The sequence below is a fragment of the Cololabis saira genome, chromosome 4, assembly GCF_033807715.1.
Source record: "Cololabis saira isolate AMF1-May2022 chromosome 4, fColSai1.1, whole genome shotgun sequence".
Lineage (NCBI taxonomy): Eukaryota > Metazoa > Chordata > Actinopteri > Beloniformes > Belonidae > Cololabis > Cololabis saira.
In genome coordinates, this window is record NC_084590.1 from 25,049,674 (window position 1) to 25,193,852 (window position 144,179).

Below are 144,179 nucleotides of genomic sequence, written 5' to 3' on the forward strand. Positions count from 1 at the left end.
TCGGCTGTTAACTGAAAGGTTGGTGGTTCAAGCCCACCCAGGGACGTGCATTGGTTTGGACCTTTGTCAAGCTCAAGAACAGCACTAGGCTATCAGATATTGCCCTTTTTTTTGCCAAATGTACACAGGAATTTCACCTGGTAAAAAGAGCACCACTGTGCATTCACACCTCCACAAACAAACAGGACTTTCCAGGCAAATGAACTCTTGTCCCTTTAAAGCCAATCATACAAGTCTGGTATGACTGCCCCTTGGGGGTTGAAACAGATTCTGTTGTTCCTGCAATAATGTCTCCTTTCTGTGGCCGATAGCACGGAAGTGCCACTGTGACGCTACTCTGAGTAACAAGGAGTTTGGGGAACATCCCTGAAGTAGCGCACACTTTAAGTGAAAGGGAGAGGCTGGTGAATGGAGAGCACCCTGCATCCTCACTGGAAGACAGAGGGAGGACTGTCAGGCTGCTCTCTTCTTCTTCTTGGCTGGCTGATCGACAGCTTGGGTGGGCAGTCTCGCCATAGCCGATTTAAGCGTCTGTGCTACGTGGTCCTCGCCTCCTACCTGGGTGGAATAGCAGGCATTGGTTGGGGCTTAAGCTCCGTTGGGTTCTTAAAATTCAGAAGGATTCCAATCAACAGCACAAAGTCAATAATTCAGAGAATTACAATATTGTTAAAGTGCTACAACACTTTGTATGGAAATGCTTACTGACACCTGAAGTTGGTGTCATTTGTAAACGGTCACCAAACGAATGTGAAGGAGAGTAAGGGCGGAGTTACCTGTGTGGTCACGCCCACCCAAAAGTGTGGCAGCCCTCAGTCTCTGTGGCGCAATTGGTTAGCGCGTTCGGCTGTTAACTGAAAGGTTGGTGGTTCAAGCCCACCCAGGGACGTGCATTGGTTTGGACCTTTGTCAAGCTCAAGAACAGCACTAGGCTATCAGATATTGCCCTTTTTTTTGCCAAATGTACACAGGAATTTCACGTGGTAAAAAGAGCACCACTGTGCATTCACACCTCCACAAACAAACAGGACTTTCCATGCAAATGAACTCTTGTCCCTTTAAAGCCAATCATACAAGTCTGGTATGACTTCCCCTTGGGGGTTGAAACAGATTCTGTTGTTCCAGCAATAATGTCTCCTTTCTGTGGCAGATAGCACGGGAGTGCCACTGTGACACTACTCTGAGTAACAAGGAGTTTGGGGAACATCCCTGAAGTAGCGCACACTTTAAGTGAAAGGGAGAGGCTGGTGAATGGAGAGCACCCTGCTTCCTCACTGGAAGACAGAGGGAGGACTGTCAGGCCGCTCTCTTCTTCTTCTTGGCTGGCTGATCGACAGCTTGGGTGGGCAGTCTCGCCATAGCCGATGTAAGCGTCTGTGCTACGTGGTCCTCGCCTCCTACCTGGGTGGAATAGCAGGCATTGGTTGGGGCTTAAGCTCCGTTGGGTTCTTAAAATTCAGAAGAATTCAAATCAACAGCACAAAGTCAATAATTCAGAGAATTACAATATTGTTAAAGTGCTACAACACTTTGTATGGAAATGCTTACTGACACCTGAAGTTGGGGTCATTTGTAAATGGTCACCAAACGATAGCACGGGAGTGCCACTGTGACACTACTCTGAGTAACAAGGAGTTTGGGGAACATCCCTGAAGTAGCGCACACTTTAAGTGAAAGGGAGAGGCTGGTGAATGGAGAGCACCCTGCATCCTCACTGGAAGACAGAGGGAGGACTGTCAGGCCGCTCTCTTCTTCTTCTTGGCTGGCTGATCGACAGCTTGGGTGGGCAGTCTCGCCATAGCCGATGTAAGCGTCTGTGCTACGTGGTCCTCCCCTCCTACCTGGGTGGAATAGCAGGCATTGGTTGGGGCTTAAGCTCCGTTGGGTTCTTAAAATTCAGAAGAATTCAAATCAACAACACAAAGTCAATAATTCAGAGAATTACAATATTGTTAAAGTGCTACAACTCTTTGTATGGAAATGCTTACTGACACCTGAAGTTGGTGTCATTTGTAAATGGTCACTAAACGAATGTGAAGGAGAGTAAGGGCGGAGTTACCTGTGTGGCCACGCCCACCCAAAAGTGTGGCAGCCCTCAGTCTCTGTGGCGCAATTGGTTAGCGCGTTCGGCTGTTAACTGAAAGGTTGGTGGTTCAAGCCCACCCAGGGACGTGCATTGGTTCGGACCTTTGTCAAGCTCAAGAACAGCACTCGGCTATCAGATATTGCCCTTTTTTTTGCCAAATGTACACAGGAATTTCACGTGGTAAAAAGAGCACCACTGTGCATTCACACCTCCACAAACAAACAGGACTTTCCAGGCAAATGAACTCTTGTCCCTTTAAAGCCAATCATACAAGTCTGGTATGACTGCCCCTTTGGGGTTGAAACAGATTCTGTTGTTCCAGCAATAATGTCTCCTTTCTGTGGCCGATAGCACGGGAGTGCCACTGTGACGCTACTCTGAGTAACAAGGAGTTTGGGGAACATCCCTGAAGTAGCGCACACTTTAAGTGAAAGGGAGAGGCTGGTGAATGGAGAGCACCCTGCATCCTCACTGGAAGACAGAGGGAGGACTGTCAGGCCGCTCTCTTCTTCTTCTTGGCTGGCTGATCGACAGCTTGGTTGGGCAGTCTCGCCATAGCCGATGTAAGCGTCTGTGCTACGTGGTCCTCGCCTCCTACCTGGGTGGAATAGCAGGCATTGGTTGGGGCTTAAGCTCCGTTGGGTTCTTAAAATTCAGAAGAATTCAAATCAACAGCACAAAGTCAATAATTCAGAGAATTACAATATTGTTAAAGTGCTAAAACACTTTGTATGGAAATGCTTACTGACACCTGAAGTTGGTGTCATTTGTAAACGGTCACCAAACGAATGTGAAGGAGAGTAAGGGCGGAGTTACCTGTGTGGCCACGCCCACCCAAAAGTGTGGCAGCCCTCAGTCTCTGTGGCGCAATTGGTTAGCGCGTTCGGCTGTTAACTGAAAGGTTGGTGGTTCAAGCCCACCCAGGGACGTGCATTGGTTTGGACCTTTGTCAAGCTCAAGAACAGCACTAGGCTATCAGATATTGCCCTTTTTTTTGCCAAATGTACACAGGAATTTCACCTGGTAAAAAGAGCACCACTGTGCATTCACACCTCCACAAACAAACAGGACTTTCCAGGCAAATGAACTCTTGTCCCTTTAAAGCCAATCATACAAGTCTGGTATGACTGCCCCTTGGGGGTTGAAACAGATTCTGTTGTTCCTGCAATAATGTCTCCTTTCTGTGGCCGATAGCACGGAAGTGCCACTGTGACGCTACTCTGGGTAACAAGGAGTTTGGGGAACATCCCTGAAGTAGCGCACACTTTAAGTGAAAGGGAGAGGCTGGTGAATGGAGAGCACCCTGCATCCTCACTGGAAGACAGAGGGAGGACTGTCAGGCTGCTCTCTTCTTCTTCTTGGCTGGCTGATCGACAGCTTGGGTGGGCAGTCTCGCCATAGCCGATTTAAGCGTCTGTGCTACGTGGTCCTCGCCTCCTACCTGGGTGGAATAGCAGGCATTGGTTGGGGCTTAAGCTCCGTTGGGTTCTTAAAATTCAGAAGGATTCCAATCAACAGCACAAAGTCAATAATTCAGAGAATTACAATATTGTTAAAGTGCTACAACACTTTGTATGGAAATGCTTACTGACACCTGAAGTTGGTGTCATTTGTAAACAGTCACCAAACGAATGTGAAGGAGAGTAAGGGCGGAGTTACCTGTGTGGTCACGCCCACCCAAAAGTGTGGCAGCCCTCAGTCTCTGTGGCGCAATTGGTTAGCGCGTTCGGCTGTTAACTGAAAGGTTGGTGGTTCAAGCCCACCCAGGGACGTGCATTGGTTTGGACCTTTGTCAAGTTCAAGAACAGCACTAGGCTATCAGATATTGCCCTTTTTTTTGCCAAATGTACACAGGAATTTCACGTGGTAAAAAGAGCACCACTGTGCATTCACACCTCCACAAACAAACAGGACTTTCCATGCAAATGAACTCTTGTCCCTTTAAAGCCAATCATACAAGTCTGGTATGACTGCCCCTTGGGGGTTGAAACAGATTCTGTTGTTCCAGCAATAATGTCTCCTTTCTGTGGCCGATAGCACGGGAGTGCCACTGTGACGCTACTCTGAGTAACAAGGAGTTTGGGGAACATCCCTGAAATAGCGCACACTTTAAGTGAAAGGGAGTGGCTGGTGAATGGAGAGCACCCTGCATCCTCACTGGAAGACAGAGGGAGGACTGTCAGGCTGCTCTCTTCTTCTTCTTGGCTGGCTGATCGACAGCTTGGGTGGGCAGTCTCGCCATAGCCGATGTAAGCGTCTGTGCTAGGTGGTCCTCGCCTCCTACCTGGGTGGAATAGCAGGCATTGGTTGGGGCTTAAGCTCCGTTGGGTTCTTAAAATTCAGATGAATCCAAATCAACAGCACAAAGTCAATAATTCAGAGAATTACAATATTGTTAAAGTGCTACAACACTTTGTATGGAAATGCTTACTGACACCTGAAGTTGGTGTCATTTGTAAATGGTCACCAAACGAATGTGAAGGAGATTAAGGGCGGAGTTACCTGTGTGGCCACGCCCACCCAAAAGTGTGGCAACCCTCAGTCTCTGTGGCGCAATTGGTTAGCGCGTTCGGCTGTTAACTGAAAGGTTGGTGGTTCAAGCCCACCCAGGGACGTGCATTGGTTTGGACCTTTGTCAAGCTCAAGAACAGCACTAGGCTATCAGATATTGCCCTATTTTTGCCAAATGTACACAGGAATTTCACGTGGTAAAAAGAGCACCACTGTGCATTCACACCTCCACAAACAAACAGGACTTTCCAGGCAAATGAACTCTTGTCCCTTTAAAGCCAATCATACAAGTCTGGTATGACTGCCCCTTGGGGGTTGAAACAGATTCTGTTATTCCAGCAATAATGTCTCCTTTCTGTGGCCGATAGCACGGGAGTGCCACTGTGACACTACTCTGAGTAACAAGGAGTTTGGGGAACATCCCTGAAGTAGCGCACACTTTAAGTGAAAGGGAGAGGCTGGTGAATGGAGAGCACCCTGCTTCCTCACTGGAAGACAGAGGGAGGACTGTCAGGCCGCTCTCTTCTTCTTCTTGGCTGGCTGATCGACAGCTTGGGTGGGCAGTCTCGCCATCGCCGATTTAAGCGTCTTTGCTAGGTGGTCCTCGCCTCCTACCTGGGTGGAATAGCAGGCATTGGTTGGGGCTTAAGCTCCGTTGGGTTCTTAAAATTCAGATGAATTCAAATCAACAGCACAAAGTCAATAATTCAGAGAATTACAATATTGTTAAAGTGCTACAACTCTTTGTATGGAAATGCTTACTGACACCTGAAGTTGGTGTCATTTGTAAATGGTCACCAAACGAATGTGAAGGAGAGTAAGGGCGGAGTTACCTGTGTGGCCACGCCCACCCAAAAGTGTGGCAGCCCTCAGTCTCTGTGGCGCAATTGGTTAGCGCGTTCGGCTGTTAACTGAAAGGTTGGTGGTTCAAGCCCACCCAGGGACGTGCATTGGTTTGGACCTTTGTCAAGCTTAAGAACAGCACTAGGCTATCAGATGTTGCCCTTTTTTTGCCAAATGTACACAGGAATTTCACCTGGTAAAAAACAGCACCACTGTGCATTCACACATCCACAAACAAACAGGACTTTCCGGGCAAATGAACTCTTGTCCCTTTAAAGCCAATCATACAAGTCTGGTATGACTGCCCCCTTGAGGGTTGAAATAGATTCTGTTGTTCCAGCAATAATGTGTCCTTTCTGTGGCCGATAGCACGGGAGTGCCACTGTGACGCTACTCTGAGTAACAAGGAGTTTGGGGAACATCCCTGAAGTAGCGCAAACTTTAAGTGAAAGGGAGAGGCTGGTGAATGGAGAGCACCCTGCATCCTCACTGGAAGACAGAGGGAGGACTGTCAGGCCGCTCTCTTCTTCTTCTTGGCTGACTGATCGACAGCTTGGGTGGGCAGTCTCGCCATAGCCGATGTAAGTGTCTGTGGTAGGTGGTCCTCGCCTACTAACTGGGTGGAATAGCAGGCATTGGTTGGGGCTTAAGCTCCGTTGGGTTCTTAAAATTCAGAAGAATTCAAAATTACAGCACAAAGTCAATAATTCAGAGAATTACAATATTGTTAAAGTGCTACAACTCTTTGTATGGAAATGCTTACTGACACCTGAAGTTGGTGTAATTTGTAAATGGTCACCAAACGAATGTGAAGGAGAGTAAGGGCGGAGTTACCTGTATGGTCACGCCCACCCAAAAGTGTGGCAGCCCTCAGTCTCTGTGGCGCAATTGGTTAGCGCGTTCGGCTGTTAACTGAAAGGTTGGTGGTTCAAGCCCACCCAGGGATGTGCATTGGTTTGGACCTTTTGTCAAGCTTAAGAACAGCACTAGGCTATAAGATATTGCCCTTTTTTTTGCCAAATGTACACAGGAATTTCACGTGGTAAAAAGAGCACCACTGTGCATTCACACCTCCACAAACAAACAGGACTTTCCAGGGAAATGAACTCTTGTCCCTTTAAAGCCAATCATACAAGTCTGGTATGACTGCCCCTTGGGGGTTGAAACAGATTCTGTTGTTCCAGCAATAATGTCTCCTTTCTGTGGCCGATAGCACGGGAGTGCCACTGTGACGCTACTCTGAGTAACAAGGAGTTTGGGGAACATCCCTGAAATAGCGCACACTTTAAGTGAAAGGGAGTGGCTGATGAATGGAGAGCACCCTGCATCCTCACTGAAAGACAGAGGGAGGACTGTCAGGCTGCTCTCTTCTTCTTCTTGGCTGGCTGATCGACAGCTTGGGTGGGCAGTCTCGCCATAGCCGATGTAAGCGTCTGTGCTAGGTGGTCCTCGCCTCCTACCTGGGTGGAATAGCAGGCATTGGTTGGGGCTTAAGCTCTGTTGGGTTCTTAAAATTCAGATGAATCCAAATCAACAGCACAAAGTCAATAATTCAGAGAATTACAATATTGTTAAAGTGCTACAACACTTTGTATGGAAATGCTTACTGACACCTGAAGTTGGTGTCATTTGTAAATGGTCACCAAACGAATGTGAAGGAGAGTAAGGGCGGAGTTACCTGTGTGGCCACGCCCACCCAAAAGTGTGGCAACCCTCAGTCTCTGTGGCGCAATTGGTTAGCGCGTTCGGCTGTTAACTGAAAGGTTGGTGGTTCAAGCCCACCCAGGGACGTGCATTGGTTTGGACCTTTGTCAAGCTCAAGAACAGCACTAGGCTATCAGATATTGCCCTATTTTTGCCAAATGTACACAGGAATTTCACGTGGTAAAAAGAGCACCACTGTGCATTCACACCTCCACAAACAAACAGGACTTTCCAGGCAAATGAACTCTTGTCCCTTTAAAGCCAATCATACAAGTCTGGTATGACTGCCCCTTGGGGGTTGAAACAGATTCTGTTATTCCAGCAATAATGTCTCCTTTCTGTGGCCGATAGCACGGGAGTGCCACTGTGACACTACTCTGAGTAACAAGGAGTTTGGGGAACATCCCTGAAGTAGCGCACACTTTAAGTGAAAGGGAGAGGCTGGTGAATGGAGAGCACCCTGCTTCCTCACTGGAAGACAGAGGGAGGACTGTCAGGCCGCTCTCTTCTTCTTCTTGGCTGGCTGATCGACAGCTTGGGTGGGCAGTCTCGCCATCGCCGATGTAAGCGTCTTTGCTAGGTGGTCCTCGCCTCCTACCTGGGTGGAATAGCAGGCATTGGTTGGGGCTTAAGCTCCGTTGGGTTCGTAAAATTCAGATGAATTCAAATCAACAGCACAAAGTCAATAATTCAGAGAATTACAATATTGTTAAAGTGCTACAACTCTTTGTATGGAAATGCTTACTGACACCTGAAGTTGGTGTCATTTGTAAATGGTCACCAAACGAATGTGAAGGAGAGTAAGGGCGGAGTTACCTGTGTGGCCACGCCCACCCAAAAGTGTGGCAGCCCTCAGTCTCTGTGGCGCAATTGGTTAGCGCGTTCGGCTGTTAACTGAAAGGTTGGTGGTTCAAGCCCACCCAGGGACGTGCATTGGTTTGGACCTTTGTCAAGCTTAAGAACAGCACTAGGCTATCAGATATTGCCCTTTTTTTGCCAAATGTACACAGGAATTTCACCTGGTAAAAAACAGCACCACTGTGCATTCACACATCCACAAACAAACAGGACTTTCCAGGCAAATTAACTCTTGTCCCTTTAAAGCCAATCATACAAGTCTGGTATGACTGCCCCCTTGAGGGTTGAAATAGATTCTGTTGTTCCAGCAATAATGTGTCCTTTCTGTGGCCGATAGCACGGGAGTGCCACTGTGACGCTACTCTGAGTAACAAGGAGTTTGGGGAACATCCCTGAAGTAGCGCAAACTTTAAGTGAAAGGGAGAGGCTGGTGAATGGAGAGCACCCTGCATCCTCACTGGAAGACAGAGGGAGGACTTTCAGGCCGCTCTCTTCTTCTTCTTGGCTGACTGATCGACAGCTTGGGTGGGCAGTCTCGCCATAGCCGATGTAAGTGTCTGTGGTAGGTGGTCCTCGCCTACTAACTGGGTGGAATAGCAGGCATTGGTTGGGGCTTAAGCTCCGTTGGGTTCTTAAAATTCAGAAGAATTCAAAATTACAGCACAAAGTCAATAATTCAGAGAATTACAATATTGTTAAAGTGCTACAACTCTTTGTATGGAAATGCTTACTGACACCTGAAGTTGGTGTAATTTGTAAATGGTCACCAAACGAATGTGAGGGGGGGTAAGGGCGGAGTTACCTGTATGGTCACACCCACCCAAAAGTGTGGCAGCCCTCAGTCTCTGTGGTGCAATTGGTTAGCGCGTTCGGCTGTTAACTGAAAGGTTGGTGGTTCAAGCCCACCCAGGGACGTGCATTGGTTTGGACCTTTGTCAAGCTTAAGAACAGCACTAGGCTATAAGATATTGCCCTTTTTTTTGCCAAATGTACACAGGAATTTCACGTGGTAAAAAGAGCACCACTGTGCATTCACACCTCCACAAACAAACAGGACTTTCCAGGCAAATGAACTCTTGTCCCTTTAAAGCCAATCATACAAGTCTGGTATGATTGCCCCTTGGGGGTTGAAACAGATTCTGTTGTTCCAGCAATAATGTCTCCTTTCTGTGGCCGATAGCACGGGAGTGCCACTGTGACGCTACTCTGAGTAACAAGGAGTTTGGGGAACATCCCTGAAATAGCGCACACTTTAAGTGAAAGGGAGTGGCTGATGAATGGAGAGCACCCTGCATCCTCACTGGAAGACAGAGGGAGGACTGTCAGGCTGCTCTCTTCTTCTTCTTGGCTGGCTGATCGACAGCTTGGGTGGGCAGTCTCGCCATAGCCGATGTAAGCGTCTGTGCTAGGTGGTCCTCGCCTCCTACCTGGGTGGAATAGCAGGCATTGGTTGGGGCTTAAGCTCTGTTGGGTTCTTAAAATTGAGATAAATCCAAATCAACAGCACAAAGTCAATAATTCAGAGAATTACAATATTGTTAAAGTGCTACAACACTTTGTATGGAAATGCTTACTGACACCTGAAGTTGGTGTCATTTGTAAATGGTCACCAAACGAATGTGAAGGAGAGTAAGGGCGGAGTTACCTGTATGGTCACGCCCACCCAAAAGTGTGGCAGCCCTCAGTCTCTGTGGCGCAATTGGTTAGCGCGTTCGGCTGTTAACTGAAAGGTTGGTGGTTCAAGCCCACCCAGGGACGTGCATTGGTTTGGACCTTTGTCAAGCTTAAGAACAGCACTAGGCTATCAGATATTGCCCTTTTTTTGCCAAATGTACACAGGAATTTCACCTGGTAAAAAAGAGCACCACTGTGCATTCACACATCCACAAACAAACAGGACTTTCCAGGCAAATGAACTCTTGTCCCTTTAAAGCCAATCATACAAGTCTGGTATGACTGCCCCCTTGAGGGTTGAAATAGATTCTGTTGTTCCAGTAATAATGTGTCCTTTCTGTGGCCGATAGCACGGGAGTGCCACTGTGACGCTACTCTGAGTAACAAGGAGTTTGGGGAACATCCCTGAAGTAGCGCAAACTTTAAGTGAAAGGGAGAGGCTGGTGAATGGAGAGCACCCTGCATCCTCACTGGAAGACAGAGGGAGGACTGTCAGGCCGCTCTCTTCTTCTTCTTGGCTGACTGATCGACAGCTTGGGTGGGCAGTCTCGCCATAGCCGATGTAAGTGTCTGTGGTAGGTGGTCCTCGCCTACTAACTGGGTGGAATAGCAGGCATTGGTTGGGGCTTAAGCTCCGTTGGGTTCTTAAAATTCAGAAGAATTCAAAATTACAGCACAAAGTCAATAATTCAGAGAATTACAATATTGTTAAAGTGCTACAACTCTTTGTATGGAAATGCTTACTGACACCTGAAGTTGGTGTAATTTGTAAATGGTCACCAAACGAATGTGAAGGAGAGTAAGGGCGGAGTTACGTGTATGGTCACTTCCACCCAAAAGTGTGGCAGCCCTCAGTCTCTGTGGTGCAATTGGTTAGCGCGTTCGGCTGTTAACTGAAAGGTTGGTGGTTCAAGCCCACCCAGGGACGTGCATTGGTTTGGACCTTTGTCAAGCTTAAGAACAGCACTAGGCTATAAGATATTGCCCTTTTTTTTGCCAAATGTACACAGGAATTTCACGTGGTAAAAAGAGCACCACTGTGCATTCACACCTCCACAAACAAACAGGACTTTCCAGGCAAATGAACTCTTGTCCCTTTAAAGCCAATCATACAAGTCTGGTATGACTGCCCCTTGGGGGTTGAAACAGATTCTGTTGTTCCAGCAATAATGTCTCCTTTCTGTGGCCGATAGCACGGGAGTGCCACTGTGACGCTACTCTGAGTAACAAGGAGTTTGGGGAACATCCCTGAAATAGCGCACACTTTAAGTGAAAGGGAGTGGCTGATGAATGGAGAGCACCCTGCATCCTCACTGGAAGACAGAGGGAGGACTGTCAGGCTGCTCTCTTCTTCTTCTTGGCTGGCTGATCGACAGCTTGGGTGGGCAGTCTCGCCATAGCCGATGTAAGCGTCTGTGCTAGGTGGTCCTCGCCTCCTACCTGGGTGGAATAGCAGGCATTGGTTGGGGCTTAAGCTCTGTTGGGTTCTTAAAATTCAGATGAATCCAAATCAACAGCACAAAGTCAATAATTCAGAGAATTACAATATTGTTAAAGTGCTACAACACTTTGTATGGAAATGCTTACTGACACCTGAAGTTGGTGTCATTTGTAAATGGTCACCAAACGAATGTGAAGGAGAGTAAGGGCGGAGTTACCTGTGTGGCCACGCCCACCCAAAAGTGTGGCAACCCTCAGTCTCTGTGGCGCAATTGGTTAGCGCGTTCGGCTGTTAACTGAAAGGTTGGTGGTTCAAGCCCACCCAGGGACGTGCATTGGTTTGGACCTTTGTCAAGCTTAAGAACAGCACTAGGCTATCAGATATTGCCCTTTTTTTGCCAAATGTACACAGGAATTTCACGTGGTAAAAAGAGCACCACTGTGCATTCACACCTCCACAAACAAACAGGACTTTCCAGGCAAATTAACTCTTGTCCCTTTAAAGCCAATCATACAAGTCTGGTATGACTGCCCCTTGGGGGTTGAAACAGATTCTGTTGTTCCAGCAATAATGTCTCCTTTCTGTGGCCGATAGCACGGGAGTGCCACTGTGACGCTACTCTGAGTAACAAGGAGTTTGGGGAACATCCCTGAAGTAGCGCACACTTTAAGTGAAAGGGAGAGGCTGGTGAATGGAGAGCACCCTGCTTCCTCACTGGAAGACAGAGGGAGGACTGTCAGGCCGCTCTCTTCTTCTTCTTGGCTGGCTGATCGACAGCTTGGGTGGGCAGTCTCGCCATAGCCGATGTAAGCGTCTGTGCTAGGTGGTCCTCGCCTCCTACCTGGGTGGAATAGCAGGCATTGGTTGGGGCTTAAGCTCCGTTGGGTTCTTAAAATTCAGATGAATTCAAATCAACAGCACAAAGTCAATAATTCAGAGAATTACAATATTGTTAAAGTGCTACAACTCTTTGTATGGAAATGCTTACTGACACCTGAAGTTGGTGTCATTTGTAAATGGTCACCAAACGAATGTGAAGGAGAGTAAGGGCGGAGTTACCTGTGTGGCCACGCCCACCCAAAAGTGTGGCAGCCCTCAGTCTCTGTGGCGCAATTGGTTAGCGCGTTCGGCTGTTAACTGAAAGGTTGGTGGTTCAAGCCCACCCAGGGGCGTGCATTGGTTTGGACCTTTGTCAAGCTTAAGAACAGCACTAGGCTATCAGATATTGCACTTTTTTTTGCCAAATGTACACAGGAATTTCACGTGGTAAAAAGAGCACCACTGTGCATTCACACCTCCACAACCAAACAGGACTTTCCAGGCAAATGAACTTTTGTCCCTTTAAAGCCAATCATACAAGTCTGGTATGACTGCCCCTTGGGGGTTGAAACAGATTCTGTTGTTCCAGCAATAATGTCTCCTTTCTGTGGCCGATAGCACGGGAGTGCCACTGTGACGCTACTCTGAGTAACAAGGAGTTTGGGGAACATCCCTGAAGTAGCGCACACTTTAAGTGAAAGGGAGAGGCTGGTGAATGGAGAGCACCCTGCTTCCTCACTGGAAGACAGAGGGAGGACTGTCAGGCCGCTCTCTTCTTCTTCTTGGCTGGCTGATCGACAGCTTGGGTGGGCAGTCTCGCCATAGCCGATGTAAGCGTCTGTGCTAGGTGGTCCTCGCCTCCTACCTGGGTGGAATAGCAGGCATTGGTTGGGGCTTAAGCTCCGTTGGGTTCTTAAAATTCAGATGAATTCAAATCAACAGCACAAAGTCAATAATTCAGAGAATTACAATATTGTTAAAGTGCTACAACTCTTTGTATGGAAATGCTTACTGACACCTGAAGTTGGTGTAATTTGTAAATGGTCACCAAACCAATGTGAAGGAGAATAAGGGCGGAGTTACCTGTGTGGCCACGCCCACCCAAAAGTGTGGCAGCCCTCAGTCTCAGTCACACGCATAACACACAAATCCTGTTTAACATGTCTGAAAAGGGGTGGGAAGAAGTGAAACTTATTTAATCCTACCCCTTCTCCAATATTCCATAATTACACTTTTTATCCATCTAGTTTGCCAAGTATTATGAATTTATAAAAAAAAAAACCTTAAAACATATCTACATATAAAGTAAGGCAGAAATAAATCCAATATCATTTAAATGCTAAATTTTAACATTGTAAATTTACATTCAGATAGACATTCACATCCAACTACACACTGATATTCCTATCCACATTCACACTCACATACGATGCACCCTGAGAGCACCCACAACACGGGTCATGAAATCACTACACTGGCTTCCAGTGAGTCAAAGGATAGAGTTTATGATGATGGCTGATGGTAAAAGCAACAAATTTGTAGATACAGTAAAATATAGCCAGAAAAATGAAATATATAGGCAAAGTATACACTCCCAGATAAAAAGAATACAATATAAACACCATATAAGCATATAAAATAAATCTACTTTGTTGGAATTATATTAAAATAATAACAAAGGGTAGTAAAAGAAACCTTGGTGTTTATAGTGTGTAGTTTTATCTTGTGAGTGTATAAATATATACATTTCTCTAATTTTTCTATAGCTATACATTACTTGCTTTTACTGTCTGCGTAATTACAGTGACTTCAACAACGAAAAAAATTCAAACTTGTGATCAACAAAGTATGTCGATTAATTTATAGGTCAGTAATTATCAGAAAGAAATAATGTTTTTGTATCTTTATTCTCACACTCTGCAGGGCTACATCGGATCTGGAAAACTTCCAGAATCACATTCTCATGTATGCAGGGAAGCGGTTCTCCTACACTGCAGCAGTGAATCGCACGCGGACTCTGCTCGCTGCAATAGACAATGGCCGCCTCCCAGCACAAAACAAGGATGGACACAAGATGCTACTGCTACTATAGTCATTGTATTTATTTACAGTAACTTCTTACACTGTTTCATAGTTCAGTTTTTATTATCAGTTCATTATTTTTAGTTTATTTTTCTATTACTTTATTTACACTTATACATACATCACACTCCCTTCTTTACTTTATTCACAGTGACTTATCCAACTGTCATACAGTTATTATTCATTACTGCTACTGTGATACAGATTACTTATTGTTTATAATAATGTATGGGATAACTGCTGTCACTATGCAAATGACAAAGTTCAAGAACTTTTCTATTTATAAATAAATAAATGTATAAATAAAAGTCTGTCTTGTTTTGCACAAATGTCTTTATTTTAAACACACAAAAACAACTGTACATGAAAAAATGGAGAAAAAAAACAGAATATTTGCAGTAATCCTCATAAAGGTTCCATTCTACAGAAGACGGCGAACCCTGAAACCAGTGTACTGTATCATTGGGTCTGGAAAGGTGTCTCTTATTTTCCAAACACAGCAGGTTGGTATTACCAATGTAGAGTTCTATGTTCAATAAGAATCAAAATTAGAATCTTTTCACATACAGGGGATTCGTCTTGGGTTTTGGTCATTCTAAAATTACTGACAATATCAACAACAGACACATAGAATAATAATAGTGATCATAAAGTTGTGTAATTCGCAATGAGGAAACTTTATAAAATAATAAGACATCCATCCATCCATCTTCTTCCGCTTATCCGTTCCCGGGTCGCGGGGGCAGCAGCCTCAGCAGAGATGCCCAGACTTCCTTCACCCCAGACACTTCCTCCATCTCCTCCGGGGGGAGTCCGAGGCGTTCCCAGGCCAGCCGAGAGACAAAGTCTCTCCAGCGTGTCCTGGGTCTTCTCCGGGGTCTCCTCCCGGAGGGACATGCCTGAAACACCTCCCTGGGGAGGCGTCCAGGACGATCCGGTACAGATGCCCAAGCCACCTCAGCTGACTCCTCTCAATGTGAAGGAGCAGCGGCTCGACTCTGAGCTCCTCCCGGGTGACCGAACTCCTCACCCTATCTCTAAGGGAGCGTCCAGCCACCCTGCGGAGGAAACTCATCTCGGCCGCTTGTATCTGCGATCTTGTCCTTTCGGTCACTACCCAAAGTTCATGACTATAGGTGAGGGTAGGTGCGTAGATTGACCGGTAAATCGAGAGCTTTGCCTTTCGACTCAGCTCCTTCTTCACCACAACGGTCCGGTACATCGACCGCATAACTGCGGACGCTGCACTGATCCGTCTGTCAATCTCAGGCTCCATCGTCCCCTCACTCGTGAACAAGACCCCGAGATACTGTAATTCCTCCACCTGAGGCAGGACTTCTCCACCCACCCGGAGAAGGCACGCCACCCTTTCCCGATGGAGAACCATGGCCTCGGTCTTGGAGGTGCTGATTCTCATCCCTGCCGCGTCGCACTCGGCCTCAAACCGCCCAAGCACATGCTGAAGGTCCCGGTCCGATAATAATACAATTGAATACAATTACAGCACTAGAGGAAAGAATGCAATGCAAAGAAAATGTATAGAACATTCTAGTATTTTTTCTGAGAACTGTAAAATTGTGCAGGGCTGATCTGCAAAATATAAGGAATGGGCATTCAGTTATTCACAGGTTATAAAGTTTTTTTTTTATTTTGTCAGTAAGTATGTTGGAATACTAATTTATGACGAAGTCCCTCTAAAAAATGTGACAGGAAAAAGGTGCAGTAGAAACGCTGAAACAGGACAGGGGGACGGGGGTGACTTCACTAATAAAACCAAGTTGAACTTAGTGATTTTCAACATCGTCATATTATATTCTTTAGCCAAAAATAGATACATTACCTCTTTGCTACCCATCCTGCAAACGACCGCTGAAAACAGAAAAGTAGTTTTGAAAGTCTGTCCCGTCTTCTCTAATTCAATATCAAAACAAATGCACGCGACGGGGACAGGAGTTTTCCGGCAGTACGCACTGGTGCTCATGGGAAATGTAGTGTTCTTTCTGGTAAAGCACTACCGCTTTTGTCCAAAGGAGCCGCCAAACTCAACAAAAGCTGAAAGTTACATTGTGCTGCTTTAAATTAAATACTTACCTGCTGTACTGCCCTTACTTTTGAACAACTTTAGCTTTTTATTATTTTACCTCTTTTCTTATCATTTTATTTCATTTTATTTGTTATTTACCCTATTTTATTTAATTGTATTGTATTATTATTTCTTATTTCTATTTCCCTTTTTAATTGACTTGTTACTGTTTAATTGTGTCTTGCTGCTTTTAATGTTGATATAAATCACTTTGAATTACCTTGTGTTGAATTGTGCTATACAAATAACCCCCCCTTGCCTTGCTCTAAACAAAGGAGTCATGCGGGACTGAAACTCACAGTTTAGTGTTTATATTAAAGGTATAGTCTGTAATGTTGGAGAGCTAGCAAGATTTGAAAGTGGCACCTCCTCTAAGCCCCGCCCCCTCCTCGCCCTCCCGTCAGCGCTCCGTCCAAAGCCACAAACTTTGGGGAATGCGCATTTGCAGGAGTCGAGTTTTCCAGGACATTTTGGACAGCACATTTTCAACAAAACTACCCCATGTCTCATTCACCTGTAAGCGAGGCTGCATCCTGCCCACCCAATCAAAGTTATGGGGATCTTTTATTTTTTTATAATTTTATTTTTTTATAAATCTAAAAAAATATCACAGAATATCTGTACGGTTTCTGATTGGGTGGGCACTGTGCATCATTTTTAGACACAACAATGAACGCATACCGCAAAAGTTGTGTCTCGGCGGAGGGACCCGACGTCCCAGCAAAATGAGCACAACAGAGAAGTGTTCAGAACAGCACACAGAGCACACACTGAAGGCTGATTTATGGTTCCGCGTTACACCAACGCAGAATGGTGCGCGTCGCCGCGTACCCTACGCCGTAGGCTACGCCGTACCAGAGACGTTCTATAAACGAGACCCCCCACTACGGTTCGGTTTCCTGTATCCGTGTCACGTGGGTTTCCCCACTGCCCCGCCCCTTTAGGAGACAACAGCAGCTCCTGAGTCTATTGAGTGACTGAAAGTGAAAGTGAACGTGAGCACCATTATCATTATTATTATTATTATTATTACCAATTCCTTCGCCCCATAGTAACCTAAGTAAATATGGGACCCATTTTTCAAAAGCCACATACCTTCTGAACATTATGACACCAAAATGGCAATTTTCAGACCGACAGATTAGGAGAAAATGAACTTTGTTTGAGACCTGCCTCTGTCTGAGCAACGCACTCTCGCGAGATTTGGCTCTCATAGCTCTCCTCAGAGTCGTCGGTCACTGCAGAACTGCCAAAGTCGTTTTCCCATTGGATAAAATGAAATTTAAAACTAAAATAAAACTTGCTTCTTTGCTTAATAATACTGTTATTGTTATTATTGAAGTCTTTTTGGAAGGCAAAAAAAAATATTACACTGATCCGATGATCTTGTACTGGATGGGCGACCACACCCACTTAGGAGACAGGAAGTGTATACCATTTCATACCATTGACAGTAACGGTAATGCGCTATCTTCTGTATAGAGTATCCTTGGCCGTACCCTACGGCGTAGCCGTGGCTCCAGAGCCTGCAAAGCACCACAGCGCACCGCCACCCGCACCGCCACCCGCACCGCCACCCGCACCGGCGCTCTCCGCCCTCGCCAGGATGGAGACGCCTCCATCCCCACGGACCCCCATACTGGGGAGGTGGCATTTTTGGCTGCGTTTTCTCGTTTTCTGCGCCATTCTTCAGCAAACGTGACTCGAGTGTGTGAAGTTTTCCGGCAAGATTTTCGACGTGACGAGTGCACGCATGGGACACAGAGGGGCGTGGGCGGGACTTAAAATGAAGGCATCTGATTGGTTCTTTCCTCCCTGCCAATCCTCTGGTCCTCTGACCAATCCGTGCCATTCGGTGTGCAAAAAGCAGATTGGTCAGAGTTTTTACAGGATTAAAGCTGCAGATTTTTTTCTTTCCTTTTTCTGAACACATTATTCACTGGCTACTCTCAGGATGGAAGGACCATTTCATCCAGTATAACAATAAATGTTTTTGAATACGATTACCAGGGGTGGAAAGTAACAAATTACATTTACTCACGTTACTGTAATTGAGTACTTTTTATGAGTAATTTGTAATTTTCTAAGTAGTTTTTGAAATATGTCATTTTTACTTTTACTCGAGTACATTTTGACCCAAGTATTTTACTTTGCTACATTTGAACCCCCTCCCGTTACTGAGTACAAAATTTATGGTGAAAATCTTGTGGGCATTTTATTTCGGTTTATTGTGAATAGCAGGATCCTGCGGGCATTGGGCACTTTATTTTGTGTTTGAATACTTTGATTCTGGTTTTAGTGTTGTCGGTTGGACAATATGACTGAAAATAGTTTGCACTTTACAGGTTGTGACTGTCCTTTTTGTCCTGTTCTGCAGAAGTAAAAGTTCTGTTCTGTTTTAGGACTAGGTGAAACAATCCCCTTAAATGAACGGGATTGTTTCACCTAGTCCTAAAACAGATTATGTTACTGAGCTCAGCTGAGCTTTTACAAGTGTGGATGTGTACTTTAATACGCCTCAAAGTTGATTAAATCAAATTGTGCTGGATTTGATTCGTGAATCATCCTTTTTTGCATTAAATAACTGAAAGTAACTTTTACTCAAATCAAGTACTTTTGTACTTTTACTCGAGTAAATTTTTAGATGAGTACTTTTACTTTTACTTTGAGTAGGATTTAAGGAAAATAAAGATACTTTTACTCAATTACAATTTTTCAGGACTTTTTCCACCTCTGACGATTACAGACTATACCTTTAAGCATCGTTGGTGAGTCGTAATTTCAGCTACTCCTATTGGTCAGTCAGCGCCACGCCCACTGTGACGACATGCCAGCCGTTTCCGGGTTGGTGCACGCTGTCACATGCAGAATGTAAACAGAAAATCAGCATCGTTGGTTTCCACGCCGCAATAGCTGAAAAACGACAACCTTTAAGATTTAACGCCCCCAAACTTGTGGGACAATTTCCCCTGCTAACACGCGATGCTAACTAAACAAACACGTGTCTGAAGTCGTGCAGAGGTCCAGGTGACACGGTGGGGAGATGGGCTCTATCCGCTGGGCATTCCGCTGCAGTGCGTGGACACCGAGTAGATCTGAATGGTTGCTGGCTGCTCGATGCATTCAGAAGGAGGAGAAAGACAGGATCGGACAGTTCATGTTCGCCAAGGACGCTAAGTCCGCTATGGTGAGCTTTGACTTTCAGTGTCAGCCAACTTTCTGCGATGTTTGGTGTGTTAAACCTGATTTATGGTTCCGCGTTACACCAACGCAGACCCTACGCCAGGGGTATTCAACTAGATTCGGCCGGGGGCCACATCTGCAAAAGGACTGTATGGAGAGGGCCGCACAATTTGAAAATTTGGGGGGTTTCAAAAGGTATTTTGCACTCAAAGACGAAGACTTATGTATATATAATACATTTGTATTATACATTTGAATATATCTAGTTTACATATAAATTATGTATTAATTGTCTCCAGATATAGTCATTGTGAATGTTAAATATAATATTCAAATAAAGAAATATTATTTTAAATGCAAGTTCATTTTGAAACCATGCATTGTGCAAACTTAATGGAGTTGATATTGACCTACTTTTAATAAAACATGGCATAATGACAAAGCACCACTTTCCACCAAGATTTCCTTATTTGAATATTATATTAAGCATTGGGCACAAGCATTTCAGTCCATAGTAGCCAGTTTGATGTTATAAATAAGCAACTAAAATATTAACCATAAGCTCCTTTATTAATGACACATCTGTGCATTATATCAGCAAAACAAAACAATCACATGAAATTATAGGAGGCTTAGAAGTTCCATCTGAAATGCAAAGTCCTCACTTATTCAAATGAAAAAAATGTCAGGCCAATCCTAGAAGCCTAATGATGTCAACTAGTCCTCTGTACAACGGAGGTTAAGAATAATGTGACAAACATTAACACTGTGCAACACTGGCAAAAAATCTGAAATCATTTTTTTTTTTTTTTTCAACAAACAACCCCTTTTTTGAAATATGACCAGGGGCCACATAAAAGCTCCTGGCGGGCCGCATGTGGCCCGCGGGCCGCCAATTGAATATCCCTGGTCTACGGTGTTGACTACGCCACAGGCTCTGCGTCGATTTAACGCGGAACCATAAATCAGGCTTAAGAGGGTGTGTCTGCTGCTGTTACACCAACAGGCTGGCCGCTTGCTGCTCCGGAGGTTCGTGTGCGAGAGGATGGGGATCCCCTGGGCAGAGATCAGACTGGAGCGATCCCCCCGAGGGAAGCCGGTCCTGGCGGCCCCGCTGAAGGTCGACCTGTTTCCTGCTCTGTCATTACCTTTCATGCTGTTTTCTCCTCCATGTCCACTGTCCATATACAGCCACGCTTCAGCACTGACGTGTAGGCAACCTCAGCACCAGTTCCTCCCAGTTCTGCACTGTGATTCTGCTGTACACTTCAGAGGTTGTCAGTTGTTGTTTTTTTGTGTGTGTGTTTTTTGGATTTAGATAATCCATTAATATAAGCAAGTCACAAGCTATTTCCCTATTTATTCATTGGTCTGCACCCCACACATGCTTTAAAATCCGCATGTCCATTTATAGACTCATGTCTCAGTCTAAACCTGAAACTATAGGCAAGGCAAGTTTATTTATATAGCACAATTCCACACAAGGTAATTCAAAGTGCTTTACATCAACATTAAAAGCGGCAAGACACAATTAAACAGTAAATAGCAAATAAAATGAAATAAAATTATGAGAAAAGAAGGTAAAATAATAAAAAGCACAAGTTGCTGAAAACTAAGGGCAGTAGAGTATACTGCAGGTACACATCTCATTTGCGGTTTTCAGAAAGTATCTAATTTAAGAGTACGCTTAAATAACAAATAAATTAAATAAAATGATAAGAAAAGAGGTAAAATAATAAAAAGCACAAGTTTTTAAAAATAAGGGCAGTAGATTACCGCAGGTAAGTTTTTAATTTAGGAGTACGCTTCAGTAAACAGTAATGTTTTTAGGCCTGATTTAAAGGAGCTGACAGTTGGATCAGACCTCAGGTCTACAGGAAGTTTGTTCCACAGGAAACATGTCAGGAAACATCAAACCAGTTTCTGTAAACACTTTTTGATATATCTTTATATATACATATGTATATATATATATATACACACGTATATAACTAATATATATTATAATACAGGTCCGTTCAGACTCAGATGAGTCCTGGAGTTTCAACCTCTCCCACCAAGGGGACTACACGGTGCTTGCAGCGGAGCAGGGTGTGGAGGTTGGGGTGGATGTGATGAAGACCACCATGCCAGGTAAGTGCTGCTTCATTGTTCAGGGTAGACATCAACAGATTTTTTTCACTTCACTTATTGCCAAGTTTTTCAAGCAACATATCTGTCTATGATTTTGTTGAGTTCCTGCCCATTTCAACATTAGAGTGAAAATGAATCCATCCAACAGCATAACCATTTGTTTGAATTATACATTTTTTAATGCTGTGTAGTTTCTTAGGTCAGCCACAAGGGGTCACTGTTGCCTCAAACTTGTATTGTTGTTTTGACAGCTTTTTGCATGTGTAGGTTTGGGTCTGCTTATGTTTGTCTCATCACCATATTACATTTATTAGTGATATAGGATAATTATGTACATTCTCATTAGAATCATCTTTAGCATTAAATTATTTTATTCTCTTATCATTATTTCTTTATCCCAACCCATCCTCTGCCCCCTGTCCTCACATGTCTCTCTCTCTCTGCCGCCCTCCTTCCCTCCAGGTAGCAGCTCTGTGCCTGAGTTTTTCCGCATCATGACTCGTCAGTTTACAGCTTACGAGTGGAGCGTCATCCAATCAGCTGGCTCGGAGCAAAAGCAGCTCGCCACTTTCTACCGCCACTGGGTAACCATGGCATCCATACTACCCTGTCATCAAATTGCATTGCTGCTGGGCCTCATGGGTGGTGATTTGCGTGCGTGTGTGAAAGAGAGAGACTTAAGAAAACACTGAGAGAAGACTACATTCCAATTGTACTTTGAGAAAAACACACATTTGTACATTCTGCACAAATGTTTGTGTGAACTTTTCTCAAGTCTTATTTCCTAGTTTGCTTTTCTTCAGCTGCACACACCCCTGTTTCAGTATGTCTTTGTCATCGACAAAGAACAGCCATATATCCTCCTTTTTATCTTTTTCCCTTTCTTTTTATACTTATTCTTTGCAGGCACAAACACATGCACACACACAGATGGTCAAGCAAAAGCAACTATGGAGCTAAGTAAAGATGTTGAGATTGAGAGGGTGGCACAGGGACGTCAAGCTCTGATATCACCACCACGCTGTTGACTAATGGCAGAGCTCAACGGTTGCCATAGCGATTAGCCCTGTAATGGTGTTATTGTGGCTTATTGGCTGTTGAGCAGAGCTGATTTTGGCTTGGGAAACACACACACACATGCAAACATAAAGTCACTCTTTTGTGCATAGACACTGGCAACATGTGCACATTGATTATTATTTTTGTTGTTTCCGGAGGACATATTGGGGAAATGAATACATTTTTTCTGAGCTTGTGAACAATTATTTGAAGTGTTTACTAATTGAAAATCTCCAACATAACACAACCCTATCACGTTTCTTGGGGTCACGTATGTCTGGTCAGTGCTATTGGGTATTGTTACGTCACAGATCCACATCATCAATTATCCAACCTCCTTCTATATCTACAACATTCACATCTTGCTGTATTTGCTCTACCTTGGAAGCGGATAGCACAAAGCTGTAACAATGATTCACACCATGCAGAAGAGAGGACAGTCCCTAAAACCAGATTCTACGAAGACATTTGAAAATATGTGATTGAAATAGGTGCTTTTCTGTATCTCTGTGTTAGTTTGGACCAGATCACTTACACTTTATTAATACTATTTGTGTCAACCTTTGGGAAAAAAAAAAAAAAAAAAAAAAAAAAGGATAATATATCTTCTGAAATTTGACACACACAATACAAACAGTCTTCCTTTTCTTTGTCTTTGTCTCACCCAGACCCTGAAAGAGAGCTTCATCAAGGCCATCGGCACAGGCCTGGGCTTCAACCTGCAGAGGATAGAGTTCCACCTGCCGGGTGAACCTCTCACCCAGAACCAGGTGCTGCGGCAGACCAGGATGCATCTGGATGAGGAAGAAGAGGAGAACTGGATATTTGAGGTGAGCACTGGCTAGATCAACCAATACTGACACGCTGATCTGTAACTACCAATATTAAAAGGAGACAAGAAAATCCAAAAGAAAGAAATAAAACAGGATTAATATGGCCTTTATATTTGAAGTGTGATGAAATTTCTCCCCAAGAATTGCAAAATGCAGCACGATCATTCCTACGGCTTCCAAGCCTCACGCTCAACTTGATCTCAAACTTCTAAAAAGTTAAAATGGTAACCTCACATTTATTATGTACTTGGAAATGTATATACATGCAATAACTTGCAATACTTTTTTTTTTTTTTTTTTTTTTTTAACAGATCACGCCAGAATTTCCCAGTGTTTTGCCTTGTGGTTTACAAAATAGTTAGCGAGTGAATCGGCACTGTTCAGGTCAGCTGTAAATGTACTTTGTCTATTTGGTTTAGTTACTAAAAGACTGAAATAATAATCATGAGTTATTTGTTGGGTTAACTTGACAACACAACAGCTGACACTTGCTGCTACTAACTGCCCACATTGAAGTATTATCAGGTTTTTAAGCATCCACTGTTAATGGGATGTTTTCTGGTTTCTGAATGACATTTAGAGATGTCACCTCAGGCGCTGCAAGTGATGGGGATTTTTTCGGACACTTTACAGGCAGGAGCACCCATCCATTTGTCTCTGGATGGTCAGGGAAGAGGGGAAGCCCCATGCAATCAACCACGGAGCTCACGCAGACAGCCGGACTACCGCCCGCATTCAAACTTACAGGCAATTTAAAATCTTCACATGTGTGCTTAATTTCACAGGAGAGCCTGCTGGATGCCAGCCATCATGTCGCCGTAGCACTTGGACTACAGGACACACCAGGCTCTGCAGTAAGGATGCATATTATTGTTCTCTTTATGTACATGTTTTAGTCAATGATGATGATAATAATTTTCATTCATAACTTACAAGTAAACCTGATTTCCTAAAGTATCTGTATCTATATTTCGTCTGCGTGTTCCCAGTGGCTGTGACTTGTTTATATCAACTGTATTCAAACTTCACAAAAGAGTGAAATCAGTGCGTTAAATAAATCTGGCAGTCACAGAATGTGATCAAGGTTTTGCAGACAACCATGTGACCGATTTTGTTCTGTTCGTCACTGCCAGCGTGAACCAGTCGCAAAGCTGTCAGGCAGGAAGTGAAACTCTGAAATACGTAAATCTGAGTTTTGCCAAGTAGAAATTTCTAGGTTTAAAGATGTTGAAAGTTAGTCCAACAACAGTCATCAGACAGATTTTAGTATTTCAAAAACCTTAAAGTCACGCAAGGAAGTGAGCTCTAATCCTGAGAATTATTTCATATTCTGTCACCAGAATTTTTGTGATCAACTGAATCATGATTTAAAATGAGTGCAACCCCTTATTATTTAATCATTTGCTGTTTTTTACTGCTTCAAAGAGCTCGCTGTGAGATCTGTAATGACATGTTACTGCTCTCTTCCTCTTAGGCGCTTCCTTCATCGCTTCCGTCTCCCACCCCGTTTACGCTGCTCTCGTTCAGTGAGCTCATCTCCTCGGCCTCGCCGCTAACAGAAGAAGACCCTGCCTATTGGGAGAGTTTCAGAATGAAGGCCGAAGCCCCGCAGAGACAGAGGGATACGAGCACATCCACATAACAGACTGTGTCACACTGAAACTTGTCACACACACACACACACACACACATATTATCTTTCAGCTCTTAGGTTTAACATAGTTGGACATGGAGGTGGGGTGCGACAGGTGGAATTGTTCTTGGAATGTGTTAAAAAAAATAAGTTCATATTTATTTTCCTCCTCCTTTTTTGAGAAAATTAAGCATAAATCTTGTAAATTTTCACTTATTTTGGGGTTGGAGACTAGACATTCTCCTGGCAACCCTTTTAAACATGCCATACTTGTATAGTAGTTTTCTAATTGTACTGTCATGAACTTTAGAATACTATGTAGCACTGTGTGTATTTAAGCTTTGAACAGTTTGTTCAAACGTAATCTTTTTTACTGTAATGTAGGACTTGGATTCTGTCACGAAACAGCCTCATAACTTTCCAGACTGATGACCAGCAACAGTTGTTTTTTCTAAGGATACTGCTGATATCATTTCTCCTTGGCAATGTATTACCACATACAGTGGGACAAAAAGTATTTAGTCAGCTACCAATTGTGCAAGTTCTCCCACTTAAAAAGATGAGAAAGGCCTGTAATTTTCATCATAGGTTCACTTCAACTATGAGAGACAGAATGGGGGGAAAGAATCCAGGAAATCATATTGTAGGATATTTACTAAATGAATTGGTAAATTCCTCAGTAAAATAAGTATTTGGTCACCTACAAACAAGCAAGATTTCTGGCTTTCACAGACCTGTAACTTCTTCTTTAAGAGGCTCCTCTGTCCTCCACTCGTTACCTGTATTAATGGCACCTGTTTTAACTCGTTATCAGTATAAAAGACACCTGTCCACAACCTCAAACAGTCACACTCCAAACTCCACTATGGCCAAGACCAAAGAGCTGTCAAAGGACGTGAGAAGATTGTGGACGAATCTGCAATAGGTAAGCTTGGTGTGAAGAAATCAACTGTGGGAGCAATTATTAGAAAATGGAAGACATACAGTACAAGACCACTGATAATCTCCCTCCATCTGGGGCTCCACGCAAGATCTCACCCCTTGGGGTAAAAATGATCACAAGAACGGTGAGTAAAAATCCCAGAACCACACGGGGGACCTAGTGAATGACCTGCAGAGAGCTGGGACCAAAGTAACAAAGGAACCATCAGTAACACACTACGATCAGGGACTCAGATCCTGCAGCGCCAGACCCCCTGCTTAGTGTCTCCCTGCTTAAGCCAGTACATGTCCAGGCCCGTCTGAAGTTTGCTAGAGAACATTTGGATGATGCAGAAGAGGATTGGGAGAATGTTGGTGGTCAGATGAAACCAAAACAGAACTTTTTGGTAGAAACACAACTTGTCGCGTTTGGAGGGGAAAGAAAGCTGAGTTGCATCCAAAGAACACCAAACCTACTGTGAAGCATGGGGGTGGAAACATCATGCTTTGGGGATGTTTTTCTGCAAAGGGACCAGGACGACTGATCCGTGTAAGGGAAAGAATGAATTGGGCCATGTATCGTGAGATTTTGAGTGAAAACCTCCTTCCATCAGCAAGGACATTGAAGATGAAACGTAGCTGGGTCTTTCAGCATGACAATGATCCCAAACACATCGCCCGGGCAACGAAGGAGGGGCTTCGTAAGAAACATTTCCTGGAGTGGCCTAGCCAGTCTCCAGATCTCAGCCCCATAGAAAATCTTTGGAGGGAGTTGAAAGTCCGTGTTGCCCAGCGACAGCCCCAAAACATCACTGCTCTAGAGGAGATCTGCACGGAGGAATGGACCAAAATACCAGAGACGGTGTGTGAAAACCTTGTGAAGACTTACAGAAAACATTTGAGCTCTGTCATTGCCAACAAAGGGTATATAACAAAGTATTGAGCTGAACTTTTGTTATTATAAATACTTATTTTCCACTGTAATATGCAAATAAATTCTTATAGTTGAGATATAGCTGTGATGAAAATTACAGGCCTCTCTTATCTTTTTAGGTGGGAGAACGTGCACAACTGGTGTCTGAATAAATTATAAATGAATTCTCCAGACCAGCAAGCAGGACCTGGCTGCTGCGTCTCCTCTTGATTCCTGAAGAAGCAGTGCTGTTTTTCAAACTCTGCTGCTGCGCCTTGAGTTAGTTTTACTTAAATAAATGATGACGTGTCAGTATGTCAAGATTGGGATTTTTATTTGATGGTCTGGCACCTGAATTTACTGTCTTACAACCAGAAATTGTATTTTAGTTTATCCTCCCTCTGAGTTTCATCTCTGTCCTCATCTTGTCTCCCTTCTCTGTACCTGCATGCTTCCTTCAGCCTTGCTTCTCTATTTTAGTTTTTTTATGAGTGAAGTTTTTCTGTTTATTTATCTGTCACCTCTTTTCCTTTTCTCTCTCTCTTCTCATCTCTCTCCAGTAACACACCTATTTTAGTCTGCAACGTTTGGTGGCAGTTATTTTCTCTTTCTCTCTCTTTTCGCAGCTCACTTGACTCCATCCGGTTCATATTTTTATCTTGGCTCTTTAATAGCCTTTGTCAGTCTCTACAATTACCCACTTATTCATTATCATAGTGCTTGAATCACAATAATTTAAATAAATAAAAGGCTTCTCCCCTACAAACTCACAAGAAATGACTTGCTGTCAGTGGGAGCTACATGACAGGTGTATCAAGCCCGGTCAGAAAGTGTTTTGACCCTGCAGTATGCAGTTTTGAACAAAAAAATTGGTGTAAAAAAAAAAATGTCCCAATAGCTTTCCTTCCACATGAGCTTGTTTCTTGGATTCCTTCCAGAGAATCAAAGAAACACAGGAACATCCTGTTTTTCGTCACCATGGCCTGGACACCTGCTGGCCTGGTTTCATGCCTTATCAGTTAGTGTGTTACTCGTAGTTCTCGCTTCTTTTTCTGCTAAACGTCTTCTTCTCACATAGGCTACTGGTGTAAACTCAACCTTCCAGGGGACTAAAGAGGAGTGTCAGAGGAGAAAGTGGACTGATTTAGGTGTAGATGTGTGTATCATATTTGAAAGGATACAGAGCCTAGAAAAAAAAACACAAATCTGCATTTGTTGCCTGCAGCTGGAGTGAATTAGTTTTCCTCCTCGCTGTCTTAAATCCTGCTTTCTTTGCAGCAGTGAAGGAGGAGAGAGGAGGCAGCAGGGTCAGACTGGAGTCATGCAAGTTTTCCTCAAAGAGAATCCATTTTTAGTTGCTTCAGGTTTATTGTCGACTTTCTCTCTCTCTCTGTCTGTCTCTCTGGTATGTAGGCTGCATCAGACTTGGAGTGTAGACCCAGTCAGACCCAGTCTGCTGCTGAACATGAGTGATGATTTTTTTTTTTTTTTAAAGCACTTTGTAAAGCACTCTTGCTGGCACTTTTTTCAAGTATGAATCCGTTTCAGAGCTGCATTATTGTTTTAAGCTCAGCTCAGGAACATGTGAAAGGAATATGTTTGTTCAGTTAAGAGAGGACAACAGTGGAGGACTTCCAGCATATTCCTTTATTTCTTATTGGCAAGAAGAGGCTGCTCTTCTGTTTGAGAAAAGACTTTGAAGTAGTGCGATTGGGTGCTCTGTTTCTAGCTCTGACATTTCCGACATTATGATCGTTCAGGGGCATGAGGTCACTAAAACATTTTCTTTGGATTTTATTCTTCCAAAAAATATTTTGTTAAGTTTTCCCGTTTCAGTTAAAGCTTTGAGATTCATTGTGACTTACTGTACATATGAAACACCACAAGGGATGATAACTTCAGAGTCCATGCACAACTTCATTTGGTTATAATTCTCAGTAAGTCAGGCTGTGTACACTTCAACAACCCTATGAAAACATTCAGCAAGCAGTGCCAAATCATCCCTGTCTAACTAACACTAAAACAGAAATATGATATAAGTTAAATTTCACAGATTAGCACCAAATTAAAAAAAAAAAAGTAACCATGAGTTGTTAAAAAAAACAACAACTTCACAAAGCTGTGATTGGCTCTCTAATTATTTTATTTTCTTGAACATTTAAAAAAGAATCTGAATCAATTTGCTTAACATCGGCTGTGTGTGTGTGTGTGTGTGTGTGTGTGTGTGTGTGTGTGTGTGTGTGTGTGTGTGTGTGTGTGTGTGTGTGTGTGTGTGTGTGTGTGTGTGTGTGTGTGTGTGTGTGTGTGTGTGTGTGTGTGTGTCTCCATACTCTTTAACATGCTTTGTGCAGCCCAACGTGTGATTAGAAAGTCATGCAACATTTGACACAATCAAAATGCACATTCATGCATACAGTACACACAATGTGCAATACCAACACAATCCAATCAGAGACGGTAGGACATGTTTACACTTATTGGCTTGTTCTGATAGAGTTATCCGATGTGACTGTCTGCTGCGTGCTGAATTAATTAGGGCCCGAGCACTTACAGTGCGAAGGCCCTATTGTATCTGTAGGAATTCTTTACTCTTTCTTTCTTTCTTATTTTCCTTATGATGAAAGGAGGGCCTTTTTGCCCCCCTAAACGTGCCCCAAAAGTCACCAAATTTTGAAGTCGGCCATTTTGAATTAATCAAAATTTATGCCATTCCTTCGGCAGTTAATACGGCCCGAACCGTAACGTGCACCCAGGTGTGTTATACATCCAAATGTGCGTCCCCATCCTGCGACGATGTGCATTACTTTTCTCAGTCAAAAGTGTTACCGTGGCGACGATAGATGCCAAAAATGCCGCCCCCACTTCATCTGGTTGGTCCATATTTGATAGTTCCTATTTTCTGCCCTAACTTTTGAATGGTGTGATATAAAGACTCGTGGGTGGTATTATCGGACTCGGTATTGAGTACTTGACCTTCATTGGCATGAATTATCCTGCCCCTTCTTCTGATTGGTCGATATTTTATAGTCCCTATTCTCTGCCATAACTTTTGAATGGTTTGACATAAAGACTCGTGGGTGGTATTATCGGACTCGGTTTTGACTCCTTCACCTCAATTGGCGCAAATTTGCCCCGCCCCTTCTTCTGATTGGTCGATATGTGATAGTTCCGATTTTCTGCAATAACCTTTGAATGGTTTGACATAAAGACTCGTGGGTGGTGTCATCGGACTCAGTTTTGAGTCCTTGAACATAATTGCTGCAAATTAGCCCCGCCCCTTCATCTGATTGGTCGATATAGGGATGGGAATCGAGAACCGGTTCTTGTTGAGAACCGGTTCCCAGTGTTTCAATTCCTTGGAATCGTTTGCCTTTTTCGCAAACGATTCCCTTATCGATTCCAGTCGGCGCAAATGACGTCACCAAGCACGTTGCGCAACGTACGCATTCGCGCCCAGCAGGAAGACACGGGGACAAAGCGGCATAAACGCTCAAAAGTTTGGTTACATTTTACCAAAAAGGATGACAACAGGGCGACAATACTTGCAATATGGACATTTCTACAAAGGGGGGAAACTGTTAGGACTCGGCCGGCTGATGCGCTGGGAGCGCGGAGTCAGCCGGCGTGTGGTAAGGCTGATTTATGGTTCCACATTACACCAACGCAGAGCCTACGGCGTAGGTTACGCTGCGACACGCACCGTACAGCGCTTCACCGCGTACCCTACGCCGTAGGCTCTGCGCCGATTTAACGCGGAACCATGATTCATGCTTAAAGCTTGAGTTATGGTTCTGCGTCAAATCGACGCTGTGCACACGCCGTCGCCGTGACGCCGTCATGAACCCTTCGGACTTCTCCGTCACTCCATTTCGCCGCGGTGCAGTACCCCCCGTGACCGCTAATTTGCGATCTTTTCCTGAATGGTTTATCCGACTTTTTCCGGTCACAGGGAATCAATGAGATAAGGAAAACTATTGTGCAAAAAACCAAAACAAAAAAAATCACACATACACGAAGAAAAGAGCGCTGAAACCGGAAATGCGTTGCTTCCAAGCGAACCAATCACAGCCCTCCCGGTCTGCGTGTGGTCCGCGTCGCCTCGACGCGTAGTTACAATTTTCGGGAGGTGCACGTCAGTGACGGCGTCAGTGACGGCGTCAGTGACGGCGTCAGTGACGGCGTCAGTGACGGCGTCAGTGACGGCGTCAGTGAAGGCACGGCATCGTTTTGGCGCAGAACCATTACTCAAGCTTTAGAAGAGCTGCATCCACGTGGCCGAGCGCGCTCCGTCAGACAGCAGAGCGCGCTCCTGACACAGCTGCAGCTCGTCAGCGCATCTATGGAGAAGTTAAAGAGCATCTACTGCTAGATTCTCCTTTCATCAAGGCAGGGAAGAGTATCAGGCCAGAATAGATGAATGTCACCAGCAGTGACTAAGTTTGTTGTGTTGAACATGTTACTGGACATTCTTGTGTAATTGCCACAAAATAATTTGTTGTATTTAGTTAAATTCTACAGAAGAATATTTATTTTATTATTATTATTTTAGGGCAGCACGGTGGCTTAGTGGTTAGCACTGTTGCCTCACAGCAAGAAGGTCCCCGGTTCGACTCCCAGGCCCGGCAGGGGCCTTTCTGTGTGGAGTTTGTATGTTCTCCCCGTGCTTGCGTGGGTTTTCTCCGGGTACTCCGGCTTCCTCCCACAGTCCAAAAACATGCAGGTTAGGTTAATTGGTGATTCTAAATTGTCCGTAGGTGTGAGTTTGAGTGTGATTGTGAGCATGGTTTGTGTGTCTATATGTGGCCCTGCGGTGGACTGGTGACCTGTCCAGGGTGTAACCCCTGCCTCTCACCTAAAATAAGCTGGGATAGGCTCCAGCAGACCCCCGTGACCCCGCAAGGGATAAAGCGGGTAAGATAATGAATGAATGAATGAATGAATTATTATTTTATATTAAATACATTTTTTATATTACAAATAATTTTGTGGGGACCCCCTGGCACACCATCGAGGAGCCCGAGGCTGGGGGCGTCTTAAGATCTCCCTTATTTTTGTGTTAATACTAAAATTTTTGTTCTCCTTTTTTCCCAAATGAGAATCTAATAAAGAATCGAATCGTTAAGCAGAATCGAAAATGGAATCGGAATCGAAAAAATCTTCAATCAATCAATCAATCAATCAATCAATCAATCAATCAATCAATCATTTCCCATCCCTAGTCGTGGCTGGTATCATCCGCTAAATGTCCAGGACTGAAGACATCTACATGCAAGTCATACAAGCACTTCCACTGTTAGAAACAAGGGTGCGAGGGTATGGGGGTATTATTGTTCCAATATTATTTGTGTGTGCGTATCTCAATCTGTGTGTGCGTAAAAAGATTTGTGTGTCTGTATTCAGATTTGTGTGTGCGTAAAAAGATTCGTGTGTCTGTATTCAGATTTGTGTGTGCGTAAAAAGATTTGTGTGTCTGTATTCAGATTTGTGTGTGCGTAAAAAGATTCGTGTGTCTGTATTCAGATTTGTGTGTGCGTAAAAAAGATTTGTGTGTCCGTATTCACATTTGTGTGTGTGTAAAAAGATTTGTGTGTCTGTATTCATATTTATGTGTGCGCAAAAATCAGCCGGGAGCTCTCGATTGGCTGTCTTTGTACACGTGGATTTTGACACACTTCTGCCGCGGCAAATCTGTAAAAAGATCTGTGTGTAAAACGATTTGTGTGTCCGTAACGTTTCCTTTGCCCTGAGCTCGGACTCACAGGCTCTCGCCAGGCTACAGTAGCAATGCAGCCTTCACACACCACTAGTCGGCGCGTAGCTCTCAGTCAGTACGTTTACCTGCAGTTCCATCGGGTTTCTGATCATATTAGACATTGTTTGGACTTTTAAACTGCATGCAAACACCTGAACCCCATCTACTTCGGACCTATGTCGGACATTTAGTAATCGGGTTGCATATGGAGTAAGATAACTTCCAAAAAGATGTGTCCATGTTATACCAAATATAATATTTTTATTTATTTTTTATTTTTTATTTATTTTATTTATTTATTTTCTCAGATGGCAAAAATAAGAACTTTATTGATCCCACATAGGAGTAATTCATGTTATATCAGCTATAGAGAACAAGGTAGTGCTGAAAAAAACAATAGTCTATCCCCCCCTCACAAAAATAAGAATAGAGAAACATATTTTCTCATCAACAAAACAAATTTTTCAAATAACAAAATAACACATTTGAACCATTTTTCAGACAATAAAAGAACTGAAAAAATCTGAAGAATTGTTCAAATATGTTATTTTGTTACTTGAAATTTTTTAAATATGTTTATGTAAAATATGCTTTGTTGATGAGAAAATATATTTTTCTTATTTTTGTGAGGGGGGATAGGCTATATATTGTTTTTCGGCACTACCTTGTTCTCTAATATAACATGAATTACTCCTATGTGGGATCAATAAAGTTCTTATTTTTGCCATCTGAGAAAATAAATATATTATATTTGGTGCCTAACTGTTTCCCAAGTATATTAGTGCGTGTGTGAATTAATAAATGAGACGTAAAAGGTCAATTTCTTACCTAATTTCTTACTCATATAAAAACAATCCTAACTCTAATAATTTATCAGACTCATGTGCGTGACAGCAGAATTTTGGGTACAACTTTTTTATTTACATACAAATGTTTATCATTACGAATACGAATAGTTATAACATGGACACATCTTTTTGGAAGTTATCTTACTCCATATGCAACCCGATTACTAAATGTCCGACATAGGTCCGAAGTAGATGGGGTTCAGGTGTTTGCATGCAGTTTAAAAGTCCAAACAATGTCTAATATGATCAGAAACCCGATGGAACTGCAGGTAAACGTACTGACTGAGAGCTACGCGCCGACTAGTGGTGTGTGAAGGCTGCATTGCTACTGTAGCCTGGCGAGAGCCTGTGAGTCCGAGCTCAGGGCAAAGGAAAAGTTACGGACACACAAATCGTTTTACACACAGATCTTTTTACAGATTTGCCGCGGCAGAAGTGTGTCAAAATCCACGTGTACAAAGACAGCCAATCGAGAGCTCCCGGCTGATTTTTGCGCACACATAAATATGAATACAGACACACAAATCTTTTTACACACACACAAATGTGAATACGGACACACAAATCTTTTTTACGCACACACAAATCTGAATACAGACACACGAATCTTTTTACGCACACACAAATCTGAATACAGACACACGAATCTTTTTACGCACACACAAATCTGAATACAGACACACAAATCTTTTTACGCACACACAGATTGAGATACGCACACACAAATAATATTGGAACAATAATACCCCCATACGAGGGCCCGTTCATCGCTGCTTGCAGCTTTAATTTTTCTTTGTTTCCCCTTGTGTATATATATATATATATTCATGTTTAATACCAAGTTTCGTAAAACCCAAAGGCCACATATACTGTATATACATTTTCATTTTCCAACAACATTTTTGCGTATGTGTGTGTGTGTGTGTGTGTGTGTGTGTGTGTGTGTGTGTGTGTGTGTGTGTGTGTGTGTGTGTGTGTGTGTGTGTGTGTGTGTGTGTGTGTGAGCGTGTTTCCTTTGAGAACAAAATGATACACAAGACAACCAGGTATGTATAAACAGAAGAGGACAGAGAAAAGGGGGAGGAGCATTTGATTAACTATTGATTAAATTTTAAATTTAGTCTGCCCCATGTGTGCTGTGTGTGCTTAGTGTGTAGTGTCTTTAATATTTGGAATATGAAGCAATAGAGTCTACACATTTTCCATAGTCACACAAATAAAGCAATCCCCAAGACCACACAGAGACAAGCAGCCATACGAACCCACACTCACTTTTTTTTTCTACCACGAATTCATAATATTTGCTGAGGTCCTGATCATGATTACCTCTTATCTGGTTTCCATGTAAACTAATAGGCACAATTAGCCGGTGAAACAGGATTTCTGGATAATAAGTCTTTTTTTTTTATCAGGGTTTTAAAGCAGCCTTGTTTTCTTGAACTTTTTAAATTATTATTTAGAATTTTGACTATCATGCTTTTCCACAAAGCAATAGTCTTTTTTCTTCTTCCTGCAGTTGGTTTTCACGTAAACAGTCAACAGAATTGTGTCCTCCAAGACTCCAACACTGCGTAAAGTTGGAGTGGGAGACCTGGTTGTACTGCTGTATGTTCCACTAGCAGCCACCATACAAGCGAGGTCTTACTTCTACACTCAAGTAGTAAAAATCATGCACATTCACATTCTTTTTTTTTTTTTTTTCCCTTGTCTGCACACATATTACAGTTTTTTCTGAATCCTTAAGTACATTTTTTGCAACATTGGCTATTTTTGCTAAACTCTACACACAAATGAGAAAACCTTTCACCAAATTATCAAAACTTTATAGTTCTCTTGCAAAAGCAAACACAGTTTGGTTAACTCTACACACCTTAGTAAAAATGGTGTTTTCATATCAGACAGTAAACACATGCCATCATTTACTAAGCACATAATGTGCCAACTACACACTAATGGTATGAATACAAAACACATCTGGATTTTTCTTTTTCTGTGCACAAGGTAGGCTAGGTCAGTTTGAGGTCATACTTTTGTCATAGTTCTGTAAACACACAGGGATCCAAACTTCAAGTATTGGTGTTTATTCACACTCGTCAAAACAAAGACACAGCACAGAACACAAAATAATACATTCACAAAAAAAAGACAATCAGCCTACATCATGCCGTCTCTCTGGGTCCGGCCACAAAATCTCATCCACATGGCATGCGATGTCCTCCAGTCCAAGGCACCGGGGAAAATACCTCCTTGCATGCCGTATCCAGGCCTGACATGATGCCTGATGCCAATCGGATTTACTGTAAGAATGGAGAGTATGGGGGGAGGTTGAGTGCCATGAAGAGTGGGTGATCAGTAAACCAGTTGTGGACCAAAGCAGCCCTATGGAAACTAACATTGTCCCATATGATGACATATCGGGTCTGCTCTGGCCCTTCTTCTTCCCCCTCCTCGTCCTCCTCTTGCTCCTCCTTGTCCTCTTCCTCTAACTTCCTCTAAACCTCTCGCTTCTTCACCTCCACGTCCTCTTCCTCCAACTCCTTCACCTCCTATCTCCTCCACCTCCTCCAATCTAATAAAGAATCGAATCGTTAAGCAGAATCGAAAATGGAATCGGAATCGAAAAAATCTTCAATCAATCAATCAATCAATCAATCAATCAATCAATCAATCATTTCCCATCCCTAGTCGTGGCTGGTATCATCCGCTAAATGTCCAGGACTGAAGACATCTACATGCAAGTCATACAAGCACTTCCACTGTTAGAAACAAGGGTGCGAGGGCCCGTTCATCGCTGCTTGCAGCTTTAATTTTTCTTTGTTTCCCCTTGTGTATATATATATATATATTCATGTTTAATACCAAGTTTCGTAAAACCCAAAGGCCACATATACTGTATATACATTTTCATTTTCCAACAACATTTTTGCGTATGTGTGTGTGTGTGTGTGTGTGTGTGTGTGTGTGTGTGTGTGTGTGTGTGTGTGTGTGTGTGTGTGTGTGTGTGTGTGTGTGTGTGTGTGTGTGTGTGTGTGTGTGTGTGTGTGTGTGTGTGTGTGTGTGTGAGCGTGTTTCCTTTGAGAACAAAATGATACACAAGACAACCAGGTATGTATAAACAGAAGAGGACAGAGAAAAGGGGGAGGAGCATTTGATTAACTATTGATTAAATTTTAAATTTAGTCTGCCCCATGTGTGCTGTGTGTGCTTAGTGTGTAGTGTCTTTAATATTTGGAATATGAAGCAATAGAGTCTACACATTTTCCATAGTCACACAAATAAAGCAATCCCCAAGACCACACAGAGACAAGCAGCCATACGAACCCACACTCACTTTTTTTTTCTACCACGAATTCATAATATTTGCTGAGGTCCTGATCATGATTACCTCTTATCTGGTTTCCATGTAAACTAATAGGCACAATTAGCCGGTGAAACAGGATTTCTGGATAATAAGTCTTTTTTTTTTATCAGGGTTTTAAAGCAGCCTTGTTTTCTTGAACTTTTTAAATTATTATTTAGAATTTTGACTATCATGCTTTTCCACAAAGCAATAGTCTTTTTTCTTCTTCCTGCAGTTGGTTTTCACGTAAACAGTCAACAGAATTGTGTCCTCCAAGACTCCAACACTGCGTAAAGTTGGAGTGGGAGACCTGGTTGTACTGCTGTATGTTCCACTAGCAGCCACCATACAAGCGAGGTCTTACTTCTACACTCAAGTAGTAAAAATCATGCACATTCACATTCTTTTTTTTTTTTTTTTCCCTTGTCTGCACACATATTACAGTTTTTTCTGAATCCTTAAGTACATTTTTTGCAACATTGGCTATTTTTGCTAAACTCTACACACAAATGAGAAAACCTTTCACCAAATTATCAAAACTTTATAGTTCTCTTGCAAAAGCAAACACAGTTTGGTTAACTCTACACACCTTAGTAAAAATGGTGTTTTCATATCAGACAGTAAACACATGCCATCATTTACTAAGCACATAATGTGCCAACTACACACTAATGGTATGAATACAAAACACATCTGGATTTTTCTTTTTCTGTGCACAAGGTAGGCTAGGTCAGTTTGAGGTCATACTTTTGTCATAGTTCTGTAAACACACAGGGATCCAAACTTCAAGTATTGGTGTTTATTCACACTCGTCAAAACAAAGACACAGCACAGAACACAAAATAATACATTCACAAAAAAAAGACAATCAGCCTACATCATGCCGTCTCTCTGGGTCCGGCCACAAAATCTCATCCACATGGCATGCGATGTCCTCCAGTCCAAGGCACCGGGGAAAATACCTCCTTGCATGCCGTATCCAGGCCTGACATGATGCCTGATGCCAATCGGATTTACTGTAAGAATGGAGAGTATGGGGGGAGGTTGAGTGCCATGAAGAGTGGGTGATCAGTAAACCAGTTGTGGACCAAAGCAGCCCTATGGAAACTAACATTGTCCCATATGATGACATATCGGGTCTGCTCTGGCCCTTCTTCTTCCCCCTCCTCGTCCTCCTCTTGCTCCTCCTTGTCCTCTTCCTCTAACTTCCTCTAAACCTCTCGCTTCTTCACCTCCACGTCCTCTTCCTCCAACTCCTTCACCTCCTATCTCCTCCACCTCCTCCAATCTAATAAAGAATCGAATCGTTAAGCAGAATCGAAAATGGAATCGGAATCGAAAAAATCTTCAATCAATCAATCAATCAATCAATCAATCAATCAATCAATCATTTCCCATCCCTAGTCGTGGCTGGTATCATCCGCTAAATGTCCAGGACTGAAGACATCTACATGCAAGTCATACAAGCACTTCCACTGTTAGAAACAAGGGTGCGAGGGCCCGTTCATCGCTGCTTGCAGCTTTAATTTTTCTTTGTTTCCCCTTGTGTATATATATATATATATTCATGTTTAATACCAAGTTTCGTAAAACCCAAAGGCCACATATACTGTATATACATTTTCATTTTCCAACAACATTTTTGCGTATGTGTGTGTGTGTGTGTGTGTGTGTGTGTGTGTGTGTGTGTGTGTGTGTGTGTGTGTGTGTGTGTGTGTGTGTGTGTGTGTGTGTGTGTGTGTGTGTGTGTGTGTGTGTGTGTGTGTGTGTGTGAGCGTGTTTCCTTTGAGAACAAAATGATACACAAGACAACCAGGTATGTATAAACAGAAGAGGACAGAGAAAAGGGGGAGGAGCATTTGATTAACTATTGATTAAATTTTAAATTTAGTCTGCCCCATGTGTGCTGTGTGTGCTTAGTGTGTAGTGTCTTTAATATTTGGAATATGAAGCAATAGAGTCTACACATTTTCCATAGTCACACAAATAAAGCAATCCCCAAGACCACACAGAGACAAGCAGCCATACGAACCCACACTCACTTTTTTTTTCTACCACGAATTCATAATATTTGCTGAGGTCCTGATCATGATTACCTCTTATCTGGTTTCCATGTAAACTAATAGGCACAATTAGCCGGTGAAACAGGATTTCTGGATAATAAGTCTTTTTTTTTTATCAGGGTTTTAAAGCAGCCTTGTTTTCTTGAACTTTTTAAATTATTATTTAGAATTTTGACTATCATGCTTTTCCACAAAGCAATAGTCTTTTTTCTTCTTCCTGCAGTTGGTTTTCACGTAAACAGTCAACAGAATTGTGTCCTCCAAGACTCCAACACTGCGTAAAGTTGGAGTGGGAGACCTGGTTGTACTGCTGTATGTTCCACTAGCAGCCACCATACAAGCGAGGTCTTACTTCTACACTCAAGTAGTAAAAATCATGCACATTCACATTCTTTTTTTTTTTTTTTTCCCTTGTCTGCACACATATTACAGTTTTTTCTGAATCCTTAAGTACATTTTTTGCAACATTGGCTATTTTTGCTAAACTCTACACACAAATGAGAAAACCTTTCACCAAATTATCAAAACTTTATAGTTCTCTTGCAAAAGCAAACACAGTTTGGTTAACTCTACACACCTTAGTAAAAATGGTGTTTTCATATCAGACAGTAAACACATGCCATCATTTACTAAGCACATAATGTGCCAACTACACACTAATGGTATGAATACAAAACACATCTGGATTTTTCTTTTTCTGTGCACAAGGTAGGCTAGGTCAGTTTGAGGTCATACTTTTGTCATAGTTCTGTAAACACACAGGGATCCAAACTTCAAGTATTGGTGTTTATTCACACTCGTCAAAACAAAGACACAGCACAGAACACAAAATAATACATTCACAAAAAAAAGACAATCAGCCTACATCATGCCGTCTCTCTGGGTCCGGCCACAAAATCTCATCCACATGGCATGCGATGTCCTCCAGTCCAAGGCACCGGGGAAAATACCTCCTTGCATGCCGTATCCAGGCCTGACATGATGCCTGATGCCAATCGGATTTACTGTAAGAATGGAGAGTATGGGGGGAGGTTGAGTGCCATGAAGAGTGGGTGATCAGTAAACCAGTTGTGGACCAAAGCAGCCCTATGGAAACTAACATTGTCCCATATGATGACATATCGGGTCTGCTCTGGCCCTTCTTCTTCCCCCTCCTCGTCCTCCTCTTGCTCCTCCTTGTCCTCTTCCTCTAACTTCCTCTAAACCTCTCGCTTCTTCACCTCCACGTCCTCTTCCTCCAACTCCTTCACCTCCACGTCCTCTCCCTCTTGCTTCTTCACCTCCACGTCCTCTTCCTCCAATTCCTTCACCTACACGTCCTCTTCCTCGGCCTCCTCTGATTCTTACTATTCTTGCTCCTTCCATTGTACTCCACACAGACAGCTTACCTGTGGCTTATTTATAGTGCTTAGGCTGATTGCAAAGTGAACTAATTCTCTAAAATTGTTTTCACATGTGAAAGTGTGCCAGACAGTTGGCAAAATAGTGTAAATAATAGCCATACATGTGTATAATTTTGCTAGGAGTGTTTTGGAAATTTGGCAATTGAGTGTAAGCAGCGAATTGTGCCTACAGTTTTGCAAAGTGTGTGTTACAAAATTACAAACTGAGTGCAAAGCAGTATTTGTGCTTTTAGTTTGGCTAACTCAGTGAGTGGTTTTGCTATGTGTGTTAATAGTTTTAGAAATTGTGCTACAAGAACATAATTAGCGCCTAAGCTTTCAGAAAAAACTGTAATGATTGATACCATGACGGTAGAAACCAAAGGTATATATATGTGCATTATTACTATATTTAATATATATACATATGCATACACATACATAAATATACACATACAAACCCAGTGATTTTTTTTTTTTTTCTTTTTGGGGGGGGGGGGGTGACGACATCCACTGCTAATCCAGGAAGCAGGAACACACGGAGACACACGTCAAGCACTGGAAATCTGCAACAAAAAACCACAAACAAAACACGAAACCAGCACGGAGCCGACCAAAACACGAACAGCAATCGACCCAAATCTTGAGATCTGATCGCCGTCTGAGCTAAACTACCGCTACCGCTACCTAACCCCAAAAACTACAGAGCAAGCACATTCACATTCTTAATGAATAATTGAACAGAAGCGGCTAGTTTAAAGGACTGTTTTATAAGATTCCTCATTCTGCTGCAGACTTGCCCAGTCAATCCTTATTTTACTTTCATAAGAAATCAAATCCTTCAAACAGCAAGTAGGCCTACTAACTAAGGGGTCAACATCCGGGATTAGGCAGTCTGTATCTTTTGATTTCTGAACACACACACAAACACTTCCGGGATATATTTTTTCACCCGTATGCTAATTATGCACATATTCATACATGTGCATGCGTACAACTCAGAATGGTAATGGCCCATTTTCTAAATATATCGAGTCACCTACAGTGCAACAAGCAGCTGTATTAATGGAAATCTGTGTGTGTGTGTGTGTGTGTGTGTGTGTGTGTGTGTGTGTGTGTGTGTGTGTGTGTGTGTGTGTGTGTGTGTGTGTGTGTGTGTGTGTGTGTGTGTGTGTGTGTGTGTGTGTGTGTGTGTGTGTGTGTGTGTGTGTGTGTGTGTGTGTGTGTGTTCCCAGCCATCCGCACAAATTCAATCTGTGCTGCAGGCAGAATTCTTGTTTCACTCAGAAGGGCATGCTGGTGAAGAAGGGATGGGAGAGTGCAACAGGAGAGTTACTCCAGTTTCTTTAGAGAGAAATGAGGATGAAGAGGAAAAGAAGGCTGTGAAGGAAAAAAAATAGATAGCCCAGAAGAGATCAGCTTGGGGACAGTTGGAGATAGTAGTTACCTATTATAAAAACGTTACTCTGCAGTGTTAAAGTCACTTATGTAATGCATCAGTGAATGAAGTTACATTAATAAGAAACTTGTTAAAAAGTGCGTGAAATTTCCCCCATCACCAATATTTCAGAGGATTTTCTGAAACTACAGTGTCTTTGCTGGAAAGTGATGCAAACCTGACATTCAGCCTGCAAATTCACTCTTGTCAGTAAAGTTAGAAGGTGACTTCTGGAGTCATGTCATTTCATCAAACCCCTCAAAATGGTAATGTGGAGTTCTGTGTGGGAAGAGAGGGGTGCATGAGAGAGAGTGGGCAGAGGAGTTGTGTGGGAAAAGAAAATGATAGTGATGAAACAAATTGAACTGAAGTTGGAAAGAACTGAATAGAAAAAAACAGGTGAAATGAAACAGTACTGGAAAGAAATGAGTGCACTTTATCCCTTCAGCTGCACCAATAATGGTGATGGTCATTAACTGATTGATAGCAGGGCTTCGGAGTGACTCATTAACACACAAGTTCAGGCATGTAGACTCAAGAAACAGATCGGTGATTGTGCCCAGAGAGTGGTCCGTGAGTGCACAAAATCAATTCAGCTTTAGGCGCTGACACTCATACACACACACTCATACTATTCACGTCAGAGCAACGTCAGAGCTGACATGAATTTACACCTAAATGCTCCAATCAGTTCAATTCTCTTTGTTGTACAGCACCAGATTGAACAACATAGTCTTACAATAAATGAACCTTCATCTGAGCTTTTTGTACATTATGATAAAGCCCATTTGTCATCATGGGCATCCTACCTCTTCTTCTACTTTCCATGCATTTGTTATTTCAAGATCTATTACATTTCCTTGTTAATAGGCTGCCCTAAAATTAGTCTGAGCAGCCTCCAGCTGATCCAAAAAACTGATAAGGATTAGCAGGAGATGTCATATCTCTGTAATTTTAGCTTCCTTTCCTTTGCTTCCTCCAGGATAGAGCATTAAATTCTTCCCTCTACATACAAAGAACTTGTTATCCCAACAGAGCACTTTTTTTGTCCGACTACAGGTGTGCTTGTGGTTCCTAGAGCTCCTCTTTTGTCGAACCAGCTCACTGTTTGTGTTTGGGATGCAGACACCCTCTCTACATTTAAGATCAAGCTTAGATTTTTCCTTTTTGATAAAACTTAAAGTTAGGGTTGACTCCAGATTATGTTCATAATGAGGTCATGATCTTCAGCTCTCGCTGTTTTGCAGCCGAGTGTGAAGCAGCATGTATGAGAATCCGGACCTACAAATCCAAGCAGCCACCATACAAGCGAGGTCTTACTTCTACACTCAAGTAGTAAAAATCATGCACATTCACATTCTTAATGAATAATTGAACAGAAGCGGCTAGTTTAAAGGACTGTTTTATAAGATTCCTGATTCTGCTGCAGAATTGCCCAGTCAATCCTTATTTTACTTTCATAAGAAATCAAATCCTTCAAACAGCAAGTACTAACTAAGGGGTCAACATCCGGGATTAGGCAGTCTGTATCTTTCAATTTCTGAACACACACACAAACACTCGTGTTGGCTTCTGGGATATTCCGGGATTCAGTTAGAAAAGGGGGGAATGTTCTCTCCAGGTTTGGGACGAGGTACTGCCTCAAGTAGAGGAGCTATAATGTCTCATAATCTTTAACACAAGTGAGCGGAAAAAGGAGCGGGAGATCGACAGGTCTGGTTTGTGCCAAAAGACAAGACTCTCTGTTTACCTGTCTGTCTACATTCCCAGTCTCCCCTATGGTCACTAATTGTGGGTAATGACTGAAAGACTAAGATTTTGGATACAGGCGGCTAAAATGAGCTTCCTCGGTCGGGTGGCTGGACTCTCCCTCAGAGAAAGGTGGGAAGTTCAGTCATTCGGGAGGGACTCGGAGTAGAGTCGATGCTCTTCCACATCAACAGTAGCCAGTTGAGGTGGTCCGGGCATGTCGTGAGGATGCCTCTTGGACACCTGGCCCTGTGAAAGATTACATTTTTTGTGAATCTTCACTGTATAGTGTACACACTACTGTACAAAAAGAGTGAGCTGTAAACTGGATTAGACTGAAAGACAGTATTTTCTTATGTGTATATATATGTATATATATATATATATATATATATATATATATATATATATATATATATATGTATGTATATATATATATATATATGTGTATATATATAATGTCAGTATACATCTTGCTTTTAACACATCACTAGTTAGACTATATATCCAGCACCTGGGGAGCAATTAGGGGTTAAGGGCTCATGCTAACGTAAATAACGTAAAAGATTGTAAACAAAGTGAGGAAATCTATGTCTCCGTAACCAACAGGTGTTTATACTCCAAACTCAACACGTGCAGGTGGCAAACAGGACGCAAAACACAGTTTATGTACTGCCAGGTGTACAAAATACTTGTGTTTGTTTGTTTGTTTGTTTTAAACATGTTGTGAACTTACACATGGGGATTTTGGGTGTTGTTGAGAGCTGTTGGGATGACGCCATACAGACTTGCATACTTAAACAACAAGCTGAGAGCAGCTGGATTCTGCCATAGAGCTGCAGAGTAACATGGTACTTTTCCAAGAGCTCAGCAGTTTGATTTAATTCAGCCTTATTGGCAGAAATACTGCATATGTGGAGACAACCTATTCATCACTACTGGTCTGGACCTGGCTATGACCACTGTTCTCTGATTGGTCATGCTCGTATGTATTCACTGATATCTCTTTGTACTTCCATGAAAGGGGATGAATCTGGTGAAAATCTGACAACGTTGTTTCATACCTGTGTTGTATTTGCAGTCCAAGTGAATATATTTATGACTACATGATTCAGATTTACTGTGGCTGTTGTTTTTGTGTTGTTGAATCTACAGCTCAGCTCAGTTGGAGATATAAATCCTTCAGGAATATTACGCAGCTTACAATGTTGTCAGTTAATGGCCCTTCAAATGGAACAATTTGGTTTCACCATGATCTGTAAAGTTTGCACACATGAGCAAAGCAATCCGTTTGCAAAATGCATGTGCTGTAATTTTTAATGCACATAACCGCATAAAAATACAAACAAAGCGGCCGTAGACATATCTACACACACACAGAGACGCACAGTGATTTGCTTTGACAGTGTGAATGTCCTGTGAGAGCAAAGTGTCACGCCTCACCCCAAAAATAAACCTCACTCGAGGGTAGGAGACAAAGGGTATATGCACATAACACCAGCTCAGACTGGTGCACACACACACCAACACTTTCAAAAGGCCAGAGAATATAAAGCATACCTGCATGACATAACCATAACTGTAAGATTTCTTTACATTTTTGTACAGAAGATCGGTTTAAATTCAAAACTTATTGTATGTTCTTAAACATCATACTACACAATAGAAAACCGATCAGTTTAGATCACTAGATTTATCCAGTTACCAGAATCACAAACCTTTATAATGAACCGTAAAGATGCACTGGAGGTTCGGTAAATTCCCAGCCTCAGTTAGTAAACTGTTTTTGTCCGCTAATAAACTTAAACTAAGTTTGTCTTGTTCAATTAAGATTCCCGCAATCTACAGTACTTTACTTTGTGCAAGCTGTACTGGTCAGTGTCATGTGAACACAACGACCTGCACGGGGTCATCGTGTTCACATTCTTCCTTTGAAAACCTTCACATTTTAAAATCATGCATTATTTTCCATTGTCTCAGTGATTAATGTTGTCTTGAATGCAGTATAAACTGCCATCACAGAAGTTTAGGTTTTTTGTTTGTTTTGTGTTGTTGTTTTTTTTAACACAGCCCCATGCAATCAGAAACTGACTTTTGGACTCTCTAAGCAGAGTCTGGATGGTCATTTTCATCTTTGGTCTGGAGAAAACAATGCTCTTTTTTTATCCCTGGAAGAAGATATCAGCTGATAGAAGACAACAGAAGACAATTGTGTGATAGTCCATCCCAGAGAACAGACATCATGCTGACTTTGGAAGAGGTTACCATGAGGCTTCTATTTGCACTGTACATTTGTGAAGTAAAGTGGTTTATAGTTTATACTACAGTATATAATGCCGCCCATTAGATAACACAAACACAAGTCTTCAGCCTATTACCATAGAGATAAGCTAGAAATGTGTGCTTTTCAAGTGATTCTTCTTAAACGTGATGTCATTATTATCAGTAATGATAAAGGATGCTCATTCTTGCAGGCTGATTGCTGCTTCTTTTATTTTTTTGTCATTTTAAGTTAGGGAGGTTGATGGCCTTCAAAACATGAATAGCATTAGAAACATTACTTAGTTGCTGCTGAGAGCCAGCGAGTTCTCAACAAACCTATCTTCCACTTCCTCATTCTGACCACAAAAGGTTGAAAAACCATCAAAACATTATTTGATTCCCATCCATTCCTTTCAAAGCAGGGGGAAATGCATGTGGACACACAAACAAAACGCATACTTTCTCTCACATGCAAACACTTTAAGGATTGTTGTTTCAGCTGAGGTCAGGAAGATGAACTAAACATGTTTGCAAAGGTCAAATGCTGAGCAGGAATGGGATATGTTTCCTGGTTAAGCGCATTTAAGTTCAGAGAATGTTCAGATATGAACATTGAGAAGCAGTGCATCTGCATGTTTATGGGCCGCTGAGTGTATAAGTCTGCGCTGCTTGAATTTGAAAAGGAGCAAAAGTGAATACAGGATGAAGATGTCAAAAAGGAGACACATTCCAATCCACTCCTTCCACTTTATTCATTTTAGGATTTATTATTCATGGGTGCTTTTTCTTGCTCGGTAAAGTTGTTTCAATCAAACTGTCAATGAAAGAGAAATTAATGTCCTGGACTATCATGCTGCACTGATGTCTTTCAAAAATAACACACACATTATCAGACTAGTTGGAAGATGGTTTGAATACCAGAGATAAGTCGTTTCGGTGCAATAGGTCAGTATTTAAAAAATAATAGTTTTACACCTACGATGGCTGTCTGGTGCAGGAAAGCATAATCTTCACACCTAATTTGCCTAAAACTTATGAAAACAAAGATTTCTCGCTGGATAGGCTGCAAATGATCATTTGCTGATTGTTCTGATGGTTAATTGAATAAATATCAGATGCTTTTGTGTTTTATCGCTGCATAAAGTTAACTGCAAAAAGTAGCGTCAGCCTTAAACATCCCTTAAACATGTCTCAAGCATGCTTATCATTCTTTAAAGGGATTTATTTAGTTATTAATTTTAAAACTAAGGTTGTCTTAAGTTCTGATGTGAAGTTGGTGTCTTGCCTGTAACAGACTGCAGTCCCAATGCGCTCAGTCTGGAGAATCAAGGAGGAATTCAGATGGGGAGCTTGGCTAAAAGCTGTTCAGAATGAGGGCCATAGAGGAGAAAATATGTACCAGCTAAAGCATCACAAGTCTTATACATGTACATTTCTTAATGGTTTGAGCAAATACTGTAAAATATATATTTAAACCACATTTCTTTTCTACCAGACAATTAGAAAGAATGCTTCTCCATAGAGCATCTGTGTTGCAACACAGTCCACTGATGTCCAATGATGTGATAGTAACGCCCGGATGTTTTCCTGGATGAAAGACTAAAACCACAATTATGGACTTATACACATTTTGTGATGCATAAGTCTTTTGTTTGAGAGTCTTGCTATTTTATATATATATATTTATTTATTTTCTTTATCCCGATTTTTTTCTTATTTTCATCACCCAGTGCTCCTACCTAAGTCAGTCCTGGGCATTTCTTATTAACATTTCTAATAATGTTTCTCATTATAAAGTCTATGGAGAATGTACTGCTTGTTTCATTAGACCCCAAATGGGAAAAGGATTCCTAAGATCAACATGGACTTTAGGTGCTCTATTTTTTTGTAGAACGGGCAAAAATGTACAGATTTTTGGAATTACTTCCAATTTACTGGTCAAGTCAAGTTTGGTTACATAACACGTTTAATAAACTATGAAGTTCTATAAAGTTGAGGCACATTGTAATTGCTCATGATAATTCCTCTGGCTTCTGCCATGGTGACATCATTTTCACACTTTCATATGATATATAGGTGTTGTCAAATTGTATACTATATGAAATTGCATCAATTACATCATTACATCAAAGCCTTCCACACAATCATGCTGAACTGAAGTGGGATGCCCCTCCCCTCACTATTGTTTTTAAACAATTCGCCATCCTGAATAAGAACCAGGCGACTGTGGGAAGGAAAAATGCTCCTTAACCAGGAGAAACCTCTGGAAGAACCACATTCAGGAACTCGACTGGTTAGGGGTTAATAAGACAGGAAAGAGGAGAAAACAGAAACAACAACAGATCAGGAACATCTGCGGGGAAGAAAGAACAGGTTAATAACAAAAATGATGTCATTATTAGAGTTGGAGTAAAAGGGAACAGAATGAGGAGAGGTACATTGTGGGAGGTACCCAGCAATCTAGGCCTATGGTAGCCAAACTAAGGGATGTTTTAGGACAATTGAACCATCCTGAAGTATAATTCTTTATCAAAAAATGACATTAGTTTGCTTAATTTTTAAAGGAAGAGATCACCTGCAGATTATCCTGAAGTGCTTTAAAATTCTGTAAATGGACAAATCCAACTTGAACAACCTGTCTATTGAGAAAATCTCACTTACCTATTTCCAAGCAACATAGGCCCCAGTTTGGAGTCACTGCTTTAATCTTCACTTGAACTTTGTACAAATATAATATATATATATAATATATAGTGAATCCCTTACAATGCGCAACAACACAAACACACAATAAGTAGTGCATCCCTGTTCTAATTAATCATTTATTTTTTTAATTTATGTGTAATGATTAGATTAGAGAAATCTGAGTGGTCTAAATGAGGATCTAATGAGAGCGTGGTAATGAGGTTATAGGATGTTCCAGGAAGTAGTACTGAGAGCGTTTCCTCAGACACACCGCACACAAACACACAAACACACACACACACACAGAGTTCTGGAGAGTTTGTTTCATCAGCTGTCTGTGTTTGTCCAGATAAATTCTCTGAACAACCCTGGACGCTGAAGCTTCACAAACAAAACACACACACACACAGGAAGCGAAGGTCATAATGCGATGTGTCTTCACAGATTTAGAAAAAGTGTATGACAGAGTGATGAGGGGAAAGTTCTGGTGTCGTATGAGGAAGTCTGGAGTTAGATTGGTACAAGTTTTCTGAGGGCAGTTTGACAGAGGTGAGGTGTCCAGTTGGAGTAAAAGAAAGAGGGACTGAATCATGGATTGGTCCAGAGCCCATTCGTGTTGCCATGGTGATGGACGGGTTGACAGATGAGGTCAGAGAGGAGTTTCCATGGACTATGATGTTTTGTAGATAACAGTGTTTTCTGCAGTGATTAGGGTGGAAAAATACCCCACAGAGGTGGAGATATGTCGTGGAGGAGTACGTTGAGTATGTGTGTTTGTAAACGGAAAGAAAACAGAGGGGTGAGGATGTGAGGAGTAGAGGTTAAGTAGGCAAGGGAGTTTAATACTTGGGCTCAGGGATTCAGAGGAACAGGGGAATGAGGAAAGGAGGTGAATGAGAGAGCAACCACATTGGTGGGGATGAAGAAGTTATGATGTGTAGCCACTTTCACACAGGAATTGCACCATAATAACACACTGTTGAACTCGTCTTCATTCCGCCTCCATTTAGTAATTTCACGAAGGCCAAATATTCCCTCCACATTTTGTGTTTTTCAAAAGCATTACAGAGTTACACAATCTAAAGATTTAACTTTCCTCTCCTTCACAATCCACTGTCAGCAGAAAGAGTTAGCTAGGGTTTAATGAAGACTCCACCTGGCAACTGTTTGTTGTAATTTCAGTTGTCTGCGATTAGTTTTACAGACAACTGAAGTAGGTCATGAATCCCACTATGTGAATAAGCTTGTGTTCCAGGAAAAGCAATGGACAACAGATTACCTATATGTATCCCTTTGATTAATTTACACGAGAAAATCATGGCTTTCTAATCAAGTCAGTGAACGTCATTTTTGCAGCAATGTCATGGTTTGTTAACTGCTAATCCTACTTAACGGAAAGGTATTACGCTACGCATTGATCCCTGATGTAATTTTGGATGGCAACAGCCAAGACTAATAAAATATAGACATTTATGTTTCAGTCAGCTGCATCACTTTTGCTCATGAGGATTAATGTAAGTGAAATCCCTCCCTGGGAATGTGCACAAGTGAAAAGACACAATCATGGGGGTTGGATGTGTTGGGGGTGGTCACGAGCACTCACAGACACGTCTAAATAGATGCACACATAAAACCATTCAGACTCATGTAAAGGGCATCCTATTCACACGGCCTTGTGAGGTTGCCTCTATGATCTTTTAATTTGCATGGATCAACTCTAATCCCCGATCCTGCTCATGTGGTTTCCACCTCAGTGACCCTGGTGGAAAACATGAGAGCAAGGCAGGATATCAGAGGTTTTATCCACTTTTTGTTTTTTTTTATTTAATTTTATTGCTTTTCTCTCATTTAGGTCTGAGTGAGCTATGCATTTCAAATGTATTTAAAACAATTATTCAGCAAATGGTTTTGTGCTTGTAGTTATTTTTTCTCCAAGCTACTGAACCGCTGAATATATCCTCAGAACTAATAACAACCGTAAGAAAGATAAATAGTCTTCACAAATCTTCATCCCCGGGTTTACCAAGTAAGGATAATCATTTACCTGAGGGAGATCACAAGTCTTTTTATTTATTTTCAGATATGTTAATGTGCAATTAGCTACATAGCTACATTTCTGTTCTAAAATCTAAATTAATTATTAAAAAAATAAAGCCAGGGAAGGGATCAGTCCAATAAGTGGCAGTTAAGTAAGTTTTATAGTTTGGTCCCTATCCAATTTGAAAAGACAGTCTTAGCATTCCTCCTCGAAAACCTCTAAAAATCTCTGTTACACAATATTAAAAAGAACCAATTAAAAACGTTTAGATCTCACTACATGAATCCGAAGAGATATGTACTCTAAAAGGGAAATATTTTGTCAGAAAGAGATTATTTTGTTTAGTCATCTATTTATTTTTGCTGCGCTCCATCTTCATTTACCCTAACTTAGTAATATGTGTACCTATGCTTCTGCTGTACTGTTACACATGCTGCAAATAAACCTTATTATTACTTTCATATATCCCTTTTTTCAGCACTGAAGATGCACGCAGACACTTCAGAGCCTCTCCTGTACAGATACCCTGATGAATAATGAAAACATGTATCATACAGATGCAGAGTACACACCCTTCCCATACACAAACCCCTCCCAACTCTCTGCTGAACTGCTAATACTGTCAGTGACCTCGTAAATCAGTGCTACTTCATTTGACTAATATGAAGGGCACCATGTGTAAATAACATGACCTTTGCTCACTCTGCAGTGTATTTGTGGGTGATTTCTATTCAAACATTTGCCTGTGTGGTGTTATTTCAAAGCCTATATTCTCCTGCTTGGGCAGTAAAGATGTTGAGCATGTTATATTCAAAGCTTTCACTGCCAAATATTGTAATGGGGGCGTATTTGCATACGTACCGGTGAGGTAGATCAGACATAAGAGGGAGAAGAGGAGATGAAGGGATGGAGTGATTTCACTAATGAAATGCAATTGCATTTCATCAAAACATATCCACTTCTAAATTCCTGACAAATAAATAAATAAATAGACAATGACAATGAGGCAGTTGAGGAGCAAAGATGTGCAACAGATCACCATTTTATGAGCAATGTATTATAAAATGATTGAAATTCCTTCAAACAATGATCTCTAATTACATGTAGAGCCACAATGTCTTGAATGAAATGAAGTTAATGGGACAAAATATTAAAATATATTAGGTTTATAGAGTTTACAATGAAATAAGTTAGAACTTTTCTAATATTGCGTTTCTTTTTTCATGATACCTTGACTTTCTTATATATACAAATTACAGTGGGAATTGGAGAGTGAGGTCAGAGATAATCAGCTGACACAATTGTTGAGTGATTCAACACCTTTTGAGTCTTGAATCCTGCCAAGTGACCAGAAACTCCCAGGACAGGTTGACTGAAGGCATAAGTAGCTATTCCATGAAAAATTACAACTTCTGCAAATGTGTTAAGCTCATATCTGTTAAATATGTTGACGTTCATTTAGGTTTCATTGTAACAGAATCAATTAAATCTTCATGCATACTTGCAGTGAAAACTGTGCTAATGCATGCATTCGCAGTAAGAGCCGCAGGCTTTCTTCCTTATTAAAGGTACTCGGTGTTTTTTTATTTACATAGTATAAGACAGAAGATGTGGCCTTAACATCAGTCAGAATCCAACAGCTGCCACCAAGTCCCCTTCAATAGCCAAGTCACACCAGATCCCCAACACAGCATTTAACAGGGCTCATGCCCAGGACTTACACCATCCTGCAAAAACTGAGCAGATTTTCGGGATAAGAAAAAAACTTAAAAGGGGGAATACGTACAAAGAAAACAACTATTTTTAGGATGGGTACCTTTAACAGGTTGTGGATCGGTGGATTAATGTGCATATTTTAGCAGGGGTGGATTTTATTTATTTTTGTTTTTAAAAGCTGAAAATTCTTTAACAGCTTCATTCATGTTTGTTTCAGCTGTTAGAACCAGATCATTATAAAACAGAACGGTTTCCCATCAGCTTGAACCCAATGCAATGCAAGTGACTGAGGAAGAAGTTGATTTCGAGTTTATAACAATATCCTGGTTAGAAAAGAAATTTAAATAATAATAATAAAATACTTTATTAACATTTATATATTAAATTGTGCCTAAATTGTTTTTGTGCTATTTCTATAGAATGTATTGGCATATTAATTAATATATTGATCCATTAAATGGGGGCATTAAGGATCTATATTGGATAGAACTGGTAATCATTGATAAAACTGTGTTTGTACACTGCCAAACTCAGCTTAATCTCTAAATGATGTTTGACTCACACTGACTTACTCACACAGACAGGCAAACAGGGAACAGTGCCAGAACTTATGGATGTTTTTGGCTTTGCAGTCAGAGGTGCACAAAAAGCACACACATCTCTTTCACAATATATGTATCCATTAGAAAAATAAAGTTTGGCCACTATAAATAACCCTACAAGGGGAAGCCTCATGAGGGTACTTCAATAAAGGCAGACTTTATGCTTTCAGATAGTAGCTACACGATGTGTCTGTGTCAGTAGATACTGATCCATCCCACCCTCACCCCAGGATCACGACTACATCTACTCATGGCTATTATTTGCTCAGCTGCGTTTCCACTGTGGTGTAACTGTGATGTTTGCCTGTGTATGAGTGAGTCACCTACACTATGCAGTACAGTGTAATGCTCCATGACTCTGCAGAGAACCAGTACCTGCAACAGCCTTGCATCATAACAGCAGGACTAGTAAGAGCGGGCTCAACGGCTAACATCATGTGAAGAACATCGACTTAGAGATTTGACTATTGAACACAAGCTGTGTGGGTGCAACATCCTCTATTTAGCCTACAAGCAGGATTTAGACACTACCAAAGATGAGCATAAATGACACCTGCACTCCAGTTAGGCTACAATAACTTTGAGTGAACTTTAATGAATTTGTGCATTTAAGCCAGAATGACTGCAATGCACTTTTGCGAAAGTTCCCATTGAAGAGCCTCCCCCCGGGCTCTATAACACAGCTGTCAATTATGTTGAAGAGTGCTTCACTCTGCGAGGTCCCTAAGGACAGTCCATTTGAGGGTGGAAAGAACATCAGTGTTCACACAGTTAATGTTTCCCCTTTAGTTTTTCTTTTGCTTTAAAAAAAAACTGCACACTGGAATCCACTTGTAAACTCTTTAAAACAAAAAATAAAAGAAAGCAAGACATTCTTACGATCACAGTGGACCATGGTTTACGACAAGACATTGTTGCTCCGGATGAGAGCTGCAGGTTCTGGTTCTCTGTTATATTACACTGAACATGAATGCTTGGTGTTCTTTGCGACCACAAGACAATTACAGTACCTGTCAATGTTATGCTGTCTTTTTATATTTGTCACCAATTCAAAGCAAAACAATGTTGTGACGTACATTTTTAGAATTTGGAAAATGTGTATTTTAATAGATTAATACAATGGCACCTTATTTGGTTTAATACCAATTTTCTCTTGTTGCTACAATTGCTAACAAGTGTTGGAAAGAACTGTTACCATGTGATTGGTTGGGTTTTTCTTTATGTTATTTCTATTGAGACTTTGTTAGCTGTATGCTATATTACCATCCTTTAGCATACTTGTGACACAAAAAAAAAAAAATTTTGAAAAGTTGTAACAGCTGGATGTTCTATATAGTATATTTGGAATAACACTATGATGTTTATGGAAAAATATTCTTAAAATTATACTAAATTTTCCTTTGTTAGTAAAATTGTCTAATTTCATTACCAAAATTTACCAGAGCCTTTACAAAAGATGTTAATGTGCAAGCTTTTAAGGTTTTCTAATGCTACTGCCTTCCAACGTACACATCTATGGCAATAATGAACCATGATCAAAGCTGTTTTTTACCACTTGGCAACCAATTTTTGCATGATATTTTATAAAAAAAATATATAAAGAAAAATAAATCATGGATGTAACACAACTTCATCCATGAGACACAAATGTCTCTGGACAGTCAAGATCCTTGAAGAAACAAATGACATTATGGTGATACAGTGATGCTTGGAAAACAAAGTGAAGCGCTGACACAAAACCAGATGTTTTCCTGATTTTTTTCCTCATCCTTTCCCCATTTCATTCTCAGGAAATACAATATTTTTTCTCACTCTGCTGTTTTAAAACTCCTCTCATTGTTTGTATCCTGTCTTCCAGTCTTTCCAACAAAATCAAATATTAAATGCTATTCTGGTGGCAGTCCAACACCAAATGGTGAATAAAAGTTTTGGTAAACATCTGGGGAAATTTGCTTTATTTCTGCTCCCCCCATCCTGTCTGCATTTGAGATAACAAATCATAAACATGCTCCTGCAGACTCTCAGAGCAACTCGTTCACAACCAACAGCTGAAACCAAACGTTCACTCATAAAATATGGCGTTAGCCTGTGCTGGTGGTGCTTTGAATGGCATTGGCACATTTTATTTCATTTTTAGGCTCTGCTACAAGATTATCATTTGGCAAAATGTGAAACTGCAACCTTTTGCTCAGTGTCCATTCAAAGTGGACACTTGTTAAATAACCATATATTTGGCTGCTTTTTTTTCTTTTTTTTTAACTTTTTTTTTGTCAGTTTTAACCTAGAAAGAAAAAAAAAACATGTTTCTTATACAAGAAAAGAATGTAAGCACACACAGCTGATATCATCTAAACTTAACGAACCAAGATAATGTCTGAAATTTGCATCATTTATGGGTTAAAATAAGGTTTTGACACTGAGAAACTCCTGTGTACTTCTTTATATAGTAAAAACATTTCTATTAACACAAATTGTAATATTTAATGGAAACTTATACCCTCTAAAATACTTCTTTTTTTTTTTACCACAGAAGGTTTCTCTATGAATTTGAATACTGATTTGTATTTCACTGATGAAGAACAATGGCAGCAATGCAGTGGAAGTTATTTTACTTTTAGTTTATCGAAATTTTGCCAAGTCTCTGTGAAACTCCAAGATATTCCACCAAACCATATCTTCATTCCTCACTTCATGGTGACAGTTTGTGGAAATTTTCAAAGACCAAATCTCTGCTTATCCATGTCTAGTTGAGATTAAGATTAAGATTTTTACTGAGCAAGTCATACTCAGTCTGCCAGCAAACAAGTAGACTTGAACTGTGTTGATTAAATTTGCATGGGCCCTTTTACATCTGTGGTACAAAAAGAAAAGGTTACTAGGTGAGGGTGGGGTGCTGCATTGTTCTTCATCAGTGGTCTTTCTTGTACAAGAGGGCATGACCCAGAGCGAACGCGTAAAGCAACGTGGCCTTCTTCCTTCTTCGTTATGAATTGTTCAGTTTGCACAATTCCATGGCTGATGAGTGGATCCCTGGTCTGAGTGTGGGGCTCTTCCCAGGTATTCTCCCAATATTGTTTTGTTTGGACCCAGACATGGGCATCAAAGGGGAGTAAAGACTACTGGAGAGAGCTAGAGACCAGATCTGAAGCTGAAACATCCAGCTACTGTAAATCATTAGGTTTTACATTTAGGTTTCTCCGCAAAACGATTCAATCAGTCCGCCTCCACGGGGAACGATGAGAGACTAGTGCAGTGGCTGCTTGTCAAGTTTTTTGAAGTATATCTCCATTGCTCAGTGTAGATAAGGGGCGAGTTGTTATTTTTCACACGTGATGAAAGTATTTTTCATCCTACAGGTTTTTAACAGATTGCATTTGCATATCCAAAGATCCAAGTAATCGAGTTCCTGCATGTTCCCAGGATTCAAATCCAGTCCCTCGTGCCGCAAATGTCCATCAACTCTAGTCTGCGTACAGATCTACAAACTTGTTTCTCTTAGAAACATGGTCCCGATGCTGTAGGACACTTTCCTCATAGAGGTCGGAGGAGCTGAGCGAGAGCTGGTGAGAGAGGCGTGGCTGTGCGAGGTCCCTGCCTCCAGGAAGTAACATGTCCCTGGGATCTCTTTGGGAAAATTCTCTGGGAGCTCAAGCCGCGAACGAGGGACAAATGAAAAGGAGCGGTCATCTTTCAATAATCTGTTGATGAGAAAGGAGGAACTTTTACTTAAGAGTACAAATCCAAAAAAAGAACATGAAATAGATGTAAATATATGTACATAAACATGTAACATTTAGACATTTGTGTGTGGTGGAGATACTTACTGATAGGTGGTTGGACTAACATTGATACATCTCGGATGGCTCCCAGATTCAAACTTGCTGGCTAGAGTCACGTTGTTCCCAAACAGGCAGTAACGTGGCATTTTAACCCCAACCACGCCTGCCAGTACTGAGCCTGTATGGATACCTATCCTTAACTGAGGGAGGAGAAGGACGTGGTTGAAGAGGGACGTTGGAGGGAAAGAAAGAGAAGAAGTGAAGCATTTATGTGAAGCATAAAATGGTGAACTTGATTAAGCTATGTGGAGGTTGCTCAAAGGCCATAATACCATAGAGGCTTTTTTCTTTTAATTTAGCCCTTTCGTTTGTTTATTCAGATAATATTCATTAAACTAAAAAAAAACGAGGTGTGTCTTATTTACTATACTTCTTGATTTTACTACTTATTTCAGAAGAAAACACTGTTCCCTTTAACTTATTTATTTATCCAACAACTTTAGTTAGTAACTGGCTATGTTTCAAAATGTTAACATCTCCAATAGTTCGTCAATGCCTGGTTTTATTCACCTAATTTGGAATTGAATGTGTTCTATAATGTGTAAAAGACCTGTGTCTTTACAGGACTTTTGCTTCAGTAAAAACTAAGTTTCTCTTTGACTGCTTAAGAAAATTAAGACTGTGGCTGAAGCTAAGAAGAGTGGATACAATTTTGAGCAGTGTGACTGTTTAAAATAGAAAAAGAGAAAAAGTCGCCTGACCAATCACAGAAACAGATCACTATGACAGAAATATACTGAGCTTGTGAAACAGAACAAATGCTGTGCTTACAATCGATTTCCTTCTGGCCAGTTGGAAAACTGTTTGAACAAGTTACTGTCAGTTTTTTTAAGGACTCTTTCATCTGTGTAACTGGATGAGTCGCCGTTGCATTACTGCACCGGCACATTTAAGAAAACCTTTTTGTTGACATTCCTTTTAATTAACGTAATTCTACATATACATTTCTTTCCATTGTGTATGTGTACATAATCCTATGTAGACTGCATTAAAATCTTATTATCTGTAGATGAATTAATCGTTTAAATCACTTAATTTACTAAATATTAGTGGTGGTGGAGAATCACACATTTTGACTTCAGAAATATAAGAAATAAGAATCTTATGCTTTTTATTGTTTAACAAGATACAAATTTGGAGATTATACTCAGATAAAGAGACGAATTGAACAGTATTTGTAGTTTTAACTATTTTCTGCAATTTAACTCATAAAACCATGAAGATAATATCAGTTATCATATATCTGGATTTATGACAAAAAAGTGGGGGGAAAATCGTATGATTTCGGTCTGAAGGTAAGTCCCCATGTCCTCCAATGACAGCAAATAAACTCGGCACTGCAGTGGACATTCATAAATTAGATATTCCTGCTCAACTCAACTGTGTGTGTGTGTGTGTGTGTGTGTGTGTGTGTGTGTGTGTGTGTGTGTGTGTGTGTGTGTGTGTGTGTGTGTGTGTGTGTGTGTGTGTGTGTGTGTGTGTGTGTGTGTGTGTGTGTGTGTGTGTGTAGTGTAGTCTTCATACTTCCACATTACCCGTGGATGCTATGATCTAATATGATATTGTGTGGGAGCAGATTTTAAATAGCATAGTGTGAGATGGAAATTAATCTGATGAATGATTGATTCCATCTCTTCTTGGTAACAGCTAAAAAGCAATAATGTGGTGTTTATATTACAATTGTGGTGGTAGTATGAATCTGTAAATCACCAGAGGGAGAATGAAAGCCGCATAACATCATTCCAGTTCATGAACACTTGACCAACTTCTGAGTTACACCACTTGGGAACAAGTTATTATACACCAGTTAGACATTAAATGAAAACCATTGACAGATAAAGTAAGTTCCACTGCATAACTTGTTACAGTGCAATGTTCTGCAGGGAAAACCTGAACCACTGCATTCACATGGAAGATATTGTTAAACTCTTTCTGCATGCCTGAACATTTCTTCAGACCAGTCATTCCCCCAAATGAAAACAGCACTACGTCACAGCCTCCACATTCCCCTCCCAAGACCAAAAATACTTTGAAGGGCTTAATGAATGATGTTCACCCAGCCTCCAAACCTAAGTGAGGACTATTTTCTATGGGAAGAAAACTCAGTGATCAAAGTCCCCATTCTACAACTCACATGGTTAAGAGTGTTACATCCTTGTATGAGGATACCCTCAGGTATTCTCTGTCCATACCATGATTGGTCAGAGCTCTTCTGTTAGCATGAGCAGAACAGCCCCATCTGCTTCCTATGACCTTTATTTTTGTTTGATAGGGTGAGGAGTAGAGGCCCGGTTCAGTTTATATGTTTGCATGCTCAGTTGAAAAGACGAAAAGAAAACTGACAAATGTGTGCGCGTTAAGCCTGATTTATGGTTCTGCGTTAAATCGACGGCGTAGGGTACACGGCAACACGCACCGTACGTTTGCATCCCCGCGTATCCTACGCCGTAAGCTCTGCGTTGGTGCAACGCGGAACCATAAATCAGCCAGTGTACGTCACTCATCTGCGTCCAGCGCGCAGTTTCCTGCACCAGCAAGACGCTGCTCTCTGCTGCTCCGTTAACACAAAGTAACGATGGATATTCGGAAGTGGTTCAAGCACAACCACGCCAACAAGTTTATATTTATGGTTATATTTATTATTGTTATTTATTTTTCTATTTTCTGTTGCTAGATTGTCTGATGGGTGAAGTAGCCCAGACTAAATGTAGCATTTTCTTTGTTCTGCAGCGATATTGCTGCAAAAATGCACTGGAAAGACACTTTAAATATTATTGTTTGACTGGTATCATTCCACTTGAAATGACTGTCATATTTAGTGATGGTTTTGAGCTGTATAGATAAAATTAGTTTAAATTTCTATGTTTTATTTTCAGGGTAAGAAACATCTGTTGCTAGATTGTCTGATGGGTGAGGTAGCCCAGACTAAGGGCCGGATTTACTAAGATCCTAAATAAAGTGTACTAAATTGCGTGTGCACTGAAAAAGTTTGCGCGTGCTGTTGTTGTGTGTTTTGCGAGTGATCAACTAAGATTGCGTGCGCAATTGATAACAGGTGCAAACCGCAGTATTTAAATGAGGTGTTGCGCGTCTTACGCTTTGCGGCGCAAACTTTGCGCCATGGAGAGTGGATGGAAAGCAGGATATAGTCGCAAGCGCAAAATGAAATTTGACGAGTTGGAGTTAGAGATATTAGTGGAAGAGGCAAATTGTTGTGCCGTATTCAGCACCCCTGCCGTGAAAAGCACCCCCTCGTATATTCAATGATAAGTAGACCAAGAAAAAAAAAAACACACTGACACTTCAATATATTTATCTATACACACTCACACAAACACATACTTAGGAGTTTATATTATATATATTTACAAATATTATGGAAGACAACACAGTAAGCAGGCTATTAAATAATGACATCAATAACCATTTACCCGATTTTTGTTATCTGTGACTGTGATTGTGGGAAAGTATGACTATTGTGGAATCCATGAGCGCATTTAAACAGGAATCATTAACACAAAACTGGACGCTAAACAGAACGTGACACGGAATGAGAATATCATTTTTGTCAGACGAGGGGGTGCTTTTCACGGCAGGGGTGCTGAATACGGCACAACACTGGGGTATGACAACTGCAGAACAAGTATAGGCGCACAATAAGAAACACTTTTTTCTCCATGAAAACACGCGATTTATTTATTATCACAAATAAAAAAATGAATGTGCCTCCTGTGGCAACCTTTTGCTGAATAATACTCGATTTAACATTCAAATAAAATATTTCTCCTTTTGCATGTGGAGATTAGCACCTTCCTTTCGAACGTATTAAATACAGACGCAATCACAATCCCCGCAATTACTTTCAGGCTTGGTAAATCTCATTGCGCGTGGTAAATGGACCAATTTGCATCTTCCCCTCCCAGTATTTAGCGATTTCTGGCGGGTACGCCCCATATTGATTATTCATCAGGGCAGAAGTACTAAATGAATTGCGTGTGCTATTTTGCGCATTTGAGAGGCGCAGTCCTCTTTGCACGCTGTTAGTAGATCAGTTGGCACTTTGGTTTGCGGGTGATGTCAAGTTTGCACACGTTTTTACACACGCAAACCTTTAGTAAATCAGGCCCTAAATGTAGCATTTTCTTTGTTCTGCAGCAATATTGCTGCAATAAAGCATTTGAAATACACTTTAAATATTCTTGTTTTGCTAGTATCATTCCGCTTGAAATTATGGGAAAATACATAATTTAGTGTTGAATAACGTGCCAGGCATGTGCATCCCCTCTGATCTGAGATGCAGCCCCAGTCATCATTTTCTAGAACCGGCCCTGAGTAGACTCATAGCTTCTCCGCCCATTGGTCCACCCATTGTTTCAAAAGAGCAACTATGAGAGGTGGTGACATGTTGGACAAACACTGACAAGATTCTTTTGAAGAATGCCCCCAAAACAACCACATGAGCATATATATATATATATATATATATGTATATATAAATATATATATATATATATATATATATATATATATATATATATATATATATATATATATATATATATATATATATATATATATATATATATATATATATATATATATAAGAGAAATCTACTGAGGTAATTCAGCAGAAGCCTGGGGCTTTTTCATAATCTTTGAACATCTCATTCCAACACACTGCAATGTAGTCATGGCAACAGCTGAAGGTTGTAGTGAGATAGAAGGAGCACAGACAGGCAGAAAGACAATGGGGGATGGTGGGGGGTCAGAGCAAGTCTATAATTAGATGATGGGACATTGACAGCAAAAAAAGGGGGGGGGGTAAAAAAAAATTAAACAGACAGTAAGCGAGAAAGGGCTGGCAGGAGCACCAGCGTGACCTATTTCTGCAGCTAAACTGCTTATGGATGGTCATATACTACAACAGACAACCACTGACAGACACACAGAGATTAATAAAGGACTATCTAATCTAAACAAACCTGCATCTGTTTTCACACTCCTCTTTATTTGCGAGTATAGACACAGTAATAGTCATAGATGCTTCCCCTCTGTTTTGCTATGAGTCAGCATTCGAAGCACATGGCCTTCATTGAGCCCAAGTACAAATGGCGCAGCAGCACAGACAACTAATCATCATCTGCCTCCAGGCCATGCTGACAAAAAGATCAAGATGTTGGTAAAATAAGATAGAGAGAGAACAGAGTTGTTAAAGAGCAAATGTCTGTTAGACAATTCCTGTCTAACAGACAATTCATATATAATAATGTTTCACCTTTGATTAAACGTTTTTATGGATAAGTTGATACAACACTGTGGTCATTTTAGAGGATGAACTATACTGAATTTCTAGGGAAGTGGTGCTAAAACAAGTAATTAAAGGAAAAATAATTCGAAACAAACATTGCATCGATCAATGGTGCCAAAATAAATAGCCTGTAACTTAACAAGATATCTGTAACAGTTTCAACCCAAACTGATACATTGATTTTAGCCACATGCATATCATAAGGTGAGTTTTGCTTTATTAACTAAATAAATAAATAACATATTTGGGTTTCAAACTATTGGTCTGATAAAATAAGCAATCTGAAGATCTTATTTATTTAGAAACTACTCTTCAACTAGTGAAGTTGCAATCCCCACTTTTGCACATTTTATGTCAGACTCAGACCTTGGTCTTTAAAGCAGCACAACGTAACTTTCAGCTTTTCTGAGTTTGGCGGCATCTTTTGGACAAAAGCGGTAGTGCTTTACCAGAAAGAACACTACGTTTCCCATGAGCACCAGCGCGTACTGCTGGAAAACTCCTGTCCCGTCGCGTGCATTTGTTTTGAGAGAAGACGAGACGCTTTTCTGTTTCACCAAGTGAACAGACGGAACGCAAAAAAAAAGATGTTAAACTGCTGGAAAGGAACTGGAATTTACCGGGATACCTTAAACAAGGAAGCCAGGGAGCGGTATATGGAGAAAATAATGATTATTAACGGTCTGGATCCATATGAAATCACTACTAAAGAATGGAGCTCCTCGTCGGAGCGCCACTCTTTAGAAGGATTTAGTGCCGCAGTTCTGCACAACCCACGTCTTAGGCTACCTTGTTTAGGAGGGTTTGGCAGCTACCTTGGTAAATGTTTGACTCGCCATGTGTTTCAATAAATTAGTAAAAAGAAGAGGCTCCGAGGCGTGAGCAATATTTTTTTTTCCTCGTGAGATTATTTTTTTCCTCTGCAGCTACAAATCAAATAGTTAATACTTTTTCCTCAACAAATTAATCGCACCGCAGAGAGCTGGCCAACAACTGCGTTTAGCTGGAGAAGTGGGGAATTAAACCTGTTTGAATGATCCGACCCCGGTCTGTGAGTGTTTGTTTGTGGTTTAATAAACCCGTGTTTTGATCCGACCCGGTCTGTGTGCGTGTTTGTTTGTGGTTTAATAAACCCGTGTTTTGATCCGACACCCGTCTGTGTGCGTATTTGTTTGTTTACTGAGGAACGTTATGTTTGGTCGGACTCGTTACAGCCGCGATTCAACCGAGCCGACGACTCTTTTACTCTTTTAATTTGTTATCTCAGATAATTGGCCGGCCTCCGTGGTTCTGCCTCCGAGCAGGAAAGCGGTGAAAAGTTAAACCATTAGGATCTTTTCCCCACGTCTGTTGTGTGTGGAGCTGCTGCAGCTACAACACAGCAACGGGTTACCAGCTTCTGCGGAGCTGCGCTCCACGCCCCGCCCATTTTTGTCTCGACTACGAATCGGGAAGGAGGGGGAAGTGACATATGCCGTAAAGCAGTCAAAGCCGTAAACATTTGTAGTTTTTTAGTGTGGCAGGGTTCCTACCATGCTCTTCAAAGTTACATAGTGCCAGTGAAGGCGATACAGACCCCCCCAGACCATAACAGAGGTGTCATTAAACCTGTTGGAAGTACCATCACAATGACTCTGGAAATATGATATTAAGGTAGAAAAGTTACGTAGTGCCGCTTTAAAGGTGTAAGTTAATGCATCATTTGGGTACTAATGGTTATGGCATTGTATTTCATGGAGATTTTATAGACTACTATGCCTTCATTTTGAAAACAATCATCAATTATGACCATGTGGATCTGGGAAGTCCTTCATGAATGGCTATTGATAGATTCAGCATTCTTGACCCCTGTGTTGATGCTCACTTACATCTAATGCAACCTTTTAACGGCATTTACTGCAATAATCTAGCACAATGGTCCGATCATAATCCAAATGCAAGTTTTTCAGGTAAAAAAAAATATTTCTATATCAGTATCTCAGCCAACATCACTTTCACTATCCAGACATAGTAAAGGTAATATAGTAAAGGCCAGACACATTATGTTGTAGTTGTCCAAAAAGGTTAAACCCTGGACTCAAAGCTTTCCAAACATGTACTGCACAAACTACAATCTGCAGCTACTTCTTGTGGACACACTCCTCGACACATCACTAACTCAGTTATTATGCCCAATCATGTATGAGGGAGTGACATCTATTCATCTACTCTCTGGTACATGTGCTGTATTAGACAGTGAGCCCCCCCCCCCCCCGCTATGGATCACAAACTGTGATGATCTCAAATAATCTATTTAATATTGAATTACTTAATGTGTTTCTGACATGTTACTCATGAGTCTGTGTCCTTAAATCTTTCCATCAATTTGCTCCAATTTGTCCCCAAAAAAGAGATAAAAACATTTTTTTTAATCAGCCCTCACTCACTGCTCTCATACAAGTTTGCATAACAATGTAACATTGGCTGGAACTGAGTGCACTCAATGAATAGCATCTATCAAGCTAAAGTGTTGAGTATCTCTAAAACCCTCCTGTACACCAGCATGAAGAGAAGAGAGATTAGAAGGAGAAGAGTGCAACAAAGAGTGGAAAGTATAGAAAAATACAAGAATAAAAAGTGGGAGGAAAAAACTGCCAAGAAACTTCAGAGGAAAATTAAAGGAGTGAGTTAAAAGGACACTCTGGAGGAGAAAGTAGCAGACAGCAAGGGGAAGACAAAGATAAAGAGAGGAAGGGCAAAAAACAGGAGAGAAAATGGAAGAGCGAGACAGCAGGCTCAAAACGCTTGGCAAGGTTTTTCTATTTTGAGACAAATGGACAATGTTAGGAGCACAGCAGTGCAGATAAGTAGCGTGTCAGTTGTTCAGCAGCTTCTGTCCTCACTTCTCTTTCTCATGTGTTTTGTTCCAAACTGCATCATGTGGAGTTTCGAGCACTGACGGTGCGAGGACCCTTTTGCATCTATAATGTTTAATATTATTATTATTATCATTATTACTATCATCGTTATTTCTATTATAATCATTATTGTTGTGCTCCTAAATGAATAGCCTTTGTGGGGGCTGGTCCAAAATTGATGTGTACAACTGTAGTCTGACACCGTGTCCTAACTGCACGCGACACGAGCGAGCGTCAGCGACAAAAACAATTCCATTGCTTTATTTTCTATTGGACCGTCCTAACTGGCTGCGAGCGACGCAGCGCGACGCGGTGCGCCGTTTTGAGCAGAACATTTGTTGGACGTCCTGCTTCTATTTTCTTCCTGTCGCTCGCGTTGAAAGCTGGTTGGAAGCCGGTTGAAAGCGCTGTAGGAAACAGTCATTTCAATACAAGAACCTCAATAAAGTACAGCTGGCTGGAGGGAGATCGCCAGGGAGCTGGAAGGTTCTGATAAGATAATAAGATATAATAATAAGATAATATATAATAATAATATAATAATAGGATAATATTTCTTTCTGCCACTTTATTGAGGTTTTTGTAGTGAAATGAGGAGGTATCGTAGAGATACTGTAACTTCTCATTTCAACTAACTGGATCAGCCGTTCCTCATCCGTGACTGTTTCCTACAGCGCTTTCAACCGGCTTTCAATGCAAGTGGCAGGAAGAAAATAGAAGAACATTTAAATATCACAATATCAAGCTTGTTTTCTGTTTAGAAAGTACAAACGTAGTAAGATTACAAGAAATCACCCATCTTTTAGTTGTCTCTTTACTCTTTTAGGAGTTTCTTTCAGGAGCGCATGGGCGGGTAGTGCAGTGAATAAAGGCTGATTTATGGTTACGCGTAAAATCGACGGCGTACCCTACGCCGTAGGGGTCTGCGTTGGTGTAACGCGGAACCATAAATCAGCCTTTTAAAAAGCGAGTTTCAGCTGTCAATCAAAATAACGTGGGGGCCCATAACGCTTTCAGTGTGGACAGAGAGCGTCCGATGCCACGCAGTGCGACGCGATAGTCGGACGCTCGCATGCAGTTAGAACAGGCTGTGAGCCTGAACATATCAACAGTGTAATATTCAGAAACAATTGGAAGGAAAGGAAATGTCATGTTTTATATTATGCATTCCTGCTCCAAGCGGGATGAGCTGATACACCTCAAACCTGTTCAACTAGTAGTTAAGACATTGAAGAGGACTGACAGTGAAAACTTTAACTTTCTATCTGAGGGCATCGCCGTGAGGGAAAAGTTGTTCTCACTTGCAATGCCTTGTCCAATCTGCCAAAATCCAAAATTCTAACTTTGATGAGGCTTCCACTCAGTACAAGTGGATATGACAATATTGGATGAACTCCATGGCGCCACCTTCTGGTAAAGGAAAATTATTTTGGTAACATTATGTTCTGTATTTACTCCGATCAGATCAGCCTGAGATTCGCACTGAATATACTCAAATCTGTCATCACTCAACGGAATACGTTTTGTGGATTTCACAATGAAACAGGCAATGGACTGTTTTGAAAGAAATTCATTAAAAATCTGTTTATCTCTCAGAGGGGAGATTCAAGGATCAGATCCCTTACACAAAGGCAAACATCTCATACACTGCAATATAGGGTCTATTCAGAAGTTCATCACTCTATATTTTTTTAAATATTAAATCATTACTCATAAATCATATTTCTGCAATACTTTGTCCGAATGACTGTCAAAGCATGGATTCATTCTGGCTTGTATCAACAGTTCAGGCTGGTGGTGGTGGTGTGATGGTGTGGTTTTCATGGCACACTTTGGGGCCATTAGTATCAATTGAGCATCATATCAACGCCACAGCCAACCTGAGTATTGTTGCTGACCAAGTCCATCCCTTTATGAACACAGTGTACCATCTTCTGATGGCTACTTCCAGCAGGATAACACGTCATAAAGCACGAATCATCTCAGACTGGTTTCTTAAACATGACAATGAGTTCACTTTACTCAAATAGTCTCCACAGTCACCATATTTCAATCCAATAGAGTACCTTTGGGATGTGGTGGAACGGGAGATTCACATCATGGATTTGCAACCGACAAATCTGCAGCAACTGCGTGATGTTATCATGTATATATGGACCAAAATCTCTGAGGAATGTTTCCAGCACCTTGTTGAATCTATGCCACGTTGGATTAAGGCAGTTCTGAAGGCAAAACGGGGTCCAACCTGGTACTAGCAAGGTACGTAATAAAGTTTCCGGTGAGTGTATCTTTAAAAAGCAGAACATATATTTTAATTGTTTTGCAGATGATCTTCAAATCTATCTGCCTATAACATCAGGTGGTTGTGTCAACAATCAGGTTCTGCTAAACTGCCTCAGAGATGTTCAGTCATGGATGGGTACAAACTTCCTGAGTCTAAGCAAAACCAAAACAGAAACTGTTCTTTTTGGAAAGCTTAACCTGCTAAATGTTTATGACAGGGTTGTTGGTCGGTTAAGGGCCAATCCCAATGTTCACCCTACTCACTACCACTAGCCCTCAAAATGAAGCCACAAGGGGTAGGTCTTTGTAATCTTCCCTAGGGATTGGGACACCACTTCACGTCACTGCGTGGTTTACGTTCGGGTACATAAGCGACTGCGTAGTTACGTTTGCACATACGTCACACCATATCAGGAAGCCGAGAGCTAAAAGCAAGCTAGAAGCTGTTTTAATTTCTGCTGTAGCGCTGTTAATATGCCACTTTATTAAGTTTTAATATTTTTCCAGGCGTAAAAGTAACCGTTAAGATCCCCAACCTGGGCTCAGTTTATCCAAATAACGCCTGTTAAGAAATTTGCTTTGATGCTTTCGAGGATAAGAACAGCCTGCCGGCTCGAGAGCAGCAGCAGCTCACGGCCGGAGTACAGACGTGATCACCGTGATCAACCTGCGCCGTCGTCCCGGGGAGAAAGTGAGCCAACGAACTGAACTGCAGCTCTGTGGCTGAAATAAATCATTTAGGAAGATAAATGTTGGTTTAATAGATGAAATCTAACAGTTGTAGCTGCCACATTAGTTTGTCTGAATATAAAGTGAAGCAATAAAAAATATAATATAATATATTATAAAGTGATAATAATATAAAGTGAATATAATTTATGGTTCCGCCCTAAATCGACGCAGAGCCTACGGCGTAGGGTACGGCGTAGCCTACGGCATAGGTTACGCGGCGCCGCGCACCATACAGTGGCTCTGCGTTGGTGTAACGCAGAACCATAAATCAGCCTTTATTCTGGCGAGATCTGAAAACTTCGCAACAACAAGCAAGCGAGTGATTATGTACATTCACTGAGTGAATATTATGAAAGTAAAATATATATTTCTCACTAGAAATGTAATCAAAACGCATTTTTATGCAGAAACTAACTCAAAATATTCATTTTATTCACTAAAAAATGAGAAATGTCCGCCATGTTTTTTTGTTTGATTCAGTATGCAAATGATGACGTAAAGCATTCTGGGAAATTTTCTCTAGCCCTCGGTCAGCGAGTCAGCACCTGACATCCCTCGCTCTGAAGGGCTAGATTCATACCCCTAGCCCTCGTTATGCCCACTACCCCTACCTGCAAAGAGGAATTGGGACACCACTACCCTCACGGGAACGCGCAAAATTTAGGGGTAGGGATGAAAAGTAGGGGTAGGGGGTGTATTGGGACTGGCCCTTACTGTCATTCATCTGCAAGGAACCTTGGTGTGATTTTCGACAAAGTACTTCAATGTAATTAACAGATTAGCTCAATTATCCAGACCAGTTTTTTGAACAGGACCTTTTGAGAGTTATCCATGCTTTTACTACGTCTCGTTTGGATTATTGTAATTGTTTGTATTCTGATCAGTCATCACTGTGGCTATTGCAGGCTTTAAAAAATGCAGCAGCTCACTTGCTGAGATGGGAAAAAACTATATGATCATATCACTCCTGTTCTGGCCTACTTACACTGGCTCCCTGTCTGTTTCAGGATCCAGTTCAATTTCTTATTACCTGTTTTGAAATGTCTCACAGGCCTGGCTCCACCATTCTTGTGTGAACTGGTAAAGCCTCGTACTCCAGCAAGAGCTCTGAGATCTACTAATGAGCTGCTCCTGGATGTTCCCAGAACAAGATTAAAAAAAACTAATAGATAGAGCATTTTCGCTTGGAGCCTAAACAATCAGGAACAGTTTACTTTTAATATTAAAAATGCTAGCACCCTTGACCCTATGCTAGCATATTGATTTTTGTTGGCTTTTAGTCAAAGCTGAGCAAATTGTCTGTGTTGTCTGTCTTTTTTTGTTACATTCTAATTGTTTTAATGCCATGTTTTTATATATGTCTGATGTTTTTATCTGTTTTATGTTTCTTATACAGTAGTCTCTTATAGTTCTTGGTACTGACCCATGTACAACACTTTGTTTCTGCTGGTTGTTTTAAGTGCATATGAATAAAGTTGGTATAGTACGGTATGCAAACACTGTTTTACTTTATGCTTTATGTTCCTTTTTTTTACAATTATTTTAATTATTTTATAAAAAACATGAAGTGCTGTTCTTACATGATTTTACTGTCAACAGATTTGGTGTTAACCAGAGCTGATTATTTAGACAATATAACTTCATTTTAAAGAATGGATCATTTGTTTTCTAAAGAAAATAAAAATAATTATTAGGTATTTCTTTTAACAACTGACTGAATGAATGTGTGTGTGTGGAAAAACTAAGCATGTTCAAACTGCTTCTGTAGAGAGTAAGTAGCAAGTGGTGCTCATCGAATACACTTGTTTAATTCACTATCAGAAAAGTTTTATTAATTCCAAACTCCAAAACAAACATTTTAACATTTTGGACACTAAACAGATATTTTATGACAAGTTATATTTTAGTCAGCGCCACCAAACTAATGGAACGATAGCTATATACTCTCACCAGCCACTTTATTTGGGACACCTGTCCAACTGCTCGTTAACTCAAATTTCTAATCAGCCAATCACGACATATCAGTGCAAAAACATCATCCTAATTATCAGAGAATTAAATTGCTGCAATGAGCCAATCAAAGTCCAGACCTCAATCTGACTTAGATGCTGTTGTGGAATTGTTGTGGAATTGTAAAATTCCTCCATAACGATGTGATTGACTGATAAAATTGTAAATCACTTCAAGTTACTGCTGCTAAAGGGGGGTGCACAAGTTACTGAATGATGAACACAGTGCAGTACGTCATTTATTGTTTATCTGAGGTCTTATTTACCTAATTTTGGGATCGGTTTTGTTTTTATTATCTTCTGATTCAAACAACCTCAGAAGAGTAATAAAGAATAATAAAATAAAACATGTTTCTTTTTTTCTTTTTGTGTTTTAAGCAGACTTTCGAAGCTGTGAAGCATCTGGGAAAATGAGCAGTGACACTCGAGTAGATCACACAGCTGTTTGAACTGTCAAGTAGTGACTACTGATGACAAAACAAAATGTGTGAGAGTACGCGTGCTTGATATCAGCAGATGAGAAGATGAGTCACTCATCACACTGCATATCCAATTAATTTGGTGCACCACAATGACAAAGGGGGGGCGGGGGGGTTTCAATGTTCTCCCAAGTTGGTACTGGAGAAACAAACAGGCTCATGATTAACTCAATTTGGTTTATTCTAAAATTTAGAATAGGAGGACAGGTGAAAAAAAACTACCAGTGGCTAAAATCAAGCCAAATTTCTTTTAGATATCAATTATTGATATGTTTTCTTATTATTGCTGAAAAGGCAACTACAGTCTCACAAATGTTGGTCTAAGAAATCTATTATCTCTCCAACTCGTATACAGTTGTGGACTATTTTGGCACTGGAGCATTATTGCTCGAGGTACAGTAGCATCATGTTTAATTACCATCAAATCCTTTGTATTTAATGTTAACCTTCTTATGATTGTCTAGTAGTTACACCTCATTAACCAACCTTTGCCACTAGTGAAAGGTTAGATAAAGGCACTCTTCATCTCTGTCTCATTTAAACTGTGCAACAGAGCTGCCTGGAATGTATCCACACGTTAACATATCTTCTTCAACACATCTTCATTATATTTGTACATATTTCCCTGAAAATGATTCAATACAATACGTATTAATGTGCCCATGCAGACAAAACAAGTGCCATGCACATGAGGACCATGGTTGAAGACCACTATGAGCCCCTGCACAATGGTGGAAGAATGAAAACTCACCTTGATAGGTTTCCCATCAGGTGTCAACACTTCCTCTGAAAGTTCCATCATCTTCAGGGCCATGTGTGCAATTGGTTTTGCATGGCTGTCAACTTTTTTATGAAGTCCTCCAGCTACACAGTATGCATCACCTATCGTCTCGATCTGCATGAGAAATAAAATGAAGGACAGTGGGCTGTGAAGTGAATGAATCATTTTGAAAATTGCAAGTAAGTGAACTTAAGTAGGTTCTGAGTGGTAGAAATGAGAAGGAATATTTGACTTCTCCGTCCATATGAGCTACGGCGTCTTTCTGTTTCTCTTTCTTGGCCTACATAATTCACAATATAAGCTCTTGAGTGTTTGAGACACTCTCTCTAATGACACTTACAGCAACTTGGACTCCTTCTGACCCATTTCAAGGTGCCATGCATGAACAATACAACAATTTTCAGCAACTCTTGACACAAATTTGGTGGAGAACACCCTGAAACCCATACTAATAAAAATGCAAATCTATACTTCATGAAATATATAACAAGTATATTTATTGTATATTAGATGGTCATAAAGATTCTTCAGTATTGTCATCTAAAAATGTTGATACATGTTTTAAAATAGAATTAAAGCAAGTTTATCCCATTTGAGTGCAAAAATATGCCCTCTGTGGGTCCGGGGTCAGATACTGCCCCGAGTTCAATAACTCTGGGTCTTTTTCACAAAGGAGGGAAGAATGAAGCGGGAGATTGACAAAAACATTTGTCAAGGTAAATGGTAAAATATACAAGACCAGGTCAACTGTCCCAAAACGTATGGGCCAGTGTCTGTATTTAGTGTAAACAATGGAAATTGAATATGAACAGTACACTGCTGTGCAATTTCATTTTACACTGCTCCTCTGTTGTCACGTTAATAAAAGGCATTTCAGTATGTCCTCGGCCATCACACTAAAGGGTATTGTATTATGAAACAAGAGTGGTAAACTAAGCAACACGATACTTGATATAAAAGTTTTCTTTGTTGTGATGTATGTCATTTATTTATTGTTGATGCTGATAAAATGTACTGTCGGTGAAGACAAATCTCTCTACGGGACAAATAAAATCAATCTAATCTAAACTATGGGACAATCTACTTACACTTAAATCGTACACCTTACTGAGCCAGAGTTTGCAGGCATAGAAATATTTAACAATTGAACCATTAGAAATTAGCTCATGTGAATAAAGCAAACAATAAGAACAAAAGCTCACAGAAGAAAAAGAAAAAAGAAAGACTTGGAAGACAAACTGCTCCTGTTAAGGCTCCCCACTGGCTAAGTCATTTCATCAGTAACCATGACAATGGCAACATCCAGTCGTCTCTCCAAGTCTTCCTGTTCCCGCTTTCTGTCTGACAAACAACTGAATTCCTCCATTTCTACATTTATAGACTCTCTAAGACATTCTCACTCTCCATCTTTCTTTATCTGTCTTCTCTTCCATCTCTGATATCTGGCATTGGACAATTCTGTTTAGTAAAGTAAGAATGCAGGGGAAATGTTGTGGGGTGATGAGAAAGATGGGAAAGAGGCAAGAAAAAGGAAGAAGTACAGAAACAAGTGATCTGGTAACAGAGATTTGGGATGAAAAAGCGGGAAGGACAACAAACCACAGAGACTGTAACTAGGCTCAAAGCCCTGCTGTCACATGGACAATATTGACACATCTTTGTTAAGCTTTCACAGACCGGCTATTAATCAGTTACTTTTTCCACAACAAAAGTACACCCACACGACAGCATGCACGCACACACGTACACTCACACATAGATATACAGAGTGACCCAGCAAAGCTTCCGCTGTCTCAGCTGTTAATATTTTCAAAACTGAGTATAAAAAGTAATAACACTATAAAAATGTGTGAGAAATAACTGTTTATTAGAAACAAATATCATGACCCAGGCTCCCTGTCCCCCCTATCAAATCAAACTTCCTCCCGCTCTTTCTACATGACATCTGGTCTCAACGTGAAGAGGGTGCACATCTGTCTCTCTACTGACCTTATAAACATCCAAAATGCCACACTGGTAGTCGAAGCGTGTGTAGAGTTCGTTCAGCATTGAGATGACCTGCATGGGTGTGCACTGGGCACACACAGCAGTAAAACCCACGATGTCCGAGAACAGCATGGTGACATCATCAAATTTGCGAGCAGGCACAGGCTGGCCCTGCCACAGTTTTTGTGCCACATCACCTGGAAATATGGAGTACAGGAGATCCACCGTTCTCCTTTTTTCCTCCTCCAGTGCCTGATGAGTCCGCTCTAATGTGGCCTGAGAGAATAGAGAGGGAGATTAAGAGGCTTGTTGTTCTGTGTGCTTTGTGATGATAACGGCAATAATGACTGCAATACCAAAAGGTGGAAGGACTGCACCACTTTAAAACTGCTGCTGTGTGCACATTTCTGTCTCAGGATCTTTTTGTTTTGTTTTTTTTAATAATGTGTATGTCTGTATTTGTTTAGTTTTTTTTAATAATGTGTATGTCTGTATATGTTGGGGGGTTTTTTTGTCTGTGGATAAATATCGTTCTGTCTCGTCTGTATGATGCAGTGCTATACCGGCACTGAAGCAAGCTGACTAAGATGCAGCTATTTATAACAGTGGCCTGGAGGGGTAGTTGCGGAGAAATACTGATGTAATAAACAGATGCACAGGATTGGGTTGAAAACATAATGACTTGCTAAGGGGCACTTTGAAAACAAATTACGAGAGCAAGTCCCAGGAGCTACACCCTTCCAGCTAAGATGGATTTATATAGTTGACATGAACATTTAGAATAATGCACCTGGCACACAGGATGTATTGTTTGCTTCAATAAGATGTTTTGTACATTACACTTTTGAAATCCACAGAATTATAGTCATGGTCACAGGTCGCCATTTGTCATTTTGATTTTGTCACTACAAGTCGCTGTTCCGGCTCCAGAAACAATCAAGCTTGTCCATACAGTAGGGAACTGCAAAGGGACTAGAATATATAGGGACTTGGGAAAAGCTTGGGTGAAAGGTCCCGATGTTGTAAAACTGTTCCTGCAGGTGAAATGTGTTTTTGCCCTACAACAATGGAGGCAAACAGTCTGGTTGGATTCCTTTTCCACAATAATATACTGAGCAGCTCTGAGTATAAAGTAGTAGTCCTTTTACCTTTAGCTTGTCCATTCTTTTCTTTAAACCATCCTGGGCCTTGGCTTGCTCCCCCACCAGGATAACGTCCCGGGTGGCATCATGGATGGGGATATCTGAAAGATGGAGACCCCTCCCCATGAGCTCTTCCAATTTATCAACACGTGGAGAGCCCAGAAACATCAGGGAGCAGGACTCGGGCACATGGATCATCTGACCCTTCAGCTCCATCACCTGACAGGGAGGACAATCAAACAGGGGAAAATGCTCAGTTTGTGATTAGAGATATTTAGATGACATAAATAACCAATTCATGTACTGCATGTATCAGATCAAAAGCAAAGCTTTATGATTATGATGAACAAAATAAAACAAAGACCCTTTCACGCACCGCTTCAAATCTCTAACAGTTTATAACAACCCAGGTTAATTTACAGCAACATAGAAAGAACTGTCTGCTATGTTGGTTGGAAATACATTCAAAAACAAGCTGTTGGGGGTTATTGTTCAGTTGTCACACACATCACAGCTGCATTTCTACATAAAACACAATTTGTTTCTGGAAACATAAATATATACCAATTTGTCCTCACAACACATGCCTGAATACACACAGCTGTCTTCTAAAAGAATCTGTTAAATAAGCACACACACACACACACACACACACACACACACACACACACACACACACACACACACACACACACACACACACACACACACACACACACACACACACACACACACACACACACACACACACACACACACACACACACACACACACACACACACACACACACACACACACACACACACACACAGAAACATCAAAAAGACAAGCTCTGCATCCTTTTACCCAGCTGCTGTGACTGCTTTTACAATGTCTACAGTAGGCAATGGTGTTGTCACTGAAGCCTGTTTTCAAGCAACCAGAGCAGCAGAACTCATCACCATGGTTACCAAGAAATTAGAAAAGAAACAGTTCTGGCTTGGTTTAGAGAGGTACTTCCTGGATTTACCTGCCAGATATATCAGTATTTACCTTGTCAGTTAAACTCAGATATAAAGATGATGTAATAAGGTAGAAGACCAACAAACCAGTGCAGCATTATTGACAACGGTATCTGGAAAACATCAGCAAGACTTAGTTTACCCTCCTTAACATTTTATTTTCACAATTTAGAAAAAAAAACTGTGCTTAGACCCTGCTAAATGTCCATAATACAGGTGTAAAGACAAAGAAAATAAACATCCTCTTAGTCCTGGCAGACCCAGAAGAGAATGACTAAGAGAAACATTTAAGTTTATTCAAGGAGATGTCGACGAAAGACATCACTGCTCTTTGAACATCATGCTAACTACCGCAGCTAGACGACCTGTGGAAAAGTCATTTGTCTTGATTTCTCTCTCTCCTGCTCAGTCCTTGGCTCAGACCTTCTCTTTTATTTAGTTTTCTGTTTTTCATTCTCTCTCCAACATCACCTGTTTTTCACCCTGACTCCCCCTCTCTCACCCCATCTTCCCCGTCCCCTCTTTCTCTCCCTTTCTCCATAGTGTCAGATAGATTATTCCGCCAGCGAGCACATTGCAGCCCTGTTTTATTTATAGCACATTCTCTCCTATGTCTGCATAATACATACACTCCACATTTACGTGCATGCAGTATTTTCCAACACACATTCAATACCTCTAACTGTCTGTTTTTCAGAAACAACACACATGCAAAATATATTCACATATGCAGCCTACAACCCACAGGGCCTGAGTTCAAAACAGCCGTCTGCAGAAACTCAGCTTATAGCGAGCTGCTTAACAAAAATTGCCACTCGACAGACCTCGTTTAATATTTCAGTTAGCTTCAGTAATCTTGGATTATTGCATATGCACTAACAGCAGCGCAGGCTGCTGCTTTAATGCACACAGTAAAGGTAGTGTCCTGCTGGAGATTAATAAACAGCTATGTGAACACATATCTATGTACATGCAAATGATTTCAAGTACATACATGCAAAATAAAAATAAGAATAAAAAAGTAAATCAGCGAGAAAAAATGATAACGTGAGCTGCTGTTCCATAAGGTTTTGTCTGGTTGACACAACACGCCTGACATACTAACAGCCATTTCCATGGAGACTGTGAAATCAGGAGGGCCAAATACAAAATGAAAAACATGCTCTAATGCAGCTTGTGCTATTATATCATCTTCCTCACTCTTCAGATGCTTTTTGTGTCAGTCTTTCACACATGTGCATGCACTAAATAGACTCATTTAGACTCATTTAGAGAAGGTGGTCATATTATAAATTGCTGGGGCCTAATTAAAGACACATTTCACAAAGTTATTTAAATACACAACATTTTTTCAGTATAAATACTTGATAGGATATTCACTTCGAGAGTACAGTGTTATTACGAGTGATAATCACATAATAGTGTAATAATATATTAGATCAGTGGTTCTCAAATGGGGGTACGCGTACCCCTGGGGGTACGTGAAGGCACTCCAGGGGGTACGTGAGATTTTAAAATACATATATTTAAAAAGTAGCATCCATGCAAAAATCCTTTAAAAATAAATATTTCATAAATAATTGAGGAAAATATAAGTCTAAATTCATAAAATGAATTTTATCTTCAGGAGTCGGCTATTCAACTTATTATCCTAAAACCGCAGAGTATCCCCCACACCAGGATGGTTCCACCTAACCTGTCAATCACCTGGCTTCACCTGTCAATCACTTGGACCAACGATGGAGTCGTGGTTGAAGCATAGCAGTAATATTTTTATGTTTAATAAATCAGTTACTGATGGCACAGTGCTCTGTTTTAGGTATTTTTTTAACAACCAAAAGTGCTTTGCGCTGGTTAGGGGGTACTTGGCTGAAGAAATATTTCACAGGGGCTACATCACTGAAAAAAGGTTGAGGACCACTGTATTAGATGATTATAACAATACGATTAGGATTACTAACAATTATGATATTCATATTTAATTTTTATTTTCATCTGTTGTAAATAACTGGATGTTTTGTACAATCATTTATAGGATATTGGCATTTAATCATGATGAATAATATATACTGTATCAGTAGTTAAAATATCATAGGCTGATGAGCAAGATAATTATATGTAATTATTGGTCTAATAATTAAACTTGAGCCGATAATTTGGACTATGGAGGAAGAGAATCAACAACACTTGAAAGCAGACTTTGACTGGTATTTTAGCCCCTACATCTTTCCTCTTCTTTGTGTGCATAAGAACATGGCTGAGCTCAGCAACTTCAAGAGGCGAAATGTAAACTTGCAGAAATGCAAAACGTCTTCAACTTCCCACTGCAGTATTTGTTATCACATGCTCATCAATAAAGATAGTGAGTTTTTAAATGATATGCGATGATGATTACTCTTTAATGTAGCACAACTTTTGAATGTTTTACCTCAGTGGGTCCAGCTTTAGGCATGGAGGTTAAGTCACTTTCATGAGACGGTCCAAGATTTACTCTTGTTAAGTCTCGTGCTCATTCATTCCTTGGTTTTCTCTTTCATCATTACTTTCTTGACTCTTTTAGACATCTCTGCTGTGATGTCCACTGTAGCTACAGTGACATAATTCTGTGCAGGAATACACAGTTGGCACCAGAGACCACTGGGACATGAGTCCAAAATGTATTCTGGCTAGTGTTGTGCTAATAGTAAAGATGGGATGCCTCAAGACCTAGAACATGTTTTCTAAAAGTAGGCAAATACTCAATCAAATGAAAATAAGAATGATAGTTTGACCTGAAAGAAAACATTTTTTTAATATTTTATGAGAAATTAATAATGTAATTCTGCAAAGGTTTCACATTAAGTGGCAGTTATAATGATATCAAATAAATCCAGGCTACCGTCAGGTTGCTTTACAAAGTAAAATCACAGTATTAGGACACAGACCTTAACAGACATCACCAACTTCATGACGCCATCCTGTCCAAATATACGCTTAGGTAAGGCAGCCGTGGCTGCTGGTTTTGTTTTCCCTTTACTGATGTATTGTTTTACTGTTATTTTTATACAATGGTTTAACTTACCATCTAACAACTCTTTTTAATTCTGTTTTATTCATGTGGAGTATGTATATTCATGCCAGGGTCTCCCCGCCTCAATCTGAGTCCCAGTCTCCCATTTTCTGGATTACTGTGTAAGGAACTTGCACGCTCGCTCATACACACACACACACACACACACACACACACACACACACACACACACACACACACACACACACACACACACACACACACACACACACACACACACACACACACACACACACACACACACACACACACACACACACACACACACACACCCCTGGAGGCACTTGTGTTGGCCTAGTTGCGCGTCTCTGTTTAACTCAGTACTCTCTTCTGCTGCTGTCTGCTCCCTGTGTTCTCACAGCACAGTGAAAGAGGAGGTAAGTGAACTACGAGGATGCAAGGTAAAAGAAACCTACCAGCAGGGAAAAAGAAGACAATACAAATAAAGGAAGGAGAGGAGACTTGGGCAATAGGTGAAGAAAAAAAAAAGAAAATTGGCAAAAATTGGGAGGAAAGAAAAAGCACTATAGAAGCAGTCGGATGGATAAAGGGGAAGAAAGACAAAAAAAAGTCATATTCAAACTTTAGGAGAGAGAAACTACAGAAGGCGTCCAGTCTGTTGTGATGGCTCGTCTTTTAGTGGTGGTTGGTTACACATTAACCTTGCAACCCTCGTTCCAAGTCCCAGGATAATTATTACATTGAATTAAGGAGGTCCTGCACCTTTAATTCTGCAAGTGCATCCCAGATGACCAGCACTTTATTGCTCATACAATACTACATACAGGACATGAAAACGGCTCTTATCAAGTGCCTGAGTAATTAAAGCAGTCTGGTTACAACATGTCATGCAGCCATGTCAACAGCATATCTCAACTGCTGTTTATCTCAAGTATTGCTTTTATTAAAAGGAAATTAGATTTTTTTTTCTCACCTTTGACAACTTAATAAAAGGACAACTTTATACATAATCAAAAGCACATTTAGGATCAAAACTATATTAGTTTATCTCAGTCTAGCCACTTAACAACTACAGTAGAAGTCATCTAATTCAACTCTTCTAAAAAGCTCCCATGAGTGAAGCTATTATTAGCAAGTGGAGCTAATGTAGACAAACATCTTCTTTAAATCTTTGCAGAACACAAGGACATTGACAATTATTGGACTTATTAATAATCAAAATATTTTTAAATGAACAGATTTCTCATCAGATAAATCAGTATTATCTATAGATTTGTGATGTTCCACTGAAAGTTGCCTTTTTTTTTAAACAATTTCCTCTTATAATAGGAAGGCCTTCAGTACATTTAATGATCACATTGTACACATTAAGAATACTGAAATGTAAAGATGTATGTTGCTATTGCCATGGGCAACAGAGAGCTCCAAGGAGTTGGAAAGGAGAGGGAGGAGGGAAAAGGAACTGAAATGCAGTGAATGAAGAGTAAGAACGTAAGAGACCGGAGAGGTATGGGGAGGAGACACTCAGTGCTTGAAAAATAGAAAGTAGGGTCAAACGAGGAAAAGGCATAGGAGAAAGATAGTTTGAGTTGAACAAACAATTAAACTGCCAAATACAACTGCCTGATCTAAATGTAAAAACAGACCTATTAGAAAGTTTTACATCAGGGGGTATAAGCTAGAAGGTAGAATTAGGTATAAGGTAGAATTCCAGTTTCATGGGTCCTTTTTAAACCCTTTCATGCAGACAGTATTATATCATTATGTTGCCATTAGTCCATCCAGCCATTAACTAACGCTTATCCAGGTTTGGATAGCAGGTTGAGCAGTCCAAGCAGAAGGGGCCTCCTTCTCCCCAGCCACCTCCTCCTCTTCTTCTAGAGCAGGGGTCAGCAACCCGCGGCTCCAGAGCCACATGCGGCTCTTAAGCGCTGCCCTAGTGGCTCCTGGAGCTTTTTCAAAAATGGTTGACCTTTTTTTCTTCTTTTTTTCTCTTTTTTTCTTCTTTTTTTGCTTTCTTTCTTTTTTTTCTTCTTTTTTTCTTCCTTTTTCCTTTTTTAATCTCGACATTTCGACTTTTTTCTCGACATTTCGACTTTTTTCTCAACATTTCGACTTTTTTCTCAAGATTGTTCTTCAACGTTAATCTCGACATTTCGACTTTTTTCTCAACATATTTACTTTTTTCTCAACATTTCGACTTTTTTTTCGACATTTCCACTTTTTTCTCAACATTTCGACTTTTTTTTCGACATTTCCACTTTTTTCTCAACATTTCCACTTTTTTCTCAACATTTCGACTTTTTTCTCAAGATTGTTCTTCAACGTTAATCTCGACATTTCGACTTTTTTCTCAACATATTTACTTTTTTCTCAACATTTCGACTTTTTTTTCGACATTTCCACTTTTTTCTCAACATTTCGACTTTTTTTTCGACATTTCCACTTTTTTCTCAACATTTCCACTTTTTTCTCAACATTTCGCCTATGGGCATTTGTCTTCATTCTAATTCTGATACAAGACTTTTCATTTTTTGTGGCTCCAGACATATTTGATTTTTGTGTTTTTGGTCCAATATGGCTCTTTCAACATTTTGGGTTGCCGACCGCTGTTCTAGAGGGATGACAAGGTGCTCTCCAGCCAGCTGAGAGAGGTATTTTATCACCAAGGGGGCCTGCCTCTGCCTTTATACTCCCAGTTGGACATGTACAAAACAACTCCCCGGGAAGAAGTCCAGGAAGCATCCTTACTAGATGCCCCAAACCACCTCAACTGGCTCCTGTCACTGCAGAGAAGCTCTCTACTACGAGAGTCCTGTCCAAATGACAGAACTTCTCAACCTACGTATACTGTATCTCTAAAAGCAACGCCAGCCGCCCTGCGTAGGAAAGGCATTTCAGTCATTTGTATCCACAATGTCATCTTTTTTTTGGTCATGATCCACAGCTTGTGATCATAGGAGAGAGTAGGAATGCATATCAAACAGCCTTGCGTTTAGGTTCAACTCTGTTCAGCAAAAGAGACCAGTAAAGATCCTGCATAACCACAGATGACACACCTACCCACTTGTCGCTCTCCTGCTCCATTCTGCCCTCATTCATGAACAAGATCCTAAGATACTTTATCTCCTCCACTAGAGCCAGCAGCCCAGCACCTCTCTTAAACTGGAGATGGCTTCAAACTGCTGCAGTGCAAGCTGAACATCACAGCATCATACTGAGCAAACAGAACCGGCCCTTACCTGTGCCTTGAAATGCTGTCCATAAAGGTTTAAGATTAAGTTCTGTTTAAAAACTGTTTAGTACAACTTGCATCATATTAAACTTTATACAAGCAAAGGCTTCATAAAAATGAGTCTGTAATCTCAAGTGTGCAAAATCCCACTGCTATCACTTTAAAACATGTGTGAAAGCAAACAATTTGGCTAATAATATGTACTTGTTATGCTACTCCTGGTCCACCTGCCTTTTTTCTCCCTCCTTTGTATGTTCACTCACCTTGCTTTGTAAAGGTATAAATAGTAAACATCAACAGAGAGGACAGTGATTTTCAAAGCACCTTCTGCTGAACAAACAAACCGTCATAGCAGTGATTTATCTACATCTGATCAAAGGTGGTGCTAAAGTCGAGATTTTCTTTGTACTCAGACATGCAGGTGCACCCATGATGCACACGCAAACAAAACCCATTCAAAGTCCTCTTGAAATCCAGTACAGTAGCGTTTGTTTTATAACAGTGCAGATTCAAACACCCTCATTGGTCTTCACAAATCCTCCATTTCCACAACCGCCTTTATTAACTAACCTGTTTTGTGTCATGTATCACATGTACAAGATTTATATGTTGCTGTGAACGACTGCTAAAAGTGAAATGACATGCACACAAGCGCTGGTCTAGGCAAAAGCTCACATCAGACACTTCACAAACACTGTTCAATCAACTAACGCAGAATTTTGACTCTTTCACCCAAAGACTCTGGGAATTTTTGAGTATTTGCAGCAAAAACATCCCCAGTTGAGGCAGGCGTTGTGATTCATGTCTTATGTCTTGGTCAACCTGCTTTTATAAGAGAGCTAATATATTGTGCATTGAAAGCAGAGAGATAAACCGAGCTATATTTTCACAAAGTGCGGATGTTATCTTGTGAGTTATGTCTAACAACCCAGAAAACTGCGGTTTGAGAAAAAACATGATAAATGAAATGATGGCAGGTTTAGAGGAGAGCTTTTGACGGTACAACCTCTTTACACTCCCCTGTGTGGTGACCACTGTGTTCACACTAAGCAGAGAGATGCAATTTGCCCTTTTCAGTGTGCCTTTGAATATCTCCTCCACAGCAAATATCCCTAGGTGAAGAGGAAAGAAGTCAAACTGAAAATCCACCGCAGGCCCCACAAATGCACACACACACACAAAGTGCAGCACAGGGGAGTGTGCCTCTTTACCTTGGCCTGTGGCCATCTCTCTCTGCCCTTTCTGGTGAAAATGTCAGCCCATCCTTTCCTTGCTCTCGCTTTTTTCTGCTTCTCTTCCCAGGTGACACAAGATTCATCGTGAAAGGAATAAGAAAGGCTATGCTTGCCCTCTTGCTCCACAAACAACATACTTTTAAGAGTCTAGCACATGGAGTTTTTGAGTGAGGAGGGAGTGACGTGATGTGAAAAAACACATTGATAGTAGGGCAGCCGCAGCACGCAAAATGTAAATAAATAGATAATTAATATGGTATATCATTAAATGTGCAGCTTATATGTTTGTGCTGTATGCTGACTATATATATATGATCTCGTTGATATCAAAACTGTGTTTCTTTGTTTCTGGGGGCACGGTGGAGTTTGCATGTTCTCCCCGTGTTCCCTCACAAAAACATGCAGCAGTCCTGGGCTATACATGCCCCTTCTGGACATGCCCCCTCTGGAGATGGGGTGGGGAGGATCTGGCCGGTATAACGTGATCCTTCCACGCGCTACGTCCGCCTAGAGAAACCCCACACTGTCTGGTGAAAAGAACTCCTCAGGTTAAGAAGTCATTTATAAAAGAGTGTGTAGGATCCATACTAAAAGTGAACGTCCGCCCAAAAGCCGAAAATGGCGTGCGCACAAAAAAATCTGGATTTACGTGCACATGAATTCGCCTCATGAGACAGTCCTGTATATAATGAGTTTTATGTGCGCGCGTGAAACCTCTAAGGCTGATTTATGGTTCCGCGTTACACCAACGCCGTAGGTGCGCATTGATTTAACACGGAACCATAATTTAGGCTTTACATGCGCGCATAAAGGTTTCACGCGCCCGTAAAACTCATTATATATTTAAAAAAAATCTGAGTCCCTTTAGGGGCTCCAAAGAGTGGCCCGGCACTCATTTGTTATGTCCTCAGTCACTCTCCAGTTGTCGCGGTGGGTGACGAGGAGGTTCCCGGCACGGCGTTTCCTGCACCGCTGCTGCAGCACCAGCAGCACCAGAGAGTCCTGACTGACGCTGTGCTTCAAACACAGAGGGACACGATCAGCGCTATTATATTATAAGTCTGATATGTGATGACATTAAAAGTATGACATGAATCTGGCTTCATTTCACCACCTCACCGCCTGCGACGCCAGTTCCCCATATCTTCAAAATGTTCGTGCGCGAGGGTTAGGATTGGCGTAAAGATACACACATTTTTCGGTTAGTTTTTTTTTTTTAAATCCCAACCTTTGCGTAGAAGGTGGCGTGCGCATCTTTCAAGCCCTGTTTTGTGCGCAAGCAAGCTTTATAAATGAGGCCCCAGGACCAATGTTCCCTCTAAACTGCGCGCGTGCGCAATCGCGCACTGACGGTATATTCTCAGCGCACAAGAAAATCTATCCAGCCAGCGCCAAAGCAGGACTCTTCCTATGGCCAAAGCAGGACTCTCACATACTGTATAACATCTACACATCCCATTTTTCAGATTTTTGCCTTTTTTAAGTGGACCAAATTACTTATTTAAAAATAAAGCGTGCATATCTGATGTTGCTCACAGTAGTGCTCAGTTTGCTCAGGGAGCTTGTGTGTATGCCCAGATACATGAAAAATTAGAGGGAACATTGCCCAGGACTGTCACTTAGGTAGGAGCACTGGGTGATATAATGGGGGAAAAAATCGGGATAAAAATATATTTTAAAAAAAAAACTGTGTTTCTGCTCTCAGATTCACACTGTGCATAGAAATGTCCTGTTCTTCTCCTGTGTATTTGCAACTCACTCTTGGATCATTGTTCTTACAGCTCTTGCAAAATCACTCAACCACGAGAGCTACAGATATGATGTAGACTTCACTGCTTCCTTCATAGTGATTCCTAATGAGTATAACTGGTTTACTGGGTTCAGTAATAACACATAACCCATAACACTTGAAAACTGCATAAATATATTTTGGAGCACATAACTTCTCTGGCTTTGTAAGGTGTAGAGTAGAAATATCCCATATGAGCAAACTGCTTCATGCAATCCAATGCAACCATGAAGTGATTAGCCATCTTGAAATAAAGCTAAACTTCAGATTCACAGCGACACAGCAGCATTATGATGATAGATGTCCTTATTTGATTGGTTTGGATGATACCATTTTGCTTAACAAACCCAGATAGCCATCAATAGTCTAGCGTTGAAACTATAAATAAATATGAGTGCACCCGGAAGAAAGTGGTGACGTCATCATCTTGTATTCTGTTTGCCAAGTGATTTTAAAAGTGTTGTTTCAAAGAAATGAAAGAGTGTAAAGAAAGTCATTTTTTATATACTGTATCCTTGACCAAGGAAATGTGTTTGGAAGATGCTAATGGAGAGAATATTATCTCTCGACCACCAACAGCATTGCTTGTACTTAAAAATGTTTCTAAAACACCATACAAAAGCCTTTTTCTCATTCACTATCCATTTACCTTCATCTGGGTGTTGTCTTAACTTGACCATTAATCTAAAGTATTACTTCTATTAGAGCAAATCTCTTTGCTGAAGCATTTTTAACCATAGATGCACTCTTTGGTTAAGGAATAGTTAAAAGTTTTCACTCAGTGTGTGCAGCTATCAGAGCAACCTTATGAGAAGAAAATCTGAAACATAAAGAACAAGAGACTGTTCTGCTGAGTCCTTCAATACTATACCACATCTTAACATACTAAATACTTGTTTGCTGCTTCATTTAGTTTTAAAACATCATAGAATTGAACTTTTATAATTCAAACTTAAGCTCAAGATACAAGCTCAAAGATACACAGAACCAAGGTTGAACCGACCCATCTGCCATCACCGAAATCCTGTAGAGAACTTCTGATTAATTCAGTGCAGGAGATAACACAGCTCAGCTCAAAATTATTTTTCCCTGGGAAATTAGAATTAAATCATACCTCATGTCATCGATGATAGAAAAAAATAGAAAAAAGAATCATAGGCTTGCAGGTGCTGCAGTTGACTGGCATTCTACACGCACTGTATCACCAACAGACTTTTTTAGCACTTTATTCAATTATTTATCAGAAAGAGGTACACCCAAACATTAATAGTTCACGACAACACTACGATCCTCCCTCCAAAGTTGAGAAATTCAGCAAATAATTCATATATTAAACTCAGTTTGAACCCTGCCTTGACAATGGGACGCAGTGTATCCAAAGAACACATTTGTAACAAATAGTGTTACCCACACCAGATTCAAACTGTGGCGTTTTTGTACATCATTTAGTTCAAATGAAACTAATGTGATAACAACACACCAGAAATTACAATTGTACTTTTTTTCGACAGTACAGAAAGTCTTATGCTTGACCATGACGATGCCCAGCAGAGTTTTATGTTTGAGTCATGAAAGAGTTTTAAAAAGAGTTATAACTTTTTTTAGATCACAAGTAGGTGCAGATAAGAGTAATTAAATAGATGCAGCTAAATGCTACAAACTAAGACGATATTCAAGTGCAACTTGGGAAGTTAAAGGGGACAACAGTTCACAACAGAAAGTGCTCTTGGAACACCTTTTAACACCTTCTTGAATCATGTAAAGAAGGGATGACTCTGCTCTTGTGGCCTCTTGTGGTCACTGATTTACAATCAAGTTCACATAGGTAGAACCAAGACCACCTTGTACTTAAATGACAAAGACTTGTGTTTTATTCAAGCAGCCAGTGAAGCTCAGTGAACAGAGGTGTGCCTTCTGGGTTGCCTAAAGACCAGAGACGCTGGCACATGTTGCTCCTTGTGTAGTAGTTTGATCATACAAGCTTGGAATCAGTCTGGGAGGGCATTAATTGTGGTGGGATATAACCATGGCCTGTACTGGGAGTTGAGCTGTGTACTGAGTCAGGTACGTTCTTATTTTTTTTAATGTAGAGAGCAAAATGGCGTCCGTATTAATGGTGCCATCGGTGTAAACCGGAGTCAAGTTCTCTCGTCTGATTATGTCTGACCTGGCAATAAAGCTTTTCTGATTCTGATTCTGATTCTGAAAGCAGCACATCCGGGATAGCGAGGCAACATGGTCAGGGGAAAAAATGGTCATCAAACATCAAACAGCTCATCCAAAGAGAACAAGAAAAAAAAAGGTTATTTTGTGTAAAGCCGAGGACACACCAACCCGACGTTGCTCGCTGTCGGCCGACTGCTGTGTCGCCTCGCCTGTGTCGGGCTGGGTCAGGCTCAAAAAGAAGCACTAGACACACCGCAAAGACGACACCCACAGCCAACTAGCACGTACGTTCTGCGCATGCATGAGAGCTAATTCCCCTCCATACCAGCAGGCAGCGGTAGTCTGTATTCACTCAAAAAACAAGGGAAAAGCTCTGGGAAGCCGTAAACATAACAAATAGGCTTCATATCCACACCACATTTCCACACCACTCTCGCTACCACAATGCGTAAGAATAAAGAATCGGCACTGGCGTTGTCAGCTTGTGGAAGAAGAAAAGAGCTTTGCTTTCTTAGCTTTGCTTTCTTAGCTTTGCTTTCTTAGCTTAGCTTTCGTCACTTCCGTTTCTTCGCTACCTGAACAGCCAATCACAGAGTGAGCTGTTTGACCGACGGCCGACGCCGATTCGACATGTCGAATCGGCTGAAAAGCTGCCGACGGGCGGCCGACCTGTGGCGACGTGCGGGACACACCGGGGAAACTAGCCCGACAGACGCGCACCGACGCTCATTGATGGCCCGACGGCCGACAGTCGGCTTGGTGTGTCAGGGCCTTAAGGAAGTCCATGGCCTGTTTAGAGACTACTCGTTCTATAAATTCTGAATTCTTTGTTTAAATAATTATGCCAACAGTCTTATTACTTATATTTTGGCCAGTTCACTTAAAATAATACTCTAACACAGTCTTTAATATTATTTTGACAGCTTCTGAACGTTGATGAAAATCATGTAAATATTCAGTTCATGATTTGGAAATTAACTGAGTCAGCCAATTAGCAATATTTTGTAAGCTAAAATCCATTGTGTTCTATGTTAGCACCCAAGTCACATCCATTGGACAGTTTGGGTGTTAATCAAAATGTTTTAGTTTTTTCGACAAACTTGTTGCAGATTCACAATATCTGATAAACAGCATTTGACAGAATCATTTTTAAATAATATTTTGATGCCGTTCCAAACCTTAGACTGCGTCCATACAGATGATTTTTTTTAATTAGTTGTGTCACTGTATGTTCTGAGGAAAGTCGTATGAAAAAAAAAAAAAAAAAAAAAAAATATATATATATATATATATATATATATATATATATATATATATATATATATATATATATATATATATATATATATATATATATATATATATATATATATTTATTTTTATTTTTTTTAATCCCCAAAAATCTAAACATTCAAATAGTGAGCGGAACATCAATTGCCAGAGCAAGAGCTACAGCAAAACAAAAAATGGTGAAGAATAAAAAGGATTTGTGCAAGACTGTTATTTGTGACAGCTTTACCTTCTCCTTTGTGCCAGCCTGTGAGGTGTCGGGCCTGGTGCGGATGGTAAAGGGGGATGCAAGCCTCAGCAGGATTCCCTGGAATGACGGCTCCATCTTGGGTGAGACAATCTCGAAGCAATCCCGAAATGAGAGGTTTCTGTGAGGCTCAATGCGAGTCTGTTTCCTCAATCCTTCTCCAAGCTGCAGCAGCTCCATGTGCGGCCCCAGAACGAGATGAAACGGAAAGGCACGGCAAAACGTGGCCAGGCCAATGCGGAGATCACTTGGGTTAGTTGAAAGTGAGAGTGGGGGGTGCTTAGTGCTAACTGAAGTTGAATTTGGGAGGAAAGGGAGAGGGGGCAAACATGTCTCTTGGATTTGGAAGGAAAGGCAAACTGTGGGAACAGAGGTTTGAAAAGGGGATGGAGGGGATGGGGATGAAGAAGGGGATACACTGGGGGATGCAGTGGGAGTGGGGGTAGTGGAATCAAAGTCTGTATGTTCTGTATCTTCGTTAGGCAACAGTGGAGTAAGAGGTGGCACCACTTCCACCTCTACCTCTGAATGAAAAATCCTCCTGGCAACAGCTCTGATCAAACCTGGCATAACCAATCCGACAACAGGCGCAGGGTTGAAACAGTGAAGAACTAGCACCTTGCCTCGTCGATCTCTTTCTCGTTGATCTCCAACTTTGTCCAATTTTCTTCTGCCTTTCTCCTCCTCCCGGGGATCCTTGCACTGGAAGGACGGGCTCTCAGATGAGGCACGGCGCCCCGTGGAGGTGCGAATATGTTCTAAAATGGCATCAAAACCATTGAAGAAATCCTGAAGGTTGCCGCCTACAGCCCGAAGTACTCGCTCGTTTTCTTCAAAACACAGGCCAAAGAACTCTTCCCCAAAATGTTCTCGCAGCTCACAGAAGGGTACGCCTGTGAGGGGATACAAAACACCACCATCAGCAATGCAGTATGCAACACTAAACTCTGCACGCTGCACACAAAATGCACACACATTATTGACACTGATGCGTAAGTACACACTTTAAATGTTCACATCTGCAGAATGAAATGCCGTATCTCCAAAAAAATGTGGGTATTAATATTTTAATTTAGAAGACACAATGTCTTCACGGATTCTGCAGGGAAGCATTTTGGTTCACTTAATATTCACATCACCAGTTGTAAATATTTATGATATATCTCATATATATATATATATATATATATATATATATATATATATATATATATATATATATATGTATATATGTATATATATATATATATATATATATATATATATATATATATATATATACACATATATATATATATATATATATAATATATTTACGTATATTTTTTTACTGTTCAATCTGATACCTGCAGCTGCAACATTTTTTTTTTTGGCCAATATTTAAATTAAGCAAAAATGATTTAGAGCAAACAAACCATAGACTATCAGCTTCCAAAGCAATCAAATATCAAAGCCTTTAAAAAATAATTAACTTTGATAGGATTGTCACAACCATACTGAATAAATAACAAAAAACTGGATTAAAGGATTATAGAAAAATATGTCAGTTTACATTTGATATAAACTAAAAAAAATCTGTTTTATTTTCAGAATGAACGTACTTCATTTTCTCATCAAATACAGGTCTTGGAGACCATTAATTACCAGTAAAGATGATTTAACAGGACAAGACTTAAAGCATCAGCAGATCGCTGTTCTGTTCAGACCACATGATTTGGTGTCTTGAAATCGAGAGTTGATGTGTTGTTCATGTTACACAAGTAATGGGCAATGGAAGTTACTACACTACAGGATCTGACGGTCAGCCAACTGTTCTCCAAACCACATCTTGTCAATAAAACAAGTGAGAAATGAGCTCTAATCACCGACAAAACAGAATCCATTTTTTTAAAGTGGCCAGAGGGAAGAAAACAAGTAAAGGAATCCAGTAGATACAAAAATCAGAGTACAAAGAACCTGGCTAAGGAAAGAGACAGATAAGCAACAAAGATTGCCTGTGTCAGAAAGAAAGTTGAAGTTAAGAAAAAAAAAGTTTTCTAACGAAAAAGTAATTGCATACTCGATTCTGGTAGAGCGCGCATTGATAGGTTTTTGAGCTTATCACAAATCATGACTGAATGCCCACAGGCAACCACTCACCAAAAATACCTTCAACTTGTCTGCAAGCTCCGCGGCTGGCAAATCGTACTTAAGTTAGTGTGGTTTAAAATGACCAATGGCTTCCTCCATTTCTCCTTCTCGATACATTCCAGTTATTTCCAACTAGGCTAAAAATCCCAGGGCAGACCACTACTAAGCTGCAGGGGTTGTATGTGTCATCTGGGCCGGAAACAAGTCATTAGTAACAGAAAATGCCTGGACGAATGGAGAACCTGCTGCTAGTCAACTCTGCTTAATTCACGCAATGAAAGTTTGTTCCAGGCCCTGATTTACATTTTTTTTTTTACAAAATGCCACAATCATAAATAATTGTACAAACATGCAACTGCAATGAACATATTTAATTATTCTACTGAAAAGAAGAGAACCAAATAATACCACCCATGAACTGCTAAGCAACTGAAATGTGGGGGTTTGAACAACAGAATATTTTCAGCAAGAATAAAGTCTGCAACAACTTGATGAAAATCCCAGTACTTCACCCTCTCACCAAAAGAAGGAACTTGCAAAGACGAAGAAAAGAGCATTAGAAAAAGTCTACCTTGGGGCATTAAATTCCTGAACCAAATAGAAAATGAAAGATGACTTGAATATTAAAGTAAAAACTGATAGGGCTTCAGAGTTCAGTGAGTCTCTTTCTTGGAACAGCGTGAACCCATAGATCAACAGCAGATCTGCAGTTGTAACGGCAAAAATGATGAATGAGTGCATTTTGTTGTGGGAAGATTTTGTTCCTCAACTTGTCACTGGAATAATGGAGTTTCCAGAGTTACAAAGCGGAATCTGCAGTCCTCAATGCGGAACAGTGATCCTAAAACTCCAACCATGTCAGACAATGCTAGACTTAGGAGATACTCCTAGGAGTATTTCCTAAGTATTTGAGTAGTCATTTCATTATCTTGATATTAAACCCTTAGAAGATGTTTGGTTAATTTAGAAGAAATCCAAAGACAATCAATGAGGCTTGAAATATTAAGTAAGAAGCTTCATATACTAAAATAAATATTTGGTAGATATAGTGAAGGCTGAAATGAGGTCTGCTCTACAAATCACCGTTTTTCAGTTTGTTCAGTTCATGTCCACAAGTGTTGTTTTTCAGCTTCACCCAAATGCCACACCACAAGCATGGTTCAGGGTCAGTGCTGTCATTGGTTAATATCAATGTTGGCAGAGCATCATGTTTCCATAACAACTGGCCTGAAGCAAAGAGCTGAAAACCATTGTGACAGAACAACTATGCATTTTGACCCAGAGTTGGCTACTTTTTTGTATTTTTTATTTTATTTTTTTTGTACCACTCCAGACAAACTATACTCAAAAGTAGTGCTTCTTTTACAAACTGACATAGTTTGTAAATGAAGTGCAACTGCGGCTGGAACTGGCAGTTCGGTCGTAGCAGAGACGTTCTATAAACGAGACAGCCCACTAGGGTTGTGTTTCCTGTATCTGTGTCACGTGGGTTTCCCCACTGCCCCGCCCCTTTAGGAGACAGGAAGCAGGTCCTGAGTCTATTGAGTCCTATGGGAAAAGTGAACGTGAGCACAGATTATTACCAATTCCTTCGCCCCATAGTAACCTAATGGGACACATTTTTCAAAAGCCACAAACCTTTTGAACATTCTGACACCAAAATGGAAATTTTCAGACCGACAGATTAGGAGAAAATTAACTTTGTTTGAGACCTGTCTCTGTCTGAGCAACGCACTCTCGCGAGATTTGGCTCTCACAGCTCTCCTCAGAGTCGTCGGTCACTGCAGAACTGCCAAAGTCGTTTTCCCATCGGATAAAATGAAGTTTAAAACTAAAATAAACCTTGCTTCTTTGCTTAATAATACTGTTATTGTTATTATTGAAGTCTTTTTGGAAGGGAAAAAAAATATTAGACTGATCCGATGATCTTGTACTGGGTGGGCGGCCACGCCCACTTAGGAGACAGGAAGTGCATACCATTTCATACCATTGGCAGTAACGGTAATGCGCTATCTTCTGTATAGAGTATCTTTGGTCGTAGTTTGGTCGAACTGAGGTCATGGAGCTTTCACATTACATACGGACCGCACCAGAGTTCACTAATAGCTGTACCGAGACAACCTCCTCAAAGCAGTCTTGGTACAACTATTTCAATGCAGGTGCTGTGCTCACACTGACCCAAGTGACCCAAACTCATAGCCAGAGTTCCTCTGGGCTGGCATAAATAGCTCCAGTATGAAAACACCCATAAGGTGCAATTCCACCGGTGGGGGTTCCAGGTAGTTTTTCAGGGGCCGGATCTTTGATCCGTGTCTCCATTATCAGGAATAGCCCTAAAAAACAGGCCTTCAGGAACTTTTGCAGGGCAGAAAACGTTCCTGAGCCCTGAAGAGTATGAAATGTTGCTCTTGGCTCTTGGAAATTTCTATTAGACTGCTTAAATCTGACCCTGGAAACCTTCTTGAATGCTTTCCACTTGCACATCATATGACTGAATAAAGATGAACTCCAGACAATTTGACTTTAAAATCGTTCCAATCTTTCACACACTGATGGATCAGCAATTGTTTCTGTAAGATCATTGATGATGTCTCTCCTCTTTGGTGTTGTGTTAAAACAGTCCTGAAATCAAACTAACAAAACTTAGGCTTCAGTCAAAATTGCTTTGTGAACAGTCAATGCGGAGAATTTGATTAGCAGCACCTGACTGCTACTTATCCTCTTATATTTATGGAAACAGCAAGGGTGTACTTAGTTTTTTCATTCGGCAGTTGTTTAACAATTTTTAAAAAAATAAAAAATTGTTGACTGGGAGTATGAGCTCTTTGGCTAAGTAATGTGAGCTCTCATACAGCAATAACATACTTGAGGGGTAATTAAGAACAGTTTACATCAAAATGTACATTTGCAAGTAAAAAAAAGAGAGAAAGAGAGAAAGAAAAGAAAATAAATCTGGCAAACCTCACAGAACAGGAGGGTGAAGTGCAGTGATATTGTAACCCCAAGCTGTTTTCAATTCAGTTCAATTCAAAAATACTTTATCAATCCATGAATGCAAATTAATTAAATTACCTAATTAATGAATTATTTATCTATTAATTACTTTGCCCAAAGCAATTTAGGCTTTTAATGGAAATTTCAAGTAATTGAAACAACTTCCCAGGAAAAGTTGCGAGGTAAGTCCATGGTATGTCTCCTATAAGTCATTCTAAATGGCAACACAATGTACAACACATATGTCTTACTTCACTTCATATGTTTACCCAGTATTGTGGCCATATACTGAAGGATTTGTAGGACATCTTCTTCTGAACCAGAATTTTCTAGAAATGGGCACTTCTCGTCTGTCTTCTCTCTTCGTCTTTCATCAGTTCCAACTTCTTGACACCTGTCAAAATCACAAACCAAAAACACAAATTTATGACCAACTGTTACATCAGTAAAAATGGCAGCATTTTCTAGATCATTGAGATAACGTCGAACATATTCTTAGACACAGTATGAAAGATCTGTGAAAGAGCCAGAAGACTTATTATCATTTACGTCACAATACCTCAGTCCAAAGTTGTAGTTCTGCTCCGACATCTTTGTATCAGAATGCAGTTTTGTACCTGGTAGTGTTGTACATGGCTATCTGCTGTATACTTACTACTTTGACGTGAGCCAGACAAGAGTTGAAGGAGTATGTCTATGTTTGTAAGTCTGTCTGTTTCTCTGTGTGTCAGTGTGATACAATCAAGTAGGGAGAAGACGAGGTAAGAGGAATGAATAAGTGGGAGTCGGGAAACCAACCAGCAGGACAGATCAACAACAAGATGGCCGTACCTTATTTCTTGTTGTCTGTAGAATTGTAGAGTTCGCTGTAGAGCTTCCTGAACAGTCTGTGTCTGCAAAAAGGAGTGAAAATTTTAGGACAAGTCTGCAAGAGTGACTGATTTATTGCCCAATAAAGTTCCAGGACTATAAACAACGAACCCAACCATTCAGGAAACCTATACAGTTTTAGTTTGAAAAGAAATGATATACCCCTGTTGGCATTTTTCACATTTTATACCTAAGTCACCTTGGCATAAATAGGACTTTAGTTGATCAACTGAACAGGCTACTATTTATAGAGGGAAAATATATATATAATTGATACCTATAAAAGACAAACAGAAACTTAAGTATTCACCCCCAAAGTCAGCACTTTGAGTTCCCTTGTGCAACAACTGCAAGTCTCTTAGTGACATCTAGACACTGACTATGTTTACATGCAGTCAAAAGTCGGGTTAAGGTCAATATTCCGCTTACTGAAACATTCAGAATAATCTATGTTACGACCCCTCCATCCACTAGTTGTCCCTGCTTTTCTGCTGCTGTGTTTTTCCTTTGCAGGAAGCATGGTGGAGAGGTCGCCTGATTAGGTGATGACCCACACCTGGGCCCGTTGTGGGTCTCTATTTAAAAAGCTTCACTCCTGCTTGGCTCTCGCTCTCTCTCTGTTCTGGGGCCTGTACTACGAAGCAAGTTCAACATATCCAGGATATCTTTTCCTTATCCAGATTCACTAAGCGGGACAATTGCAATCACGCTAAGCGCTCACACGACGGCGGTTATCAACTCGGTATATCAACCCAGGTTTCTCCAATCTGGATATGAGCGCGTGCACATAAAAGGGGCGGTGTTTTCAGCGCATGACCAATCGCAAGCATGGAGAAGTCCGCTGTCAGAGCCGCTTATTTCAGTAGCGAAGAGCAAACAATAATTTTACGGAAATATGATGAGTATAGGCATATAATACAGGCAAAAAGCAACACAGTTGCAGCTGCAAAATGCAGGAAAGACAGCTGGCAAAAGATCGCTGACTGTATAAATGCGTAAATTCATAGGGATATAAACATATATTTGAATATTCTGGGAATCTTAATCTTAAACTGTAAACCATGATCAGCAATATTAAAATAATAAAAGGCTTGCAATATTTCAGTTGATTTGTAATGAATCCAGAATGTATGACATTTTTTTTGTTTTTGTGTTTGCATTACAGAAAATCACAATATTCTAATTTTCTGAGACAGTCTGTATATATTGGTTCTATAACTATTGTTGTTGACCGATAACTTGTGCTGATGCTGTACCAAAGAATTGGGTTTTTTTATTTATTTTATTTAATTTTTTATTTTTTCAGGAGGGGGGTGTTTAGTATTTTAAAGTGACTTCTCAGAATGTTCGAGGGACGAAATTGAAAATCCCTTTTTTGCTATCCCCTTACAAATGCATCTTCTTTTTCATTTCTTCTTGATTTATTTATTTAATTGGTATTAGTTTTGGATTGACTGTACATCGGATTTTGGGTGATGATTTGTTTTATTTATTCATTGATTGATTTATTTTTTATTTTCTCCTCCACCTCTTTTTTCTTTTTTTCCTTTTTTTTGGATCGTTCATACAGGTACTCATCAGGGAAAGCAAAGGGGTTTTGGTGGTCCCTGAATACGCGTTCTCTTCGGAGGGATCCTCTCAGGCTCCGCGCACCAAGCTCCACTGGATTCTCTTCGAAAGGGCATGTCATTTTCCAAGAGAGCTGATTGGTCAGTGGGCGGTGCTTTTACACCCGGCGATCTATATCTCGAACATAACCTGCTCCGGAGCAGGTTAGCTGTTCAGCATAAGTTACCATGGCGATGTGCCCCGCTAAGAAGTGAACCACCGTCGTAGTCCTGAAAACCCAGGGTTAAACCTGAAGTTACCTCGCTAACCCCAAATCCCGCTTCGTAGTACAGGCCCCTGGTCGGGCACGGCTGCTGCTGTTTGGATTTTGGTTGTTTTTTCCACACATTCATACATGCTCACACTACTGATTACTGACTTATCTTAGTTCATTATCTTTTGTTAATAAATTTCCTTTTTTTATACTGTCATCCTCGTCTCGTCTCCCTCCTTGTCGCTGCCTATGAGCCGGGCTGTGACATCTGTTACATGTGCGAGCAAACAGGGTTTTCCCTGTTTACATGGTAATTGTAATCATTTGGGATATCTTGCTCAAACCAGCGACGCACGGAGAACGTCATGACGCAATTCCCGTCATTTCCGCTTCTTCTTCCTGTATCCAAATCCAAAACAACAACCATTAACAGCAGCACGGCGGATAATGAACAGCCCAGTAGAAGTCGCCTTCTTTTGCGCTTTGGTGCTGGTACTGACCCACCAGGACTTAACACTATTCCTCGTCGCCTTCCTCATTAATGGAAGGCGAGAACGTGAAGAAATGGCAAATGGAGCCGGAGCTGTGCCATCCATATCCATGCTACCCGTTTCCACCAGAGCAGCCCGGACACTTTGAATTAAGGTGCACAGTCAGGAGTGGTGGGAACGGGTAGTAATGATGGAGTTCACCCACGCCGACTGGCGTGAGAATTTCCGGATGTCTTCCTGGACTCAAAAGACCAAGATTCCTTGCGAAAACAACATGCGCAGAAAACAAATTAATGTTCCTTTTGATGGGGATATCCCGTTAGGCGTATACATGACCAAATATTCGGGTTAGAAAAGCTGGAAAATGAGCAAATTCCGGTTATTCAAAGGGGTTATTGGTGTCAACATGGCCGTGCAAAACCGGGTTATTGCTAATATTCCGGTTAGAAAAGGGTTATTGACTGCATGTAAACGTAGTCAGTGATCTCTTGCATGACAGACGGGTTCTGCTCGTGGACAGCAATCTTTACCTCATCCCACAGATTCTAGACCTTTCCAAATCTTTTTAATTGATGCATTATAAACTATATGAAGGCTACTTTAGCAGTAGGCTTAGGGTCACTGTCATGCTGAAGGCTGAACCTCTGTCCTCGAAGATTAAAAGAGGTTTTCATTATGAATTGGCAGCTACTTAGCACCAACCATCACTTCTTCAACTCTGACCATTCCCAGGCCCTGGAACATGATACTGCCACCACCGTGCTTCAAAGTGTGAATGATATTCTTGGCCTCTTTTCCACAAAGTCTATCTTTATGGAGTTTTTCCATTAAAGTGGTCTTATAGAGAGCTTTGCAGCTGATATTTGTTATCTCGATGATAAATTCCCTTCCTGTCCTTTTCTTGGCAGTTTTGTCGTGGTGCCATTTTATTTCCATTTACTGATAATGGCCGGGTTTCCCAGATCCGACCTCTCTTAAGGACTTAAGAGAGGTTCAAAGAAGGTTTCACTTAAGAGAGAACCCTAAGATACGGGTGTTTCCCAGATGACTTCTTAACACCGTCCTTTAGTTTCGCTCTTTCAGAAGCTCTTTGGAGCAGCTGTCCGGTTCTGAAACCAAATCAATCGATGCCAGGCAAATCGATCACCGATCACTATCAGCGCATTTTCACACGCAGCGCTGCTACCTAACGCACTAATTCCCTGCTGCCTGTGCGTTATAATGAAAAATTAAGATGATAAATATAATTCAATGACCCTTTTTCATCCAAACGGTGCGTTACTCCGTTATTTCTGGCTACAGTGAGGCTTTTTTTCCCCACACGCAGAGACCGTGAGGAAACGTGGTGGGCGTGTGTGTGCGTTCAAAAACATGAGCCAAGAGAAGGCGAGTTTCGCAAATCGCAACGTGGAATTACAGCAATCCCTGGTTTTTCGCAGGGGTTATGTTCCAAAAAGAACCCGTGATAAGTGAAATTCTTTTTACAATTATAGAGGGCTTCTAATTGCGGAGATCAGCACCGCCTCGCACGTATTCCACTGCTCTTCTGAGACGCTGCATCCCGACTCGCGCTGCAGCGTCTTTTTATCCTAAACCCCGCGGTGCATGTGGGTTTTTTCAAGAGAAGAAAATAGTTATGGGTCGTTGTCTTCGCTCTTTTTTCTTCTGGGCAAAAAGATTCTTTAATATAAACCGACACCATTGATTATATTTGAGACTGTAATGAACGATTCATCAAAGGATTCCGTTCTTCAGCTGCTGCTTCCCTGTCATCACACATGTAGGTGCTCGGGCTCGGGCTCGGGCAGGAGGATCGGTGTCCCGGCTGCCTGGACAGCCCGGTCCGACACACGTCCAGGGGACTGAAGTGCTGACGCACGAATGCGTTCATATAAACAGTTCTGCTTCGCGCGCGGTGACGCGGTTGATTTGCAGCGAGAACATGCTGTATAGCAGCCAAATTATCAAATAAATGATATTCATGATGATCGTTTTATTTGTGCGTAATGCATAAAGCATATACAGGAACACACTTGTTATTCCTTATTTTTCTTTTTTTCCCCCCTTTGCTGTCACCAATAAATGCTAAACAATATAAATCTAAAGTATAAAATAGATCAAAATTTGTGCGGGGTGCATTGTTTTAATATGTCATTGCTTGGTGTGATATTGATTTGCCTGACGCGGCTGGATCTGTGAGTATTTGTTTACTAAGATGGTTGTAAAGACTGGGTCAGCAGCATCTTTCATTTCCTTCTTAATGAAAGAGATACTTAAGCTAAGAGCGACTCTGGGAAACGCGATTTTCTTTCACAGGCTCCTTAAGAAGGTTTGAAAGAAGTCTTTCGCTGTTAAGAACTACTTAACTGATCTGGGAAACCCGGCCAATGGTGTTAATGGTGCTCTTTAAGATGCTTTTGTTTTCATGTTTGTATAAACAATCTGCACTCTTTGAAAATGTGTTTCTCCTTAGCAGCACCACGACAGCACCTGACGAGCCATTGCTGTACCATGAGCTATCAATTACATTTTTCCCTGGTTCCTACGCAAAAGCTGCATGCTTTGAAAGAGGCCTACCCCCATGTACGGTTTCACTGGCTGGTACTAACCGTATCAACGAAGGATAAGTGGTGTTGTAGACTGTGGGAACTTTCAAAGAAGGTTGTTTATATACCAAGGTAATTTGACACTTTTGAAACATTTTATAGATTACACACAAGTGTAGTAATGTGGCAGTAATTGGCAGCACCATATTAGAATTTAGGTCTTCAAAGCAAAGGGTATTGACAATATTGCCCATTTTCCTTTCTTTTTTTTTTATTAATTCACTTCACCTTCAGAACTGGTGTTGCTAATGGTCCCAAATTATTTTCAGAAATGTGAGGGCAAAAATCTAAACCGTGCGACACCAAATTGTTACCTAAATATGCAAACACAAGTAATCAATACACAAATCTTGCAATTTACCAGATATATGTTTATATCTGCAGTTGTACACCAGTTGGTCCTTTGTTATAAAGATGGCGAAGAGGTCAAGTTTGGTACCACCACATATTTAAGTATCAATACCATCTTATAAAAATAAAATTGTTCCTGATATAATTTGGCCTACTTTACTTCACTGATATTAAATGAATGATTATGATTGAAATTAATTTGGGGCAGGGCTGCTCTCAGCACATCCCATACATCCCCATCCTTGCAGAACATGGGAACCGTATGGACTAATAACAATGTCAATATATCACCTACCAATTCCATTTTAACAGGCCCATTTCTCAGAGGACGTTTTGGCAAGTCACAGTGAACCACAAGTGTGAAGAAAATTAATAATTAATTCTATACACGCAGTAGATTTAGGAGATCCTGTTCATGTGACAAGAGCTTCACTTTTTGACTGTAACAAAGTTTTATCTGTTACAGGTCAAAATGGTTAATTTTAAAAATATTTTCTGTTAGGTGATTTTTCCGTCATATCCTCACATTTGAATATAATATTGCTCTCTACTCTGTCAAAGGTCTTCAGAAAAAAATAGGCTAAAACATCATTTCCAGATGACTGTAATATGCACACAGCTTGATTGTCAGCGTGTGCAGCTGGTATGTTTTGCGGTACTGACAGCCTAAGCTTGAGAAGGCGGGACCAATGTGATTATCTACGATAGGGCTAAAATGCACGGCTGTTGTGACAATACTGGAACACAGCGTGCCAGCTGGAGAGGTCATTCGGTGGCCTCCATCCACTCTGGACAGATACAGGAGAGAGTTGGTGTGTGCGCATTTGCGTGGGTGTGTGTAATAGAGGAAATGACAACGAGAGGAACCTGCGAATGCTGGGGATGTTGGGCAACAACACGGCACATTAAGAGATGAGACTCAGAGTGTGTGCAGCCAGAAAGCGTGTGTGTAGTGTTTCAGCAGATAATCTGAAAGTTGAAAATAGTTATTTTTAGGGATATCCCGATCCGATCACGTGATCAGAAATCGGGCCGATCACGTTGTTTCAGACTCGATCGAAATCGGACGTTGCATCCTGATCAGGGATCGGATATATATTTTATTCTCCTTATTTTGATCAGCACGTCAAACAAACTATGGAAAAAATACTAAACAACTGATGTATCAACAAGCAACGGCTCCATGTAATTTTGCGCGACAACGCTGCTAATATGAAGAAAGCTATGGGTGAAGTGGGGTGAGGAGTGTGAGCCTTGTCACGTAAAGTGAGTTCCATAAAATTGTTTATTTGTGGTGATCTGCGCATGCGCACAGCAGAGTTACAGCGGTGATTGAAAACCGAACAAAGCTGGCGTCTGTGACAACTTCCTCAGCTGAGCGTTCAGAAAAACGCAACAGCCTGTCTCGCGCATTCTAGCCGACTTTGCGTGTGCGAGGCCTTGCTTTGCAAAGTGAGTTTCCCCATTGAGGGAGAAATAAAGGACAATCTTATTTTATCTCAACGCAGCATGATGGACACCCTGGCGACCGCGAGGAAGATTGTAGGTCACTTCAAACACCAACATTTTATTCTTTAAGCCAGAAAAGGACAGTAAGAAGTAAGATACAGTCTAAAAAGCACATTACAGGCTTGCAGGGTATTTTAAGTTGAGCTGCTGTTTTTATTTAATTCAAATTGATGTTTAAATTTTCACTATTTTTACTAGTTAATAGTTGCACTATTATTACTTGATGGTTCAAGCTGCCTCAAAGAGAACTGCTCTGTTTAAGTGCAAAATGATAAAATAAGGTGAATAAAATAAAAATGGGAGACAACCTGGATCAGTTTATTTTGCATTTGTTCAATTTTCTAATGTGTTACGAAAGTATCGGATCGGGACTCGGTATCGGCAGATACTCAAAATCAAATGACTCGGAATCCGATCTGGGCCAGAAAAACCTGATTGGGACATCCCTAGTTATTTTATAATCTGCTTAAACAAGGGCTATGCGTATTGCAGTTATCTAACTCAAGTAAGTATTACAAGTGTTTTAAACTTCTCCCCTCAGTCCTGACTTGTTTCTTATGCTTTACCTGGACCAGAGCCACTCAGAAACAAACATTTGTTCATAAAAATAATCACTTTTAGGAGCAAATAGCCACAGGTCAATTTAGCAAAAACAAGAGCAAAGTGGATTCTTTACACAGGAAACTGTGTAGTCTTGATGACCCCAGTCTAGAGAGTAACCCACTGTTCCCCACTTGCACACATATCCACAGTATACAGTATTTGTATGTGTGTAGAATTGTGTGTCACCAACTGCTATCGGCTACGCGCACATATGCGCAAACATACTGTAAACATTGAACATCATTAGTCTTCACTGTCACGTCTGGCATGTCTACCGTACATGCAACTCAATATCCCATCACACAGTAATCTCACTGAGTCATGTACAAAATCAGGGGATTAGTTAAAAACACAACAAAGCAACACAATCACGACGATAAAGTCACTGTTTCAGTTAGGATATAAGTATTATATTGAGCCTTATGCAAGTAAAGCAATGACAAATGGAGACAGGTGAAATGTATTGGCTTTTCTTTCATGATAAAGAAGTGTTCAGAAAAAACTACATACTCTGTTTTAATTGTTTTTCCACCCTTTCCTTCTTTAGCTCTGATCTCCCTCATTGAAATCTCTGTTGTTTACTTTTTATTCCTAAGGAGGAAAAAACTAAATCTCACCTGCTGCTTTGTTGCTATGTAATGCTTTCTTTTCCTGTGAGAGATTTAGTCATGCTCTTCTCTAAAGTATGAGAATCTTACTCTTTTTTTTCAGTCCAAGTGTGTGTTTGAGAGGCAACACGGTTCCTGGTTTTACTGCCAGCAGGGGTCTTTGTGTCTGGACTTTTCATGTTCTCCTCTTGTTCATGTGTGTGTGTGTGTGTGTGTGTGTGTGTGTGTGTGTGTGTGTGTGTGTGTGTGTGTGTGTGTGTGTGTGTGTGTGTGTGTGTGTGTGTGTGTGTGTGTGTGTGTGTGTGTGTGTGTGCGCGATGGACTGGAAACCTGTCCAGGGCAAACCCCTGCCTTTCATGACCCTAAATAGGAAAAGGTGGATCTAGATAATGGATGAATATGTGTTCTTCTATTAACCTAAACATTTAAATATACTGACCATTGGACATGTTATCATCTTCCTTCTTTAATTAAATCTTCCTTCTCAAAATACTCATTAACATCCACTTGCATGACCTAGTGTGAGTCAATGATCACCAGTGGGTGCTGCTGCCTCAGCTAACTTTCAATCTGGCAGAACTGCTTAAAAAAAGAAACTCCTCCACCAAATGAGGCCATACAAGATAAATTCCAGCATAAAAAAAACAACGGGGTGCCAAGTAACAAAGCATTTAAAATGTGTATTTACATCAACTTTATTCCTTGGCTTATGCATATAGCTACTAATGAGACTCTAAAGCGGATCAGTACCACAAACATGTCATTTCATCACAAAACATAATTCCAGTGTGCTACTCATCACGATAAAGGTTAGATTATCATTTGAAATTGCATTTTTGGATGAAAGATATTTTCTTCATATTTTTGCAGGACAAACCAGCCTCAGGACACGTGGTGAGTCATTCCATAACCATGTCGTCACTCTCTTATCTGAATCCCTGTTTCAGACTTTATCTAAGTAGCTAATTCAACATACCCCAGATAATGACTATTTATCTTTCTCTTCTCCATCTTTCACCAATGGGAACAGTATAAAAGTATTAACGTTTTTGAAATAAATATCTAAAATCAAAGCTTGAATAAACAAACGAATTTCTGTGAACGTACAGTCAAGTTAATAGGCTTAGAGCATGACTGTCCAATCATCAGGCCATGAGTGAATATGACTATAATTACATTTATATATATTCATAGAATTACTCTCAGGTGTTCCTGTGGCCTATAAAACGATTTTAGCACAACTCATTTAGCTGCAACCAAGCTGTGTCAAACAGCCTTTGTAGAAAATAAAAGAAAACAAAGAAAACATCATTCAAAAAGTGAAGTATCCTTGAAAGGTGGAAAGTATAGGACATTTGAGCTTTACTTTGTGTCTCTTTTAGCTAGTCTGTTTTTTCCGCTCAGTTTATGAATATACACCATGAACAGCTTTCACACATGGAAACTCCTGGAAAAGTTCAGATAACTAAGTGTGGGCTTTGTTTATAGTTGCAGGTTAACCAAAATCAAAAGGATTTTCAGTTGAAAATAGCAGCGTTGCACTGCTGAGTCAACTGCAAGAATCGGAGTCTGGTTTGCAGCACACACTTGTTGGCAGATCAGTCCAGCTACCTTCTGATAATGATGACTGTTCTTGTGTTTGTAAATACAATTCAGGTATTTTTATCTGCAATATTGATGAACAGGTGGAAAGCGACATAGTGGCAAGAATAAGAATGAAGCAGCAACCATAATCAGTACGCACACCTGCACTCATCAATTCTCTGAAAGATTACCTGCTGTAATTCACACGTGGGCTAAAGAGTTTCTGCAGAGGAATACTGCAGAGGCTGCTGGAAAACGTCCAGTGCACAGGATTCACATGTTAAAGAAATTTCACATAATGCCTATCCAGAAATCGTCGACAAAATATCGTTGTTGCAGTGCATGTGACGGCGCCACTAAGCAGATGCCTCTCACAGGGAGCCGGTGGGTTTACAGTCTTTTTACTCTTAGCTGCCTTCGCCATCCAAGCAACAAGGCACCTGCTATGAAGGGTGGCAACTGATGGCTTTATGTGTAATGATTGTACAATAATTTATCATGACAATAGAGGCCAGTATAAAGTCAACCCTCACCATAAGCTAGAAAACTCAAGATTAAACCTTAAGTCACCCTGCTAACCCAAATTTTGTTATGTACGGCATACGTTTTGTATGTGGAGTGGAGCAATTTCCTCTAAAATACTCATGATGTATGTGCAGAAAGTAATAATGATAAGTCACTAAAACATAGTTGTACTTAGGGGTGGGTATTGGGAAGGACCTCACGATACGATACGCATCACGATACTTGAGCCACGATACGATACACATTGCGATATCCCGATTATGCGATATCCCGATTATTATATTCTACATAGTTCACCGAAAAATTAAAAAATGCATTACACATCTTAAAATCCAAGTTGTATATATGTACATCAGATGATAGTGATGGATCTTAAAATCCGAGTTGCACGTTCATCAGATTATAGTGACAATTCATGGGACAAACTGTGTCAAAACAATGTTTTATTATAACTATACAAGCTAAAGTTACAACATATTTGTATATGTTTTTCATATAATTTACATCATATGAAATTAACATTAAATTTAGTATGAGGTTGCTTTAATTATGTGGCAAATGATAATAAACACAAGAAAGATGGGTACTAAAACCAAGGACAGGCACAGCGATCAGTCAGTATAGATATAAATCCATAAATAAATAAACCTCTGTCCATTATTTTTCATTTTTTAAGGACAGGCAATTGTGTTATATAAAAAATAAATTATAAAATGAAATAAATCGTGAAATAAAACCTGAGCTCAGTGCAGGGCCCTCCCAGGGTTGGTAGAGAGTGGCAATGCCCAGGACTGTCACTTAGGTAGGAGCACTGGGTGATAGAATGGGAAAAAAATCGGGGATAAAAAATATATATATAAAAAAAAAAATCGATATTCAAATTTTGAATATCAATATTGAATCAGCTGGAAAAGTATTGCGATATATTGCCATATCGATATTTTTGCCCACCCCTAGTTGTACTCATATTAAAAGTTTTTTTTCCTGACAGAGATGTTGCAGCATAAAAAAAGCCACTTGACATGTTTCAGATCCGTGGACTAAAACGTCTTTCGATTAGCATCCTGGGAGTACACTAATAGCTGTCTTCCAACCCTCAACTCAGACACAAATGGAGAAAAGGTTAATGTTTTAGCATATTTAAATGTGTATGTACTTGTGTGCGTGGTCGCATGTCTGTGCATTTTGTTGCTTCTGTGTCAGTATGGCCAGGGTGAAAACGACCACAGAGAGCATGCTCTGTTCTGTCAGTCATGGTCCATTGCAGTCAGCATCGCCTCTCCATGCACCCACTGTGTGCACGAGTAGTGTCTGCACGCATGTGACAGAGATCAAGACAAGACAAACAGAGCGTTGTATGATTTGAGCGCGATTATATTTATGCAACTATAAGCTGATTGACATCTGTGTAATGCTAGTTACAACAGTGACATTTTTAAGCACTCAGCACTTAATGTAGCACACATCAAAAATGCTTTGGCAGAAATCCACTGTATGGAAGACAGTTTAACTCTTGCAAGGCGCTAAGGGATAGCCAAGCCCTCTGAGGAACTGAGGGCCTTTGCTCTGGCATGGGCCAATTTGACCTGAGCCTTAGTACCTTGTAAGGGTTAAACTGCCGCATCCCACCAACGTCCACCACACTTCCCAAGCAGTTCTTTAACCAAACAACATGCCATGAAGACCCCTTACAGCTTAAAAACAAAGCTCCTCTGATGCCAAACGTCTACATCTAATTGTAGGCAAATTATCATGTACACGCATGCACACTGACTCACACACAAAAGTACAGTTTTCCATTGTCGCCCACGTGTAAATGATAGATCATTATTGAGTGCCACACAGTTCCCTCTTCAAGTGTTTCCTTTTCACTATTTTCATTTTTCATAAATCTATGAAAAACTGAACAAGTCAGAGGGCTGCAGCTGAGAGCTGAAGTTTGCCCTCACTGATCCTCTCCAGTATACACCAACCTTTATACGTGTGCGGCTGAATTTCATTATCTTGCACAGTAGCCTGAGCATCAGAAATGTTTTTCCTGTGCAACTCTTATTCCTCCCGGGAATAGAACCACAGGGACTGAGCAAATTTTATAATTTTGGAAGAAGAAAAAAAAGGTACACTCCTGCGACCTCCTTTAATCTGATGGAAATAGAGCACTACTGCTATCATGTAGAGAAGCGGCCTAAACCAACCTGGAACTAACAATAAATCCAGTGGCAACGCATCCATCAGTCAAGGCATTCTCCATCTATGGCCATAATATGATATAAATCAATAGGCACTGCTTTATAGTTCATCTCACAAAAAAAACACACAAATTTAGCTGTTGATTTTAGATTTTTTTTTTCAACAATACCACTAAAATACAACCATATGTTGATTCAATACTTTAATTAGTCAAGTCTATTAGTCAACCTCAGCTGACCAAAGTGCTGTACAGGCAAATCAACAATAAAAATAAGCATATATATTTAATAAAACAAAATAAAAACAGACCATTCCTTGCCATTTTGGCCAGACAGTCAATTTCCCAAATGACTCTCCTCTTTAATTTCTTGTACATTCCAAATGAGAAAAAAATTGATCGACAGATTAAAGGCAACACATTTCATGTCAGCAGTGAACACACACACCTACACCTTAATTCTACACCTTAGGCTCTTGTTCAAATCCAGAGGGACAAAAATAGCCCTTGTCAGTTCATATTAAACTATAGCCAAGGTATTACAGTCTTTCTGTGGCATGTTATACATCCAACAAGGCAAAGTGACTAGTGAAGCGTCTTCAGTTATCTGATGAAAATGTTCTTTTTCTGAAGATTATACCCTCAAAAATATATAGAAACACAGCTGCTACTAGATGTACACTCAGAAAGTACAGGCCTCCTCCCAGACTAAGTGTAAAACTGTTGAAAGGTAAGCAGTATTGCAACCAAACCTACCATAAATAACTGAATATTGTTCTAAATCAGCTGGGATCCACACTAAAATCTCATGGGATTTTCCTCCTCCCACACTCCCATTTCTACCAAGTTTCATGAAAATGAGCCATGGAATTTATATCATTGTACACAGAAATGGCCAAAGAGAGGATGACACTGTAATGCTCATGTTGCAACTGTCTGTAACTATAACGTTAACCATAGAAATTCAGCTTGCTTTAAAAAGTCAAAGAGGTCATAAACAGCTTTCAGGGCGCTACTGTGACGGTCCGTCTATGAATGTATAAACTTGATTTGTATCCACCTCTGGGATCATGGAACATTGTATTCTTGTGAGAATTAAAGCTCTCTTTCAAATGACCTTTCTGTTCTGTACAAACCTTGGACAAGATGCAATCAAATCTCCAACTAATGAACCAGCAACAGCAAACTCCCTAATCACACACCATCTATTACAATGGCACTCCGTTTTAATAGCTGTTTTATTGCATTACAGCCTGTAATACTACGGAGACACAGATAGACACAGAAACAGACCCATCCATCACACTCCTGGCGTTGTTATATGTACAGAGACATGCCATGGGCATCTCCTTCTCTCCCTCAGAACAACATATTACATAATCTGGCAGATGATTCAGGCCAGCAGATGTAAAGGAAGCATTTTTTTCCCCTCATAGATGAGAACACATCGTATCCTGTCTGGACAGCAACTGTCTGGGATGTTAGAGAATCAGTCTGAGGCAGAACGGCTTATGGCTGATTTATGGTTCCGCGTTACACCAACGCAGAGCCTACGCCGTAGCCTACGGCGTAGGCTCTGCGTCGATTTAACTCAGAACCATAATTCAGGCTTTAAAGGTGTATTTTTTGTGGTCTTAAAGGCCGTTTCCTTTCTGAACTTTGGAGGCATCCTTGTGCAAAGGAGTGAATACCTCTGGATGTTTTGTCATTTTATGACTGGTCTTGTCAAAACAATGCAAAAACATGACAGACGAGCAAACGTTAACATGGTGATATTCAAATTAAACTGTCTCATCATCCCATGGTGACTCAGTTAAGTTCCTATATGCATGAAGGGTATACAGGGTGCAACTTTCTATCAGATGATTCGGGGGCATTTGGAGAGCCCTGGAAGCCTACACTGATACAAATATTGTGCTTGATCTACTTAAAAAATAAGTCAACTTTTTGCATGAGATTATTATGTAGATCGAGAAAGACTAGTCTTTTTATAAACTACTTAATTTTATGTATGTAAATAATACATTTTGCAAGTACAGTCAACTTAATTTATCAAAATTAAGTTGACTTTAAAAAGAAAAAAAAGAAAAAAGAAAGAGAAAAAAAGGAAAGATAAAGGGAAAAAAAGGGAAAAAAAGAAAAGAAAAACAAAAAGGAAAAAAGAGGAAAAAAGAAAAAATCTCTGTTGTGTTCTACATAAAACAAATAAAGCATGTTTCATCTAAACGTTGGTCAATCTGCCCAATAAATTAAAATTGTTAAAGGAAAAGTAAATACAACAAGATAATTGCTTGTTGTTTGTGTGTGAATGAAATGATTGCCTGGGATTACATAAACACTGCTTGTGAAGGAAAAAATGCACAATGTCTTGTTTTATGAACAAATGCAGATTAAATTCAAAAATAGATGTATTCATGTAAAGCAACAAACTTCAATTTTAATTGTTAATATCACAGATTTAAATATGTTTATTTGTATGTATTTTTCCAGTGTATGCATGAAGGGCAGCCCTACCGTGGGTGAGGTGAGTCTCTTCAGGCTCTCTCCCAGCGAGTCCAGGTTGACCCGTCTCCTCCTGGTCCCCCTCTTGTGGGGGACGCAGGCTCCTCGCGTCTGCTCCGGGCAGGCCGACCTGTCTGCGCCGCGGCCGTTCCAGAGCTCCGCTCTGCGGGCGGAGAACGAGGAGGAAAACGGGCAACCTCGGCTCTCGTCCGCCGGCTCCGACCCGCCGTCCCCTCCGTCTCCCCCGGGGCTTTCCAGCCCGCAGTCCGAGCCCACCGAGCTGCTGAAGGACTCCGAGGAGATCTTGCGCGACGAGGAGGACATGGTGGCGCTGAGGAGGATGAGGATGAGGAGGGTGATGATGGTGATGATGATGGTGATGATGGTGGCAGCGCTGAGGACGAGGATGCTACAATAGGATCCGAACCACGTCCACCTGCGCGCCGGGGAGGCATCAGACAGAGGGGTGGAGGAGGAGAGAGAGGAGGAGGAGAGAGGGATAGACAGGGCTAAAGTCCGTGCGTCTGCGTGGTTCTGGGTGCAGAGGAAAGGTGGGTCTCCGCATGCATATGAGATGCGTCTGCCTCGTGTGAGCCTCAGCAAGGGGGGGAGAGACTAACGGCACGCAAACATTTATGTAAGGGGGAGGAGGATGAGGATGGGGAGGCAGGCGGGGGTATGTCCTCTTCAAAACGGCCCTGTTATCCTCCAGCCAGTGCTCGAGTTGAGGGGGGATGAGGGGGGATGGCATCCCCCCCTGAAATAAAAACGGTCCAAATCATCCCCCCTGTAAAACTGCCATCCCCCCTTTCCATCCCTTATGTCATTTCATCAGTGAATGTGGTTTTACTGCTATTTCAACATTTAGAGTCATCACCAGAAAAATAACACCAGAAAAATAACATTTGACAATTTTCACCTGTTTAGGGTAAATTTTCACTTGAAATAAGTAGGAAAATCTGCCAGTGGGACAAGATTTATCTTCTCATTACAAGTAAAAAAAAATCTTGTTCCACTGGCAGATTTTTCTACTTATTTTAAGTGAAAATCTACTTGAAACAGGTGAATTTTTTTTTTCAAGTGATGAGTCTTGTTTTAAGTGTAATGAGATTTTTTTTACTAAAATGAGACATTTTAACTAGAAATAAGACAAATATTCTTGTTAAGATTTTGAGTTTTTGCAGTGATCCACTTTACTTATCCTGTGAATGACCGAGTCATGTTGATAAGTTCAGAAAACAGTTTTTTTATTGTTGTGTTTTGATGTATTTGATGCAAGCCCAGTGGCTGCATTTAACTGCTGCTATGTCATTCCTGCAGTATTTCTACGGGTGTTTTGGTCACTGCTATTATTTGTAGGCTAATATATTATATTATTTGTAATCAGCACAAATTATCTGTTCCCGATAAAATCCCGATAAATCCCGATAAAATCCCCCCTGATTGTTTTTTACAACTCGAGTACTGCCTCCAGCGGTCCACCTTGACTCCCCTGGGTGCATGGCAGGACTCTCTCCAGCAGGTGACCCCCACAACCCCCCCTTCCCCCGAATAAAAAAAAACCTGAATAAAGAAAGAACCCCCTGGCAATGATTATTGTTTCTTTCAAGAGACAAGCGTCGAGCAGCAGCTTATTTCAAAGCAGACATTTCCTTAGTTGGCCAAAACTACCCATCAATGTTCGCCAAAAATGCGCAGTGTTCTGGTCCAGCATGGTAGTCCAGCATGCGTGTGTTGGATGTTACTGTCGCCCCGCAGATGTGCGCCCTGCGTCCCCGCTGCTGTCCCCTCCGTGCTGCTGCTGTCCCCGTCTCTCACGCAGACGCGTCCTCCCGTCCTCCGTCCATCCTTCACTGCTCTGGTACAGACGTGGCGGTGACGGGGGGAGTGTGTCGGTAACGGGGGGGAGTGTGTCGGTAACGGGGGCAGGGGCGTCAATTGGGTATGGCAAGGTATGGCAGCCTCCACACCTTTGCTTCAAGGGTTAAATGTAAATGTTTGTTTTTTTAAATACATTTATGGAATAACTACAAATGCAAATAAGAACAACATGATCGATTTCACTAGTTATTATACACTGCAAAAATTCAAAATCTTAACAAGAATATTTGTCTTATTTCTAGTTAAAATGTTTAATTTTTAGTCTCTTTTTAAAAAAAAATTTCATTACATTTAAGACAAGACTCAAAAACTACCATTTTCTAATGTTTGTTTTTTTAAATACATTTATGGAATAAATGCAAATAAGAACAACATGATCGATTTCACTAGTTATTATACGCTGCAAAAATTCAAAATCTTAACAAGAATATTTGTCTTATTTCTAGTTAAAATGTCTAATTTTTAGTCTCTTTTAAAAAAAAATCTCATTACATTTAAGACAAGACTCAAAAACAACCATTTTCACCTGTTTCAAGTAGATTTTCACTTAAAATAAGTAGAAAAATCTGCCAATGGAACAAGATTGTTTTGCTTGTAATGAGAAGATAAATCTTGTTCCACTGGCAGATTTTTCTACTTATTTAAAGTGAAAATTTACTTGAAACAGGTGAAAATGGTCAAGTTATTTTTCTGGTAATGACTCTTGTTTTAAGTGTAATGAGATTTTTTGACATTTTAACCAGAAATAAGACAAATATTCCTGGTAAGATTTTGAGTTTTTGCAGTGAGCGAGACTGCATTTGAAAAAGTTCCGGTTTTCTTGACCACACAGATCAGCTACATAGCAGACTTCTGTGATAAGTATTCGCTGGACGTGTTGATTGATATTCTAGTGAAGTTCTGTGACTCAAAACCTTGCCATACCTTAGCTTCGACTGAATTGACGCCACTGAACGGGGGGGAGTGTGTCGGTAACGGGGGGAGTGTGTCGGTAACGGGGGGGAGTGTGTCGGTAACAGGGGGAGTGTGTCGGTAACAGGGGGAGTGTGTCGGTAACGGGGGGAGTGTGTCGGTAACAGGGGGAGTGTGTCGGTAACGGGGGGGAGTGTGTCGGTAACGGGGGGAGTGTGTCAGTAACGGGGGGAGTGTGTCGGTAACGGGGGGGGAGTGTGTCGGTAACGGGGGGGAGTGTGTCAGTAACGGGGGGAGTGTGTCGGTAACGGGGGGAGTGTGTCGGTAACGGGGGGGAGTGTGTCGGTAACGTGTCAGCAGGAACGGCGCCGCTTGGCTGTTCAGTTGGACAACAGAAAGACGACGTGCCATTTACTAGTAATACAATTAAAGAAGCTAATTAGGGCCCGAGCACTTACAGTGCGAATGCCCTATTGTATCTGTAGGAAATGTTTTTTGTTTTTCTCGTTTTTCCTCCGACGAAATGAGGGCCCTTTTGCCCCCCTAAACGTGCCCCAAAAGTCACCAAATTTTGCACGCAAGCCAGGCCTGGCGAAAGTTTTGATATTTAATGGTTTGCATTAATGGGCGTGGCCTAACGGCTCAACAGCTTCCCCTAGAAAATTTTGTGCCTCAAGCCCCACAATACGGTTTGACGTACATGCACGGAAATCGGTACACACCTGTATCATGTCGCAACTTAAAGAAAAGTCTCTTGGCGCCATGGCCCAAACCGAACAGGAAGTCGGCCATTTTTAATTAATCGTGTAATTTTGGCGCAATTTATGCCATTTCCTCGGCCCGAACCGTAACGTGCACCCAGGTGTGTTATACATCAAAATGTGCGTCTCCATCCTGCGACGATGGGCATTACTTTTCTCAGTCAAAAGCGTTACCGTGGCGACGATAGACGCCAAAAAGCATGCCCCCCCTTCATCTGATTGGTCCATATTTGATAGTTCCTACTTTCTGCCAGAGCAGTGGATAAAACAGAGTGGCGCATGTTACCCTGAATTACAATCTCCGCCCTAAACCCTCAAGCCCTGAACCCTAACAGACTTCAGTGACGTCAGCTGGAAGTGATCAAGTGTGAGAGGGTGTGAGGGCTCCAAATGGTATAAATAAGAATGGGACAGCACTTAGCAGAAACCGGAAACACGTCAGATCAAAATGTTACGTACCGGTATTATAAGTTTGGGAATGATCATCCTACGGATATTTGAAAACAATGTGGTAGCCTATATAAAGGAGCATAAAATTCAACAAAGAACACAATTTAAATATGCGCACAGTACAATATGTATTTCGTTGTTAATGTAGTGTATTTCTTTCAATCTACCCATACCAGCGCTTCCAGTATGCCAGGCTCAATCGCTGAGTAGTTTCATTTTTGTAAGAGCGTGTAAACTGATGGTATCCTGAGTTAAATATTCCAGCTGTGTTATGACCAACTAATATTAATTTCCATTTTGATTATGATGTCATTTCATTTTTGTGAGAGATAAATTGATGGTAACCTGAGCTAAATATTTCAGTTATATTATCACTATTTACTGCAACGTCTTTGTTCAACTTGCTGAAATTGTTTAAATGTTGTGGTCATAAATAAACGAATAACCAAATTACTGCCTGACTTGTTTGTGTTGGATCTAAAACTGTCTTGCTAGTATTTACATGTACTGTATGCATTTCTGTTAACATAGGGAATCTTAATTCAAACACTGTACTCAGATTAAAGAAAAGCAAGTCTTGTTTATTCAACACCAGGTCAACGGAGGATTTGTCTAATATAAAATGAAAACAAAAGAAATTGAACCCAAATTATGAATAAACAAAATTATGAAGCAAACTACATTTTGCCCACTATCTTCCCAAAAATGTCAATTAACTTAGATAACTGGTCATCCCTCTTCTTTTCCCTCTCCTCCTCCTTTTCATCCAGCTCCCTCAGCCTCTTTTCTTGTCTTTAGTCTTGAAGAAAGTCCAAAACTTCATTTGTCCTTTTTTTGTTTTTTCTTCCCTCCGTTTGTTGGCCGCTCCCTATTTGTAAAGGAAATAGTAGGGACGTTGAAAAATCATCACGGGACAGCAGTTACCAGTGGGCTATGTATTTATACTTACTTATACTTACAGGTGAACTTCTTTTGTCTCGCAGTCGCACATGAATTATTTTGCTCCGCCCCCTGTTTTGTTTACATTCTCCCTGGTAACCTCCTGTATGTCACAACGCAATGAACTGTGGGTAATTCCCTTTCCAAAAGTCTGTGGTGAGGGACTTACGGTAAGTGAGCAGTAAGGGCTCAAAATGTCTGCTGGGAGCCCTCGCGCACTTAACGACTTTAGGAATGGGACAGCCCTGAACCCTTATGAAGGTTGTGGGAGCGCTCCTGTAAGTGTGTGAGTCTGTGAGGGGGGAGATTGGAATTCAGGGTTAGATTTGCAGCTTCTCCATCCATAGCAGGCATGGCGCCGCCTGCATCGTCAGCCATAAGAAGAACCACAGGAAGGAAACGGTCTCAAAATGTTGTTTTTATTTAAACTTCTTCATAGCACTGGTAAAACACTTCAGTAGCCATGGCATGTCGTGAAAAAGGGGAGTGAAGAAAAAAGACCCGCCGCTCCTCAACGTCCTTCCCGTAAAGCAAAGTGAATTAACGTAAAGTGTCAAAACATGTAAAAAGAATCACGACAGAAATAACATCCCCAGGAGGCTGGCCGTATTGCTTACAATATAATCTCATACAAAAACAAACTGGTCGTAAACCATGTAATATGGCAGCAAATCAGAAATGCATGAGATCATACAACTTAAAATAACTATAAATAATATGATTGATGAGAGCACAACTTAACACCCTCCCTTGCTCTCATCATATCAAACCAAATACCGGGACCACACTTTTAAATTCCAAAGAAACTCCTCTTGAACTTAACAGTTCTAATCTTTGCTACAGGTTTTGTCAATATGTCTGCGATCATGTTCTCTGATGGACAGTAGACAAAGTCTATCTTTCCCTCAGTGAGTGCTTCACGGATGAAGTGATATTTCACATCAATGTGTTTGGATCTCTGTCTGTTCACCCTGATTGTCTCCATAGATTCTTGTACAACTGTATTCTCTATTATCCATGCCATTTAACAGTTGTGTTAAATACATGCTTTCCTGGGTAGTGGTTGCTAGAGCAATATACTCAGCTTCACAAGTTGAAAGAGCCACTGTAGGTTGTTTCTTCCAGGAAATTGCAGGGCCTTGTTCTGTCAGGCTGAAACAGTATCCTGTAGTGCTACGTCTATCCTCCACAGAAGATGCCCAATCTGAGTCACTGTAGGCTATCAGGTTTAAATCCTCATCATTTTTCCGGAAACAGTTCGTAATCACTTGTACCTTTTAGGTATCTCAAAACATGTTTGGCAGCCACTAAGTTCTCTGCTTTCGGCTTTGCCAGTGTTTGTGACAGTTTGCTAACTATCCAACTGATGTCTGGTCTGGTACAAGTCATGGCATAGATCAGGCTGCCACAATCTCACGATACTCTTTAGGATTTACCAACTCATTTTTGTCACTCTCATTTGTCTCCAATTTTGGCTCGCATGGTGTATATCTGGGTTTACACTCCGACATTCCAAACCTTTCAAGCATTTTTAGGATGTACCTTTTCTGATCTTTCATGTTGAATCTGGATTTCATAGTGTCTTTGAATCTGTTGAGTAAATCATTATTGCTGGCTGCAATAATAAGATCATCTACCCAGATGATGACAAGGATCACATCATTCTCTATCTGTTTTCTATATACACAGTGGTCAGATAGATTTCTCACAAAGTTGTCTTGTTCTAAGTGATCATTTAGCAGTTTGTACCAGTTTCTCCCAGATTGTTTCAGGCTATACAGGGATTTCTTTAACTTGTACACCAACTTCTCTCCGGTCTCTGATATCATTTCAAACCCTCTGGTTGCTCCAAGAAAATTTCCTCATCTATAGGAGCGTGTAAATATGCTGTTTTAACGTCCATTTGATGGATGATGAGGTTGTTTTGGACTGCTATCTGCATCAATGCCCGTACTGATGTAATGTTTGCTGTTGGGGCAAACGTCTCATGGTAGTCTATGCCTTCTGTTTGATTGTACCCCTTTGCGACGTATCTAGCTTTAAAGATTTTTCCTCTTTCAGCATTTTCTTTAAGGGCATATACCCATTTTCCTCATACTGTATTTCTCCCTTCGGGTAAAGGAGTCAGTTCAAATGTCTCATTGTCTTTGAGTGAGTGGATCTCTTCCTTCATAGCGTGTTCCCATCTGGACGCCTCGGGGGACATCCGGGCTTCACTATAAGTTTGGGGGACCCCGCATACAGCCCTGTAACAATAATCAGTTAAGTCATGATCTTTGAGGTCTGTTAGATAATCATCTAAATATTTTGGAGTCTTCTTTTCTCTTCTTGGATACTGCCGGTTCTGACTATGCTTAGGTCCTGTATCTGTACTGTTCTTGTTTTCGTCTAGTACTACATTTTCTGTAGTTTCATCATGTTGTGATACATCTATGCTAACATTCTCCTCTTTCTCATTTAGGGCCTGATTTTCTGTACTATCCTCACTATGGGCCCGATTTACTAAGATCCTAAATAAAGAGTACTAAATTGCGTGTGCACTGAAAAAGTTTGCACGTGCTGCTGTTGTGTGTTTTGCGGGTGATCAACTAAGATTGCGTGCGCAATTGATAACAGGTGCAAACCTCAGTATTTAAATGAGGTGTTGCGTGTCTTACGGTTTGCGGCGCAAACTTTGCGCCATGGAGAGTGGATGGAAAGCAGGATATAGTCGCAAGCGCAAAATGAAATTTGACGAGTTGGAGTTAGAGATATTAGTGGAAGAGGCAAATTGTTGTGCCGTATTCAGCACCCCTGCTGTGAAAAGCACCCCCTCGTATATTCAATGATAAGTAGACCAAGAAAAAAAACAACACACTGACACTTCAATATATTTATATACCGGTATATACACACTCACACAAACACATACTTAGGAGTTTATATTATATATATTGACAAATATTATGGAAGACAACACAGTAAGCAGGCTATTAATTAATGACATCAATAACCATTTACCCGATTTTCGTTATCTGTGACTGTGATTGTGGGAAAGTATGACTATTGTGGAATCCATGAGCGCATTTAAACATGAATCATTAACACAAAACTGGACGCTAAACAGAACGTGACACTGAATGAGAATATCATTTTTGTCAGACGAGGGGGTGCTTTTCACGGCAGGGGTGCTGAATACGGCACAACACCGGGGTATGACAACTGCAGAACAAGTATAGGCGCACAATGAGAAACACTTTTTTCTCCATGAAAACACGTGATTTATTTATTATCACAAATAAAAAAATGAATGTGCCTCCTGTGGCAACCTTTTGCTGAATAAAACTCGATTTAACATTCAAATAAAATATGTCTCCTTTTGCATGTGGAGATTAGCACCTTCCTTTCGAACGTATTAAATACAGACGCAATCACAATACGCGCAATTACTTTCAGGCTTGGTAAATCTCATTGCGCGTGGTAAATGGAGATATTTGCATTTTCCCCTCCCAGTATTTAGCGCTTTCTGGCGGGTACGTCCCATATTGATTATTCATCAGGGCAAAAGTACTAAATGAATAGCGTGTGCTATTTTGCTCATTTGAGAGGCGCAGTCCTCTTTGCACGCTGTTAGTAGATCAGCTTGCACATTGGTTTGCGGGTGCTGTCAAGTTTGCACACGTTTTTACGCACGCAAACCTTTAGTAAATCAGGCCCTATGTGGTTTATCAGCACTGTCCACATTTTCAGATTTTCTGCCCCTTTATTCCTGGACTTCTGGATTATAGTCATCTGTTTGTGTCTGTTGTTCAACACTGTTCTTTCTGATGAATTTCACCAGTCTGTGTTTTGATACTTTTTCTGTCTGTGGGTTGTAGACCAGGGGCCTCATTTAAAATGGACTGCGTAGGAGTCATACTAAAAGTGCACGTACGCTCAAAAGCCGAAAATGGCGGGCGCAAAAAAAAATCCGGATCTATAAAACCGCGTGCACGCAGACTTCCACGTAAGGTTCTCTTTATAAATCACAGTCCAGCTGGAAGGCTGCCCACGTGAATCCGCCTGGTATCCCGCCCTCTACACGCCCACTTTCTACCGAAAATGGAATCATTTTGCATATGAATGAGCCTGCTGAGCATGCGCAGTGGCTTCCTGCAACCTGTTTGGCTTCAGAATGAATGAATGAACGTGTCGAGCCACCGTGCCACTGAATTTCACTGAGATCTGAGATCTAGATGTTGTTGATGAGGAGGAGGACAGGAAAACCACATTATTTGGTGGTCACAGTAAAAGTAGAAAAATAAATAGTATAAAATAAAGCGAGTGAGTGGCAGCACGCCGTTGCTGCGCGGAACGCCGTGAGTTCCCCGGTGCAACAGGGGGACACACGTCCCCCCGTCTTTTCAAAATCATGTTTATTTTCCCCTTACTTTTTACAGTTTAAAAACTAACGGTAGGCTCAGCCTTAAATTGCAAATTATCAAGACACTGTATGAAAGCGATACGAGAACGGCCCCGCAGCCCCGCTTCACCCCCCCGCTCCCCCTCCTCCCCTCCCGTCTCCCCTCAGAGCTGCTCAGGGCGGGTTTATGGTTCTGCGTCACCAACGCAGAGCCTACGGCGTAGGTGCGCGTCGCCGCGTACCCTACGCCGTAGGCTCTGCGTCGTTTTAACGCGGGACCCTAATTTAGGCACCATATACAAGCAGCACCTAAAGGTTTCACGCGCCCGTAAAACTCATATAACAAATCTGAGTCCCTTTAGGGAAGAAATGAGGGGCTCCGTGGGGCTCCCTAAACGCAGCCCCTCATTTGTTCTGTCCTAAAGCGGTGAAGGAGGTTCCCGGCGTGTCCTGCACCGCGGCTGCAGCTCCAGCAGCACCAGAGTCCTGACTGACAGCTTCACACACAGAGGAACACGATCAGCGCTATATTATTTTATTTTATTATTTTATTATTTTAAGTCTGATATATTTTGTGATATGTGATGACATTATTAAGAGTATGACATGAATCTGGCTTCATTTCACCACCTCAAACCCTGCGTCGCCAGTTCCCCGTGTCTTAAGTAAATTCTTACGGGAGGGTCCTAGTTGCCGTAAAGATAAGCAGATTTTTCGGTTAGTTTTTTCTTTTTAGATCCGAGGATTTGCGTAGAAGGCGGCTTCCGCAACTTTCAGGCGCTTTTTCTGCGCAAGCAAGCTTTATAGATGAGGCCCCAGATATGCTGGGCTGTTCTTACTGTACCCCACAAATATTCCTTTCTCACATCTGGGATCCAGTTTCTTATGATCATGCTTGTATGCATAACACTCAGATCCAAACACCCACATTTTGGCGAGATCTGGCTTTCTTCCTGTCAACATGAAGTATGGGGTATTTTTAATCCTGTCATTGTAACATCTGTTACGAATATGAGCCGCATTCACACCTTCCCATCTCAAAAAGGGTTCTCCACTGTCTCTCAGCGGTACCATTTTGATGAGGAGAGTATGGAGATGATGTCTCATGTCTTATGCCTTTATCCCTTAAAAGTGACTCAAAGGCATTGCTTGTGTATTCTGTCCTGTTGTCTGATCTGATACATTTCACATTGCCATATGGTGCGCTGTCTGCAAAGAATTTCTCTGTTGCTAATGTTGTGTCACCTTTGTTTTTAAGAAAATAAACGGACACTGCCCCTGAAAAATCATCTGTGAATGAAATGGCATACTTACTGTATATCCACCTTGACTAGTTGGCTCAATTGGACCTGCCAAGTCAGTATGTACCAACTCAAGGGGTGCATTAGCTTTTGCATCAGCTCTCCTATTTCTGCTGTTTGTGAATTTTCTATTTTTGTGTTACCTGTGATCCTCATACCCTCTACCACACTTGGTAATTTCAATACATCATCCACATTATAATGTCCCATGCCATGTTTTGACATCACAAGTAAACTGATTTTGTCACTGGACATCATATCCTTAACTGAATCATCAACACATTGTTGGTGGTTATTTACCGTTCTTATGTAGTACAGTGTCTCATGCTCCTCTATGCAGAAGACTGTTCCATCTTTGGTTGTGAATTCATTTAGTCCCTCTTTGAAGATCACTTTGGCCCCGTCAGTCGTGGCTGCTTCCACAGAGACTATGCTTTGAGGGTAAGTTGGTATGAATAAGTCTTTCTTCAATGTGACGGCGACACATCTTCCTTTTATGTCCTGCAGAAACACCTCGGCGTCGCCTCTTTTCAATGCCACGTTGTTCACCCTGGTTCCGTCAGCTAGCTCCATGTAGTGTTTCTCTGGGTTGAAAGTCTCATCAAATCTTGTGAATTTGTTTTTCTCATTTATGATGTGCGATGTAGCTCCACAATCTACCATTACTCCATTTCTCTTAATATTGTCTGGAAGATACTGTTGACTGACCTTGAATACGAATGTTTCTTCCTCCTCGTGGTCCCGTTGTCTTTCTGCAGTTTGTTTTGCATCATCTCTGTACTTGGTTTTTCGTTTGCATGTCTCGTCACTGTGTGTGGAGCTCCTATGGTAGCTGCACCACTTAGGTGGCCCTTTTCGGCTGCAATCTCTTGCCATATAGCCGCGGTTTCCACATCCGTAGAAAGTCACAGACCAGGACCTATATCTATATATCTATATATCTATCTATCTATATATCTATATATATCTATCTATCTATCTATCTATCTATCTATCTATCTATCTATCTATCTATCTATATATATATATATATATATATATATATATATATAGTTTATTGATATCGCTGTTGCTGCCATTTTTTAATTTCTTTTCTTTTTATTTAATTTTTTTTATATTTATTTAATTTTGTTCTCCCTTAATGTATGATTTATCTCTACATTTTATTTCATTTAGTTAGAAAATCTTTACACCTTTGGTGGTTCAGCTATTTGTCCAATCTGTTCTTATCTGGAAATTAGGTTTTGTTTAAAGAAAGGCTGAGGTAGAGAAATAAAAAACAAGTCAATAAATTCAACGGTCCTTGATCACCTTGCAGAATCACAAGTCCTCCACCTCCAAGATAGCAAGTGGGGAAATCTTGGCTCCTCTGGATGTTTTTGCTTTTGATTTACAGAACAATAATTGGTGCCGTTGTGAACTTTTGTATCCAGGCTTGGCAACATTGCCAAGATACAAGACGCATACAAGATACAAGATTCAATGCAAAAGACATTTAGCTAGTCTTGTAGGGACCCTGCATATGAGTCAGGTTTTCAAATGGCCTTGCACTAAAATCTATCCAGTAGTTTATATTTTGTCTTCAGTAATGGCCTAAAGATTGAAAACACCTACTTTGTCATTTTGGAAGAGTTGCTTTGCCCAAAGTCTCTCTTTCCTTGAAACATGCATACACAAAGGATATTTAAGACCAAAAAAGAAGAAGAAGAACCGGTATATACTCTAGTACTCCGGCACGTGAAGGCGTCTTGACCTGGTTAACAAGGAGATTCAATTCGTTTGTCAAGTTCTTCCAAATTCCAGGGTCAAGACTGGATTTTAATGGAACATACCATAGGTTCAACAGCTCAGATGTCAACATATCCAAATCTGGTTAAAAACTCAAGAAAAAAAGTAGATAGCAGCCTCGTTTTGTATAATTTCTTTCGTCAAAATTGTTATCTGAGCAGCAGCTTGCCTATTGCTGGTCTAATATTGCTGACATTTAGTCTGCTGTGTATCCTGCGCTTAAGTGGAACTTAAAAAACAGAAAGGGTAATTGCTGAGGGTAATGAGTACCATAGGGCAGAAGCAAATTCTGATCCTGGCGGAAAGAAACATTAATACACCATGTCAGTGGGAATTTGTAATTCCAAAATAAATACAAAAAAAATAGGGGGGGGGGTGGTATAAATGTTCCTCTTAATGACTTTTGATGATGATAGTGACGAATAAGAAGCACCAAAGAGACCATTCGTCACTAAACGGAAATATCAAATAAGCAACAGATGATGGTCAACAAACATCAGTCATGGTGAGTAATCCAGGAGCACATGCCAGATGGGTTCACCATGAGTATACATGAACAAAAATTGCTCAACAGCCCTTTACCGAGGCGTACAGTAATGGTACGCGCTTGTTGACTCCCATCAGAGCACAGAATCATGTTCTCATCTGGCACTAATAACGGCAATGACCTTGACCCCAATTGGCTCAGCATGTCTGTTCATTAGGAGGCCCGGAGGGACCAGCAGAGAGATGCTGGAACAGACACGACACATCATACAAGTGCATGAATGTGCACGCACACACAACCCAGTACAATTTCCTGAAACTTCCCACTAATTTATTTGGCTCTCTGGAGCAACATGACCCTAATCCACTGCACAGACTTTCTGTCTATCTAACAAGCGCCTACATAATTTCTTTCTTCCACACTCGGCCTGCACCTACCCTCTCTTTCCTTATCTGGTTGCTTCGGTAATAATATGGGCTTTTAATAAAGCCAACACTACAATGGAATAAATAATGTTGCAGAGAAGATAAGCCCATGAGCAGAGGGACTGCAGTGAGCTGGCCGCCAGCCATATATAGCTGAGTGCAGACAAGGCATGAGTTTAGAAAGGCCAGCTCTTGGTGTATTCTAGTAATCTCATTCAATTGTTGCATCTGTTATGGATTGCATCCCATTTTAATAACTTTATAATGGAAATATAGAACAAAGTACTTCTATCTGGAGCCTCGCTGAATGTGTTTAGAGTTAAAACTGACTAAGCTCGTGTCTCTTAAAAAAAACTAAAAATTACAATGTTTTTAGTATTTAAAGAAATGTGTTGACCTGACTACACTAAATCATTTAAGCTGCAAAGCAATGATTAGATAGTGACAATAGTTTACTTTAAGACCGTTTCATTAATAATGTTTACTTCTTAGGTATTATGTCTTGCAGTAATAGAGTTAGATGGCTCAAAGAGACTATTTACAAGAGGGAGAAATGACCAGAATGTTCTGCTGACAGATTTAGGGTCTTCTCAGGGACAACACTGCATATTTACACTTCTTCAGAAGCCGTGGCATCTACAGAACACACATGGAGGAACAGTAAACTGTCCTTCAAATAAATACATCGATTAAATATAGAAGAAACCATACAGGACCAGAGGTGCATTTACAGCAACATTTGCAACGAATTTGTAGCAGTAAAAGTTGAAATATGTGTAGTTGTGGAATGCAGAAAGATAAGAAAGCTCCAGCCTCATGACACACACCACTGAGCAAATGCCACAAGTCTTGTAGAGCTCCTCCAATGGAGTCTGTGGTAAGTTTCTGTAGCAGGAATGTTTGTTTTCATGTTGGAGACACAGAGGAAACTTTATTATTGTCTCATTTTTCTGTCACATACAACCTGCTGCCTTTCAGTCTTTAGAATAAAAACAAGATAGCAAAAGACTACCTGAAACAAAGATATGGTGGGTGCCGCAGTTTAACGCCTGGGCCTGCAAAGTAACATGAGAAAAGGACATATATGTGTGCCTGAGGCCAACAGAAGAAGATAAACGGCATAAATGGGCTCACAGCCAATATAATCGGCCGTAACAATATATCACTCCACGGCAACCATGAGCCTGTGTCTAGCTGTCAGTAATGCAACATAAATGACTTTACAGGCTGTTCCAGGCAACGGTCTTCACAGTACAAATAGTGTTAGAGTAACAAAATTAGTGCATTAGTACTCAGCTGCTTTTCTTGCAAATGGCAACCTTTAAAAGCACAAACTGACTGTAGAATGATTATTTGGTTATTAATGATCAAACATATAACAGGTTTTTAAATTCCTGTTTTACATGAAGACAAATGGGGTGGGGCGGTCACCTGTATCTTTCTAAATTTTAAAATTTGAATACAATCTTACATAAACATATTCTTGACATTAATTATTGTATAATAAGTTAATATGCTGAGTCAGTAAGCAAGACTCTAAATGCACTGCTACCATAAAAACAAAGGAAAGCTGCAGCCTGGTATTTTTTAATCAAATAACTCGATTAATGATCATCTAAAGGTGTGACCACCTGTAAATGCAGCAGTTGTGGCTGTTTGCTGGTCTGGAGTTTTCAGGTATGCATTGGAGAGGATCAAAGACATTGGCAGTGGGAAGAGTTTGAGGTCTTTTTTATGAGTCCATCATTGTACACTGAGAGAAATTATTCACAAGTTGAAGAATATTCGAAACAGATGCCAATCTCCCAGCACTGGACATCCCGAATTCACCTCCAAATTAGACCATTTAATGCTCACAGATCTAACAGAGCTTTATCTCAGCATCAACAGGCATCAGTCAGCTCGTTAAACATTAAAGGTCATGACAGTACAATAAGACATTTGACTGCAGAAGTATGACTTGTTTAAAAGGGTTTCCAGGAAATAAGTCAGTATGAGATGACTTAAATGCATAGAACCATGTTTGGTAAAAACCAGACACCTCATACCAGCTAGCACAGTGGTAGAGGGACAATGATGCGGGATTGTGCAATCAGCAGTCATTAAATTGACCAAAATATTAAAGAGTCAAATGCAAGGAAACCTATCCAAAAGCTAAAGCTTTGTTGTAACTGAGGGATACCACAACAGAATGGCTTAAAATAAAAGTAAAAAGCAATGAATCAAGTTTCTGCAATGGACCAAAGTCCAGGCGTCAACCCACTCGCAATACATGATGCAGCAGGTCCTCAAGGGCCGGTGTCCTGCACGTTTTACATGTTGCCCTGCTTTAACACGCCTGATTCAAATTAATGGTCGCCAACAGCATGACATCAAGGTCGACACAAGTCTGTAATGACACAGCCTTAATGATATAATGTCATAGGTCAAATGTTGTTCATCTGAGGTTGTATTTACACATTTTAAGACCTGATAATTACTAGATGAACTTGTTTTTGTATGAGAAAAAGAGCCTTCTACCCTTAATCATATGACAGTAGATCATGAAAAAATTAAAAGCTTTTCATTTTACCCATCTGAGCTGTTAAATATGAACATAAGGTCTTTAAAATATGTGGAAAATAAGACTAATTTAACTATTACAGATACATTTTTCCCCATCCTCACAGTGGTACACTGCAATACAAACACTCTTTTGCAATTGGTACAGATTTAGCATAAAAAAACCCAACATTTTATACATAGGCTATATCTTTAAACGTTTCCTGAAGTGAAATTTAAAAATAAGGCGAGTCTCTGAAGTGCTGAACTAATCAAAGCCAATAACCTTCCTGAGAAAAAGAAAGAAAAAAAAAAGATGGGGTCATGAGTCAGGGCACTGCTGCAGATTGCTCAAGTGTGAAGGTTGTGCAGCTGTGATATCATGCATGTGCATATACACTTGCCCATGTGTCTGTGATGCTACCAAAACCTCCAAGAATTAAGCGACAGCTGCAAAGGATCAGGAAGCCACAGCATCAAAAAGTAAATCCCAGAGCTAGAGAGCAATGAAGGGCAGAATAGGCATAAGAGGCTTGAAACTTGAGAGCAGGGCACCAATAGAAGAGGTTCAATCCATCTCACATCTGCTAACCACCAGCACCTTGGTAGAAATACACTACTGGGGCGTTAATTAATAAACCAACATTACATTTAAAAAAACTAAAAAGAAGAAACACTACCTAAAACAGCAATGCCATTTAATTTATTTTTATTAAAATGTTATCACATTATAAACTTGACAATGAAGTTTAAATCAAACTCAAGCACAGTTAAACAGTGTCAACAGTGTATTCCTGCCCTGGAAAACAGCACAGCCTATTTCCTCCTCACAACTCAGCTGAGGCTCCACGACTGTTCAGTTATCCCTCGGTCTTGGTACAGTCATATGGCTTCCACCACTGAGCAAACTGCAGGACTTTTTTCCTCTGATCATCAAAATTCTCTCTGATCGATTTTCTCCAAAGACGTGGCTCCACGTCCATCATGCCTCCTACTACTTCCTGTAAAGGAAAGACAGGTTAATCATTTTCACTGTTGCTGAAAAAATTAATAAAATGACTTGAAAGACAATGTTCAAATAATAAACACCATCAAATCTTTTAGTAACCCTTTATCCAACAAATTGCAGGGATGCATCAGTACCAACATTAACATTGAGTTTTTTTTATCAGGCCTGATATTTAAATAGCGAGACTGGGCATCGGATAACGGGACGAATCCATTTACACTATGTAAACAAAGCAATATCTATGAGGTTAACACAAAAAATGATTATACTCTCGTGTTTTTATTGACCACAGTAAACATTAACAGTAGTGGAGGAAATGTGTTGAAAGCAAATATAGATTTTTTTATTACTTTGACATTTGATCATTGACTTCATGGCAAATTAATTGACAAAAAGCATTACATTTTAAGGGGTTTAAATACTTTTATTGCCAGTATTTTTAATAATACTCAACAATTCAGTACATTTATCCGTGTGATGTCCATCCATCCATCCATCCATCCATTTTCTATACCCGTTTCATCCTTTGCAGGGTCACGGGGGTCTGCTGGAGCCTATCCCAGCTAATATCAGGCGAGAGGCAGGGGTTCACCCTGGACAGGTTGCCAGTCTATCGTAGGGCCTCTGTGTGATGTCTTACATTTTATTTCACAAAGCTGAGAAATTAAGAATTAAATCAAGCCTGTTGCTCTAGTTTGTTCCAGATATCATCGATATAATAAAGTCAGCATCAGGTATTGGCCAAAATGCAAAACCAGCATCAGCATTAGATTCGGGACTAGCAGGATTGGTGCATCCTCAGCAAATTACCACATTTGGTAACTTCAATAAACAGACATACAGAGATAATTTGATAAGGTTAATATTTTTGAAGTTCGGGTATTTCACTGAGTGGCCTACAAGGGGAAAATTATATGGAGAAAGATTGGCGAAAGATCAGGACTGGGAAGATACTGATGGAGGTGAAGCTGAAAAATCTGTTGTGGAATTTGTCAAATATGTTATCAACAGATCTTTATGAAATCACTTAGAGTTGCTGTATTGCAACTCTGCCATTTTATTAAAAAGAAAAAACTAAAGACAGAAACGAAAATACATGTCTCCATTTTTTTTTGTCATCATTTTTATCAGCACTGCAGTGACAAACTAAAAACAGGTGTTTTAAAGTCAGGTAAAAGTCAGGTGTAGTCAAGTTACAGGATGATGAACATAACTGTAGTTAAGATATCAATAATTTAATGTAACTAAATGACTGCGACTTCGACATGCTAAAGCGAGAGAAGAGCATGAAGCCGCAGAATATTTAATAGTCTTAATGCAACACTGACCTTGCCAAAGTAATGGGGAAACTTCTGCTCATTTTCTATGACGTGAGCAAAACCTCCCTGCAGTCCAAAATCTACAGCAAAGTATGGCAAACCACGAGGAACCTACAAGGGCATAAAATAATAACAAGTAAATTAAAAATACGGGGAAGAAAATTCTAGATATGGAAACAAAAACACAACAAATGAAAAGAGAGAGAAGGCTAAACAGACTATCTCAGAGATGAGACAGTAATCATCAGTCATGGACTTGAGATCAGCGTTAAAGACTTACAGCTTGACGGACGTCTTTTGAAGAGAGGTCAACAATCTTCTTGTTCATGGCCCATTCTTCATCACACTCCATTAACGCTTTCTAAGAGCACACACAAAAAAGTCTATTATGAGTTGTCAGTTTTGATTTAAACTCAAGCCTATCAAAGAGTATAAAACTGTATAAAAACTGGTAAAATTAACTTTGTGTAAAACAGAGATGAGGCAAAAACCTTGAAATATATGGGTGCCATGTCACCCAGTTCCCGGGGTAGTGGGATACACTCCAGGACCATGTGTTGTTTTCTGCGTGGGTTCATGTACGTTTCCATAAACACACAGTCCAACTCTAAGGTCTCAAACATACGCACCAAAGTACGTCTGAACACCTGAAAAGGACCAAAAGAAGTGAATTTAGTCAGCTTTTAAAGCCTGACATCAAGTGACGCCAAAATACAACAGTCACTACTTTACAAAGTGGATTGATGAGGGTTTGATTGACAAACCTGCATTTCTGACCAGATATCCTCATCCAGTCCAGTGGCAGAAGAGTGATGGTGAAAAGGGCAGATGAGACAGTGGCCATCAGTCAGGGATACTCCAGCAGGCAGGCTCAGATATACCTGGAGACGTGATTGTAAAGACAACAATTACCAACAATGACCAACAAATGACTTTGTACTTGAGTTTTGGATTATGTGTCTGGCAAAGCAAAATTATTGAAAACAATATTTGAAGAAATCAAGAGTGTTTCTGTTCGCAACAATGTTACAACAATTACATTAATTACAATAATAATGAAAATATGATACATTTAAAAAAAAAAGGGGGGGGGGGGGACCTGAAAAACTCTTATGATTAAGAAGCACAGACCAAAGAATGGTTTGGATAATTGTTTTATACGTAGATTTCTTGCTGACTCACAGACTCCCTTGCCCTGTTTAAAAACAGCCAACATGAACCGTCCCTTACCTTGCTCCCAATGGCGATTATGAGATGCTTCTGCAGTCCTTTGCTGCTGAAACAGTACTGGCATTTATCCATGGAGGCAGCCAGCAGCCTGCTCTCCTGGATGGCTTTGTTTCTCATCCTCTCTTCTTCCCTCCCTTCGCCCTCCCGCTGCGCTGCACTCGACACAAACATGTCATCCAGCGTGTAGTTGTCACCATCTGTCTTCCCCATCATCTGGATCGTTGAGTGGAGTGGTCATGATGTAGACGACGAAAGTGGTGGGAAAGAAAAAAAGAGAGAGACAAACAGAAAAAAGGGATTATGGTATGGAATTCAGTCTCCTTGACAAATGGGGTTTACACTTCTGTGATTTGTAATTGTCATCATCATATACATAAAAAAAATAATTACACACACACACACACACACACACACACACACACACACACACACACACACACACACACACACACACACACACACACACACTTTGTAATTGTCATCTTATAATAAATTATATATATATATATATACACACACATACACACACACACACACACACACACACACACACATACATACACATATATATATATATATATATATATATATATATATATATATATATATATATATATATAAAATACTCTTATGATTGTAAATGACAAGTAATTGCCTGTGCATTAGTACATTTTTATTTATTTTTATTAAATCCTGGTTTAACTTTTTATGTACAAGAAATAAACGTGAATGTCGTTTTGACCACTTCCATTGAAGACAAAGTCACTGTAAAAATGCCCTGCAAATATAAACTATCCATAAAACTGGAAGGTACCTTAATTTCACTTAATGGAAGATGGAGGTGCATCCCCACTGGCATGCCAACATACCACACTGTGCCATTGATGTGTTTGGGCTGCCTGTTGGTCAGTCTCACACTGTCCACATTACAAAGCGGGACACACAGATTGACTCCGACATTTCTACATGCGAGTCTTGTCACCATGGTGACTGGGCAACAGGTTGCAATGTGTGTGCATGCAAGGTTGGGAGGTGTTAGGAATGCCTCAAGTGTGTGTGTGTGTGTGTGTGTGTGTGTGTGTGTGTGTGTGTGTGTGTGTGTGTGTGTGTGTGTGTGTGTGTGTGTGTGTGTGTGTGTGTGTGTGTGTGACTTGCTGTGTAGGAGTGAGTGTGTGAGAGTGAAAATTGGATTAGTTTAGTGGCAGTGTAGGAGGAAGTGTGTGTGTAGACTGCATGGAAGTATGCACATACTGTAGTGGGCCAATTGCAAACAGTTGTTTTATTCTAACTCAGATGCCAACACGTATAACCATGCTTGTTGACTAATTAGGTATTGTATGGTAGTTATAAATCTACAATGATATCAACCCTCATTTTTCATCTCATTGTTTAAACAAGAGTCAGCTAATGATCAATTATGCATTGATGCATTTAACAATGTGACTTGTCAATATTGCAATAAGCTGAGAGAAGAGAGAAATGTGATAAAAAAAAAACTTTTCATAGATCTTGTGCAAATGTATTCTATGAAAATAAGGTGCAATATTTTATCTTTTTTTCAGGAAAACATTTGAATGAGAAATGGATAAAAAAAAAAGTCCGTTGTGGTGTCCAAAGCAAGACCATTAATGCAGAGATGGGTAAAATCTTTTCCCATAGGACCATAACAACATAAATTCAAAGCCACACGTTGAACAACTGCAAAATGAGCAAGGTTTACCAGTTGAATGTCTTTCAAATGAAAACTCAAGATTTTCTGTTCTGCAAGCCAGTAAGGCAGCATATAGTTTACTCATTCATGGCAGTTTGACCATACTTCGTAAATATATTCCTCCTTAAAATCACGTTCGGCCATGACTGGCAGAGAAATTGAATCCATATTAAATTAAGAGAGCCCTTCTGCAATAGTAAAGTATCTCTAACTTCAACTTTGTCCACTCCCCTCAAGATTCATTAGCAAAATGCAAATTAAATGATTATTGTGCCATTGTGTTTTCATTTAAGGAGGACTGGACTGAGTTGATCCAGGGGCCATTTTAAACCCTCAGGCTATATTTCTGTCCATGTGAGCATTAAACCAGTTCTCTGCTATGCTCAGAGTAGTGAAAATAGCAGATAAGCCTGCGGCCTCACCATTGATGCTTGCTAGATAACATGCCCACATAACTGCCAGCACAGTTTACAATGTAAAATCAAGGAACATCTGGAAAGATTTGGCTTTAAGATAAAAGGTATATTAAACAAAAATCAACTAAACACAGCTTATCAACCAAATATAGCAATAGAAACTGATGTAAAAACAAATACAGACATATGTGCTAAAGGTGTAAATGAGGAACAGAATTTAGTGAACGATATTTATAAGAACTATCAAACTATCATTTTTTCCTTTTAACGCATAATGTGATATTTTTTTGGTGTTTTATTTCAGGTATTTCAGGATAGATACCCAATGTCATCTTTAAAGAAATTATCGTTTGTTTGTTTTTTTACACATTTGCATATTTATGTAAATCAATTGTATCAAAACCTAAATTACACCGAATCAAGGAAAATTGTTCATTTTAAAAATGTTTTGTCCCTGAATCTTATCTTACCTCATGAAAAACATCTTAATATTGTTTGGAACACGAAGGTGTAGCTACAATAGCGGATGATTCTTCAAATATGCATATTGCTGCAAGAATCCACTAAATCTAAAATGAGGACGGTTCTCACACGTTTTTAACACAGAGAATAGAGAGAGAATAACATCTGTGAAATCGGATTGGTCTCATCCATTAACAAAACCTGTCAAATGTCAGATAGAGTTGTGCTGAGTAATAGCCAGCATTGAAGTTCACCTTTAACTTTTAAACATTAGCCATATCTTTTTTGTATAAATCCTGGCTGGTTATCAGTGAAAAACCCTATCAGATATTAGTGCATTATTGAATTAAAAACAAGAGGTCAGAATGACCAAGGCATTTCAACACCAACCTGTAAATCAGTTCACAAAAACAATTCATTCTTAAGAACCAAAATCAACATTTGCAGCAAATTTGGAGAAATTCCTTCCAGGCATTCCTGAGATTTTGAGTTCATGAGCGTGTAATAAATGGGCAAACTGAGCAAGAACATCATGCCTTTGGCCACAGCTGTCGCCAGCATAGACGCATAAAAATAGACTATGTCAGACATGGGAGTAAAGGAAGCAACCGAAGGGGAACGATTAATGGTAAACAAGAACAAGAAGAATGGGAGAACAACCAATAGATATGTAATTGAATGTTTTTGTGTTAATCATGTGTGCTTATTATGAATGAAAATCTCATTCATATTTATAACCAATTTATGAAGGATCCAAAATAAAGGCTCTCAGTAAAATGCCATATTTCCATAACGCGCACTCACGCACGCAGATCATAGATTGGTCTTGACTCAATAAAGGGGTAAGGAGAGTAGGGGAAAGAAGTTAGTGATGAAAGATTTAGAAAAGAAAAGGAGAAATAGATGGATGTGGCCATGACAGCATTAGAGAAACAATTATTGAATGTGTGACAGAGACTGAGGAAAGGCTAAAGACGAGACTCAACTGAAATGCAGAGACACAATGCAGTTTTCTTTCCGTAAGATCATCAGTCTATAGCTATGATTAGTAATGATATTTATAGAAGCCCTGCCATGGTAACCGTAGATGTATTTATAGTGTCACTCTTTAAAAAGGTGCAGTGCAACTGTGTGTATTTTTATACACTTCGCACTACATGTGCGTGAGGGAAGAGATAGTCAGAGAAAGAAAAAATACCATGGACAAATATTAATAACATCTTTTTTATTGCCATGGTAACTCCTCCATCCTTTTGTTTAATCAAGCCACTCTCTCTCTGTCTGTCTCCCTCTCAAAAATGTGTTTTGGCTCTGAGAGGGATGCAGCCTGTAAATTTGCTGATAAACTGACAGACGCATCACAACATGCCAGTACCCATCTGTGGTGAATGTCGATGTCAAGCTCACAGTGGCTGAAACAGTGCAAACTGAGATGAGTAGTGAGCAGTGGTGAGAAAATGAATTATAACATGGAACTAAACACCAAATGTAACAGAACAAATCCTAAATGCCTATCCTGGCCCTCCTCAAGTCAGAGATGTGACAGAATTAGTCTGGGTAATGCATATGTAAACACAGAACCAAACTTGTGCAGAACTGCTTTCCTTTACCTTTGCTCTTATTGCTGCAGATGGGTGATTAATCTCCCAAATATGATACATCAAAAAAAAAGCAGCATTCAGTTAGTGCTGGGCGGTATGACCAAAAATGTATATCACGGTATTTTTCAAAATTATATCGGTTTCACGGTATATCACGGTATTTTTTTTTTTTTCATGCACAACTGGGTGTTAACCACATTTCTCTAATGATTTGGAAAGGAATTGCTGCAGTAAATTGGCTTAGAATGGCCTATTTTACTGCCATGAGGAGGATGCATAAATCAAATAAATTTTATTTAGGCATGCTTTTCAAAGAAAAAAAATCTTTTACAAAATTACAAGGTAGAAAATATTTATTGAACATAAAAAACTGAATTTTTTTAAATTTCCCAGCATTATGTTGTTTTGGTTCCACCTCCTGCTGAATGTTAGGTAAAATTCTTATGTGGTTACTTTTTGGTTGGCCAACGATTTATGTTTGTGGTGCGCAACAGTTACATGGTTACTTTTTGGTTGGCCAACGATTTATGTTTGTGGTGCGCAACAGTTACGGGAGCGGCCAGTCTATTTCCTTATATTACAACCCCGTTATTAATTGTTCGGTTTTTTTCCCACTTATTCCACCGAACACCGAAAGTGTTTTTTTGCCATTTTCGGCCGAACAATTTCGGTTACCGAACAATAGGTGCATCACTACTGCTAAACAGTCCCCTCACAAACAGTGTCCAGCGGCGCTACGTCCCGCCGCGCGGCGGAACGTAGCGCTGCGCGGCGGAACGTAGCGCTGCGCGGCGTTCCCAACGTTATGTACGCTACTGTACATACTCACCGGTATTACGGTATATGAAAAATTCATATCATAAGAAAAATAAACACCGGTATTCGGTATGAACCGGTATACCACCCAGCACTACATTCAGTGTATTTTGATAGATCAACAATGTTGGTCCTTTCACTGTTTTTATCAAAGTTCAATCACAGCTATCTAATGTATAGCCAGCGATGAGCCCTAGTTACATGTTTTTGACTTCATCGTTTCAAACTAGGATCAGAAATGGAACAGTCCACTGAAATCCATCTCTAACAAGGGTAATAACCATCAGCTTCAGAATCAACTAAAGATCAAGTATAGAAGGACAGATGTATAATGAGACAAGCTGCAGACTGGGGTCAAACGCACACCTGTTTCCCAACTATGGCAAAAAACAACAACATATAACGCCCACGGCATCAAAACATGACAGGCTGCAAGATGAAGGTACTTTTTGGAAATGTCACTTATTTGAAGAATTGAGAGCACACAATGATTTATCTGCTCATTGGTCAACACAAATGAAAACAATATTGGGAATTTTAAACTGAATTTATGCTCATGGATCGCTATAAATGTTACACAACAAAACTTTGTCCGGTTCAGGCTACAAAATATTTTGACTAACATCTATGAGGAGAAAAGAACAGGTTGGCTCTTTTCCCCGTTTTTAGGGAAGAGCAACCTTTGGTGAAAATCATCAATGTTGTGAAAGTTGTCATACATGTAAGTGTAGTCTTTATTCAAGTTACACCAGCAAGACCTGATCTACCCTACTCCAGTTACATTTTAATGCAATTGTCAAAAGTGTACAAATTAATCACTGACAATTCAAGAAATAGACCTCACAAAAATATTACAAGACAAACTAAAGAGTTGTAGCCACACTATGAAGCGAATGCAAGGCTGTAGTAAAACATTTTCTTACCTTGGCAGCCATACGAGAGTAGAGGGCATTCTGATCCTGTGCAGAGCTCATCTTCTCTCTCCTCACCATCTCCTTCAGGCCAACATTGTCGTCATCCTGGAAGTAGCGCACACGCTCCCCATCAACATGGGTCTCAATCTGGAAGGAGAGACAACAAAAGAGACAATGGTGAACAAGACCATTCCCTGCACAAAAAAAAGCATAAATATCCTTTAAATCTATCCCAAGCACACACCAAATCATAGGTTTACAAGTGAGGATGGGAAAAAGAAAAGAAGAGAGCTTACTAGAGAGAAACAAGAAAGATGGTAAAGGAAAGATCCTTAGCCAGTTATAAGTTTATAATAAGTATAAACAGAAAACGTACTTGACAGGTTTGTTTACTTTTTGTACACTTCATCTCAGAGACAAGTCCCTGCACTCATTTCACAATTTGATTAATAGTAAGTAATAAACAAATGACAGAACATAAACGTTACTTGCTGCATATTTTCTCAAATCTAACAGCAACCGTTTCAGAGACCCCCTGAAGCGGTATGTGCGGTATCACAAATGTAGCTTCCAAACAGCTGTCCTGTTTTCTGTTTATCTATATTCTTGCCAAGCATCATCCCACTCTTACCTTGTTTTTCTTTCGCCGTCCTCCATGAGGTTCCTGCGGGCCAGAGGGGCCCCTGACTGGCCAGGCCCGACCTGACTGATCAGTTCTGAACAGCAGAACCTCCTGGTCTTCAGAAGAGCCACCTGTGACCTGAAAAACCAAAACACCACTGATTATTTTTGTGTATCCACAACAATATGGCTATTTATATGCTTTATTTAGCATTTAGCAAATAATGAAAGCTTGAAAAGGTGTTCTGAAAATCATCACTATATACCATCAGCGCCACGCAATCAATGCTAGATTTGATCATAACTAAATACACAACTGCTTATGTGAAGACAGACCTTTAATTCAACAAGTCTGAGTTGGAAACACTGACTTTAAAATCATGGTTTTGGCATTCTAAATCATCTTTTATCTCTTTTTAAATTTCAAAGTGAATATTCAGAAGTTGAAGGTTCTGGACTCCAGTACCAATTTAACAAACTTGAAAGAAAATAGTCTCTTTTGACTAATGACTAAAAATAAAAACAGCAGATTTTACAGAAACACCCAGGTTTGTGTTACAGTAAAATTGAAAAGTTAACTTCTTATTAAGAGATGATGAATTTGTGCAATAAATCTAGACATTACTCTTTATAGCAATATAGTGCGGTGCTCGTCTAAGCATTTCTTCACTTTGATGACGTATAAATGATATCAATTGGCAAGAGAAATCAGTGTAACCAGAGAAATGGGGACTGACTCAAGAAACAAGAGCAGGGTGAGTGCAGCACAGGACAAGAGAGTCACAGTTATCTGTTCAAGTCCACAGAATTATGCCTTTCAAAGCATCACATACAGTGCAAACATTAACATGAGCCAAAGCAGAAATAAGAACAGTGAAGACGACGAGCCAAAACTCTGCCAATTTTCAGGACTGTACCCACAGAGTGCTTAAGTACTCCTCAGCTACAAAGTGCACTAAAAACCATGAATTACAAAATTTTCTCAAAAGCTATAGTATTTCATGTTGGTCTTAAGAAGGAAACTGGCCTAACATGCAAAAAGATCAAATTGTTATCAAAGATTGGTCTCCAAGTATTTATAAAGTACGAAAGTTCTCAGTTTCTGTTGGAGGTCTGTTGTTGTTCATCCGCACACATATGCAAGTGTGTGTGATAAGAAAGAAAAAAAGAATGCCAGCATGAGTACATGAGGATTGCCAACATTTCAAGGACGTTGCCTTCTGTGTTCCCTTTAAGAAACATAGTGATGCATGAAACGCAGGACACACTGTCTGACCTCTGGTAAAAGAAAGCTGTTCACAAACCGAAAGACATTGTCCCTCATCAGGGGTCTGCTGAAATGTGCAGCAGGAACAGTTTTCAAACAGTAAGATGAAAGTGCTAACCAGCAAAGAGACTCCAGACTGACAAATTTCCCTGGAAAGCTGACGGAATAGGCGAGTTTAGGTAAATATGAAGAAAAGGCTAAGTGTGTTACTGTAACCTGATGTTTGTTTCTCTGAGTTTCTGCATCAGGTGAGCTTTGGAAAATATATAAAGTAGTTTTACTTGTTTAGATAGCTTTTAGACTGGACAAGAGATTAAAAGAAGCAGTCAGTAGTTAATCTTACAACAAAGTATTCATCCAAGTGTTCAAGACTTCTAATCACCAAAGTTTTTTTCACATCTTCTGTTACCATTTTTTGGAGGGTTTTGGGGGGAATTTGGCTTGACAGACCAATATTTTGAATTGTTTAAAAAAAAAAAAAAAAAAAAACAGTCCTGAAAAAACTTATACATTTACAAAGGTGTCATTAAGAAACGCAGAGTAGCAATACTAAAACATTAAGACAATTGAGTGATTCTTTGCTCAACACCAAGAGTTAGTAGTACTTCAGCGCTGGTTTTCCTGAAATAAGAGCTAGCACATATGTTGTTGAAAATACAAAAAAACTACTTTACACCGTTACACCGTGACTCCAAAGCAGAACTGGAACCATATCAGTCAAAAAAGGGTCTAAGACAAAGACTTGGAAACAGCATCTACAGACCTGACTGGACTGATCCTTTTCATGTTGCTTCTTTCTAGTGGCGTGTTCTTCCTTGGCTTTATGAGCTGCCGCCAGCTGTGACTTCAGCTTCTCAACCATGGCCTGAAAATACATGTGCACCAATGTATTTTAAACAAACTTCCTCTTCTCAGTATCATAAAGCAAAATTATGTACAGGGTTTCTCGATGATGCACAAAATGTTTACACAAGGAAACAAACATCAGAAATCATTTTTTTTAATACGTATGAACCAGTTTTACAGTTGAGCTGCTTGGAGAGGAACAGTCTGTCAGTTATACAGGACAGTGGATGTTAATCTCTAAAACTAGAATGCGCTTGCTGATGCATTTTCAAGGACATTTAATATCTCTTATTTATTTTTTTATGTATATATGACAAAGAAATACACTGCAGAAGAGGGAGAGACAACTTAGGCAGACGTATAGGAGAACCGCTTACGCCACTGCATGCCGTGACAGATACCAACACCTTAATGAACAGGGTATAAAAGCAAAGACCATAACTGTTAAATGTATTCAGCCTTTGCAGAAACTAAAAAGCATGGACACAAAGAAGTTTGGAACTATTAGTTTTATTGATTTACTTCCCATTATCGGGGTTAGGGTATGTGTATTTGTTTTGGAAAAGACAGTGTTGAAACACGTTTTTAACAGTGACACATTTAGACAGAAGAGGAGTGGAGCGTACAGATTAACGAACACTATAAATTCATGGATTCCTTTGGTGCTGTGAGAGATAAAGAACAAGAGGAGACTACATAACATTAAATGGATTGTCATAAAGTTGTTTATACCTTAAATAAATAAACCATAGATCCCATAGCTCATTTGACGATTAAAAATATAAACTATGAGCAAACTGAGGCATAGAGCACGAGGCCCACACCACCTTCTCTTTGGCCACCTCCTTCAGCCATTCTGGGGCTCAGTTCTCCCATCACCACAACATAAACATATCACTCCCTGATCTCACAATCCACCAGTCACAGCAAGATAGGAAATGCTGAGATCAAAGAAAGTTGTTCTGATCACTCCCAAGGAGTAAACCACATCTTAGGGCATGTTCTTTTCATTCTGGAATGTAACATTCTACAGTAACAAAAACAGAGAACTGACTCACCGTGTTGCCCATGATCTCTGCCTTTATCAGCCTGGACCCCAGTTTGTTTAGCTCATCCTCCGATAACAAAGGCATCTCTTCCTCTTCCTCCTCACTTTCAGTTGCAGGAGGAGTGTTTGAAAGGTAGACAAAAAAAGACAACTTGTATTAAGGTCAGATTTTAAACAAAACGCTGCTTATACGACCTTATGGAAAATTTTCAAAAGTCTGTAAAAATACCTGAATTTATCTACCTAGTTTATGAAATTTTCCACATTATAACACATGTGATACAGACACACCTTGAGTCTTTTGTTCAGTGTCTCATCTCCATCTTCCACTGGAGACATTTTTAATGCTAATTCAACCTCTGAACCCCTGGTTTCAGCTAATCAGTTATTCCAACCAAACAACAGCATTATATTCCGTTAACAGTAAACTCACTTCTAATGTTTTTGATTTGAACCATTTAGCTGTTTGCTTCCCCTTCATGGTGTTTATCTGTTATAATCGCTAAGAGTTCTTGTGCCCCCTCACTGCGATCACAACAGCAGCCTGGGAATCGTCGTTCTAGGTGATTACACTTCCCATAGCATCGTTTCCTTATGCTAGCACACTGTTCACTCATTTCATGCTGCAGAGGTTCTGACTTCCAGTTTTACCCAAACAACTCAGGCTATCACTGCTTTGTAAAACTTTCTGTGTTCTGCCTCATTAGGCAGACATCTGGCCTACAACAGAGCTAAATGTTGGGCTTCTAAAGTATAACATGTAAACTTATTTGAATTTAAATAAATGCTTTAAATTTTAAGTTTACTTATTTCCTTTGAAATTGGCTTTTTTTTGTTAAAACAGTAAACTATTTTTGCCTTTTGCAGTTTAATATTGTGACTTTCTTGTGGGGCAGAGCAATCTCCACCACAGAATTAATAAAATACTCATTTGTCTTAAAACAAAACAAAAAAAACTTAAAAATCTAAATTTCTTATTGAAAATTTTGAGAAGAAACTCTTCGATGCTTTACCAGTGCTTATAAAAAACCTTTTTCCCCCCGATCCAGCTCATTTGAGGCATACACCTAAACACAACTATCATATATGTCAGAGAAAATCTACTTTTGAAGGGAAGAAAATAAAATGCTTCACACCTTGATGAAACAGAAGCTTGAGAAACACTAACTGCTTTCTCTTCCTTGCTCTCATTTTCCTGCTGTGCTTTTTCACAGCTGTCGGGTACATGGGCAGGAGTGCTGTTTTTCTTCCAGGTTGGAATGCTGGTGTGTTTTGGGCCAGAGTCCTCATCATCAGAGCTGGGTTTCAGGAATCCTGTAGATCGCCCTGCTGGAGGAGCGCGCTGAGGTACTGCACCAGAATAATAAACAGAAAGCTTGTTTAAGTTGGGTCTGGAATGCTAAGATTTGGCGTCTTTTAAATTTGATGTAATTATATTTGATTTATATAAGTTAATCTTATGTTTGGCCAAAACTGCTCAATTAAAAAACTTTTTTTTAAAGTTTTTATAAAAAAATAAACAAAAGCGAACCTGCTTTATCAGACACGTAAAATAATAAATCTTGATAAACTCACCTGCAACACTGTCATCATCCTCTGAGGGTTTGATGAAACGGCCTTTTAGTGAGAGGGAGCGCTGATTCAAGCTATGGCCAGAACTTGACGAGGATGACGTTGACCTCTCTTTTTCTCCATATTCATCTCTATATTTATCTCTCTCTTTATCTCTCTCTCTTTCATTGTCTCTGCCCCTGTCTCTTCCTCTATCATTTTCCCTGTCTCTTCCTCTATCATTTTCCCTGTCCTTGCTCCTTTCTCGGTCTCGGTCTCTCTCCTCTTCTCTTCTTTGGTACCGCTCCCTCTCCTCTCCTCTCCTGCTATGGTACCTGTCTCTGTGTTGGGGTGATGAGTCTCGTTCGCTTTTTCTCCATGGAACACTGCCATGTCCATCTTCCTCTCTTCTCCTCCACCTCTCCCTGGCACCTTCCTCTCCCCTCCTGTACCCATCTATTGAACTGTCTCTGCTTTCTCTCTTATGACCATACACTGCTATCTCAGCCTCACCAAGTCTCTTTTGAAATTCCTCCACGGACTGTTAAAAGGAAAAACACAAGTAAAATTAAAAGGTTTTGTGTCTTTTCATAGGTTTTGCATATCAAAAATATCGTCCTCAATGTCCAAAGCATCAACAACACGAGAGTCTACTGACCAATAAAAGGCCAGAAGAATTCAAAGACAGCTTCTGTACTGTCAACTAAAAGTGGCCTAATCAAGAACATGTGGTGCCAAGTGCATGATGTCAGACGGCAAAGTCATTCGTAGATGCAACAGCAGTGCATGTGTTTAAATCCTTCTTAGTCAAATCTACTTGTTTAAACAAGGCACTTTTGCTCCCATTTCCAGTGGGTATGTGAAAATATAAATCACTGTCTTTATGCATGAATCTCATTGTAATCCACAAGGTGGCTTTGTCATGTACTGTACAGTTCGTCTCTGCTAATTTGTGCAAGTGAATGAGGACATCCAGTTCCTACCCCATATCTCTCCGCCACCACGTTATCCACGCTGCGCTTTTCCCTCTCTGCCTGCTCCTTCATCCTTTGATAGCTCTTCCTCAGCCAGCTCAGACCACCATCGTTCACAACTGGGCCTGCAGGAATGTACAAAGAAAACATTTACAGAGAAATACACAGAAACTTGTATATGCCATTTAACCAATACCAAATAGTCAGTATCTTCTAATATCAACTCACTAGATGTTTCAAAAGTGAAAAAATTCAAGTGAGTTTCATTAGATGCCACATCCATAAAAAGCTTGCAGCACACGTCAGGAAGTTCCATTTACAAATAAAAATTATGCAATAAAAATTAAGAGGAATGAAATCAGAAGGAAAACATAAGTGCACGCTGCCGTTTTAAACATTTGAATCCAAAGTGCTTTCGTGATCAGAAAGAAGGAAAAAAACTTGAGGGGGAAAATAGAGTACACTAAGGGATATAAGGAATATAAAAAAAAAAACAAACCCAGAAAATCCTCTCATCAAAGGTTGAATACATTTAATTTGCAAAACCGTGGTACTGAAGTACATACAACTTTGTTAAGATAAGAAAAAAAACATGCACATTGTGAGTGAAAGTCTCTGTGGCTGTGATCATGGTCAACACCAGATTTTTTTTTTGTGTGCGTTTTTGAGAACATGTTAACACACAATCTGTTGTTTTAGATTTATATTGTAGGTCAAGAGAGTAACAGGAGAGAACATTAGAAAACACTAAAAAACCCTTACATGCTACGTTCCACAGGCTTTCCCAATTTCATCATTTATGATGTTTAAAGTACCATTGTTTGCAAACAGCACGTTTTACACTTGACAGGTGGGACTCTTTTTTTTTTAATTCAAATGTAAAGAAAGGGATATGGGGGAAGAAAAGTGACAGGTTCAAGGGCAAATAAAAAAGGTCCACCAGCCTGTTTTTTTTAATTTTTAATATATGACTTCTGTTAAGAAAAAAGAAAAACCCCTTTCGTCATCATTTATGGAGCCGGTTTGAAAATTACTGCAATTGAACTGCATTACTTCAAGATGTACATCATTGTTTTAAAACAGTTTCCTATAAAAATAAACAAGTATAGAATAATCAAGGATACACTGTATCTCCCACTTCTACAACATGGCAATTGTGAAATAAGATGAAAGAAACAATATTCTTGTTTAGTATGTAGTTTTAAGGGAAAAGCAAATGTCTGTTTTCTTCCTCTTACTAGGTCTCTTAGTCGGGATAAAGCTTACAGCAGAGGGGGCTTACCGGCTGTAGAGGAGACCGTTCCTCCGCTGCAGATAAACCTGTCAACCTTACGCAGCTTACTCTCCCCCATTTATGTGAATCCCAAACTTAAAACCTCTTTTCAAATATAACTGCATAACATTCTTCTGTTTCCAACTATATGTGCCAACATAAACCTCGTTTTAAAAACACCAACCTCAACTAATGACTGCTTCTGTCCTAATCACAGAACTACTTCTGAAATTGAGTCAATACATGAATGTGGAGATGAGAAGTTACTGCTGGAAAACCAAGGCCCCCCCCCCCCCAAAAAAAAAATTTACAGGAAGTTTTTTTTATCTGGAGGCGCTAAGAAAAAAACCAAACAAAACAGGCAAATGGCAAATTTGACATGGTTAGAAACTTCTCTGCTGTCTGTTAGTAGAGATGCCTAAATAGCGTGATCCAATAACGGTATTACCTTTTTTGACAGAAGTACCAGCTTTTTCCTCTGGTGGCAAACCAGTTCCTCCATCTTTCCAGTATGGGTTAAGCTCCAGTTTGTGCAAGCCAGCCTGAGAAAACCACAAAAATTATATAAAACAGAGGCACAACCGGTGACATCAGTAAGGGGGAAAAAAAGGAAATCATTCCTTGCCTCAGTTTTACAGATAACATTTAATGTAAACCCAACTTTCCTAACCATAAAGGAAAACTTGAGCAGCAGCAGAAGGGGACACAGACCTGCTCAATGGCCTGAGCCTTGGCTCTCTCTTCCTCTTTCTGTCGTTCTTTCTCAGCCCGCTTCTCTGCAGTTGAAGTGGTTTTCATAGCAAGGAAGTCAAAAGTCATCCATTCGTCTCTCTACATGATACACACACCAGTCAGGGAGATGAACAGGAATATCAATACATAACAATTCTTAAAAAAGTCTAAAGCCTTGCAATTTCTTGGGGATTGGAGGAATGATTCCTTGGCAGATCATGTGTAGCTCCAACGCTAAATAACAATAAAATATTATCTGTATATGTAGATAAGCCGGTTTACATATCTTCTTCTGTATTCTTGGCAATGAGTAAAGGACTTTAATAGTGAGAAGACAAAAACAACGTGAAATGTATCATATTAATTTAATCATCTTAAAAAAGGAGACCGCTTAAATAAATGTTTTTGAACAATATCAAACATGATTACATACTATGGGCATAATTCTGCATTGACATTGGGACAGGATATTGAAGCTACCTGATTCTGGGCTGCGCTGAGGGGATTTTCTGAAGGTTCGGACGCCTCTTGAATTTGCCATGCTTTAGTTGACTGTGACTGTGTCTGAGGCTGAGCCTCAACCCATTCCTCTGCCGAGTCCTGACACAAAGACAGCAATGAAAAAGAATAGTGATAATGGGAAAGAATTTACAGAAGATTATGTGATACAGAAAGGTAGAAACAGCCAAACATCTAACATTCTTTTCAGTCAGCATCCAAATGAAATTACTACTTAATGATAACCATCATTAAGGAGCATTATTAACTTCTTAATGATGAGAAATTAATGATAATTTCTTCCATTAAAAACAGCATTCCCGAATAACAAGACATCCAGATTTTATCCCAGCTTCAAAAGGAGCCTTGTTTAACTTTACTTCTCAAAGAAAACTACAATACAAAGAATTTTCACTAAACATTAATCACCAGTTAGTCAGGGAGAATTGCTTAACTTGTCCAATAACTACTACCCTGTGTGGTCGAAATGATGGTCATTCTTCTGGTGTTACCTCTAGATTGTGTTTCAAAGAATAGCACAGTGGGAAACAGTCTACCTCTGAAATGTCACTTGAGCCATCGATGGCCTCTCCTGTCGTTTTCTCCTTCTTGGCCTTCCTCTTCTCCTTTTTCTTTTTTGATTTCTTCTCTTTCTTCTTTTTCTTTTTAATAGATCCCTCCTGTTGGGCATTTACATTTAGTTATTTGGATAAAAACGTTTATGTTACATTTCATTTAGCAAAATTACTTAAAACAGAGGAATACAAATCAAGTGACTAGCCACAGTGACTTAGTAGATCACAAAGTAGGTGCCGATAAGTTAGCTTTCAAACAAGTGCAGTTTAGGAAGTTAAAGGGAGAGCAAAGTTCATGACACAAAATGTTCTTGAAAGAAGATTTTTTTTTAACCCTTCTTGAACATACTGGTAACTTGTTCCACCATTGAGGAACCACGCGGGAGAACAGTTTTAACGTGATCATCTTGTGTAAGGACAGGCCAAGGCCAGTCTGGGTTCTTGTGATGAGTGCAGTGCTCATGAAGGAGTCTTTAAGATCTAGTTCATATAAACAGGTGTGGAACCAAAGATCGTGTGTATAGTATAATATGTATAGTACATGCACCAATATAATAAGTAAATC

The 144,179-nt window shown here is 40.4% G+C and overlaps 3 protein-coding genes and 15 non-coding genes across 18 annotated transcripts in view; 16 read left to right on the forward strand and 2 right to left on the reverse strand.

Annotated features, from left to right (window-relative positions):
• Positions 1-46, forward strand: part of trnan-guu (transfer RNA asparagine (anticodon GUU)) — a 74-nt gene extending 28 nt beyond the window's left edge. The window contains exon 1 of the tRNA in view: positions 1-46. This exon is cut by the window's left edge and continues 28 nt beyond it. This is a non-coding gene — a tRNA (tRNA-Asn).
• Positions 47-815: 769 nt separating this feature from the next.
• Positions 816-889, forward strand: trnan-guu (transfer RNA asparagine (anticodon GUU)). The gene has a single exon. It is a non-coding gene; the product is annotated as a tRNA-Asn (tRNA).
• Positions 890-2,098: 1,209 nt separating this feature from the next.
• On the forward strand, positions 2,099-2,172 carry trnan-guu (transfer RNA asparagine (anticodon GUU)). Its single transcript has one exon. It is a non-coding gene; the product is annotated as a tRNA-Asn (tRNA).
• A 769-nt stretch (positions 2,173-2,941) lies between these two features.
• trnan-guu (transfer RNA asparagine (anticodon GUU)) lies at positions 2,942-3,015 on the forward strand. Its single transcript has one exon. It is a non-coding gene; the product is annotated as a tRNA-Asn (tRNA).
• A 769-nt stretch (positions 3,016-3,784) lies between these two features.
• On the forward strand, positions 3,785-3,858 carry trnan-guu (transfer RNA asparagine (anticodon GUU)). The gene has a single exon. It is a non-coding gene; the product is annotated as a tRNA-Asn (tRNA).
• Positions 3,859-4,627: 769 nt separating this feature from the next.
• trnan-guu (transfer RNA asparagine (anticodon GUU)) lies at positions 4,628-4,701 on the forward strand. The gene has a single exon. It is a non-coding gene; the product is annotated as a tRNA-Asn (tRNA).
• A 768-nt stretch (positions 4,702-5,469) lies between these two features.
• On the forward strand, positions 5,470-5,543 carry trnan-guu (transfer RNA asparagine (anticodon GUU)). The gene has a single exon. It is a non-coding gene; the product is annotated as a tRNA-Asn (tRNA).
• Positions 5,544-6,313: 770 nt separating this feature from the next.
• On the forward strand, positions 6,314-6,387 carry trnan-guu (transfer RNA asparagine (anticodon GUU)). The gene has a single exon. It is a non-coding gene; the product is annotated as a tRNA-Asn (tRNA).
• Positions 6,388-7,157: 770 nt separating this feature from the next.
• Positions 7,158-7,231, forward strand: trnan-guu (transfer RNA asparagine (anticodon GUU)). Its single transcript has one exon. It is a non-coding gene; the product is annotated as a tRNA-Asn (tRNA).
• A 768-nt stretch (positions 7,232-7,999) lies between these two features.
• On the forward strand, positions 8,000-8,073 carry trnan-guu (transfer RNA asparagine (anticodon GUU)). The gene has a single exon. It is a non-coding gene; the product is annotated as a tRNA-Asn (tRNA).
• Positions 8,074-8,843: 770 nt separating this feature from the next.
• Positions 8,844-8,917, forward strand: trnan-guu (transfer RNA asparagine (anticodon GUU)). Its single transcript has one exon. It is a non-coding gene; the product is annotated as a tRNA-Asn (tRNA).
• Positions 8,918-9,686: 769 nt separating this feature from the next.
• On the forward strand, positions 9,687-9,760 carry trnan-guu (transfer RNA asparagine (anticodon GUU)). The gene has a single exon. It is a non-coding gene; the product is annotated as a tRNA-Asn (tRNA).
• A 770-nt stretch (positions 9,761-10,530) lies between these two features.
• On the forward strand, positions 10,531-10,604 carry trnan-guu (transfer RNA asparagine (anticodon GUU)). The gene has a single exon. It is a non-coding gene; the product is annotated as a tRNA-Asn (tRNA).
• Positions 10,605-11,373: 769 nt separating this feature from the next.
• Positions 11,374-11,447, forward strand: trnan-guu (transfer RNA asparagine (anticodon GUU)). The gene has a single exon. It is a non-coding gene; the product is annotated as a tRNA-Asn (tRNA).
• Positions 11,448-12,215: 768 nt separating this feature from the next.
• trnan-guu (transfer RNA asparagine (anticodon GUU)) lies at positions 12,216-12,289 on the forward strand. Its single transcript has one exon. It is a non-coding gene; the product is annotated as a tRNA-Asn (tRNA).
• Positions 12,290-19,128: 6,839 nt separating this feature from the next.
• aasdhppt (aminoadipate-semialdehyde dehydrogenase-phosphopantetheinyl transferase) lies at positions 19,129-25,289 on the forward strand. Its single transcript, XM_061720282.1, has 7 exons — positions 19,129-19,288; positions 20,291-20,404; positions 21,297-21,417; positions 21,880-22,001; positions 23,145-23,306; positions 24,095-24,163; positions 24,784-25,289. Exons 1-7 carry the CDS (start codon positions 19,145-19,147, stop codon positions 24,949-24,951), a joined length of 900 nt encoding a protein of 299 aa, XP_061576266.1. The 5' UTR covers positions 19,129-19,144; the 3' UTR covers positions 24,952-25,289.
• A 26,620-nt stretch (positions 25,290-51,909) lies between these two features.
• On the reverse strand, positions 51,910-109,330 carry gucy1a2 (guanylate cyclase 1, soluble, alpha 2). The gene is made up of 9 exons (XM_061719253.1): positions 108,898-109,330; positions 94,058-94,119; positions 93,496-93,620; positions 88,085-88,995; positions 74,114-74,326; positions 72,969-73,241; positions 70,950-71,093; positions 56,476-56,630; positions 51,910-56,349 (listed from the first exon to the last, which is right to left on the reverse strand). Exons 1-9 carry the CDS (start codon positions 109,207-109,209, stop codon positions 56,130-56,132), a joined length of 2,415 nt encoding a protein of 804 aa, XP_061575237.1. The 5' UTR covers positions 109,210-109,330; the 3' UTR covers positions 51,910-56,129.
• A 16,119-nt stretch (positions 109,331-125,449) lies between these two features.
• Positions 125,450-144,179, reverse strand: part of cwf19l2 (CWF19 like cell cycle control factor 2) — a 20,948-nt gene continuing 2,218 nt past the window's right edge. Inside the window, exons 3-19 of the mRNA XM_061720283.1 lie at positions 143,597-143,719; positions 143,022-143,141; positions 142,521-142,640; positions 142,258-142,351; positions 140,546-140,661; positions 139,587-140,103; positions 139,148-139,361; positions 138,022-138,115; positions 136,881-136,982; positions 134,861-134,989; positions 134,239-134,376; positions 128,310-128,522; positions 127,844-127,960; positions 127,571-127,726; positions 127,360-127,440; positions 127,089-127,190; positions 125,450-125,752 (exon numbers count right to left, since the gene is read on the reverse strand). Of these exons, the coding sequence (XP_061576267.1) occupies positions 125,612-125,752; positions 127,089-127,190; positions 127,360-127,440; positions 127,571-127,726; positions 127,844-127,960; positions 128,310-128,522; positions 134,239-134,376; positions 134,861-134,989; positions 136,881-136,982; positions 138,022-138,115; positions 139,148-139,361; positions 139,587-140,103; positions 140,546-140,661; positions 142,258-142,351; positions 142,521-142,640; positions 143,022-143,141; positions 143,597-143,719 (2,577 nt within the window). The 3' untranslated portion in view covers positions 125,450-125,611. The remainder of the gene's footprint in view (positions 125,753-127,088; positions 127,191-127,359; positions 127,441-127,570; positions 127,727-127,843; positions 127,961-128,309; positions 128,523-134,238; positions 134,377-134,860; positions 134,990-136,880; positions 136,983-138,021; positions 138,116-139,147; positions 139,362-139,586; positions 140,104-140,545; positions 140,662-142,257; positions 142,352-142,520; positions 142,641-143,021; positions 143,142-143,596; positions 143,720-144,179) is intronic.

What these genes read in the sequence shown, in the direction of transcription:
- gucy1a2 (XM_061719253.1), bottom strand. Translation starts at nt 109,209, where the DNA reads ATGTCCTCCTCGTCGCGCAAGATCTCCTCGGAGTCCTTCAGCAGCTCG. An exon ending in TACAGACAACAAGAAATAAG is followed by an intron (nt 93,621 to 94,057) that starts GTACGGCCATCT and finishes TGATTTTGACAG; the next exon opens with GTGTCAAGAAGTTGGAACTG. An exon ending in CTGATGGGAAACCTATCAAG is followed by an intron (nt 56,631 to 70,949) that starts GTGAGTTTTCAT and finishes CTCCTCCCTCAG; the next exon opens with TTAAGGATAGGTATCCATAC.
- aasdhppt (XM_061720282.1), top strand. Translation starts at nt 19,145, where the DNA reads ATGGGCTCTATCCGCTGGGCATTCCGCTGCAGTGCGTGGACACCGAGT. An exon ending in TCCTGGCGGCCCCGCTGAAG is followed by an intron (nt 20,405 to 21,296) that starts GTCGACCTGTTT and finishes ATTATAATACAG; the next exon opens with GTCCGTTCAGACTCAGATGA. An exon ending in AGGAGAACTGGATATTTGAG is followed by an intron (nt 23,307 to 24,094) that starts GTGAGCACTGGC and finishes TTAATTTCACAG; the next exon opens with GAGAGCCTGCTGGATGCCAG.